The sequence below is a fragment of the Callorhinus ursinus genome, unplaced genomic scaffold (assembly GCF_003265705.2).
Source record: "Callorhinus ursinus isolate GAN/ISIS: 27379988/994484 unplaced genomic scaffold, GSC_fseal_2.0 scaffold45, whole genome shotgun sequence".
NCBI classification, from domain to species: Eukaryota; Metazoa; Chordata; class Mammalia; order Carnivora; family Otariidae; genus Callorhinus; species Callorhinus ursinus.
The window spans coordinates 4,157,163-4,298,915 of record NW_027397107.1 but is presented as its reverse complement, the minus strand read 5'-3'; the positions used below and the strand labels follow the sequence as shown (position 1 = coordinate 4,298,915).

At 48.3% G+C, this 141,753-nt stretch overlaps 3 protein-coding genes, 2 long non-coding RNA genes and 1 other non-coding gene across 17 annotated transcripts; 3 read left to right on the top strand and 3 right to left on the bottom strand.

The window, feature by feature from the left end:
- Positions 1-2,780: 2,780 nt before the first annotated feature.
- Positions 2,781-34,363, bottom strand: AP3B2 (adaptor related protein complex 3 subunit beta 2). 3 transcript variants are annotated; one of them, XM_025893207.2, is made up of 27 exons: positions 34,121-34,363; positions 25,872-25,947; positions 25,655-25,729; positions 25,260-25,355; positions 20,974-21,134; positions 20,639-20,705; positions 20,357-20,539; positions 19,983-20,266; positions 19,517-19,571; positions 19,117-19,188; positions 17,811-17,873; positions 17,341-17,473; positions 16,983-17,092; positions 16,172-16,348; positions 10,833-11,019; positions 9,452-9,570; positions 9,277-9,333; positions 8,922-9,030; positions 8,501-8,618; positions 7,966-8,143; positions 7,754-7,814; positions 7,319-7,425; positions 6,887-7,115; positions 6,401-6,485; positions 6,088-6,185; positions 3,351-3,489; positions 2,781-3,246 (listed from the first exon to the last, which is right to left on the bottom strand). In XM_025893207.2, exons 1-27 carry the CDS (start codon positions 34,231-34,233, stop codon positions 3,096-3,098), a joined length of 3,303 nt encoding a protein of 1,100 aa, XP_025748992.1. In that variant the 5' UTR covers positions 34,234-34,363; the 3' UTR covers positions 2,781-3,095. The 3 variants fall into 3 exon arrangements, with proteins under 3 accessions (XP_025748992.1, XP_025748993.1, XP_073738293.1); XM_025893208.2 differs by lacking the exon at positions 9,277-9,333; XM_073882192.1 differs by lacking the exons at positions 9,277-9,333; positions 34,121-34,363 and adding an exon at positions 30,918-31,864.
- A 30,767-nt stretch (positions 34,364-65,130) lies between these two features.
- Positions 65,131-73,450, top strand: LOC112840021 (uncharacterized). 7 transcript variants are annotated; one of them, XR_012375151.1, is made up of 6 exons: positions 65,131-65,296; positions 65,991-66,425; positions 68,721-68,865; positions 70,943-70,978; positions 71,482-71,555; positions 72,290-73,450. It is a non-coding gene; the product is annotated as an uncharacterized lncRNA (long non-coding RNA). The 7 variants fall into 7 exon arrangements; XR_012375152.1 differs by having other exon boundaries at positions 71,482-71,694; positions 72,580-73,450; XR_012375150.1 differs by having other exon boundaries at positions 71,482-71,694.
- LOC112840116 (small Cajal body-specific RNA 15) lies at positions 69,962-70,086 on the top strand. Its single transcript, XR_003212394.1, has one exon.
- FSD2 (fibronectin type III and SPRY domain containing 2) lies at positions 73,171-115,539 on the bottom strand. Of its 3 annotated transcripts, none has more exons than XM_025893214.2 (15): positions 115,372-115,539; positions 112,816-113,280; positions 111,642-112,208; positions 93,797-94,438; positions 93,567-93,662; positions 91,796-92,026; positions 90,542-90,564; positions 89,431-89,552; positions 87,183-87,338; positions 84,804-84,938; positions 83,893-84,043; positions 81,626-81,759; positions 79,660-79,792; positions 75,375-75,551; positions 73,171-73,423 (listed from the first exon to the last, which is right to left on the bottom strand). In XM_025893214.2, exons 4-15 carry the CDS (start codon positions 94,379-94,381, stop codon positions 73,171-73,173), a joined length of 2,196 nt encoding a protein of 731 aa, XP_025748999.1. In that variant the 5' UTR covers positions 94,382-94,438; positions 111,642-112,208; positions 112,816-113,280; positions 115,372-115,539. The 3 variants fall into 3 exon arrangements, with proteins under 3 accessions (XP_025748999.1, XP_025748997.1, XP_025749001.1); XM_025893212.2 differs by lacking the exon at positions 115,372-115,539 and having other exon boundaries at positions 112,816-113,004; positions 113,102-113,280; XM_025893216.2 differs by lacking the exon at positions 115,372-115,539 and having other exon boundaries at positions 111,642-112,123.
- A 425-nt stretch (positions 115,540-115,964) lies between these two features.
- Positions 115,965-135,345, top strand: WHAMM (WASP homolog associated with actin, golgi membranes and microtubules). 2 transcript variants are annotated; one of them, XM_025893210.1, is made up of 10 exons: positions 115,965-116,552; positions 117,699-117,872; positions 120,434-120,584; positions 121,961-122,130; positions 123,015-123,180; positions 126,004-126,191; positions 127,465-127,551; positions 127,789-127,884; positions 131,974-132,439; positions 134,519-135,345. In XM_025893210.1, exons 1-10 carry the CDS (start codon positions 115,965-115,967, stop codon positions 134,815-134,817), a joined length of 2,385 nt encoding a protein of 794 aa, XP_025748995.1. In that variant the 3' UTR covers positions 134,818-135,345. The 2 variants fall into 2 exon arrangements, with proteins under 2 accessions (XP_025748995.1, XP_073738307.1); XM_073882206.1 differs by lacking the exon at positions 134,519-135,345 and adding an exon at positions 133,354-133,480.
- Positions 127,436-132,421, bottom strand: LOC112840022 (uncharacterized). The gene is made up of 4 exons (XR_003212358.2): positions 132,332-132,421; positions 130,305-130,454; positions 129,266-129,473; positions 127,436-127,504 (listed from the first exon to the last, which is right to left on the bottom strand). It is a non-coding gene; the product is annotated as an uncharacterized lncRNA (long non-coding RNA).
- Positions 135,346-141,753: the final 6,408 nt, after the last annotated feature.

Below are 141,753 nucleotides of genomic sequence, written 5' to 3'. Positions count from 1 at the left end.
CCTCAGTTCTTTGTCCCATGGACCTCTCCATAGGGCTGCGGGCTTTAGCTCAAGACGTGGCACCCGGCCCTCTCCAGAGCAAAAAGATGGAGAAAGAAAGAGACTGGGGTGGAGGTACAGTGACTTTTATAACATCTCAGAAAGCACATCCTGTCACTTCTGCAGTATCCCATTGTTCACGCCCATCAAGCCTGATGAACCGTAGGAGGGGGCCACCCAATGGCGCAAATGGGAAGAAGCAGGGATCCCTGTGTGCGTCCTGGAGGTCAGCTGCCACACTGATCACAATCGAAGCTGAGGGCCGATTGTCCTGAGATGCTGGTAAATGGGTTAGAGATGCCTGGAGCTTCAGCACGAGGAGAACTCAGGAGGCCATGGCCTTTTGTTTCCAGTGAAGGAAACCGACATGTTTCGGAATTTACTTGAGAGAATGCAGCTACTCTTGTCAGGATCCTGGGTCTCAGTCTTGCCTCGTCCTAGGGAGACCCCCCTCTCCCAACCCCACCTCTCCCTGCCTTCCCTCCGCAGGTGCAGATACCGGGGTTCTGGCCCACAAAAGCCTAGATCAGGGTCACCTTGCCCAGGCCCTCAAGAGTTCCTTCTTCCCCAGAGCTGCTCCCTCACATTCTCCCTCAGTTAAAACAAGAGACAACCCTGCTTATTTCCACACACCCCGCCTCTGCTGCAGGGGTTGCTGGTGCCCTAGTGGCCCCAGACAGCAGCACATCCCAGATGTGTCGTGTCCCCATCACCAGACACAGATCCCACTACCAATTGGAGTTGGGTGTCAGATGGTTTCAGAGCTCCATGATCTCTGAGCGAAATAAAACACTGCCTCAAACTGGAAGGAAGCAAGAGGGCGGTGTGTCGTCACACTCAGTTTCTTGTTTACGTGGGTGGTTCATGCTATGAAAACTCACCAAGTTGCATACTTGTGATTTGTACAATTTTCTATACGAATATTATACTTTTTTAAATAGTATTTTTTAAAGTCTTATTTTTTTAAAGATTTTATTTATTTATTTATTTATTTATTTATTTATTTATCTATCTATCTGAGAGAGAGAGCACGAGTGGGGGGCAGGGAGGTTTGCGATTGCGAAGCCCACAGCCTGGGACACGCTCCAGGGAAAGCAGCACAGGGCCGGGACCGAAGTTCCAGCACCTGGGATTCTCGCCCTCAGGGTTGTAGATCCCAGTGCCCTTTATGAGGGGCTGTGGGAATCTGGGCTGTGAGCAACTTGAGGGAGGTTAGGGGAGATGCCTTACACACTTGTGGTTCCAACAGAGTCCGTTCTGGGGCCTTTGTTGCAAAGTACGGGTTGGCCAAGAATTCTCCGATGCTCTGTGTTCAATGCCTTGGAAAACTGCTCTCACCTTCTTACGCCGCGGGCACTGCTGATTCAGAGACGGGAGTGGGAGCAAGTTGACCACTCCGTCTGCCCTTGACTGGCCGAGCAGTCCCATCGCCAAGCCTGCAGTGACAAAAACAGTGATCCCAGGGAGACCACGGGGCTCCAGGGCTCTCCAAGAAACAGCACCTCCAGCTGCTCTCTGGTGCCACGGAGCCCAGCCCGTCCCCAGAGACAAAGGTAGGGATGTCCCCTGACACTGCCTTTGTCCTCCCTCCCTGGGAGAAGGGCACACCTGCTACACTGTCTCTCCCCTGCAGAGACCTGCTCAGGGATGCTTCAGTAGCAGGGCTGTGGAGAGGTATGGCCAAGGGTCTAGAGTCTCAGTCACGGAGGATAGGAGGCTGAGGCATCACCTCTCCAAACCATCATTTGAGTGTGTTCCTTGTAACCCAGGCAATCAACATGTTCGGGGGGGGGGGGAAGTGTTCCAAAGTCAAAACCAGGTTTGGGTAACACTGTTCCAGCCCCTTAGGGGCAGGGATAGGTCACAATGCAAATTGGCATAGTAAAGGCTCTGAGAAGGCCTGTGGGAAATAAACCTGTTTCATTTAAATCCTTTATTCCTAAACTTGTTGATCATAGACTCTCTCGCTCTTTTTTTTTTTTTTGGTAGAACACATGCTAACGTGTTACTTTTTACACCTTATGGAACCACTGCTCACTCAGCCTCTTTCCTCATGGGGAAAGGCATCAAGGAGGGCCCTAACCCTCACTGCCACGTCCAGAAGGCTTGTCCCAGCTGCAGAGGCCCTCCTTCTCCACTGCTCAAGTGTGTCCACAGAGCAACAGCATCTGCCACTGGGACTTTGTGAGAAATGCAGGGTCCCAGGCCCCACTGCAGACACTGACTGCAGTTTGCAGGGTAGTAAAATCCCCAGCTGATCTGAGGCGGGGCTGTCTGAGAACACTGTTCTACCTCTCCTGTTCTGAACACTGTTCAACCCCTCCACGATGGCTGGTTGGGTCATCTCCCCAGCCAGCCGGGGGCTCCACTGACGACATATTCTGAACCTCACACCTATGCTGGGGAGTCGCCCACATTAGGGTCTTTCCTGAAGGCCCATGAGGGAAATCAGGGGGACTGATAGTGACCGAAGAGGACTTGCTTTTGCAGAGCCTCATGACAAGGACCAGGGAGCTCTTCGGGTTGGCCTCCCCATCCCTGCCCAGACGGCTCTTCCACAGACAGGCCTGGAGACTCGGGGAGGGTCACCTTGGCATCCAACCAGAGTCACCTACGAGAGTGAGTCACAGCCTTCCCTAGAAAGTCAGCAATGATCATTCACAAGGGTCACACGGTCACTCTGAGCAGCTCCCTCCGGCCCCCGTCAGAACCCCAGAAGGAAGGAAAGCTGAGCCAGCATGTAGGGAGAAGACATTTTATTGGGATTTTGCTACACAAATAGCTGCAGAAGGCTGGGAAGACAGGGGCACAGCTGCCGGCAACGTCTGCACCGGTCACTGTGGAACCCATGGGGAGGGGGTTGTGGGGGGAGCCTGGTAATGACCAGAGGGCAACAGGCCGCCCCCCCGCCCCCGGATGCTATCTGGCATGAGGAATCCGCTAGGAGAGAGAGAAAGAGAAAAGAGAGAGAAAAGGGCGGGGCGGGGGCGGGCTAACAGCCCAGATGCCAGGAAGGAGAGACAAGCGGGGGTCAAAGAGGTCACAGCCCCGGGGGGTCACTGGGTCAGAGCCTGCACCACATCCTTCACCAGCATGGTGCCGATCACCATCTTCTCGCTGTTGATGGTCAGCTGGGCAGCTCCCGTGGGCCGGGCGTCCAGAGTCAGCAGGACCAGGCTCCCGCTGGTCAGCGTCCTGCCCGCAAATCTGAGGTGAGGGCAGAGGCAGGGGCTCAGCCTCGGGGCATGGGACCCTGCTGCAGAGCAGGCCTCCCCATGGCCCATCTCTTCCCCTCTGCTGCTGGCCGATACCTGTACTCATCAGATGCCCCACAAGGGACACGACCCAGGTTGGCAACGGTAGTCACTTTCTGCACCACAATGTGGTCACTCCGACAGGTGTCTGGCAGCGTGAGCTTCTCTGTGACCTCGCTCATGCCTGTCAGCTTTCCTGGAGGCAGAGGTCACGATGAGGGCAGAGGCCGTGTTGGGTCCAGAGGCTGGCACCTGAGTCTGTCCACGGAGCATCCTCCACCAAGGTCCCCTCAGGCTGGACAGGTCTCATGCTGAGAGCGGGTCTGAATCTCTCGGGCTTAAGGAGGGGCTACTTCTGTCCTGGACTACACCCTTCTTCAGGAAGCCAGCCTCCCCACCCTACCCCACCCCCCCACCCCGAGCTCTACCCACGCTGTTGACCAAAGGCGGATCGGGCCCTTCCCCACTGTCAGACTTCTGGGCTACCGCCCCTTGGGAGAGAGGGACCAGTGCACATGGTGGCCAGTCAGCTCAAAGCGGCGTCCTCCGCCCCAGCCCCCACACACTCTGGTCTTTCCCGGCTGGCCCTCCAACCCAAGTTCAAATCCCTTCCAGCTCCTGGAAGCTGAGTCCTCACAAACACATCCCTGGCGGCTCTCAGACTCCTGGTCAGGGCACCGGTCCTCACCAGACAGGCCGGAGTGCGGCGGACACAGGAGGCTCTCAGAGGTGGATCTCCCGTTTCACCTGTGGCCTGAGCTGGCCAGGGCTCCTGAAGCCCCCTGGACATTCACAGCATCCCCACAACCCCTCATTCTGCAGGCCTGAGCTCTCCTCTCCACTCTCACACTCAGGGCCAGCCAGACATCCTCCGTCCGCCCTCCTGCCACCTCCCCTGCAGCCCCTCCATCCTCCCCCTGCTGCTCCCCCCATTCTTCTCCTTTTGAGAACAGGCCTCCCTCCCCTGCTGCCCCCATCCCCTTCCTTCCTGACTGGTGACATTTCCTTGCCCCTGTACCTTTACTCTCCCCATGGCCAAGTCTCCAAGTCCTTAAAAAGTCCCCTCTCTCACGCTATTGCCGCGTCTCCCGCCCCAGAGGGCTCCACTGCCTCAAGCCCCGGTCTCCTCCCAACCACTGCGGTTGGCCTCTGTGCCCCCTTTGCAATGACCTGCTCTCCGATGCGGGCAGCCGCCTCCTACCTGCTGGAGCAGAAGGTCTTGGGTCACCCTGGCCTAGCGACCCCACCCCAGGGCAGTCTTCTGCCCTCTCTTCTCCCCGGGGTCTCCCTCCGCCTCTCACTCTGTTCATTCTCTTATCCCTCCCCTCTGTCTCTGCAGGCTTTCCTCACGGACACTCCCTGGCCTCACCTTCCCACCCGTCTCTCTCCCAAGAGCATCTGACTCATTCACAGCTCCAGCTCTCACGTCTGTGCTCATGACTCCAGCCTAGAGGTGTTTCCGGGGCACAGACCCGCATCTGCAGTTGCTTACTGAAGGCCTCCTCCTGAACTTCCCACATGCACCTCACAATCAGCTGACCTGAAGCCAACCATGATCTTCCCTCCTCCCCGGCCTAGCCCATTCCCGCCTCCTTCCGCATCAGGGGTTTGGCAAATTATGGGCTGCAAGCCAAATCCAGCCTACTGGCTGTATGGCCCGCAACACATTTTATATTTTTTAAGTGTCGGGGGGAAAAAAAAGATTAATGTTTCATGACATATGAAAATCACATGAAATTCCAATTACAGTGTCCATAAATAGAATTTTATTGGAACATAACCACACTCATTCATTTATATGTTTATCTGTGACGTATACAACATGGCCCACAAAGCCTAAAACATCTGTTTTCTGGCCCATTACAGGAAAAGGCTGCCCACTCACAGAACTGGGTAGAACTGGGAGAACTGCCGTTCTCCCTGCCACCCTGCCATCCTCGAACACCTCTCTCTCCTCCTCCTCAGGGCAGCAGGCGGCCCCCGGCTGCCCCCTTCTCAACACCACGACCCGCCCCAGCCCTGCAATGCCTTTGTTGAGGCGCTCAGCCCAGTCCTCACCATCTCTCACCAGATCTACTGCAATAGCCTTATCCATAGTCACAGGATTTAGGCCAAGGTCACACACCAAGTGAGTGGCAGGGTCAGAATTTCGAGCCAGGACTCACGAAGCCCCGTGCTTCTGCCACCTAAGCTGTCCTGCCTCCTTGCCTGCTGCAGCCTCTCCCATTGTGGTCTTAGCTGCGGGTGCTGCCGGATTGCCCTTGCTGAAGCCGAGGTCTGAACCCGGCCCCTTCCTCAGACACCTTCACAGACCCCTCCGCTGCTAGGAAAATGATAATCTCCCTCACAGTGTTGGTGGGCCGGATAACTTTGGTGACCCCTTCCAGCTCTCAAATTCTGAGATTGAAATCCTTTAGCACAGCAATCAAGGCTTCCAGAAACTAGACCACACATCTCATTTTCAGCTTTGTTCTGACTACCCCTCTGTGCTGCAGACTCCCGAGCTCCAAACCAAACTCCCCTCTCTTGCTGGAAACTTTCACCGACGCGTACTCATGTTATTTCCCCAAGCTGGAATGCTGGCCTAGAATTTTCTGCCTGGCTGAGTCCCACTCCCTCCAAAGCCTCACTGAAGTGTCCCACCCTCTGTGAAGCCTCTGCTGGAGGCACAAGCTACGAGGCCTCCCTCTGCCTGAAGATGGCGAGGCTCCTCCAGCATGACGGCACTGTGAGCTGACTGAGCCCCAGCGGATGGTGCCGAGCCCCCTCCCTGTCGACCCCAGGAAGCACTCACCCTGTTCCTTCTTGAACTCATTCTCACTCATGAACACGGGAGCCATCAGCTCCCCAACGGGTGGCTGAATGGAGACATAGAACTGCCGGGTTTGGGTACTAGAAAGGGTGGGAGGAGACAGAGGGAGAGGAAATGAGGCCAGCATCTTGCCCCTCACCTCCCACTTTGCCTGGAGGCAACAAGAGTGCAAGAGAAAAGACCTGAGGGCCTGGGATGGCTTTCCGGACCCAGCAGCTCATGATGTATCCCTGCCATTCTGCTCCCTCCTCTCCCCAGCCCCCCACCCCCACCCCACCATGAACTGGATACACACCACAGCTGGAAGTTGGCCGCCTGGGTTGAGTCACAGAAATTAATGCCCATTACAGCAGTGACAGATTCTCCAGGTGCCAGCGACTCTGTGGGTATGAGGCAGGGAGAGGGGGAGAGAGGGGGGGACACCATCACCCAATAGGTCTGGAACCCACCACTACCAGAGCTGACCACCCCTCCATGCATTCCTGGCTTTCTGGGCCTTTGGAGATGGTTCCTGGTTTTCTCCTTAAATCTAAACACCCTCCTCCCGCTGTCCCTCACCCCATTGAAGTCCGTCCTGAAATCACCAAGGCCTCAAGCACCTTCTGCCCTGACACGGACTTGCTTGTTTCCTAGTCCATCTTGTCTACCGGGGCATGATCGTATCAGACGCCCTCTCTGTACCCGCACAGCCTGGCCCAGCACTGAGCGGGCATCAGCAGCCACAGAAAGACTGACTGTGCCCAGGAGCCTGCTTCTCCACCATGTCCACGGCCCTCCATACCGATTTCAGGGAATTCCTGGATGCTGATGCCGGCGGGCAGTTTGGGGGTGCCCACGTGCAGGCCCTTGATGGGGGTATCAGAGCTGTTGGAGAAGTGGATGTGCACAGATACCATGTGGGGGTCCCCCGAGAAAGGCTGGCGGCTGAAGGTGTAGTCCACAGCCAGCCCCTCGCCAGCTACACGGTGCAACAGTTCCTGCCTCCCAACACCTGACACTGGACTCAGCAGCTGGAGGGGAGGAGGAGGAGGGCCAGTATGGAAATGAACAAGGAGAGAGCCTGTCCCCGCCTTGTCATCACCTAGGGTCATCGAGCAATGGGGACTCAATTCTATCCCCTACATCACACCCCCCCACACACACACACAAATCCACACTATAGGATGCTCTACAGAGACGTGTCCCTGCCCCGGAAGTCCTGCATCCCACTTACCGAGGGCACCAGTGGGGAGTCTGTGAGTGTCAAGCCCTCCAGGTCAGTAGCCAGACTGGTGGACACAATCGTGGAGGGAGACACAGGCTGGACACTGGGCGGGGTGACTGTGGGAGTAGATGAGGAAGGCTACGATGACGGAGGGGCAACGTGGAGTTGGCTTGGGTTGAGCAGGAAGCCCAGAGCTCAGGGAAGCACACAGTTCAGCACCACGGACAGCGAAGCACAAGGCAGCCTGGGGACTCCAGGCGGGTTTTGCTCCTTGATCCCAACCCCACACCTGGGGAGATTGTCTTGCTGCCCTCTCAACCCAGAAGTGTGTTCTGTCTGCTCCTCCTACCCGGAGTCCTGGGGAACCTAATCCAAGAGCGCCCATGGACCTTCTTACACCCTCCCGAGGTCTCCTGCCCCCTGTGACTTCTACCCCAAACTCACAGTCCTCTAGGTCAAGCAGGGAGATCTCCTTGGCTACCGGGGCACTTTTGCCACTGGGAGGCTGAAAGAGAAAATGCGATGCAGGTGCGGGAGGAGGGCACCTGGCCTGTTTTGGGTTGGGTAGATGATACAATGGTCTATTCCAGATGGTGGGGAGATGACTGGGCCTGGCCTATGAGCCCAGCGCCCCCCTCCTGCCCCAAGGCTCTCACTGTTTTTTTCCTCCAAGAAGCTGGTTCCATCTGCTCCCCCTCTGTCTCTGATGTCCTCTCCGACTCCGATGAGCTACTGCTGGAACCACTGCCCTCATCTGAGGATGAACCTTGTCCCTCGGCCACCTTCTTCCTCTTCTTCATCTTCCTCTTCCCACCTTCCTCCTCACTCTGTTCACTGGAGGAGAGGGGCCAAATGGGGCTCAGGCCCAGCCTGGACACCTCTCCTTGCCCTCACAGAAGAGCAGAAGCCCAGGAAAGCGAGCCGGAGGAGCCCACACGTGGGCCCCTATGCCTGGGCCCCTGGCCCCAGACTGCTTCTCCACGCTGCCCCCATGAGGGGGCCGGCCCAGCAGAGGCCCCTTGCAGCCAGCCAAAGCAGCCGTCATGGGAGTGCCCTGGGGGTCTGCAGGCCCCATCAGATCAGGAGGAAGCACGGGGGCTCTTAGGAGAGGGGCTAAGGCTGAGCATTCCCCCTTCTTTTCCAGAGGAGATCCCTGAGCCCCGCCCTGGGGTTGGCTGGCTCCACTCTTACCTTTCACTGCTCCCTCCTTTCTCCTCCTCCTGGTCTTCACTCTCAGACTCACTGCTGGACTCCTCGGAGCCACTCTGGTCGCTGCTCTTACTGTCCGAGGCGCTCTCAGACCCGGGGTCTGCGGAGGAACGGTTTCAGGGCCCCTCCCTGTGTGCAGACCTCCTTGGGTCCAGAGCAGGTGCCCGGGGATCCCGCCTTGACTCAGCACTGAAGCTGCACCCCCCTGAGCTGCCCCAGGCCCCAGATGCCACCCGGACCAACCAGGACACAGAGGGACTCGTATGGGACGTGCAATCGCTCGGGCCCACCCCCACACGAACAGGTCCACACAAGCAGGTGAGCAACCCCGTGCACACGTGAAACCATGTGAAACCACATGTGGGCAGGGCCACAGAGTCCCCAGCTCTGCTGATCGCCTCACCGCTGTCTGCAGACTCTGTGGGGCCTGACTCCCCCTCAGAGTCCGAGTAGAAGGGTTTCTCCTTCTCCTTCCTTTTCTCTCGATTCGAGCACTTGGTCCATTCAGGTACCTGGAAATGCGGGTGGGGCAAGAGGAGCACTGAATCATGGTTGAGGCGGAGGAAGGAAAGCACGGGGCTTCTACCCTGCACCCTGCCCTACTTGGTCCAGTCTCCAAGAGAGAATAATGGGGGGAGGGGATGCTGCCGATGCAGGGAGCGCTGCTAACCAAAGAAGCAGCAGGGCGCAGCACACAAGGGGAAGGGGAGGGGGAGCGCGGGGTGAGGGGAGAGAGCACGGCACACGGGCAGGGGGACCTCCGCGTATTCGCCCAGCAGGCCCACGTGGGTCTCGATAAGGGAGAGATCTTCTTCCTGCATGTGGGGAGGGTGTCAGGAGGGCCGGGCCAGCACTGCCCGGGCTCTCTGCTACCTGCCCACCCCCAACCTCCCCCCCCACACACACACAGCTCAACCCTTCACCCCCGCTGACCTCCACGTTTCGCACAGATGGGTCTGGAGCTTCCTCTGGCCAGTCTGGGAGCTCCTGGTAGCCTGTGGCCTTGGCATTGAGCAGGTGGGACAGTGAGCCCAGCTGGAAGTGGTCCCGGTCTGGGGGCGGGGTTAGAGGCCAGGCCAGGAGGAGGTGTTAGGAACTGCCCTGGGAGAGTTATCTCCCAGATGGGGTGGAGACTCTGGCTGGGATCCCCCCCATCCAGGCAGATGAAGGCGGCAGCTGTGTCCTGTTAGGGTTCTTCCACCCTGAAGGCACCCTCAGGGCCACGTGCCGGAAGATAAGGTGGTCTGGCCTGACTAGAGCACGGGCTGAGGGATGGGGGCAGGTGGGACTGCGGAGGGGGGCTCCAGGCCCAGAGATGCTGCTGGCCCTTCTGCTTGGTTCCGCCTGAAGGGGAGGCAGACCTGGGAGTGTGGCTTCTCTTCCGAGGCAGTGGGGCTGTGTGCCTCGGCCAGGCTTGGGAAGGAGGCCTGGTTGGTATGAGAATAGTGACTGTGAGGAAGAGGCTGACCAGTCTGGGCCAAGTCGGGGAGACATGCCTGGTCAGGCTCTGGACCCCATGGAGAGGAGTGTGCAGTCTGAATGAGTGGGAAGGAGGCAGGGCCAGAGGTCTAGCCTGTGGTAGCGGAGGGTAACACAGAGTGGGGATGGTTTCAGGGAGGAGAAAGGGACTTCCTCCTTCCTGGGAGATTTTCAGATCTGTCCCATCCCTCAGAATCTCTCTATTCCTGAGGTCCAGGGAAGAGAAAAAGTAGAACAGAAAGACACCCAGGAAAACCGAGCTTTGTGAAGGCAGCTCCCCTCCTGTGTAGATTCTGAGGTCCAGAGAGCCAGCTGGAGGACCCTCCCCTCCCGGCCTCTCTCCAGGCCCCTGTCACAGGAGATGAGCCCAAGGACAGAGGCAAGGCTGAGGGCCCAGCATCTGGGCTGAGCTCCAGTGACAGCCCCAAGCGCTGGCAACTTCTTTCTCAGGACCCTTACAAACATACACCTCTCCTCTGCACGCTATTTGATTTCCTGCCTTCCTGGGCCCTTGGTATTTAAATCTTGATATAAAGTGACGGCTCAGGGAGGGAGGTGGATGGGGGAGCGGGACAGGAGAGGAGCCAGAAGCCCATGCTGGCTGGGAGGGCGGGGGCTCAGGCAACAGGATGCTGGTGCTGGTTGTGGGTGAGCAGGTGAGTAAGCCCCAGGTGCTGCAGGATGGGCAGAAGGGGTGGGCTGGGGGTGGAGGGCGGCATTTCTCCAGAAGCACTCCTGATGTCTGGCTAAGACTGGGACCTCAGGGGCATGGCCTGGGGTCCTGGCTAATTCCTCCCCCACCCCCGGGGGGGTCACCCTTGATTTCAGCTCCCACCTTTGAAGGATGACTCCAAGACGGGGGCTGGTTTGGGTGCCAGGAAGAGCTTCTTGGCATGGCGGCTGAGGGCACCCCCCTGCTCTGACGGGACGATCAGCTGCCGGGTGAAGCGTGCTCGGTCACGGATGTCATAGTTCTGGTCGTACTTGGCCAGACTCAGCACGTACTGGGTCAGCAGCTTGGTCTGGGGGACGAGAGGTGGGACATGGGGGGCGGGGGTCCGTAGCCGACTCTGTAAGCGGACACCTGCCGGCCAGCTGCGTCCACCACCCCCTCCCTCACCTGCTGTTGTACCGCTCTGCGCTTCCCCTCACGTCCCTGGCCCCGCGCCCGACCCCGGCTCCAACAACAGCCGTGCCTCGCAGAAGAGGTAGCCCTTCTGGAATCACCTCCCTCTGGGTGGTGGGCTCCATTCTTCCTCAGGCAGGGGTCCCTGCCGTCCCAGGCCCAGCCCCCACCCCGCCTACTCCAGGCCCCGCCAGCCTCTCTACTGTGGGGTGCCAGGGTGAGTGGAGGTCTGGAACATTCTACTGGAAATCTCACAGTTCCCAGCCTCCACTAGACAGAGGAAACGCAGACAGCAGAAGGTGGGAGAGGACGGGGGGATCCCCCTGGCAGGGGCTGTCCTCATGCCTTGTTGACTCACATGGTACATTCTGAGCAGCCCAGAGTCTCAGAGGCCATGACCTCCCCTAGAAGGTTCTAATGAGATCAGAGCAAACTGCAGCTGCCTATGGGTTTGCTGGAGTCTTGTGGGGTCCACTGTCTACAACGGAGGCAGCCACATCTCAGGACCCCAAATCTTGATTGCTGCCTTGATTCTGGCCTACTCTGCCCCTGCGTTCATAGCATGACAGGCAGCAGACGTCATTCATGGAGGCCTTCTAGCACCGTGCGCTGTGTAAGGTGCTTCAACGATCTCATGTCACGTCACAGCCCCTCTGCGAGGTAGGGGCTACTGCCCCCACTTCCAGAGGAGAAGCGGAGTCAGAAGTGACTTCTCTCAGGTTAAGGAGTCAGTCAGCGCTGCTTCTAGGCCTGGGCCTGCCAGCGCCGGCCACCCACCAGCTCCCCCGCACCGCCTCCCGCTGACATAAGGCGGCTGCCCCCACCCAGTTCTCCACCTCTTATGAGCAAGACAGTCAGAACCACCAAGTACACAGATCTCATGTTCCCACAGCCAGAGTGCCTGGGGCAGCAGGAACCAGCGGAGGGAGTCCGGAACCCACCCTGGTCTTCCTGCGGTTTAGGGACATCCAGCCGAGGGCGTGGCTGACTCAGGTAACCTAGTGGGAGTGTCAGGAAGATGTCCATGAGGGACAGAGCCCCAGAAGCTGGCCAAGAATCAGAGCTGCTGCCGCGGCGAAGCTAGAGAGCCACTGTGACTCTCTCGTACCCATGACACAGCCCACAGGGACGTCGGTGGACTCAGCTTCAACTCAGTCCCTTCCAGCAGAAGCAGTGCCTACAACATCGTTACCATCACAGATGAGTACTCTCAGCATCATAAGCCCCCAGGGCACCTTGCAGTGGACTTCATCACAGACCTTCCCCTCCCTGGGCCAGACATCATTTGACTGGGCACACGGCTGGTGGATGCCCTTATCAACATGGTCCATTGCCAAGATGCTGCTGATTCCCTTCTACAGACTTCCCAGCTGGCTGATCAGACTCTCTCCCTCCTGCAAGTCCTTGACTAGTTCTGGAAAGAAGTGTTAAGGATTTGGATCCATCTGTCCACAGCCTTAACTGCATAACCACAGCCAACATAGGAAGGGGCTGGTTCACCCTCCTTGTCACTGCAGGATTTGCTTATAACAATTCCTTACGCTTCTCCATCCCAAGGACTCATTCACCAGAAATCCTAGCATCCAGTCCGTACCACCAAGACCCTCACCTCACTCAGCCAGGATGTGCAGGGTTTACGGGCAGCTCAAGAGGGCCTAAGAGACCCGCTTCAGTGCACCAAGAACGGAACAAGGTTCCCACGAACCAGTGGGCTCCAGCTTCCAGGGGGGACTTTTAAGTGGGGAACATGGACTCCTTGTCACGAACCCATGTCAACATACCCACTACCTTGCAGCCACCTGTCAAATCACACTGGGACGCCGGCTCTTCAAAAAGCGAAAACAAAATGCATCCTGACCTCACATATAAAAATAGGCTCTAGATCTGTGTGGCACACAGATTTTAAGGTCCTCCCCCACAATCCTTGCTTCCTGGTGCTTACGCCTTTATGTAATCCTCTTTCTGTGAGTGTGGGCCAGACCTGAAACTCGCTTCTCACCAACAGGCTATGGCAAAGGTGATGGGCTTGTAACATAATCCCGTGATTAAGTTTCATTATATAAGACTTGCTCTAGAGACATTTTTCCTGGTGGCTTTGAAGAAATAAGCGGTCTCTCGAACTGAGGGCAGACCCCAGCTGACAGCCAGCAAGAAGCCAGGGTCTCAGTCCTACGATCCCAAGGAACTGCATCAAAGCACCCACCATGCCAACTGGGAAGTGAACACTTCCCTGCAGTGCCCCAGATGGGAACAAAGCCTTCACCAACATCTCAATGGTAGCCTTGCATACGACCCAAAAAAGCCACACCTTGACTCTCAACTCACAGAAATTGTGAGAAAATAAGCACATTAAGTCCCTAAGTTTATGGCAACTTGTTACACATCAAGAGAAAACTACTACCATGGATTAAAAAATACAAAAATAGAAATCTAGAGGAAATTATAGGTGAAATTTTTAATTGATCTGTTAATGGGGAAACAACTTTCTAAATATGAAGGCTTTGGAGGGAAACAGAAATGAAAAAGTTAAAATATTGAACAAGACACCGATGTGCAACTTTTGGATGACTAAATAGGCACCGGAAATGTTCTGTTTTGTTTTGTTTTTTTCAAAACTAAGGAAATATAAGATTAACAGTGATCTTTTCTAAGTGGTAGACCTATGGCTAATTTAAATTTTTAATTATTATTTTTCTAGGTTTTCTAAATGTGTTATGATGATCATGCATGACCTTTATGACATTAAAAAAAACAGTTACTTTTTTTTTAAATTCTGCAGAACTCTATCAAAATCTTCCATCCGCTGCAGAGACCAGATTTTAGCTCCCACCATGCTCCTAGCAGACCCTCCTCCTACACATCTCACCAGACATACCAAAAGCAAACTCACTGCTGAAATTCTTCCCAGGTGTCCGACCCCAGGTGCTGTAAGGACCACCTTCACTGCTGCCATCACCCCAAGCCCTCCGTCAGTACATCTATTACCAGGGCTTTTGTGGCCTCTGGCCTGGAACCTGATTATCTGCTGAGCCTTAGCAGGCAGAGCTATGGCCATCCCTCGGCCCAGGCCCAGATCTGGCTTGTGCTGGGGGCCAGTAAGTTAGGAATGGCTGGGATTGCTGTTTTGCATGCACATCCATATGCACATCAAAACCTCCTCCCTCCCGGAATCACTGGATTCCCTTTTCCCCACTACTCTGAGAACAGGCTGGGAAGAAAAAAAAAAATGGAAAAAGGGAGGGTCAGAGGGAGGAGAAAAGCTCTCTTTATTGACTCAAAGAACCATCCTAAAGGGCCTGTGCCTGGGACCCAGGTTCAGGTGAAGGGCGCTGGAGGTCAGTGTCCGTTTGCCTGAACAGCCTATGCCGGCTGCCGTGATGGGGGCAGGACCCCACTGTCCTGTCTGGGAGAGGGAGGGGTTCGGCTGGTCGTACCCACACTCTCTGCGCCAACCCTACTCCAGTTCTTATTGCTCTGTGTCTTCTACTGCTTCCCCTACTTGGCTGTGAGCATCTGGAGGCCAGTAAACATGTCTCGGTCACTGTCACTATCCCAGGACGTACCACAGCGCCAGGCACTATGAACACTCGGGAAATCTGTGTTAAATGAAACAATGAGCAAATGCACGTGTAGCTAACAGTGACAGCTTGGGGCAATGCCGTGGGGACACACCCAGGCTTATGACAACAACCTGACATCACACATCACCATCCGGGTGCTCAGGAGTCCCACTGGGTCCTCAGCCCATCTGGGTGGCTCCCCACCCACATAGCTTCATCTTTTCAAATGTTCTTCCCACCTGTTCTTTCCTCCCCTCTGAACAAAGGAGGTCCACAAATATTTGTTCAGTGAGTGCTCTAACTTCTCCCACAATGCTGACACTCACAGACCCCGTCCGTCCCTCCTGGCTCCCATGCGTGACCGTTGCCTGTTCCAACTCCTGACGAGTGTCCCAGCCCCTGACGGCCCTGCCTCCCCCCCTTAAGTCCCTGGGGCCCACCAGAGCCACCAGGGATCAAAGGAACCACTGAAGAAACACAACTGCACCATCCAAGACTTGATGGGATGGCAAGGAGGCCACCTGCAGGCGGGCAGGGATGTCACCACCTCCAGGGTGCAGCCATGCTGCTGACCCCAGCCGCCCGCCCAGATACTCGGCTCTATAGCTCGCCAAACTTTTTCTAGAAGGGGCAGAAATTAACTATTGTAGGCTCTGTGGGCCATATGGGCTCTCACAACTAGTCAACTCTGCTGCTGTAGCACAAAATCATCCATATAACATAACAATAAACATATACTATAAACAAATGAATGAACAGAAAGCTTTATTTACAAACACAGGCAGCAGGCCGATTTGGTCCCCTACCTCACCTAACTGAGAGGGGCAGTGAGTGTGGGAAGTGTCCTAGTGCTTGGCCTTTCCAACACCTTGAAAAGTGCACGTTACACCTCATTCTTAGGAGAATCTCCTGGGACCCCCTCACGGGTTGCTGGACACTCAACAATATCCTAGTTGAGCCATGCCCTTGGCTATGGTATCTCTCATGACCTTTAACCTTGAGAACGACAATGGACTCCAGTACCATCCCAGACCGAGCAGAGACTTGCCCTCATAATCCCTGGCACAGACTGGCCAACCACCGCTAAGTTTTGGGAGGAAGGACAGACCTCCTGTCCTAGGATACACGTCCTCACCCCCCAGTGCCCGTCATCACGGGCCCCTCCCTCAGCCCTACTCCACTGTGGTTCTTTATGGCCCTAGTGTCCCAAAGGCAGCAGGTAGGGACACTCACGTAGGCAGACTGGAGGTCACAGCCCCACAGGAGGGCCTCTAACCTCGGCCACCATCCCTACCGGCCCTTGGGTCCTCAGAGTAGCTGTGGACACTGGGGGGACACCAGTTACCGAGATACACTAGACACTTGCCCTGAACTCTCTCTTCAGAAAGAGAGGCTGGAGTCCACACCCACCTGGTGAGGACCCACAGCTTACCGCCTGCCCCAATCCCGAGGCCTAGCACGTGTCAGGGGGCATCTCTCAATCCTCACCTGCTTAGAGTTGGTCAGGTAGAGCTTGGCTGCCAGATTGATGACCTGCAGCTTGACAATGTCCTCCTCTGCTGTGAAAGACTTGGCCATTTTCCTCAGGACGTCAGGGGCAATCTTGGGGACATGCTCACAGTACTCGCCGATGAGCCACAGGATGCTGGCTCGGGCCATGGGCACCTGCGGGTGTGCGAGAGGGGTCAGGACTGTGGTACGTGTGGACATGTGGGTGGGCATGTGGCCTGCCAGGGAAATGGCATTCCTCCCATCTGCGCTGGCCCATGAACTGTGGGGTTCTCTGCAAATGGGCCAGGGGGTTGGCGGGAGAGAGATTAAAAGGTGAGCATTTCCTGGGCAGCGTCTCCCTTCTTCCCTAGGGGTTCACTAGCATGGGCAGAACTTTCAAGCCCCAAAGTTAGTTCTGGTTTGGTTTACAAGACTGATTTTCTAGCGTTTTACTTCCAGGTTATTCTTCCTGAATCTTCAAGGAATGCCTTATTTGAATGTTTCAGCTTAGCAGTGCAACAGAAACACACGAGGGTTGTCAATCGGCCGGGCTCAGCCAGAGCTTCAGAGAAAACATGAGTGGTAGTACAGGCCCTGGAGTGCAGCGAGGGACCCGTAAGGGGAAAGCGAGTCTTGGGCAACACGTGAGGGTCACCTGATCCCCCCCCTTTCCACCAGCCAGACCTCTCAGAGCCAGTATGGAAGGTACGGAAGTTGATTTTATTAAGGCTAGAGTGCTTAATCACAGGGTTTTTAAAATCACAGGGAGGATGCTGGGATGGGAGGGAGAGCCAGGTTACTCCCTCACCTGGATGTTGTCTGTGAGCTTCGCCAGGTGTTTGATGATCTCTCCGTGCTGGGCGGGCTGCATCTGCAGCAGCTTCTTGATGACAACCACGGACTCTGCCACCACAAGCTCTGTGGGGAATGAGCGTGTGGGCCCCGCGGCGGTCAGATGGCCGTGCACAGGGGACGCACACACCCACAATGCCCCCAGGCCCTCGGCTCTCTTCCACAGCCCCCCTGCACTTCTCCAGTGGCCCCCAGAGACGTAGCAACACTCAGACGCTAACTGAGGTGGACGGACCGATGAACGTGCACTGTGCCCAGACAGACAGGCAGACGCCCTCGGCTCATCAAAGCTGGACACGCAGACAAACACTGACCGTCACGGTTGGACAGCAGCTGCACCAGGCCGTTGAGGCAGGTGTCACGGACTCGGCCTATGTTAGTTGCACAGCGTCCGATGGCCTGGATCGTGGCTGCTACAAAGTCCTTGTCCATGCTGCGGATGTAGGTCTGTGGGACACAACAGAGTGACCCCCTGCTGGCACTGACCCTCCGTGATTCTGCAGGCTTGGCAGGTGACCTTCCGGGAAGGCTGTCTCCCCTCATTCAATGACCTGTCATGCCAGAAACTAAACTCTGGGAGAGGGAGCAACACCCTTACCCATCATGCAGTGATTCCCTGGCCCAAAGCCAGCAGAAGGCCCTGGGAGGGGGTCTAAGACAACCGTTTCTCTGCTTCCGGCTCTTAAGAGAAGGGTGGCCCATCAGGACGACTGTCACTGAGCACAAGGAGCTGCAGGGCAACTCTCTTGGGTCCCTCTCCTGGAAGCTGGGCCCTGGCCCGTACCTGGAATTCCCGTAGGACAGTAGGGATGTTGGTCTCATTGGCCAGGTTGGTCAACACTTCCAGCTGCAGGGAGGCAGAAAATGGGCAGGGTGGCCAGTGGGCTTTCTGTGCTCTCATAACCCCTCATTCCAAACACACTTCACAGACCGGAAAACAATCCTACACACAGCCCTGAATCATCTTTAAACTGATGAAGAAAATGACAGATTGCGAAGCTTGTCCAAAATGCAGGAGGACCAGTTTGCCCCTTAAGTGGATTCCCTGACAGAGTGCGCTTATAGACAGCATGAGCATGTCACCTCTCCACCTCCACTGAAAACAAAGCCTCCTATTGCTATTAGGATAAAGAGCAACATCCTTACCATGGTCTATAAACCCGCATATGAGCCGACCCCTGTCTACCTCTGTTCTCACACTGCTCTCCCCCTTGCTCTCCTGCCCCAGTCATACTGGCCTTTTGTCAGACCTCTTCCTGCCTCAGGGCCTTTGCATATACTGTTTCTTCTGTGTGAAGCAGTTTCTGCCATTCCTGTCCCTGCATTTGTCTAGACAATTCACGTTCATTTCTCAGGCCTCAGCTCAAGCCTCACCTCCTGGAGAAAAGCTTCCCTGGTCCCCGACCAGATCAGGGCCTCCTACTCTATGCTCTGACAGCGCTCTGCACTTCTTTTTCTTACCTTACTTCTCAAGTGGGTTTTTACATTTGTTTTGTGATTAGCTCCTCAGTGTCTCCTCCTCATCCCGCTAAACTGTAAGCTCCAAAGGGCAAGGTGTCTGATGAGTTTGCCATCTCTCGTACCCCTAGATCTAGCTGTGACTGATGCATAGTAGATGTTCAGAGTCAGGATTGACTGCTGCTGAATGAAATTACTCAGTAATGAGGAGGCAGAGCAGGAATGGAATGTGGGTAGGGGCTCCTGACACTTCTTCTGTGGGTGTATGTTTGCCTGAGAGCCTGAGGGGGTAGATGTATGGGGAAAAGAACATTGTGGGTGGAAGACAGGAGACCACAGTGGGGGTAAAGGAGGAATTCTGGAGTCAGCAGGACTGACTCTGGGCTAGGGACTTGGGTCTACATTTTTATAAAATGGAGATAATGTGCGCTTCCTGAGTTTATTATGAAAATCGGGTTACTTTACATGTGAAAAGCGGCAGATGTCCAACACGTTTGAGAAGCCGAGGGCGGTTCCCTTCCCACTCTCACTGGCCCCGCTTCCTGAGCCACAGTGGCCACTGTGGGTATCCGAGGGTCGGTGGGGGTGGGGGTGAGGTGGAAGGGCGGCCTGCACGTCTGTCCATCACTCACCTTCAGGATCTTGATCTGGGTCGGGTCGGTTGATCTGATGTAGAAGCTCTTCAGGTAGGGCTCGAACATACCCTGGCAGGAGAGAGGCAGCCCCAGGGAGCTCCATCGCAGCCCTGGACCTGCCTCGTTTCCAGAGGGGCCCCAGCTCTCCTGACGCCAGGCGCAGAATCCTGCCGCAGCGCTGTCCTCCCGCCTCCCTCCCAGAGCTGACCGCGTCTTTCTTCACCGGGTTTTCCTCCCTCAGCGGCCCTCAGGATCCAGGCCCTGCTCATCCCCCTGCGCTTGGGGTACCCCTTTGCCACGCTCTGCACAGCGAAGGCATTCCCCGCCCTGCCTTTCCCCGGGGCCGCCCACACCCACAGGCGCCGCTCCTCCGACTGCGAGCGCAGGACGTGCTCACCCGGCGCTTGATGGACATGGTGGCCACGTTCTGGAGCACCACGTACTGCACCTCACTACGGAGAGGACAGGTCAGAGGTACCTGGGCCCCTCCACCGGGGCAAGCGGCAGCGAGTGGAGGGAAGGGACGTGGGCCAAATAGGAGGCAGGGGAGGGCACCAGTCCGGGGAGGGCAAGAATGGGGTCAGTACGGCTTGGGGGAGGGTTCGGTGTGGGACAGGATGTGTGCCCCCGAGGTCGGAGAAAAGCGGGGAGGGCCTGCCCACCCCTCCCGAAGTGGGCAGCACCCACTTCGGAGGCAGGTCAGCCCCCCAAGTGTACGGGCCGGGTCAGCACACCCACCCCTCCCCGTGTGGGCGGGACGGGGAGCCCCCATGTGAGCAGGGCGGGGCGGGGCAATGCCCCCGTGTGGGCGGGGCGGGGCGGGGCAATGCCCCCCGTGTGGGCGGGGCGGGGCGGACGCGCACCTGTGGCTGCGCAGCAGGCGCACGAGCGCCTTGGCGATGACACCCACTTCCGCCTTGGGCGCCAGGTGGAAGTAGAGCTGTGCCACCGCCATGACCACGGCGGCGCTGCGGCTCTGCAGCAGCGGCTTCGTGTTGCGCAGCAGCAGCCGGTGGTCGGGGTCCATGACGTAGGGCTTGCGGGCGGGCAGCGCTGTGGTGGCCGCCTCCTCCGAGCCCGGGCCCTTGGCCTCATCCTCTTCCGAGCCGTAGAAGGCTTTCTCCGGGTTCTCCTCCAGCAGAGATTCCTAGGTGGAGACGGGGAGGTGAGGGGAGGCAGTGGGCGCCTCCGCCCGGCAGCCCTCCCACCCACGCTGCTAGGGCCCGGGCCCACTCACGTTCTGGGTGGGGCTCAGGAACTGCGTGCGCGCGTAGCGGGTGAGCATGCTGATGATGACCACCTGGCCCCACTCCTCCACGTCGATGAGCAGGTTGCAGAGTTTCCGGTAGTTCTTGTGAATCAGGTCGATGCGCTCAGGGCAGACCTCCTCGAAGGCCATCACCACGCTGCCCGCCACCAGCTGGGGAAGGGGCAGTGGCAAGAGAGGGTGAACAGGAAGGGCAGAGGGTCTCTGTGCCGCTCCTTTCCACCACCCATCCGTGTGTGCCCATGTACACACCGTGGTCTTGTCGGCCAGAAGCTTCTCAATGACCTCGATCAGCTGGTCCTTCTGGTCAGAATCCAAACTGAAGTAGAAACGGTGAGAGGGATTTGCCCCTCCCCCCATCTGCAGCCTTCCCAATATCTGCCCAAACTGTGCTCACCACCCCCACCCCAACCTTATTGGTAAAGAGGTGTGAGCGGCCACCACCACTGTCCTCCATGTCTATCAGTTCCCCAACCCATCTTAAACCATCCAAAGTATAAAAGAAGGAGGGCAATCTGCAAGACTTAGGTGGGCTGGGGGCTTGGGCACCACCCTCCGGAGGAGCGAAGGGCTGGGTTGGGGCATACCTGTAGAGTTTAGGGATGGCATGAGCAGCTGTTTTCCGTACGTAGGGTGACATGTCCGAGGCAGCTTCCTTGATGGCCAGCATCATGATGGGAACGATGATGGGCACCCGGATGCTAGAGAGGACGCGCAGGGCACTGGCACGAATCAGCTGGTTGGGGTCCTAGGATCAGAGGTGAAGGCAGAGCCCTGAGAGAGAGCACAGTGGCCTGATGGGAAAGGCTACGCCTACGGAACTTACTGTCTCTAGCTACCAGCAGTTCTTGCCTCCCTGACTCCCTGAACCGTGTGTGTGCGCTAGGGACCTGGGAGGGTCCACTTGAGGGAACTGACTCTTCCCCCCCCCCCCCCCCCGCCGCCACAGAAATCGGACACCGGAACAGTTGTGGCCATGGGTTGCTTCACTTTCAGGAAGAGTAAAAATCTTATAGAATACCTAAAGTTCCTGAAACACCTCTTGGTCCTTGGGGGGGGGGGAGTTGGCGGAAGGGGTGTCTTTGTATTCATGCCAGAGGTGACTGCCCGCAAATTCAAACTGGCCTCCTTTCCAGAGTTCATTGTTAACACTCCTTTCCCCAGCAACCTCCCGGAAGTTGCTCTTCTTCCTCTTCCTCCAGTGTTTAGAATAGAGAGGTGCAGAGGCCCCTTCTCTTTGCTCCCGTTGCATCCAATACACATCCAGGGACGCGCCTTAGACACAGTACGTTGCAATCATGGGAGAGCACCAGCACCAGCTGTAAATTGCTGTGAATTTTAGAGAATGGTGGACAACGGGAGAGGTGCTGGCACAAATAACGTGTAGATGACTCCCTGATGTTCTAAAACGGGGAAAGAAGATCCACGAAATGACAGGGCACGATGATGGTAATCCCTGTCAAAATTCTAGAACTGATTTTTAAACACATGGTTTAGAAGCACTTATTTAAAAAGCAGGAGTCTGTGTTTGTTTAGAGTCAAATCATATCCTAGCTACTGCTCTAACCTATTTTTCCCCTTTTATTTGGAAACAATTATGGATTCACAGGAAGTTACTAAAAAACCATTTTCCTTTTTGATAGGGTAACTAGACTGGTCGATATTAACACTGTGGATCTCGATTTCAGCAAGGCATTGGTGAGAGTCTCGTAGCGTTTCCTGGCTGGCCATTTTTGATGCAGGCTTTTTGTTTCACTTAATAGGTAAGCATTTTAAGAGCAGAACTCATGTCTAGTTTGTCTCTGTATCTCCAGAGCCCTTTGCACATGAAAGGTGTTAAGAAATTTTTCTGCTATTGAATAAGATCCTTTCTAACAAGATAAGAAAATGCCAGCTGACTGTATAGTTAGGTGGATCCACAACTTGGTAAAACAGTGTACTTGGGGAAGGTTTATTAGCAGATTGGCATCAGCCTAGAAACATGATACACCATGGGACTCAGTCTGCTGCCCTGGTCTGTGCAGCTTATCAACATTTTGGAGGAAGACACAAAATCAAGAAGACAAGAATTAAAATTTAGAATCACCCGGAGTTGGACGCTGGGCTAAACCAATAGAATGAACTGTAAGAGGGTTTCATAGGGGATTCAAGGGACCAACTGCATTAAGACAGCATGTAGGGAGACCTAGATTATCTGACTGCCCACTGGAGGTTTGTCTGAATTGAGGCAACCACATATGTGGGCTGCTAAGAAAGCAAACACAGTCTCAGCCTGGGTTGAAAAAAACGGGAGAATCCTTGGTGGAAATGAATGGTTCTCGTGTATAAGTGAGCCCAGAGTCATTAACAATAGAAGGAAAATGAGTTTTAGAGGAACACATATATCATCTGATACCATTTACAAAACAATATTATATATTATTTAGGAATGCATAAATTAGTAGGAGAATAAATGCATGCACATGAATGATAAACAGGAGAAGATACACAGGGGGCTTTGGCTGTTGATAAATTTTTCATTTCTTACGCTTGGTATATAGATATTCACTATATTGTTCTTTGTGCCTTTTGTGAGTCCAAAATAAATTTTTAAAAATTATAGATATGCAGGTTTTGATAGACTACAATGCGATTATTGCTAATAGAATATAATGGTTTCAAAAAGAAGTAGTTGCAGCGAAGGAGTGACATCTTGGTCACTGGGCATGGTGGGTCAGATATGTTCTAGAGCAGAGGTTGGGATGCTACAGCCCTCAGGCCAAATCTGTCTCCTGCCTTTTTTTATCAATAAAAACTTACCGGAACCCAGCCAGGCCCACTCATTTATGGTTTCTTACACACTTCAAGGGCAAAGTTGAGTGGTTGCAGGGTTGAGGCTATGTGGCCTACAAAGCCTAAATTAGTGTCTGGCAGTACATAGGAAAAGGTTGCTGACCACTGTTCTAGAGAAATCATTGCATTGATTGGACTAAGGGGGCTCTGGTTTTCTAAAAGGGGAAAAGGGACAGACTGTAAAGACTGCAGGTACATGTGCAAAACTCCTAGAATGATTCCTATAAAATGATTTAACCCTGATTCAAATCAAAAGATCAGTTGCCCATCTAGATAGATCAATCCTATGGTTCTGACTTTAAAAAATTAGCCTAGCATGATACGCAGCGCAGAGATACCCAGGTGTTGCGGGTGTTTGCCAGTGGCCGTGCTTGCTACCCCGTCTCAGAGGAGCAGACCTTGTCGGCTTCTCCTGCTGGCCGCAGCACAGTGACCCAGGGCTGCGCCCGGATCTGGGCAGTCGGTTCTCAGGCTGCTCAGCAATGTCCAGAACCAGCTGGACATGACAAGGTGAGCTGGGCCCTTTAGGGACGCTCTTACAGGAATGTGAACTAACCATGTGGGAGACTAGGGGAGTTAATGGTTGTAATCTGTGCTGGGAATGCTGAAAGGAGAGAGAACAGAATGGCAGTGATACTGGCTTCTGCATCCTTGAGCCAGACCAGCCAGAAAAGCGCGTGGTGGAGACCAGCACGCAGGCACGTCATTTGCAAAACAAAAGGTGACAATATTCAGTTTAAATAGTATGAGGGGATTCAGCCCCTGCCCCATTCTTACTGCCCCTTCCCTTAGGTGACTTCTTTTCTTTTTTTCCCTAGGGAGGGGGAGAAATGGTGGGGGAGGGACAGAGGCAGATGGAGAGAGAGAATCCCAAGCAGGTTCTCCGCTGAGTGCGGAGCCCGACGACGTGGGGCTTGATCTCATGACCTGAAATCGCGAGCTGAGCCGAAACCAAGAGTCAGAAGCTCAACTGACTGAGCCACCTAGGCGCCCCTAGGTGATTTCAGTTTCTACATGCCTCCCAGAGCCTTTCAGTACAACAGACGTGATCCAGTCTCTAAAAGTGGGTATTTTGCATTCACTGGGGCATCTAAGACAAGTCAACTACTTCTGGTGCTAAACCGAGGAACTATCAACCTTGGGGGCGCCTGGGTGGCACAGTAGGTTAAGCCTCGGACTCTTGGTTTCTGCTCAGATCATAATCAGGGTCCTGGAATCAAGCCCCGCATTGGGCTCCCTGCTCAGCAGGGAGTCTGCTGGAGATGCTCTCTCCTTCTCCCTCCGCCCCTCCCGCTCATGCTCTCTCTCTCTCTAAAAAATAAATAAATCTTAAAAAAAGAAGAAAGAAGAACGATCACCTTGTTTCAACTCTAGAGGAATGACCTGTTGTACTGAACTCACTGGAAATGGACAGTCATGTGTTTATGGCGTCTGCGCTGACTTTTGAACCCAAACCCCGTGTCTGAGGCAGCTCTCCTACAGGGTAAACTTTGTTGTTTTCCTCTGGGTAGAGCTCATTTGTTTTCAACAAACCCTTTTGTCCTCCGTACCAAGTTCCAAAGTCATTGTTCTCCACAGAAACCCAGACTAGGAGCCCCAGCTGGTGCCAAGGCTGTGACCCGCAGAGGCAAGGAACCAGGTCAGCCGTGCCCTCACAGAGTGCTGTCTTAAGGAGGTGGACTTCTGCCTGGTTGTGGGCCACAATTCCTTTACACCAGTGGGCAAGGGAGCCCAGGGCTCTCCACGTTCAGGGGCTCAAGTGGTTCCTGTTTGCGGCAGCCATTGCCACAGGCTCCTCAGAGGAGGAGGGACACGGTCTCTGGGCCCCCACTCCATGTCTCATGCCCCTTCTGAGCTGGCCTCCCCCCTCTGAGGGTCCCGCTGGTGCTCTTCTCTGACGCGGGCAGACCCTCCCCACTCTAGGCAGGTAGGAACGGGCCTCCAGGCTGTTCCCCCAGGCACCGGCCTCTCCCTGGGCCTGCGGCTCCAACACGGCGTCCACAAGCCCCAGGCGCCAGGGAGGCAAACTGCGACCTCTGACCTTGAGGCCTCGTTGGAAGGTGGAGATGGACAGCAGGGCCAGGTCCTGTTGCTCTTCGGCGTAGCGCACCAGGTACACGTAGACAAGCTTCTTCACCTGCGGAGAGTGGCTTTCTCAGCGGGATTGGTGGCCCCCCCATGAGATGAGGTCGCCTGGCTGGCTGTGGTCGCGCGGACGGATGCTTCCAGTGCGAGGAGAGCGTTCCCAGTGTGCCCCGGGTCCTTCACTCAGACCCACGTCTGGTTCAGGGACATACAGTGTTTTCTCCAGAACTGAGGGCATTCTGGGCAAGTCAGGCCCCCGGGGGCTGGACTGTTCTCTTCCTCACCCCAAGCAGCGGGAGTTTATTCCCGATGGAGGTGGGCGTGAGAGATCCCTCCCCGGGGGGTGCTCACCTCTATGTTCTTGCAGGCCACGTTCTTCACCACAGCAGGAAACAGGTCTGAGGCATTCTTTCCCCGGGCGATCATCTGGGTGATGGGGTCAAGGGAGGGGGAGGAAAAAGGAGGAGGCCCACACTTATTAGGGGAAGGTCCACAGGGAGCCAAGGAGAGCTGCTCTTTGATCCCTGCCCACCAGCCCTCCACCCCGAAGACCCCCTTCCCCACTCACCGCCACAATCCTCTTCATGGCCTCCAGCTTGAGGGAATCTTTGTTGGTGTCTAGCATCTCCTTCAGGTCGTCATGCCTGGTGGGTGGGGGAGACAGAGGAGGTCAGCAGAGGGTACGAGGGTGGGGGTGGGGGTATCCATCAGGAGGAGCCAGGCAGAAAATAGTGACATGGGCAGGGGACTTGGGGTCGGGAGAAACGTGGGCCAGCCCATGGTACGGGTTGAACTGGGTCCCCCTCAAAAAAGATAACGTTGAAGTCCTAACCCCTAGGACCTCAGAATGTGACCCTCTTTGGAAACTGAGTTGCAGCAGTTGTAATTAGGAGGAAGTCACACTGGAGTATGGCTGACATAGTATTTCTGGTGTTCTTCTAAGAAGACAGCCATGCGGAGAGAGAGACACAGGGAGAATGCCAGGTGAAGACGGAGGATTGGAGTGATCCACCTACAAGTCAAGGAACACCAGGGATTGCCAGGAAAACATCAGAAGCCAGGAAGGGTTGAGGAAGGATCCCCCTACAGGTTGCAGAGGGAGCATGGCCCTGCCGACACCTTGATTTTGGACTTCTAGCCTCTGGCTCTGTGAGACAATACATTTGTCGTCCTAAACCACCCGCTCTGTGGTACTTTGTTACAGCAGCCCTAGGAAACCCGTACAGCTGGGGACCTAGAGCCAGAAGACATGAGGAAAGGTTTGGGATGGGAAAGGTACAGGCCCCGCCCAGAAAATGGCCAGTTGGAGAGATGGGAAGGATCTGGATCCAGTGGAAAGGTGTTGGTGTCCAAACAGGAGCAGAATGTCCTTGCCCCAGCCCAGGTGTGTTCCCAGGCCCGGACTCCACAGACTGATCTAACTCCAAGGACTGGGGGGGTCCCAGGCGCTCCAGAATCGACTGAGATGGCCTCACCACAAAAGCCAGAGCTATATCACTCAACATTCAACAGTGACTCCAGGAAGTTGTAAAACCCTCCTGGGAGAAATAAATGAAGATTTGAATACATGACCCCTTGCACACAGCTGAAGGGAACAGAGGTAGTCCTCAGGCCAATACATAAATTTCATGCAATGTCCAATGAAATTTCAATGAAGGCATTTTGTCAGACTTCCTAAAGTGGCAGCAAAATTTGCCTGGAGAAAAAAAAATGAATAGGTTAAGAATTCCAGAGAATAGTTTGGGGAAAGAAGAGAACAATGGAGCAATGACAGACAACTTACCCTCTAGGAGCTCCAAACACCAAACAATGACAAAAACACCCTGATACCAGGTTAAAAATAGAAAGTCAAAGGTCACAGGAGGCAATTTCATAAATGGATCTAAACTGATACATTAGGAACAAGTAACTCGCTAGTGGAAGGAAGAACCCTTTCTTAGAAGGAAGAACCCTTTCTTCCCGTACATAAACGTGGCTAGGACACCTCCTCTGCAGCAAAGGATTGAACTTGTCCACGTGTCTCGGACCAAAATAAACCCCACATCTGCAATTAATCGTGAAATGATTTTTAAATACGGAAGTGGAAGGGGAAATTTTTATTTTCAAGGTCATAAAATTATCAGTAACCACATGGCTAAGGTTTAATTTTTTTTTTAACTTTGGTATATAAAACTAAATTTAAAAAAGAAACAAATAGGGCAACTGTATTTGTTTGCTAGGGCTGCCATAACAAAGTACCACACATCGGGTGGCTTAAACAACCTAAATTTATTTTCTCACAATTTTAGAGGCTAGAAGTCTGAGATGGTGTCAGTGGGCATGGTTTCTTCTAGGGCCTCTGTCCTTGGCTTGTAGAGGGCTGTCTTCCTCTGTCTGCACATGGTCTTCCCCCTGTGCATCCTGTGTCCAAATTTCCTCTTCTTATAAGAACACCAATCAGACTGCTTTAGGGCCCTAATGACCTCATTTTAACATAATCACCTCTTTAAAGACCTCTTCTCCAAATACAATCATATTCTGAGGTACTGGGGGTTAGGACTTCCACATAGGAATTTGAAGGGGACACAATCCAACCATAATAGCAACAGAAAGGAAAATATTGGGGATATGGCAAATAAAAATTTAATATTCAAAATAAAGTACTGATATCAACTTAGGGTTTATATCCAGCATTCACTGTTAGGGCTGCTGCAAGCATATCCACCATCTGCTTGCCCCTCCAAGTAGACATAGCCCTGAGCTGTTGCTCCCCATTCCATGAGTGGAGTATAGTCTGGTATTCTTTGGCCAGGTACCCTTGTGCAGTGAACAACCTGCCCAACCATACTCAGAGGTCTAAGGGCTGGTGGTCAAAGAAGTGAACAGAGAACTGTGAATAAACTCATAGAAAAAACGTGTCTATACACAGCTGATACAGCTGTGGGACAACTACAACTGATGTGCTCATGTGTTGCCAAAATGGTTCCAAAATGTGGTGAGCAGCTGTGTGTGGGGTCCTGCACAGTTCTCTCATCTCCCAGATAATACTCTGATAACCCACAGCTTTTGCCCCAGGCAGGAGAACCCAGTCTAGAAAGGTATCACCAATGGGAGAAATTAAAAAGCAGTGAAACGGGGCGCCTGGGTGGCTCAGTCGTTAAGCGTCTGCCTTCGGCTCAGGTCCTGATCCCAGGGTCCTGGGATCGAGCCCCGCATCAGGCTCCCCGCTCCGCGGGAGGCCTGCTTCTCCCTCTCTCACTCCCCCTTGCTTGTGTTCCCTGTCTTGCTGTGTCTCTCTCTGTCAAATAAATAAAATCTTTAAAAAATAAAAAATAAATAAAAAATAAAAAAATAAAAAGCAGTGAAACGTTTAGAAACAATAGAAAATCAGAAATCAGAGGGAGCAGTGATAGCAGGGATGAGCGTGACGGTGGTCACAGACGGGCAAATGTGAGGCTGATGCTGAGAGATGAGTAAGTGACGAAAGCTCGGAGGAAGAGAAAAACCAACACGGTACACGCCTAGTCCTCGGGCTGCATCCTGCAGAAAGGCCCGACACGGTACACGCCTAGTCCTCGGGCTGCATCCTGCAGAAATGCCCGACACGGTACACGCCTAGTCCTCGGGCTGCATCCTGCAGAAAGGCCCGAGTGCCTACGTACATTCAGAAAGGACGGGCGCAGTGCCAAGAAATGGATGTTCCAAGGGATTTAGGAAGTGTCTTTCCTGAACAGATTTTCTGATGGAAAGCGAAGTAGAAAGATGATGTTTTCCAGAACGCAGAGGGCTTGCTAGCTGTCACGTGAAGGCAGACGATGTCCAGCCCCAGCCATGTTGGTCTAAAATTCTCTCACTTGGGGGATGCCCCCCCAAATGAGAGGATCCTCTCACTCTCCCAAACACAAATCAGGTGGTCAATTCCTAAGGGGCAGAGCTCAGGACAGCGGGGGTATAGAAAGAGGGACAGACCATGCAGCCGGGCCTGGGCAGCACCGGGGCTACGAGGAGAATGAAGGCCAGGCACCACCATCCCCAGTGGACAAATGCACACCACTGAACTGCCAGGTTCCTCCACACATACACCACACAGTCAACTCACCTACACACCCCAATACCCCCACCAACACCAGCACCATCCACACGTACCACAGACACTCCCATATCTCCCCCACAGACACACCTGCACTCCAGAGACATCCTCACACCCCCACAGACACACCTGCACTCCAGACATCCTCAGATCCCCACATCCCCACACCCTCACAGATACACCCCATAGATATATCCACCACCCCAGACACATTTGCACCCCCAGACACATACAGTCCATATATAAACCCACATATGCCCACAAAAAACCCCTGCAGACACACACCCACAGCCCCCAGAGAAACCAACAGTCACAGACACATACCTCACATTCAGACACTTCCCACAAAAACACTCTCCACACGTAAGCCCACACATCCACCAACACACACCTCATCTACACATCCCTAGACACCCGCAAACCCACACACATCCCCACAAGACCTCTCCGTTCTCCCCCACGCCTTCATCTGGACACGCACAACCCATGCAATGCACCCCCCACACGCACACTCCCCCCCCAACACACACCACGTACACAGATACCCTTTGGACTAAACTGGCACGCTGGTCTCATTCCCCAGTGTCCAATGGACTCCTAGTTGAGATTCTGGAGGATGAATTTAGGCTTCTAGGATCAAATACACGCAGCCTCATGGATCCTCCGGCCTCCTTCTGAGGGGTCTGCCTGCGGTGACCTCACCGGGAGCAGTCGGAGTTTGCCTGTCCTCTTTAACTCTGGGCGTTCTCTAAAGCACACTTCCTCACACCCGGGTGTCCTCACTGCTCCTAGAAATGCCACAGGCCCCTGTCAAATGCACACGCGCCGGGGCATCGCGGCAGCGCCCGCACTACCCCCACGATCCCGGCCTGGCGCCTACTCTCCAGGCCCTGCAGGCTCTGGGCCCCGGCACAGGGGAGATGAGAGAGCAGGGGGACTGTGGGGGAACAGTACACAGAGCCCAGGCAGGGCTGTTAAATGCCGCCCCGGGTCCCACGTCTTCACGGCACCAGCTTGTGTGCCCAAGAGCGAGAGGAAGCAGGGGACACACAGCGACGCCCCAAAGCCAGGAAACACTAGCCTCCCGTGGTCAGATCGCCTTACACCGCATTCACTCTGACCCCTGGCCTGGCTGAGGGCCTCTCCAGCAGGCCAGCCAGGGCGCGGAACGCGGCACTGAGGCCAGACGTGCTCACCTCCCCCGATCCACACCTTCCTCCCTCTCCTCGCCACCGGAATCCCGAACTCTGAGCCTTTGCTCGTCTCCAAACCTCCCCCAGAGCCCACTTACCCAGGACCCGGGAGGGGGATAGGCCAAGATGGGGCCACAACACTATTGTCCTCCCCAGGGAGCTGCTGGAGTTAAGCCCACCCCCCCATACCTTCAGCCCCCACACTGTGCCCCGACCTGCCGCCCCGCACCCTAAATCCCAGCCTTGTCCTCCTGAGGAGCTGGGACTTGGAGGAGCCTGAGCTGAGGGCAGCCACTGCCCACTGCTTGTCTTCCCGGCGTTGGGGTGAGGGTCCCTGGGAGTTCCTCTGTACCTTAGCGGCTGGCTCTGGCTCTGGCTCTGGCCAGGCTCTGGGCAAGGTCCTTCCAGAGACGCTTCCGGGGATGTGTCTTCCTCAGGGGCCTGCAGCCACCGCAGCTCCTCAGGCTGCAAGGCCTGGTACCAGGGCGGGGGCCCGCCTTCAGGGGCCAGCACGGGGCTGGTGGCCTCCTGGTCAGCCCCACAGGCCCCTCTGCCCCCTGGCCTCCCCACGGCCCCCGGGAGCTGCAGGAATCTCTGCATGGGGCACCAGGTCCTGCTCTGAGATGAGACTGAGCTGACCGGGGAGCTGGGGATGCCTGTCGCTGTCCTAGATGGCCCGCCCCCGAAACTCAGAAACCAGACACTGGCAGGGAAGGAGGCTCTGGTTTCCTTTGCACTGCTCAGAAACAGGACTCAAGAGGGGATGGAAGGTAGGGACTGGGGACTAAGCCACCCCAATCTCTGGCCAGGGGGCGAGGGGGTCAGGGGAGAGCTGATCCAGACAGAGGTGAGGGATGCCCTCCTCACCTCCACTCTCCGGCCACATCTAGATCCCTGCCTCCCCAGAACTGCTCTTCCTCAGAAATCCAGTACACCTCCTGCCCACTCTGACCCGAACCCAGAGCCAGTTCCTCGATTCCTTCCTTCCTATCAGCCTTCTCTGATCTCTACTTCCTCCCTCCCTGGCCCAGGTCCCCCTGGCCCATCCCTCCAGCCGCTCTCTTACTCACACCTCTGGCCCTACTATCCAGGTTGCCGCTACCCTGCCACCCTGCCAGGAGTCGTTGGCTCTATTCGCTGCATTTCAGACCCCCTCCCTGTGCCTCAAATCCCCACCCACAGCCTTGCTCTCCTGCTCTTAGAACTTGGCCACCTGCTTCTCACAGAAAATGAAAGGCCTCAGACAAAATCCCCTGCAGCTCCCAAACACCTGCCTCTCCTCTCCTCCTGCCCTCCACCCCCTGGGCAGCGATCCTCCTCAAAGCCGGCTTGGTCTTCCCACCCAGCTCCATACGCCTCCGCCTCCGCCTCCGCCTCCGCCTCCCCCTCATCACCCAGGGGGCCCTGCGCCTTCAGTTCCCTTCAGCCTCCCCCACACTGCTGGCTCCTTCCCACCAGCAGGTAGACTTGCTCTTCCATCCTGATAAACAAAAATAACAACACAAATAACACAAACCTTCCTGAACTAATGATCTCCTCCAGCAACTCTTCTTTTATTCTCTCGCCTTTACAAACTTTCGGAAAGCAAATTTCCCATTCGCTGTGTTTTATTTATTCACCTCTTATTTGCTCCTCTACTCACTTTCACCTGGTTTTAGACGCTGATAAGAATTGAGGGCTGAGGGGCCATGATGTCCGCAACTTACATGGTTCAGCCAAAACTATTTATGGCCAGAGGGTTATATAAAACAAATATGGCACAATGTCAACAGTGGTTGGATCTAGGTGGAGGGTATTCATGTATTCCTTGTAGCACACACCCAATTTTTCTGTATGTTTAACACTGTTCATAGTAGAATGTTGGGGAAAAATAATCTAGCTCCCCGTCTTCTGACTTTGCCAGACTTGTCCCCCAGGACAGGAGGTGGGGAGTAGAGCAGGGTGGGGTTGACCTGCTCTTTGTCAAACCAACGGTCATGATTTCTTTCCCTTGTTTGAGTTGACCTTGCTGATCACTTCCTCCTTCTCGAAACCACATTTTGTTTTCCTTCGCTCTTTGGTTTACTTTTTTCAGTCACCTCGAAACACTTTCCCTCTGCATTCTGGTCATCCCTAATGTCTGTGTCTTTAGGGTTCATCTCTGTGAGCTGTCTGAACTCATTTCATATACTCTCCCTGGGTTACCTTAACTTCCTTCTGTGGCTTTGATTAATACACATATGTTAATAATCTCTCCTGGAACCCAAATCCTAAGATCCAGCTACCTCCCAGGCTTGAACATCCCTCAGAGTTTATAATTTCAGCCTGTCAAAAGCAGGGTTCCACATTATTTTCACCAATTTTCTTGTAACCCCTTTATTTCCAATCACTCTGTATGGTGCCACCACCTATCCAGTTACAAGAAATAGTAACCTGAGTATTATCCTTATCTTCTCCCCCCAGTTAATCATCAGGTCTGTGACTTCTACCGCCTCGACCGTCCTCACATCCTCTGCCCCTCCCACGGGCTAAACCACCCTCATGTCTCCCTCCCCCAACTTCAACAACCCCTCCCTTGTCTCCTGCTCAAACCAGCACACCCCCAGTCTCTTCTCCACAATCCAGCCTAGAATCCTTCTAAAATGCAAATCTGCTATCACCTGCTCAGGACCCTTCAGCTCCTTGGCATCTTCCCACCCTCATTTCTGGTCGCTCCAGGGGCTTGCACAGCGATCCGGGCCATTATTGTATTATTAGCACCTACAAAACCTGTGACCTGGCTCTCCATCTCCCCACCTCCCTACACGCTCCTTCCTCTTCCTGGAACACCCTCCCTCTCCCCTCTCGCTGGCCTCCAGGACCAGGGACCAGCTGCTCACATTCCTCCGACGCTCCCACAACATGGATTCTCCCTCTGTGCTCCCCTCTAGAGCAACTAGAAGACGAGGACCAAGGGCCGTCTCAGATGCACGCCTGTATTCAGTCACTAGGATGAGAACGGACACAGCAGCCCCTTACAAATGCTTGTTTCAGGATTTACCAATAAACGAAAGAACCAACGAGTGAGCCAAAGGTGGGGGGAGGTGGGGAGAGTGGGAAGTCCAGGTGGGGCTAAACTCCAGGGGCAAGGAGGGAAGCGGGAGTGTGTGAGCGCCGGCCGGATGGGAGATGGGGGCGCGAGCGTGGGGCCAGAATGAGGGAAATGGATTTGTAGGAGGGGCCGGGCCTGGGAGGTTCCGAGGGCACACACGCAGGGCCGGCCTTCCCAGACAGGCCCCAGGCTCCAGCTCACCGACGCTGACCCCTCCCCCGCGATCTTCTGGAGCCCGCTCGCCCCGCGCAAAAAAGGCGGGGAACCTGTAGTGCAAACCCACGAACTGCAGGCACGCCCGGGGCGGGAGGGTCGCCCCCCCTCCCCCGCCGGCCTGCAGCCCCTCCCCGGGTCCCGGCTGGGCCCCGGCGCGGGGGACGGGGGAGCCCCGGCCCGGCCGCCGCGGGAGGGGGGGGCAGGGCGGGCTTCCGGTCCGCGAGGCCGGGGCGCTGTCCATGGTGCCGGCGCGCCGCGGCCTCCCTCACCGCTTGTAGTCGGAGGAGAAGATGCCGCCGCTCGCCGGGTCGTGGCCGTACTCGGGCTCCCCGGGGCCGGCGGAGCCGCCCTTGTCCTCGCCGTAGGCGGGGGCGGCCGACATGGGGCGGCCGGGGAGAGCGCTTCGCCGGGCCGGAGGCTGGGGCCGAGGAAGCGAGCGCAGGCCGGGCTCCGCAGAGGCCGCAACCTGCGCGAGCGGAGGCAGGGCGCGGATTTATCAATCAGGGCTGCGTGGAGAGGCTCTTAAAGGCACCGGCGCCTGCGGAGCGGAGGGCGTGTCCGCGGAGGGGGCGGGGCTGCGCCCCAGGGTCTGGCCCCGCCCACGCCCCTCGGAAATCCCCGCCCCCTTCCCCCTCCCCGTGAGGGATCCTCCTGTCCTTCAGAGGGACCCAGACTCCGGGTCCGGGGGTGAGTGGAGGCCTCTGGACTGAGGGTGGGACAGCCTTCCGGGAGAGGCAGAGCGCCTTCCCTCACCCTCCCGACCACAGGGTCTCAGTGGAAGGGCCTCTAGGGGCACCGCTCATTCCAGACACAGCCACGGATGCTCCCCCGAGCGGTGGAAGGAAAGCCGGGGACTGAAGAGGGGGCTGTGTTACAGTGCTGGGGGTCCTAGAGCGGGAAGGAGGCACAGCACACCGGAGACCCGCTTCAGAGACCAAAGACGCTCTCTCTCCCAGCTCCATCTTTCCTACAAAATCTGGGCCCCTTGGATATGTCTTGGTTTCTCACCAGGAAGCCAGGGGCCTTCCTGGACGTGACAGAATTTAAGGAGGTTTGGTCCATGGGAGGAGCTTGCAGCAGGCTGCAGGCAGAGAAATGGAGACTGAATAGAAGGGACAGTGAACCCCGAATTCATCTTTACAAAACAGTTTAATGACCATTTCTGAAGCCCCCATGCACACTCAGGAGGACCTAAGATCACACCTAGTCCACAGTCAAATTCACGTCCACCGACACCTAGGGAAGGAAGGGAGAGAGGGAAGAGGCTGGGTTAAGGTCTGGTGTGACAGCCAGGACTCCTGGATCATGTGAGGCCTCCAGCTCAGTTTCCAAGGCCCGAAGAACCCCCAAGGAAAGACGGCCTGGATCTAGAGAGAGTGTAGTGACCAGGTTTTGGGAAAGGGGTGAGATCTAGTTGGGCCCGACTTTGGGGCATCGGGTTGGATGGCTGCAGTCTCTTGGCTGGGCTTGGAGGAGGAGGGGAGGAGGGCTTGACTTGGAGAGCCAGAGTTCATAGGCCTGAGTATTGATCTATAGACTAGGATCCCAATGTCTCCAGAACCAGAATTGTTGGGCCTGGGTAAACGGACAGGGCCCAGAAAGATGGCTCCATAGGTAGGTTCCAGTGGGGGAAAGGAATGGGGGTTAACAAGCACCAGGGCAGCGCCTGGGTTTGGAAGTTGGTAGACCGAAGGAAATAGATGTGCCCAAGACCTGTGAACAGGGGCCTTCCTGGAGTGGGCCCAAAAGAGTTTCAGAGAAGTGGAACGTCGAAGAGTTGGCAGGCCTAGTTTGCTTCTGGGTGCTTTGGGTCTGGCAGAGTGAAATGGATCTTGAGTTTGAGGAACAAGGCCTGGGCGGGAAGGGAAAGTATGAATTTTGCAGCACATTGGTTAGCTGCATTTGTTAACTGGCTCCGGAGGCGGAGGCGGGGTGGGAGGTGGGGTGGGGTCGCGCATGGGTAACTGAGCCGCACCGAGCTAATAGGACTGCCATCTATTTGCAGGGTGTCCAGGGTGGGCCCGGGGCGGAGCAGACGCAGCGCAAAGTGCACGCAGTTGCTGCGCGTGGGGTGATAGGGGGGCGCGTCCATGGCCTCGCGCTCACGGCGCTCCTGAGCCGCGCGGTCAACGCCGCCACCACGTCTACGCAGCAAGACGTGAACGCAGCGAGCGACAACGCAGCAGCGGGCGCTGCCCCTGTTTGGATACAGTGCCTTCGCAGGAGCACAGAAACGCGCGAGATCCTTGGCCGGCGACGTTCCTGCCTGCAGGGATGGCCCCAGCGGGTGCAGATCAGAGCCAGGTTAGGTCCTGTGACCCCAGCCCCGTGATCCTGCTTCCCAAATCTCCCAGGACCTGGGAGATGGTGCCCAAGCGCCCTTCTTCAGAGACCCGCACCTCCAGCCTGGGACCTGCAGTTTTCATTCTCTTTTGCCGCACCCACTGGTGGCGCAGGGCTGGGATGGGCAGCCTCTCTTCGCAGACGAGGGCGGGAGTCTCAGCTGGAGATGCTCACCTTCAAAGTGGATGATCTCCCCGTGGCCGCAGTCCAGGCCTACGTGGGCCCTGCACCGGCGTCCAATGGGGCGACAACAGCCTGAACAGGAAGAGGTCTCCTGGCTCAGGCTCCTTGCCCTCCAACTCCACCGCCTCGGAAGTGCTGACCCAGGAACGCCTCAGAGAGGAGGAACTTAATGGTGCTGACTGCCCCCCTCAGGGCCTAAGGGGAAACAGGGACCCGACCCCTGGGCGTTTGCGCAGGCCGGGACGAAGGGGGAGCCAGTTCCTTCCCCTGGGCATCGGGTCAGCTGGGCCTCCCGGGGCTCAAGGAGCCCTGGCCTGGGGCCAGGCTTCACTAGCCCACCCGCGCCTCCGTGTGCTGAACTCCAGAGGCCTGGACATCACGGATAAACCCTGCCTGAGCCACCACTAAGAACCCCTCAGTTCCCAGCAACTGGGACGCCCTTCTCAGCCAACGTTTTCTTCTCATCCTGAATTCCAGCCTTCCCATTCTCTTCCCCCCACCCCCAGCACCCCTTCCTGAACCATCTCCCATCTTGCCATTCCCTGGAGGCAACACCAGGGACTTGCATGTACCCGAGTTGAGCAGAGTCCTGAAGAAACAGAAACATGAGTGACATCTGGACCCAAGGCAAGCATCTCCTCCCGAGACTGAGTGGACTAAGTCCCCTCCAACAGCCTCGGCAGCAAACATCTATTGAGCAGAGGCTCATGTGATGCTTAATACAATTCTACAAGAGAGGTACAGTATCCCTGTTTGCAGGTTAAGGAAACTGAGGCTGAGGTTCTCCGTTGCCAGAGTGCACACAGCTCTGGGTCTGGCCACCTTTACCTCCCTTTCCTCTATAAGGAAGCAAGAAGCCCCTTTAGTTCAGGTTTGTACTGTCACTGGGAACAGAGCGCTCTGGGGACTTGGAAAGATGGCCTCCTGGGCCGTGCCGGAGATGTGGTCGGAGACAGTGCCCGGGAAAGAAGGTGAAAATAGGGCCTGTTGAGCACTGACCAACCCCAGGCTGGCAGAGGACCTGGGAGAAAGAAGCGGCCCACCACCCCCCGGGGTCTCTGGGTATCTTTGTTGGAAGGGAGGGGCTTGACTCCAGCGGATTTGACAGCAGATGTGCACATGAGGAGCGGGGCTGCCCAAGCCCGAGCGGCAGAGTGCTAACCACTGGGTGCCTGCGTCCCTCCCCATCCCTGACACTCGTGTGGCCTTCCTGGCCTTCATCTACAGTCTCCTCTACTTACTCCTGGTGAGTCTTATTTTCCCAGACTGGAAGCTGTGGGAGACTCAGGTGAGTCTCACAGTTTTGCCTGGAACTTTCCAGGTTTTAAAATTGAAAGTTGCACATCCTGAACCCAGGAAAACCTGGATGGTCACCCCCTTCCACGTCCTTCGACTTCAGGAGACCACAGTCATGTGCACAGCCCTTTGGCCTTTGGTCATGCTCTCTGGCAATACACCAAGTAGGGAGGGCACCTTGCTTCCTGCTTCCTCCTCCCCCCCCCCACTTTATCATTGGGCCAAGTCATGGTCACAGCTGTACCCTGGGCCTGTTGGGGCAGCAAGCATCCCACCTGGGGAGAAAAGACAAGCTGAGGACTTCTGCTCGTTACCTGGGATGTGAGCTCATCTAGAGAGAAAAAAAACCACAAACCAGCAATCACCACCTGGCTGCTGAGGGGGCAGCGTTCTAGCCCTTGCCCTTCCACCTGTATTGCCCCGGGCTGTGTGCTCTGTGGTGGTGGTGGGGGGGGGTGCTGTCGATGCATGGCTGTGAATTTGTTTGCCCCTGAGTCCGCAGTCCTGAACACAGGACTGGGAGACCGAATCCTGGCTGAGTTACTTCCCTACATGGGAAATCACATACACCACTTCCTCCCTGTGGGCCTCAACTTCCTCATTTGTGAACTGGGGCCAATACGCTCCGAAGGCTGGGCATCACAGGCCCATTGTGAGACACTGAGAGCTCTTTGTGAGCGGGACAAGGAGAGACGGGCAGTGTTTGTTGCTCTTTGGTCTCTCCTGCATGCAGTTAGGCATCAGGGGAAGAGGGGTGGGGAGAAGGCCTCTTGCCCAGCTCAGAGGAGAAGAACAATGGGCCCTCAGAGGCTGGCTGCCTCCCTGTGACCCCTGCCCCAGAGCTCTGTGGGAATCACCCAGCTGGAAAGGCCCTGGTGAGCAGGACCCCACCCGACTCTTCCTCTGAAAGTTCCCAGTGGTGGTGGGAGTCGTGGGGCACTTTGGCCACCATCAGCCAGGCCCAGGAATTTGAGTCAGGGTCTGGATGAGGTGTCCCTTCGGATAGAGGATCTAGGTCTACATGAGGCGCTCCATCCATAATTATATCTTTTGCCAAAAAACTGTGCTAGAGTCCCATTTGGTGCTGTTATCGTTCCCATTTTACAGACAGGGGAACCAAGGCTTGGAGAGATTACCAAGGTTACAAGCTCGTAGGTGGAGAAATCAGGATTCAACCCCAGGCGGCCTGGTCTAGTGCCCTTGACCTTAACCACTGTACAGTACTGCCTCTCTCATGCTGCTAGCACACGAGTGTCCCCCCTCCCCTGGACCCCACCACCAGGAAGTACTGACCCCTTGTATCCTTCCTGACCTGGAGAAACAGCCGCCCTTCCCTTTGGCTTTCATTGAACCAAGCCACCATTTTCTTTGTAAGAAAGGAAAAGCTGTGAGCAGCACAGGACACAAAGCACCTGTCTCTTGTCACTGTCCTGCCTACTCTACTCCCCTGGGGCTCTGCTGGGGGCCTCAGCTTTTCCTCCTTTCACCCTAAGGCTTTCGCGGGGACAGAATGATGAGGGTATGTGTCAGGCAGTCTCTCTGAGGCCCCTGCAGGACCTCAATCCAATGGGGTCCTGTCACTGAGTGCAGACGTTGTGGGGCCATTGTGGTGGCCCTTGGTTCTGTGGCTCTAGTCTGACCTGAACGTCCAGCCCCTCGCATCCCCCTTCAGGCTAACCCCCGACAGAGTTCCTCTGTGGGAAGCAAGGGTCTGGGGTTACCGCCCTCAGCTGTCACCTTCAGTCAGAACCAGGGTTGGGGCTCCCTATTGGGGCAGACGAGGCCCTTCCCGTGAGCCCCCAGCACACTCTGCTCTGCCCCTTCCTGCCCTTACAAAAGGTTTGGTCACCCCCTCCCTCTTGGCACAGCGTAACCCCACCTGAATCCCAGCCCCCAACCCAAGCAGCTTACCTTGCAGTGGCCCCACTCCGCACCTTGCTAGGTGCTCTCCTTCTGTGGCCAGAGCAGGGACGACAAGCTGTCCGTCCCTCAGGTAAACAAGGAAGCCAAGCAGTAAGCCCTGGGGCCCTGTCTTGAGCATTAAGGCTTAGAATAGTTGATAGCCGCACTCCCTCCTAGCAGCTCTGGGGGTAGGTGGCAGCCAATGACTGAGGCTGGGGTCCAGGGTGGGTTATTGGTGCCTCCCACCCTCTCTCTCCTTCCTCCTGTTCCGCCCCTACCCCCACAGCTGTGCTTGCTCTCTGAATCCATACTTATCCCCTCACTGGTCCTCTAGGGTACCCAAGTGCCTCATCCCCACCCTATTGTGGTCTGAGAAACTCTGTATTCCCTTTAAACGTATTGAGACTTGCTTTATCAACTAACATATGGTCTTTTTGGGTGAATATACTAAGTGCATTTAAAAATATTTATTTTGCACATTTGTGGTATTCTAGAAATATCAATTGGGTCAACGTGGTTGATAATATTCAGATCATCTATGTCTTTACTGATTTTTTTGTGTAGTTTTTCTATCAGTTGTTAAGAGAGGAGTATTAAAACTTCCAACTGTGATTGAGAGATGGTCTATTTCTCCCTTTAACTTTTTTGAGTTTTGCTCTGTGGATTTTGAAATGGTATTATTAGATACATAAACGTTTTATGAGTGTGATGTCTTTCTGATGAGTTGACCTTGTATCGTTATGAAAATGTCCTTCCTTATCTCTGCTACTACATTTTGCATTGAGGTCTATTTCAACTGATGTTCTGCTCCCTTTTGTCACGTTCTTTTACCGTCCTATTACTTTCAGTCTGTCTCTTTATATTTAAAGTGCAGCTCTTGTAGACAGAATATAGTTAAGTCTTGTTTTATTCATTTTGGCAATCTCTGCCCTTAAGTTAAACTGTTTAGCCTATAGATATTTAATATAATAATTGATATGGTTGGACTTAGGTCTACCATTTTTTTTTTTAATTCTCCTTTTGATTTTTGTTCCTTTGTTCTCCCTTTCCTGTCTTCTTTGAACACATTCAAGTATTTTTTTAAGAATTTCATTCTGGGCGCCTGGGTGCCTCAGTTGGTTAAGCGACTGCCTTCGGCTCAGGTCATGATCCTGGAGTCCCGGGATCGAGTCCCACGTCGGGCTCCCTGCTCGGCGAGGAGCGTGCTTCTCCCTCTGACCCTCCCCCCTCTCATGTGCTCTCTCTGTCTCTGTCTCTCACTCTCTCAAAATAAATGAATAAATCTTTAAAAAAAAAAAAGAATTTCATTCTGTCTACTGATAGTTAGCTCTACCTCTGTCTTAATTTTGAGTAGTGTCTCTAAGTATTGCAATATACCTACTAAACTTTTCAGTTTACTTAGAGATAATATCATACAACTTCACGTAAAATGTAGAAGACTTGTAAACATACGGGCCCATTTACCACTCTCCCCTGCTCTATCCTTTATGCTGTATTTGTTATATATAACTACATACTTTATAAACCACCAGGTAACGTTATAATTTTTGCTTTAAACGGTCCTATCTTTTAGAGAAAGAAGACAAAAATAGTCTGTTTACCATTTCTGAGCCTCTTCATTTTTTAAAACTGAAGCATGCTTAACATACAATGCTATCTTAGTTTCAGGTATACAATAAAATGATTCCACAGTTCTGTGCATTTCTCAGTGCTCATCAAGGTAAGTGTGCTCTTAATACCCTTCATCTACTCCATCCATCGCTCCAACCCCCTCTTCTCTGGCAATCACCCGTTTGTCGTCTGTATTTTTTTGTTTGTCCTCTGCACTCATTCACGAAGGTCTGATTTTCTCTGATATAATTTCCCCTTAGCCTGAAGAATTTCCTTCAGCATTTCTTGTGCAGGTCTGCTGGCAATAAATTCTCTTAGATGATTTTTTTATCTGAAAATATCTGTATTTCATCTTCATTCATCCTATTGGATGTAGAATTCTATATTAATGATTTTTTTCTTTCAACACTTTAAAGACCCCCCCCCCCTGCCAATATCATCTAACTGTCATGGTTTCAGGTGAAAAGTCAATGAAAACGCCAATCATTGTTCTCCAGCATGTCATTTGTTTGTCATCTTTGGCTGCTTTCAATATTTTCTCTTTCTCTCTTTCCAGCAGTTTGATTGTGATGTGCCTCAGAGTGGTTTTGTTCACATTTATCTTCTTGTGGTTCCCCGAGATTTTTAATCTGAATTTTGTCTTTACAAAAGGTAGGGATTTTTGTTGTTGTTGTTGTTGTTGCCATTAATTAATCACATTTTCCTACCCTGTTTTCTCTCTCCTCTCCTTCTGGAACTCCAATTAATGCCATCACCTGAATATTGTTTGATAGGTCATTTTTTTCAATATTTTTTCTCAGTCCCTTGACTGAGATGTCTCTTGATATTTGATTTCACTGACCCTTTGTTTGGACAACATCAATTTGCTGTTAAGCTCACTCACTGAATTTTTTTATTTTCAGTTCTAGAATTTCTACTTTTTAAAATAATTTTCTTTCCTCTGTTAGGATTCCTCATTCATGTATCCATTATAACTTTTTCTTAAACTCTTTTGTAGATATTTATAATAGCTGCTTCAAATTCTCTCCCCACCCCCAACATCTGGGTGGTCTTGGTATTTACTGCCATTGTCTGACTTTTCTATTAATACTGAGTTACATTTGGGGGTGGGGCATGTCTATGATTTAAAAAAATTCTATAATGGATATGGGGGATGACACATTATACAGATTCTGGATTCTTTTATCTTCTGAAGAATGTTGATTTTTGTATTAGCAGGCAGTCAAATTGATAGCTTGAACTTGACCTTGTATTTGTGTAGTTTTGGTTCAACCATTGTTACGGTGAGTTTAAGTTTCCCCATTATTATTAGAGTGAATGCCTCAGTCCCGGTGTATGGTCTTCCAAGACATGGCCCCTGTGGGATTTCAGTGGACAGTCTAAGACATTTACCAAGCCCCTCTGAGTCTGTGAAAATCAAACTACAAATCCCATCTGTCTTGGAGCAGGCAGCAGCTGAAATATCTCCCCTTTGCTTCCTGCCTTTGAGCTGTTGCTTTCTACTGGACTCCTTGGAGTCTCACCCAGTAGATGTGCATTAAGGGGTCATCCAAGGATTTGAAGGGATTTCATATGCAGATTTAGGGGATTTCCTCTCTGCAGAGGCCTCCTTTCTGGGTATTCTCCTTCAATATCCAACTGCTCCAGCAACACTGAACTTTATCCACTGATAACTTTTTTTTTTTTTTTTAAACTATAGTTACCATGATGTATATTATATTCCCAGGACTTATTTATAACTGGGAGTTTGTGCCTTTTGACCACCTTTGCCCATTTTCCCCACTCTCCCACTAAAATCCACTGCTGTCTTAAGCCAAGAAGTCTGTGGCTTTCTGCATGAGTTCTAGCCACCTACGCTGTGCAGACTGAGGCGTGTCCTAGGGAGAAAGCTTTGTAAAGATAGGTCTCATCCAGTGCAGTTTGCTTCTTTCAAGGATCAAATCTCCAGGTTCTACTGATTCTTAGTTACTCTCCAATTCCTCCAAATCATTTAAAATGTTTATTTTTTTAATTAACATTCAGTAAAATTAACTATTTTTGTTGTACATTTCTATGAATTTTAACACATGTATAGATTAATCATGATCAAGATGCAGAACAGTTTCATGATCCCTAAAAACTAACCCTTTTAAACATATTAGTATGGTCCACTTGGGACAATTAAGGAACCAAAATTGACACATTATTTTTTTTAAAAAGATTTTTTTATTTGAGAGAGAGAGAGAGCACTAGAGAGAGCACAAGCACAAGCTGGGGGCAGAGGGAGGGGGAGAAGCAGGCTCCCCCACTGAGCAGGGAGCCCAACATGGGGCTTGAACCCAGGACCTTGAGATCATGACCTGAGCTGGAGGCAGACCTTAACTGACTGAGCCACCCAGGTGCCCCAACACATTATTATTAACTAAGGTCTATACTTCGTTCAGATTTTCTTACTTTTTTGCTAAGGTCCTTTTCCTGTTTCAGGATTCTATCCCAGATACCATTAACATTTAGTCATCATATCTCTCTAGGTTCCTATTCTCACAATGGTTTTACTTTGCATTTCCTTAATACACTGAACATATTTTCATGTGCACACTTTTCATCTATATAATCTTGTTGAGGTTCACAATTTTAAAATATACAATTTAGTGGGTTTTAGATTTTCATAAATATGCATAACAATCACCACTACCTAATTGCAGAACATTTCCATCACCCTCAAAAAACACCCCACATCCATGAAGCACTCATTTTTTTTAAGATTTTATTTATTTATTTGACAGAGAGAGACACAGTGAGAGCAGGAACACAAGCAGGGGGAGTGGAAGAGGGAGCAGCAGGCTTCCCGCTGAGCAGGGAGCCCGATGCGGGGCTCGATGAGGGGCTGGATCCCAGGACGCTGGGATCATGACCTGAGCTGAAGGCAGGTGCTTAATGAATGAGCCACCCAGGCGCCCTGAAGCAGTCACTCCTGATCCCCCTCTTTCCCCAATTCCTAGTTACCACTAATCTTTTTGTCTCTATGGATTTGCCTATTCTGGACATTTCATATGAATGGAATTATATAATCCATGACCTTTTGTGTCTGGCTTCTTTCACTTGGCACAACGTTTTCAAGATTCATCCATGCGTAGCATTGGTTTTTATGGTCAAATAATATTGCATTGTATGAATATACCATATTTTGTTTATCCATGCATCAGTTGACGGGCATTTGGGTTGTTCCCTCTGTTTGAGTATTATGAGTAACTGTTATGTATATTCATGTACCAGTTTTTGTTGGAACTTATATTTTCAGTTCTCTTGAATATATATCTAGGAGTGAAACTGCTGGGTCATATGGTATTTCTATGTTTAACTTTGTGAGGAACCATCCAACCGCTTTCCAAAGCAAATGCACCATATTACATTCTTATCAGCAATGTTCCAGTTTCTCCACATTCTTACACTTGTATTATCTGTCTTTTTTATTACAGCAATCCTAGTGGGTGTGAAGTTGTATCTCATTGTGGTTTTGATTTGCATTTTCCTAATGACTAGTGATGTTGAGTATCTTTTCATGTGCTTATTGGCCATTAGTATGTCTTCACTGAAGAAATGTCTATTTAATACCTTTGTCCATTTTTAATTTTTTTTTATTTTTAGGTTATAAGAATTCTTTATATATTCTGGCTACTAGACCTTTATGAAATTAGAGTCTATAAATATTTTCTCCCACTCTCTGGATTGTCTTTTCACTCTTTTGATGTATACATACAAAAAATATATATACACAAAAGTTTTTCACTTTGGTATAGTTCAAATTATCTATTTTTTATTTTGTTGCACAATTTCTGGAAAGTCTTTTCCCCACTGAATAATCTTGGGACTTTTGTTGAAAATCCTTTGGCCATAGTTGTATGAGTTTATTTCTGGACTTTTAACTCTATTCCATTGACCTATATGTTCACCCTTATGCTAGCACCACACTATCTTGATTATTGTAGATTTGCAGTAGGCTTGAAATAGGGAAATGGGAGTCCTCCGCCTGTTTGTTTTTTTTTTTTTAAGACTGTTTTGGTTATTTAAGGTCTCTTGCAATTCCATATGAATTTTAGAATCAGCTTGTCCACTTCTTTTTTTTAAAAAAAAAAAAAGGCAGTTGGGATTTTGATTGGGATTGTGTTGAACTTGTAGATCAATTTGGGGGAGTACTGCCATCTTGTCTTCCAATCCATGAAAATGGGATGTCTTTCCATTTATTTAAGTCTTCCTTAATTCCTTCCAACAATGTTTTGTGGTTTTCAGTGTACAAGTCATGCACTTCTCTGTAAAAAATAATTCCTAAGTATTCCTTTTTATACTCTTGTAAATGAAATGGTTTTCTAAATTCATTTTCAGGTTGCCCATTGTTAATGTACAGAAATACAACTGATTTTTATGCATTGATCTTATCTTCTGAAACCATCCTGAATTTATTAGCTCTGCTATGTTTGTGTGTATTCTTTAGGATGTCCTATATATAAGATCATGTTATCTTTAAATAGAGGCAATTTTATTTTTTCCTTTCCAATCTGGATGCCTTTTATTTTTCTTTCATAATTGCCCTGCCTAGAACCTCCAGTACAATATTGAACAGGGATGGTAAGAACAAACATCCTTGTTTTATTCCTAATCATAAGAGGAAAGCTTTTAGTCTTTCATCATTAAGCATGATGTTAGCTTTGGGTTTGGTTTTTGTGTGTGTGTGGTAAAACATAACACAGAATTTACCATTTTAACCATTAAGCATTAAGTACAATCATAGTGTTGTGCAACCATCACCACCATCCATCTCCAGAACATTTTCATCATCCCAAACTGAAACAACCAACAATCTCTGTCATAGTTCCCACCTTATTTTATGAGGCTATTGTAACAATATAAAAAGCAAAGACAGTCTAATAACAAACAATAACAACAAATGTTATAGGCCAATCTTTCTTATGAACAAAGATGCAGAAACGATCTAAAATATTAGCAGACTGAATATAGAAATGTATTAAAAATCATGATAATTCAGGTTTATTCTGAAAATTCAGGCATGGACTAAAATGGAAAAGCTATTAGAATAAACCACCCACTATCAGATTAAAGAAGAGCCATATATTAAATCTCATTAGGTATATAAAAACATTGAATAAAGGTTAACATCTAAGGAAACAGCTTTTAAGCAAGCTGGAAATGGAAAAGATTTCACTTAATAAAGGTTATCGTGGCAAACACATTTAATAGCAAAGTGTCAGAGCTTCTCATGAGTTGAATTGTGTCCCACAAAAATTATTATGTTGAAGTCCTAACCAGTATCTCAGAATGTGACCTTATTTGGAAATGGGGTCAGTGTAGATGTAATTAGTTAATATGAGGCCATTAGGGTGAGTCCTAATCCAATATAACTGGTATCCTTACAAAGAGAGGAAATGTGGACACAGAGGCAGAACACACACAGTGAAAGCACCATAGGAACATGAAGGCAGAGGTCAGGGTGATGTGTCTACAGCCTAGTAACACCAAAGGTTGCCAGTAAACCACCAGAAGCTACAGGAGAGGCATGGAACAGTTTCCCCACACGATCTCAGAAGGAACCAATCCTGCTGACACTTTGATCTTGGACTGTTAGCCTCCAGAACTGTGAGACAATAAACTTCTACTATTTAAGCCACCCCATTTGTGGTACTCCATTCTAGCAGCCTAGCGAATTAATAGAACTTCCTTTCAAAGTTAGAACAAGACCAGAATGTCTGCTATCACTGCTTCTAGTCAACACTGTACTGAAAATGTTAGTGTAAGGGAAGAAAAAATTCCCCTCTACCCTCTTAGGGTCTCTGGCTGGACCAAAGAATTAAATTGATGGAAGATTAGCAGGAGAAAAGCATAAAAATGTAATTACCTTTCTACATGTACATGGGGTGGGGGTGGGGGCTTCACAAAAGAACGAAGACCTGACAAAGTGACCAGAGAAGGAAGCCTTTATACCTTTTAGACAAAGAAATACTAAGTTGGCAAGAATTAACAAAAGAGGGATTTGAGCGAAGTGCAGTAAATGGTGAATGTGAGGATAGAAAAGATATATCCTGGTCTCTGTCCCTGGTTCCTGACACAGCACTCCTAAAATTCTAAATTCCTGATGATAAGAGCACTAGAAGCATCTCTGTCTTAATATTTGGCCTTTGACTTTTTTCTTTTAAGATTTTACTTATTTATTTGACAGAGAGGCACAGCGAGAGAGGGAACACAAGTAGGGAGAGTGGGAGAGGGAGAAGCAGGCTTCCCGCGGATCGGGGAGCCCGACGCGGGGCTCGATCCCAGGACCCTGGGATCACGACCGGAGCCGAAGGCAGACGCGTAACAGCTGAGCCACCCAGGCGCCCCTTGACCCAGGTTTTGAACAGAGTTCCTAAATCCCTCGGATTCCTTCATAGGTGATAGCAATGTTTTTTGTTCTAATGAAGTTACTCTTCTGTGGGGGCTGGTCACCAGGAAGACCAAGCCATGGTTAGAAGCTTGGAATTTTCAGCCCCATCTCTCATTCTCCACAGAGAGGAAAGGGGCTATAAATGGAGATAATATTATATATATGAAAAATTTTATATATATAAAATTTATTTTTGTTTAAAATATTTGTTTAATTTAGTCTACATATTTATAATTATTTATAACATTGCTATTATATAAATCATACTAGATATATTAAATCCTATGTGTCAGGCATTATACAAACTTAGTGCTTTTAACTGCCTGGGAGGTAGATTGGAAGCAGCCTTATATATCATGGAGAGAATGTGATCCATCTTGTAGTCCCCTAAGGAGGTATGGGAATAGGAATTTGGCAATTAAATAAATTCTAGAGAATAACTGGTGGCCAGTGTGAAAGATAATGGAAACTGGGAAAGCAGGTTTTTGGGGATGCCTAGATGAGGGCAAATGAATTAAGAGATGAATGTGTTAACTAAGGCCATGGGAGGCACAATAAAAAGACAGGGACATAAAGGAGAGATTGAAGTGACTGACACTTGAGAATCCTTTTAATTGGGTTGTGTCCAGACATCCTTTCAAATCTCCCTTCCTAAACGAAGTAGGTTAAGGGTTAAAGTTTCTTCTACTCTAGCTCTTGATTCATGTCCACTGGCAAATAATACCACTTTGTACTCTTTCAAAGTGCTAGAACACTAACTTACTTGATTCTTTCAAAGTGCAGACAAGCATGTTAGAGAGAATGATTTTAAAGGGTCTTTTTCAAGGTTCAAAGGACACAACCAGGATGAAACCCCAGACATTCTGGCAGCTGAAGCCCACGGGTAACAACACAGAGCAGCTACAGTGTCTTTGGCTGATAGGGCTGTTGAGAGAGCAGAACGTACATCCTCATGAGGTTTCAGTCCTGGCTTGTTACAGCTAAAGCTTCATGTCCATCTGTATCCAGGATCATTGCAAGACAATACATTTAAAGGTCTTCAGATCAGGAAGATCACCACCAATATCTTCCTTGCCTTTCATAATCATATCAGTCTTCCTCAACAGAAGTCAGAGACTTATAGCGTCCAAAGAAAACTGTAGGGTTTGCTTTTGGTTTTTGCTTTTACCAACTGACCCTTCTCACAGCCTAGAAGAAGCACCGAGGATCTATCCCCTGATCTTGATTATGTTACTCTCCTCACCCGACAGTTGGTCCCTCCCTCCAGTGGAATGCCAGGAACACCCCACTGCCCAGCCAAGGAGCAGGCTAATGCAACTAAGAACCATTTTTCCTGTAAAACAGTGTTTTATCACAGATAACTGCCATCATCTGGTCTCTTCAAAAGAACACGAGTTTTTACATGTAACCATGAATGTATGTGAATCCGAATAGACTGACTCATCTGTGTTGAACTTGGGAAAACCTTTAGGGTGCTTCTGTGGAATTCCTGCATTTGCTTTTCCTTGTGGTTCTGAGGTACCCGGAGGAGAGAGAACTCATTACCATCCTCGATCTACCTGCACACATGTATGAGAGCATCTGACGGCTCAAATTTTGAATATTTAGGATGTGAGTGAAAGGAATAAGGATCCTGGAGTCTGAGAGGTATGTTTTATATTTGTTTAATAAGTTGGTCTCATCTACTTATAGCTCATTAACTATTTATTATCCGCCAGGCTTTACTGGTCAAGCTATTGGAGGGAGGAACAACGGGAGGGGAGTGACCCACTGCAATCCCCAGAGGACAGAGTCGGCATGATTTGTTGATACAACAGACTCCGACCACCTTTTCACTGGAGACATTCTACACAGGAAACAGTTGGGTCTTACCTGAGCATGCGTCGGTTACACTCTGGGTGATTCAAAGATTTTACAACTGCGCCACCCCATCACGCTCCAAGGTATTTTGGGCCACGTTTATATTTGTCAGATTCTTCTTTGTGATGAAGAACAGACGCAAAATTGTCACAACAATCAGAAGTGAAAACATCCCTCAAACATACAATGAAGACACAGATAGGTGAGAAATGACCCAAACTAAAAATTTTGAAAGTAACTAGAAAAACCATGTGAATCTGAAATTGAGAACCCTGTAAAAATCTTGAAAGAGACAAGCTTAAGATAAATAAAGAAGCTTATGGGCCACATACACTATTTATTTGAACCGAAGAAGTAGTTTAAGCAGAAATGTTTGCCCCAATCTTATTTGAGGATTATACAACTCACAAATCACAAATTCACCTTTATTTTGCAGAAACTGTCAGACTCTAAAATGTGTATAGAGGAGCAAAGAGCCAAGAGCAGCTAAGACACTCTTAAAGAATAAGGTGGGAAGACTCATCCTACCAGACATCAAGTCTTACTATAAAGCTATAGTAATTAAGATAGTGTGGTACTGGTACAAGATTAGACAAAATGACTAACAGAACAGACTGGTGGTCTCAGAAACATTGGTGAACCAATATTTTAAAGTTTGTATTCTAGATAACGTGTCCATTTCATAATTACAGAAAAAGTTAGCTAAAACAATGAAATAAGATTAAGAAAATAAATGTGCCTCCCACCACTATTTATACTCCAGGTCCGGGAAGGGGTGGATATCACCAACAAACTGGTGGCTAAAGTCACAGAAATGATTTTCTAGATGTTTTTGTTCAGTTAAGGAGGTGATGATACCACAGGATGCAATGATCCATATCTTATTCCAAGGAGAAACCAGGAAAAATCGTATCTTAACTCTACCAGTTTTGTAGTGTCATAAGAACAGCCTGGCTCTTTCTAAATGACAGGTTGTTTTGTTGGAGGAAAAAAAAAATGCCCATGTAGTTGTCATTGCTGGTGCTCTTCTTTTCTCCAGTAGATCAAGGTTTCCACCTGTTGCTATTTTCCTTGTGCCTGAATGACTTCCTTTAATATTTCTTGTAGGGAGGGGATGCTGCTGATGAATTTTCAGCTTTAATATGTCTGAAAGTCTTTATTTCACCTGTTTTTGAAATAAGGGATAGAATTGGTACAGCATTCTCACTTGACAGGTTTTTTTTTTCTTAGTGTTTAAAGACGTTGCTCTAATACTTCTTACTTGCAATGTTTCCACCAAGTTATCTGCCATCATCTTTACTTTTGTTCTTATGTAATATCTCCTCCTACCGCACCCCCCCCACCCATACGATTGGTTTTAGATTTTTTTCACTGGTTTAAAAAATTTTGAGTATGATGTGCCTGGTATATTTCTTTCTTATTTCCTGTTCTTGGGTGTTCATTGAGCTTCAGTCTGTAGATTTATAGTATTCATCCATTTGGGAAAATCTTGACCATTATTTCTTCAAATATATCCTCCTTTCTTATCTTTTTTTGGGATTCAAATTACAAGTACATTAGGCCACTTGAAGTTATCTGATAGGTCACTGATACTGTTCATTTGAAAATAAAATTTCTGTATTTCATGTTGGATAGTTTCTATTACTATGTTTCAAATTCACTAATTTTCTGCAATGTCTAATCTGCTATGAATCCAACCCAGTTTCTCATTTCAGATGCTGTACTTTTCATCTCAAAAAGTTAAACTGGGATTTTAGATCTTCCGTTTCTCTACTTAACTTTTTGAATCTATGGCATACAGTTCTTACAACTTTTAATGTCCTTCTCTGCTAATTCTAGTATCTTTGTTCTGGGTTGGTTTCAATGATTATTCACGCCATTTGGATTGCATTTTTTTTCTTTTTTGCATGCCTGGTATAATCATTGATTAGATGCTAGACATTGTGAATTTTACATTGTTAACTGCTGGCTATTTTTGTATTCCTACAAAATTTTTGGAGTGTTGATATAGTTCTAAGATGTAATTATTTGGAATCTGGCCCTTTCTGGTCTTATTTTTAAGATTTCTTTGGTGGAATGGATATATGACATATATGATTTACTTTTAACCCATATAATAACTACCAATAAAGGTCAATTTCTTTTTCTTAGTAAAAAAAAAAAAAGATTTGTTTGGTGGGACTAGAACTATATTTAGGCTAGGGATAACTATTCCCCACTAATGAAGCAAGACTTTTTTTAGTATTCTCCCCAATGTCTAATGAATTATGAGTTTTTCCAGTCTTGGTCTTGGGAATAGGCACTTTTGGTGTAAAATTCTTCCAGGTGGTTCTTTTGCTGACAGCAGGTTTCCTCACACAGGAGCTGATCAGTACTCTGGTGAATAGTCCATGTGAACCCAATTTCTATATTGACCTATCCAGCTCTCTCCTCAATGGTACACTGTCCTGTAAACTCTAGCTGCGCCTTGGTCTCCCTGGACTGTCACCTCCATGTCTTCAATTGAGTGAGTCCACTGAAGTACCCCCCGTACATATTTTACATTGCTTTTATTTCTCCTATCAATACTTTAGTTTGATACAATAGTAGATAGATCTATTGACTTTTATATGAGGAAATTATCTCCCAACTTTTGTGCACCTCTTTTATCCTAATTGGTTCCATTACACAGTTTAGTCATTGTTTCTGTATTTTACATATAGATTCTAAAATTTCAAAGTGAGTATATAGCACTTACAAGATTATATTTCTATAAATATCATTCACTGCAGGACCAAGGAATAAGATTATATTCAAAGAGCAAGAAATGTACTTCTATCACCAGACTTGTGCCACTTCAAGGGTCAAGGTCAAATCCTTTTACACTCTGGTAGTTGCTTACAATCATGCTACATTTTAGTTTTTGCACTTGGACTACCATGTTCTTATAAAACTTTGCTTTCCCTGGCATTTCTAATAACTGCTTTTATTTGACAAAATGAAGCATGTACCATTACTTCTTTTGGTGATGATCAGCCCCTTAATTATCCTGTTTAAAAGGAATCTTCGTTTTCTTTCAAGGAATTCTTCTGATCCTTTGGCATCCTGTCTAATGTAGACCCATTATTTTTCAGGCTTGCTGCATAGCTAACATTCTAGGATTTTTTTTTTTTTGGTCTCATTGCATTCCTAGGTTGTAATCTTTTTTACTAGATATTTTATTCTCTCCAAAGAATACTAAATAATTTCATAAAAATGTAGATATGAAGTACAAGTAAATTCTTCCATAACTGGAATACCTATTTCCATTTTCTATTTAATTGTTTGGGTACAGAATTCTGTATTCAAAAACCTTTCTATTCAGACTTTTGAAGGTCTGCTTCAGTATCTTCTAACATATATTTTTGCTGATGACAAAACAGATGCCAATCTAATTCTCATTTCTTCTTAGGTAACTTCTGTTTTCCTTCTCTGGAAGCTTTTAGGCTATTTAGTATTCAAAAATCTTTCAAGGGTTTGTAGCGTGTGTGTGAGAAGACACTGTTTAAATTCACTATGCTTAGTATTTTTTCGATAAAAAGACATGTACCTCTGAGTTACCTGAACTATCATTCTTCTTTTATTTTTTTCCTTCTTAAATTCTTTTAGGTATTTAGATTTTTCTAGACTAACACTGTATCTTTTTTCTAATTATCTTTTTAGGGAAAATGTATTTTTTATTCCAGTACTATTAAATTTTTATTTTGACAATCATTTTAATTTCTAAGAACTTTCTCATTCTCTCATTCCTTTTCCATGCTAGCCTATTTTTGATTTATGATGCAGAATCTTCAAATCTTTCCATAGACACTAAAATTTTTAGTTACCCTCTCAGGCCAGCTATTTGCTCATAAGGGGTTTTCTTACCTGCTGTTGGTTTTCTTCACAAGTAGTAAATCTTCACTGAACCCTTAAGAAAATTTACATAAAAACAAAGGAGCTGGCCTCTGGGTGGCTGGCTGAGTTTCCTCTGCTGCTGGGAGTTCGAATTCTCCAGCTGGCCTCTTTGTGGAATGGGAGGGACAATGTGAACTCTGCACACATAGAGGGCGTGTCAAGTGGGAAACTTCATTTTAGGGTACACAGGCAGAGGGCAGGAAAGAGGACCCTTCCAAATGCCCAAGTGAGAAGGGCTTTCCCACACTGGAAGTGGGAGCCTCCCGAAGCCGAAACAGTTCTCTAGCTTTTGTTTCCAGTTTAGTGATGGCTACAGCTAACCCAGTCACTTCATGCAGGGTTGAGGAGAGCCACAGCATGAACAGGGGTCATCTGTCCTGTCAGTTAATCCCTTTGATGTTTGTCCTATTTCCACTCTGCATTTTCTGCTCTCAGCCTGCAGCCTCCTGGAGGTACTCCTGGGAAGAAAGCCTCCATGCCTGCTAAGTCCTCACTTGTAAACATTCCAGGCTATAGTTTTCTTTACTCTGGTTTATCTGCTAATAAGTTCTCGGCTCATTACCACTGTGGGATAAACAATCAGTCCAGGAGGTAGTGAAGCATCCCGGTGAACATCTCAGGGAGCAGGGGGAAGGAGACCTCAAGAGTCTCTAATCAACAGTCTTCGTAACAAGTGTGTTCATATGTTGCAGTTTTACAGCCTATTGTTTAAAATCATCCAACTCCTTCCCTGTTATAAGTAAATGATCATCTAGTTACCCAAAGTTCCAGGTAGATTTTCCTTCCAGAAGAAAATGACTTTAATCAAAAATCCCTACATACCAAATGCCAATTCCAAATCTACTCTCCCTTCTATTTACATTCATTTATATTCTAAAATTTTCATGCCTCTCTTGCCAAATTTTTTAATTAAAATCAATTTCTCAAAATCCCCTCTAAAGACTGTAAACCTTGAGCTAATTAGCCTAAATCGAAGGCTGGACCTTACACTTCGGTGGACAAAGTGGCCATTGGGCCATGGTCTGAGTGGTCAGACTGGCATCCACTGGCCATACATACTGCATATTACCAACACCCTTTCAGAGATAATGTGGTTCTATAGACTATTATATGGATATTTTAAATGAATAGCAATATTGAAATGAGTCATTGAAATAATATTAAGTGAATAAACAAGTGTACAAAATTATTCACATATAGAATAAACAAATAAACCTTAAAGTAGTTGGTATTAATTTAATGAAGTTGTGGGTTGAAATATTTTAATTCCTTTCACAATACCCTAATACCAATTTAGTAACAACAACAAAACAAGCATTTTTTACACAAAAAGAAAACTCTTAAGAATCAGTGGAACTTTGGGGAAGAAAAACTTGTATTATAATGATTATAATGAAGACAAAAGACTTATTCAGAACTCCATTAGAAAAAAAATGAGTCAGGGGCGCCTGGGTGGCTCAGTTGTTGGGCGTCTGCCTTCGGCTCGGGTCATGATCCCAGGGTTCTGGGATCGAGTCCCGCATCGGGCTCCCTGCTCCACGGGAGGCCTGCTTCTCCCTCTCCCACTCCCCCTGCTTGTGTTCCTGCTCTCGCTGTGTCTCTCCCTGTCAAATAAATATATAAAATCTTTAAAAAAAAAAAAAGTCATTTACAATTCAACTTTTCCTTAATAGATACAGGTTCCAGTATTTTCATCCATAACCAGAATCCCTACATACCAAATGCCTATAGAAGGAAAGCTGCAGAACACAGTCTGCATTATATTCTGCATTTTATAGTTAGAATGACTCAAGGCCTCACACAGAAACTTCATTCCATAATCTTCCACAAAATTAGCCCTCAAATTCAGGTGAATCAAGGTCTTGTTGCTTGGGAAAACAGTTACCAGTTCACTGCTACTGTCTTCCCATGATAAACAGTCTAGACAGTAAACAGATATAAGCAAGCATGCATGTCAGTTACTATGTATTCTGTACTTCTACCTGCATCCAAACCCGTCTCATAGTTTATATTCACTGTTCCCCTTTTATTTCTCACCTAGGATTTATTTCTCACCTAGGACTCCAGGCCCCATGCTCAATAACAAAACTGTATGTTTTGTTTTTTTTTTTTAAGATTTATTTGACAGAGAGAGAGAGAGAGAGTGCACAAGCAGGGGGAGTGGCAGGCAGAGGGAGAGAAGCATGCTCCCACTGAGCAGGGAGCCTGATGCAGGACTCGATCCCAGGACCCTGGGATCATGACCTGAACCGAAGGCAGACGCTTGACTGGGCCACCCAGGTGCCGCAAAACTGTATGTTTTAATCAGCTCAGCCTGCCAAAACAAAATACTAATGAACTGTTGGCTTCTCACAGTTCTGCAGTTTGTAAGTCTTAAGATCAGAGTGCCAGCATAGTTGAGTTTTGCTGAAGGGTCTCTTCCTGGCTTGCAGACAGCTGCCTTCTTGCTGGGGAGCAAGAAGGTGGGGAGGAGAGAGTTCTGGTGTTTCTTCTTATAAAGGCACTAATCCCATCAAAAGGTCCCCGTTCTCCTGACCTCATTTAAACCTAAATTATCTCCCAAAGGTCCCATCTCCAAATACCATCACATTCAGGGTTAGGGCTTAAAATATAATTTTTTTTTTTTTTTTTACAACATATACATTTTTTTTACAGAGGAAGTGAATCACTATGTTGTACACCTGAGGCCAATGTAGAATTGTCAACTATACTCAAATAAAAAAAATTTTTTTTAAAACATACACATTTTCAGGGGAGAGGGCACATTTCAGTCCACAGCATTGTACCTACTCAGGAGTGTCCCTTCTTATGATAGTAATGATCAAACTCATAAACAATTTGAGAATTTGTCAAGTGTCACACGCTTATATGGGTAGGTGCACTTACTATATAGGTGAGGGAACTGGGTCTAGCTCATTAACTAGACTCTGGTTACAGCTAGTAAGCTGTCGTAGAGCTAAGATTTTTAGCTCAGGCAGTTTAACTGTAAAGCTCAAACTCCTAATTCTCTCCCTATACTGCCTTAACTAGAGGAAAAATCATTTTGAGATCTGAGGAACCGAGTTCAGGAATTTACTATTTTAGTTGTTACACTTTTGGAACTGGGTAGAGAAGAGTTCCAAATATCAAAGTGATTCTTTTGATAACTACTTATAAGAAAATAAACCAGACCAAAAAAAAAAAAAAGGCTGACAACAGAAAGAGCTAAGAGAAAAGCACAACTTTGGAGAGTATACAAACACCAGTTCGAAGGGGGTGACTCTCTGAGTGCCAATCCAATGAGACACACCTTGCAGAAAGCACCTGGAAGTGATGACCCATCCAACTTGCCACGCAGGAACCGAGTAATGATGGATCACTCCCTGGCTCAAGTGAGGGCCTAGGGAACCAGCACTGATTCAGATACTGCTGGTGAGTGTGTATCTGCATTCCTCCTGGAGAGGAAATTTGAAAATACCTATTTAAAGCTTCATATGATGTTCTCTTCACCAAATAAATGTAGGTACTTAAAAAGTCAAGATGTACACAAAAGTTATGTGCAAGGACAGTCATGATATTATTTCACAAGTCAATTTAAATATATTCTGGTTATTAAAAACATGCTAATTTTTAAAAAGTTCAGAAGATACAGAGATGTTTAAGGAAACTGAAACAAAGAACTTTGGATATTACCTCTCAGATTTAACCGCTGTTATAATTGGGCTCTCCCCTCAGTCACATGTATGAATCTAGTTTATACTTTTATAACTCGTTGCTTTTTAACTTTTTAAAAACATACTCATCTTGGAGAGTTACTGATGCCAAAAATAGATTCATATCACTTTTAATGAATGCCTAGTATTTGTTGCATGAATAAAGCATCATTTAATCAACTCTTGGTGGACTTTTATTTGTTTTTAATGGTGGAAATCAGAAAGCAGTGGCGCCTGGCTGGCTCAGTCAGTAGAGCGTGTGACTCGGGGTCGTGAGTTTGAGCCCCACGCTGCGAGTAAAGATTACTAAATAAAAAACTTTAAAAAAAAAAAAGGAAAATCAGAAAGCAGTGACACAGAATTATTATATTTGCAAGACTGAAAACACTGACTTATCTCACCCTCCTAGAATTTCATTAAAACAGTACTTAAGAGATAAAAAGAGACATAAAAATCAAGACAAGAGAATGGAAAAAAAGGACCATCAGTGGATCAGAGATTTCAAAATACTTGCGAAGACAGGAAGCTGATGAGGAATGAAAACAGCCAGGGGGAAGTAGTAGAAACTGTGGAGGGTGAGATAAAACCAAGGAAGAAACCAATGTGCTCTACAGATTGCTAGAAGGGTCCAGAACCAGGAACCACTGAGTGCGGGGATGAGAGGCAGGGCCAAGAAACCGCATATGAAATAGGTGTCCCTCTCTCCAACCTAGCACAGAATGCCTCACAGCCACATCTACCCCCAGGATGGGAGAAGGAACGGAGAACACTCAGAAATTCCCAACCCACAGATACACAGAAAACACTGAAACATTATTCTGTACATACATTTAATGGCTCCACAGAAAATACCCTGCATTCAGCCACTTAGGACAAAATGCCAGCACTCCTGCCCCATCATCTTAGAAGCTGACAAGTCTCTCCTGAGTACAGAGAGGTGATAATCCATTCATTACCTCATTCTTAAATATGAACAATCAAGACCCTCAGATATTTGAGGAAGTTTCCAGGATGAAAAGATGGAAGTATCATCTTCCAGTAGAAAGATTAAAAAATAAATAAATAAACAAGAAACCACCCTGATTGTGAAGGGAAGAATTAATTCAGGGAACAGGGGAAAACAGACACACGGAAGAAATTTCACCCTTAAGCCAGTAACAGGATGCTACAAAGGAGTCACAAAGAACAAAAACTCCTGAAAGGTCAAAGTAGGGCTGAAATGAAGTCAATAGAAGGGCATGAAGATAAAAACTGATGCGATCTTCAACTAAATAGCTGAACATGCAAATGGAGAGAGAGACAAGAGACAGAAAATTAACCTGGAACTTCAACCCTGAATTAATATACATTCCAGGAAGAACGTAAGTAATAAAGTGAGGAAATTAGAGAATTTCTCACAATTGAAGGGCAAGAGCCTTCAGACTGAAAGGCCTTACTGATCACTCAGGACCTGGTGCTGGGGAGAGGGGACCCCTGTGCATGCCGGGGGGGCAGCCGCAGAACAAGCTGGACGGGTCCCTCCAAAGGTTAAACATACAACTACCACAGGCCCCATCAACACCACTCCCAGGTATTGTCCCAAAAGGACTGAAGCAGGCATTCGAATGAAAACTTGTACACAAATGTTCACAGCAGCACTATCCACAATAGCCAAAAGGTAGAAAGGACTTGAATGCCTATCAACTGATAGACATGTCCATATAATGGAGCATCAACTGGCCATAAAAAGGAATGAAGTACCTGATAGATGCTAGCACATGAGTGAACCCTGAAAAAACTGTCCTACGAAGCCAGTGACACAAGAACACTCCATGTACACAAAATGTCCAGAAGATGCAGATCTCCAGCAACAGAATCTTTTGTCTACAAAGTATTCCGATCAGTGGTTGCTTACGTTGTGAGGAAAGGGGATGACAGCTAAAGGGTAGGGAGCCTCTCTTTGTGGAGATGAAAATGTTCTAAAACAGGCAGTGGTAATGGTTGCGTGCATCTGTGAATACACTGGAAACCACTGAATCGTACACTTTAAGTGGGTAAGTTGTATGGTTGTTAATTATATCTCAATAAAGTTTTTTTTAAAGAGAGGGATTAATCACTTCAAATGCCTGAAAGAAATCTAGAGGTAAGTATTCTTTGGATGGGGCTCAGAAGACAAGGTGAGGAAACAAAGTCCCATGAGGATGAGAAGGAGAGGTGGGGCATCGGAGCCCAGAAGAACAAGCGAGTCCCAGACGGGAGAAGACCTCTTCCCTCTGATAGGGTGGAGGTAAGGGTGTGTGCTGAAGCAGTGTAGACAGCAGTGCTCTCCTGAAAACGGAGGGGAGGCAGAGGCTGCCTCTCGCGGTTAGGTGAGGGCGGAGGGGGCGCTTGCAGGGAATCACACGTCCTTCAACATCGCTGGGACACAGCACCCAGCATTTAAGTGACTTGCCTGAGCGCTCTCCCAATGCACTGGCAGCAAGCACCTGCTGTCAGACTGGGTCTCCCTTCTCTCGTCTCCCCTGTTTACGCAAGTTATCTTGAATTCATTTACAAAACATCTTCACACACCGAGCATCCAGGCATTGTCCCCAGTATTCCTCACACAGGAAACCTGTTTTTACCACCTTTAATCATCCAGGCATCACTCTCGTTCTGAGATTCAACTTCGCATTGAGAGAAATCAGAGTCCGAACACTGATTTAAAATTTACAGGTCACGGATTATGGGAACGCTTTCCACAAAGTTCACACAGTCACAGGGTAGAGGTCATTCTGTTTCTGCTCTGCTGCCTATAAAGCAAGTCTTCCAACCTTGATGCCAAGGCTTCTTTCACAACTCCAAGTCTATCGGCTACAGAGGAGGAAGAAAGGGAGGTGTATCACAGGAACTCAAATCTGACCATATGATTAGGGAAGGAGGCAGGGCAGTGGAAAGAGAAAAGTGGGGGAAACGAGGTAAGCAGCACTGGTCCTAACCTGGAGCCTCTTCAGTGGGAAACTGAGGGAAACTGTGGACAAGGGCCTGTGTGCTTTTGGCCCCAGAACTCCCGTCTCCCAACTGGCTGTTGTTGGGAGGACCCAGGGACTAACATGAATGGAGGTGATTTGCTTCCTGTTTTCAAGCCTTCCTGTGTTCACCCTCTCCCCTCTGCGCTTGGAGTAGAAAGAACACCTTTCTCCCCTCCACTGCAAGAGCCCTAGCAGGACCTCTGACCATATTAGCTTCTGATAACTCAGAACTAGTTGGGCAGCGTCGAGGCAGGACATGAGGACGCAGGCTGATTTCTGGCAGGACAAAAAAAGTGAAAGCAAGGAGGTAGTGGGTCTGGGTTTTAGTCACCTCAGAAACTTTCCAGGACACCTGAAATACTTATAAAAGGAAAATAATCTTTACTAATGCAAAGTCTAATCCATAACTTCCTGCAAATCTGCTTGTGATTCCTTAGAATAAAATTAATGACAACTGACAATGGTGATACCACAGTATTGGGAACTACTGTTTCACATCACATAACATTAAGGGTTTTTTTTTTTTTTTCCAACATAAAACTATCCAAGCTCTAGGCCTCCATGCATCTGCAGATCCCCTCAGCATGACAGCTGGCTTTCTGCATGGTTATTGCTAAACTTTCCAGATGAAAAACTAAACCCAGATTGCTCATTTGTTATATCTATAATTTCTTCTTTTACTAGAAATGAAACTTAAAGTAATATAACAGATTTAAAATAAAGAGGTGAGCTATAAGAAACCAGAGAGGTAAACAAAATAAGGAATGGTAACATTAACATCAGATAAGGGGATATTGGTTAGATATAAGTTAAAAGCATTAAACAGCATAAAAAGGAACTTAAAAGAAGACAAGGGATAAGTCTTTTTTTTTTATGTTGTTAATCCCCATACATTACATCATTAGTTTTTGATGCAGTGTTCCATGATTCACTGTTTGCATATAACACCCAGTGCTCCACGCAGAACGTGCCCTCTTTAATACCCATCACCAGGCTAACCCATCCTCCTACCCCCCCTCCCCTCTAGAACCCTCAGTTTGTTTTTCAGAGTCCATCGTCTCTCATGGTTCGTCTCCCCCTCCGATTTGCTCCCCTTCATTCTTCCCCTCCTGCTATCTTCTTTTTTTTTCTTAACATATATTGCATTATTTGTTTCAGAGGTACAGATCTGTGATTCAACAGTCTTGCACAATTCACAGTGCTCACCATAGCACATACCCTCCCCAATGTCTATCACCCAGCCACCCCATCCCTCCCACCCCCCGCCACTCCAGCAACCCTCAGTTTGTTTCCTGAGATTAAGAATTCCTCATATCAGTGAGGTCATATGATACATGAAAGAAGACAAGGAATAGTCTTGTGTGAACCACTGACACAGCAGTTAAATATATAAAGGAAATCTTTTAGAAATTCAAGAAAAACTTGTTTAAAAATGGTGGAAATTTTAATCACACCTCTTCTAGAATTAGACTGATCTAGGAAATATATCAGAGAATTGGAACTCTAAAATCAATAAACATGAATACTAAAACCAGTAAACCTGATGGAACAGAGGCATAGAACTTTTTAATTCCAAGAAGAAAATATACATATTTTAATACCCACGGAATGTGTAATCATTGATTAGGTACTTGCCAAAGAGGAAATGCTTAGTTAAAACATATGGAATCTAATTCTCTGATCACAATAAAACTGGAAAATAATACAAACATGATCACCATCATGCAGTGCACTTGACCTTGCAGAGTGATGTATGTCAATACATCTAAACTCTCAATAAAACTGAGAAAAGAAAATGATTGAAAAACTTAACTATTTAAAAAAAAATGATATCCAATCCTGAATAACTCTTGGATCACATGAAAAAAAAATGACAAAATTACAACATATGTAAAAAGCAATGAAAAAGAGAACACTTTATACCAAAAACTATGCAACATAAATACAAGTTGTATTCAGAGGCAAATTACTGCCTTAAAAAGTCTTCATCAAAAATGAAAGATTAAAAATAAAAGCACTTAAAAAAATAAAGGCTCTTAGGTTAATATTAAGAAATTGGAAAAGAACACAAGAGAGTAGGAAGAGGGGAAAACAGAAAACAGTAAGAGCAGAAAAACGCCAAAGCCGATTCTCTGAAGCACTCAACAAAAGAGAAAAATCCTCTGTGAGTCTGATTCAAGAAAAAAGAAAACAAAAATATGTAAGGTTAGGAATGAGGAAGTGAACAACTCACGTGCAGAACAGATTTTAAGAATCACAGTAGAATTTCATACACAATACAGTGGACAACTAATTTGGAAAACCTATTGAAAATGGAAGACTTTCAAGCAAAATATAAATTACAGTTGATCCCCCACAAAAGAGAGGAGTTGACTTTTTAAATGATCATAGAGGAGTGTGGACACATCATTTGAAATCCAACATGTAATACTGCATCACATAACAAGAGTTTCACAATTGATTTCTCTCCTTGGCTTTAAAAGAGCAAATAATTCTGAAGTTGCTTAAATTATTTCAGACCATTACCATATAGACCAAAGTAAAATATGAAATGATCCCTACAGTTATTTTAAGGGATCCAGTATAATTTTAAATACCAACATGTGATTAACACAGTACCAAAAAAGCTCCCCTATATATCAGTCTGACTAGTAAGACACACATTCTAAATAAAATACCAATAAATGGCACCCAAGAGTGTATCAAAATATACTCTGACCAAAGAGAATTACTTGGAGATCCCATCAGTATTTTAGTAGGCACTGTATCAAAACCGTTTCTTAATTTATGATAAACTGATATATTTAAAACACTGAATTTCCCATACTGGAACATGGAATCTCCATTTGCCTGTCTTTAATGTCTTTTCATAATTCTTCATATTTCTCATAAAAAGTCTTTTGTGCAGTGTCTTCATATTGGGTTCCATTTTTCCCATTTTATAAGTGGTATATAAGAAAAACTTAAGTGTCTGTATGTAATTTATTTAGCCACTTTGCTGAACCATTTAATTAGTTCTAATAATTTGTAATTTCATTCTTTTCCATTTTCTAGAAATAAAATCACATCATCTAAAAATAGTATCTTCACTTCTTTTCTAACATTTTTGTCCTTTTCTTGTTTTGGCTAGAAAAGCTAGCACCATGTTGAATATTAGTAGTGAAGGTAAATATTCCATTTCTTTCTGAGTTTAGTGAAATGTTTCTACTGTTTTATCATTAAGTATGAAATTCACTATCAGTTTAAGTGCTTTTATCAAGTTGCTATATGTCTATTCCCATTTTAAGTGTTTTCGATGAAAGGAGGTATTGAATATTTTCAAAAAACACTTTATCAATTGAGACGATCATATAGATTTAAACCTCATACAGATTTAAGCTACAATACAGTGATTTATAGAAACAGGCTTTCTAATGTTAAATCATTTCCGGGATAAAACCTTTTTTGTTCCAGATGGAGGGCACGACTGAATTTGCTAATATCTTATTTTAGGGCTTTGTATTTATGGGGGTTTGGTAGTTTTTTCTTCTTGTGCTACCTTTGTCAGGTTTTGGCATTACTGGGATGCAAACATAAAATGATCTGAACTCTCCTTGATGGCAGCACTCCAGAAATAAGGGACAGCATGAGCAGAGACACTAGGATGAAAAATAACAGGGTATGCTCAGAGAATAGGATTTAAGACTTCTTAAAATGGACTAAGTAACACAAAGTAGGTTTGACTCAAGTTGCTAGTTAATCTTCAAAGCACAACTCCTCTGGCAAAACACTTTGATTTACTGCTCATTTTACATACAGAATAGAATCCAAACTCTTTAGCTTATATTCAAGATCCCTCCTGCTTTACTTCACATTTCAACCTGTGTTTTCTTGTCTGTGATGTTTGTTTGCCTAGAATGCTGGGTATGAGCTATGATGGCACATCCAAATCCTACCCACCTATCAAGGGAATAGCTCAAATGTCCACGAAAACTTCTTGGGTCCAACTGAACTCCGTTTGAATTCCTACGTACTACAGCAAAAAATTCTCAGCTTTTGGCTTGCCAACTTCTTAAGCTCTTTGACAGCTATATGAGGTTGGCCAGTGTCACCCCTCCCCCCGCCCCAATTCATGTCCTTCCCAGAACCTTAGAATGCGACTTGATCTGGAAACTGTCATTGCAAATGTAATTACTTAAGATCAGGTTATACTGGAGTAGGGTGGTCCTTTGTCCCGGAGGACTTCGTCCTTTTAAAGAGAGATAGAGAGACACAGAGAAAACACCCTATTGGAGTTAAGAGATCCGAGTGATGCAGCTACAAGCCAAACAACTCCTAGGATGGCTGGACACCACCGGAAACTAGGAAAGGCAAGGAAGCCTTTTTTTACCTAGAGTTTCAGGGGAAGCATGATCCTGCTGACATTTTCATTTCCGACTTCTTGGTTCCAGAACTTTAAGAGAATAAACACGTTGTTTTAAGCCACCCAACTTGGGATACTTCGTTACGACAGCCCTTGGAAACTAAAACAAGGGCAATTTTAATTTGTAATTTCTCTTCCTAACCCCAACAGGGCTATGTCCCTAGTCCAGTTGAGAACTATGGAGATAACTCAAGCACTTTCATGAGCGGACAACAGCAATAGTCAGGAATTACCAGACGCTCATGAGCTCCTGCTCTGTAAACCACGAACAGCTAATGCTCACTAAGCGGTAACCATTATGACTGCAAGGTATGCGGCTACGCAGATAAACGGAAGGCAGAAACTAAGTAAAATACCGGGCAGCTGGCGGGGGGAAGGACCTCCATCTCCCGAAGGACGCTCAGGAGGGAGTTCTTGAGGAGACGGGAGTCTCCAAGCCGCTCTCCCAGGCCCCGCTGAACAGCTCAGCCCTCTCCCCACTCCACCCCCCGCCCCCCGGGAACCCAGCAACAGCGACCTCAGGCCAGGAGTCGCTCCTAGCCACCCCCGCCGCCACTGACTCGCATCCGCGCGCTGCCGCGACGGCGCGTCCCGCTGTGATATGCTGTTGCGTGGGGGCGGGACTTCCTCCCCACGCCCGGAAACCGGAAAGGGCTCTTCCACCGGAAGGAGAGAGGAGGAGTCGCCGCGATCAGACGCGGGAGGGCTGGTCTAGGCTGTGGCGTGAAGTGAGGCTACTGTCTGGCCACCGGCGGGGCGGGCGACGGCAGCGTCCTAGTAGGCAGGCTGGCTGGTGTGTCGGGTTTCCGGGAGTATGGCGGGGAACCGGCGTAGAGGTGAGAGGTCGACGTATCTGTCGCGGGCTCCGCATCACCAGCGAGCTGGGTCTTGTTCCTAACTCGTGCTCAGCTTTCTCGTCTAAAAAAACCCAGTTCGCTGGTTCACGGAGCTGTGGTGGGGATATATGTGGAAGGGAGAAATACACGCCCAGAGTAAGGTTTAAGGAAAAATCATGCTGTAGGTGAATTTCACATAAGTGGTGGCCTGTGTCGCTTAAGGGATGTGACGCGAGGGCCTGTACGGAACCAGACGGTTTGAATCGGTGACTCCTGCTTGAGGCAGCAGCACCTGTTGCATTAATTTGAAAACATAAACGCACGGCCGGTCGTTTTTAAGCTTCCTCAATCCGCCGGGAACGTCATTTGGTGTCGGAGGAGGAACTGGGTCATCGCCCCTTGGTTCAGTTTAAATTGAAGCATAGAGGAGGCAGGCTGAAAGTCACCTAGCTCATTAGTGACAGAGCCAGGCCTAGGAGCGAGATTTCTTCATTTCCAGCCTAGCCTCCTGTCCTCCACATCTTAACTTTTTTGGGGGGTTGCTAAGCCGTCTTTTTCAGGGAGTGAGGACGGTGGGGATGCCCGTTTAGGTGCAGTATGAATCCAACAAAGGCAAAGTCAGTATGTGTCAGGAGTTAGAACTGTGTCATTTATTTACGTTCTGTTTTTTAAAAGATTTATTTATTTATTTTAGAGGGTGCAGAGGGAGAGAGAAAAATCTCAAGCGGACTTCCCATGGAGCCAGACAAGGGGCTCGATCTCATTCATGGCTTGAGCCGAAATCAAGAGTCAGACGCTCAACCGACTCAGCCACCCAGGCACTCCCATTTATTTACATTTTAGATGCTGTGTAGACGGAGAGGAGTCCGACATGTCCCTTCTGTCACTTCCTATTCAGCATTGTATGTGTAGTAACAAAAGGAAGATGGAACTTGAGGACCTGTGACATACCTTTGCACAGAGAGGCCTGAGTTTGATGGATATGTGCTCACCCTGCAAGACTTGCAGCTAACTATTGTCAGAGTTCTCACTGTGAACGCTTGCTGTCACAGCCTGTGGAAATGTTTACCTAGAACGCTATCTGAATCAAACCAGCCACAATGGACTTGTAAGTTCGCCACAAGTCCAGGTGAGATGCTGTAGGGTACCCTGCAGTCAAACCTCCGCTGTCTTAGGTAACACTGCATTTGGTGCTCATGCTGTTTAAATGTATTGTGCATTGTCTCTGTCATCGCGCTCATGTTTGTAAATGGAAATGTCTTGTAAGAAAGTGCATATAAGCCTTAGAGGTCTACCACACAACTTGTACATTAGCAAGTATTGAAAAACGTAGGCGAACTCTTACTACTGAGAAACTCATTCAGCTAGATTTTCATTGTGGTGAAGCAATGAATGCTCTATATATTAAGAACTTTCAAACTTTTTGGCCTCAGGACCCTCCTATAAAATTATTGAGGATTCCAAAGAGCTTTTGTTTATGTGGGATTATACATAAAATCGGTATTTTTAGTGTTAGAGGTTAAAACTGAGAAATGTTCTAAACACAAGAATATACAAGCACACGCTGTTGTCAGTGATGAATGTCTGGTTTAACTCTGTTCTGTACGTTCATGGAATAAGAGTGAAAGGGACAAGTAATGTCTCAGTGTTATTATGAAAGTAGTTTTGACCTGACTAACCCTCTGAAAGGGTCAGGGGCCCCCGCAAGAGCCACACCCTGAGAACAACTGCTCTGTGCAAATGTTCCAAAGAAACTTGAGAAGATAAAGACATGATTGCTGTTGCAAGTGATGGTGACATGAGCAGAAGTATTACCTTAAAAATGCAGTAACGAGCACAGTCTTTTATTTCCAGGACACGTATAATTCCAGGCACAAGGAACACATCTTCCATTTTGTTTTCCTTTCCTCCTTTTGATTTGTATAGCGCTTCAGACAGTGGTTCAGACTAACTCCTAGAGAGTCCAGGCTAAGGCGAGCAGACCAGCTGTTGAGTGGATCTGGACACGGACAGGCTGTAGGCCGTTTCTGTTCCCCTCACTCCCCTGGCCATTTCACCCTTGCTCACCTTCTCCACCAGCCACCACAGCAGGTCACAGTCTGCATCCCCCTTCTCTCACTTCCAGAACTCGAGACTTTTCAGTGGATTGGTAACGGCACAGAAACGTACCCACTACTGAGTTCATAATGATTACATAAGTAGGTAATTGGTGTTTAAAATACTTTACAGAAATCCTTGGTAGACAGTTATGTGTGGTTATTTTGGGGAGATTGGCTTGAGATTCTTTGAAGGGCTGGGAACAAAGATTTTTATTTATTTATTTTTGGAGAGAGAGAGAGAGAGAGCGAGCCCAGGGGGAGAGGGAGAAGCAGACTCCTCACTGAGCAGGGGGCCCGACATGGGTCTCGATCCCACAACCTGGAAATCATGACCTGAGCCCTTAACCGACTGAGCCACCCAGGTGCCCCCAGAGTTTTCCAATTTAAAATAATGAAACCTAGGATCTGAAAATTCCATCACTTTTTAGGAAAGGATGAGATTTCAAGAATAAGAGATGCCTCCATATATGTAGGATTTTCACCCTATGTCTGAAATGTAAGTTTGGCTACAATTTTGGAGGAATGAGGAAGTCTCTCCCATAAAATGATTTTTAAAAGACACTTGACATTTGAGGAGGTATCACCTGTGGTCTTTATATTGCCCTGGGGTTGTTGTTAACTTTACAGCATGTCATTTCTCCATGAAAGTCTTAGATTCTCAGACCAGCAGAGAGTCGTGGTGTGGTGTGCTATCAGATCGGGCTCTGTCAGGGCCTTCACTTCCACTCATCAGCCTCCAAACATACAAACCGAATTGATGTTTCAGAGCTTTTAAAATAAGGGCTCTCTTGGGCGCCTGGGTGGCTCAGTTGGTTAAGCGACTGCCTTCGGCTCAGGTCATGATCCTGGAGTCCCTGGATCGAGTCCCGCATCGGGCTCCCTGCTCAGCAGGGAGTCTGCTTCTCCCTCTGACCCTCCCCCCATCTCATGTGCTTTCTCTCTCATTCTCTCTGTCTCTCAAATAAATAAATAAAAAATCTTTAAAAAAAAAATAAGGGCTCTCTTAAGAATAGTCAAAACTGCAATAAATATTAAACGTGAGTGTTAGAGATCTCTGGCAGTGATGGGAAGGAAGCATTCTAAACATCTTCCTCACACATCAGATTCTGGTAAGCCCCCTCCCACTCCCTCCAGGTCAGAAGGGGCTCTCACTAATGGGATTATGTGGTAGATCCTTCAGGTGTACTGGGACAGCAGAAAGGCTAAGAATCACACTCTATTTTTTATCTCCCTCTCTTCACCCAACACATAATTTAAAAGTGCTTTGCTTTCTGATGGAGAGATTTAATTTGGAAGACAATTTGATGTCCCTTACCTCTTTTCAGGTAAATGAGCTCTTGGAAAGCAGCCTGCCGTTGCTTCCGTGTTGTGACATTCAGAGATGAGGAGATGCAGTTCCTGCCCCTGGTTTGCATACAGCCAGAAGGTGCAGACGTAGGTCGGTAGTTGCTGTGTGCCACTCCAAAAGAGGTGAGTGTGTGGCACCGAACTCAGCCTGGGAGAGGGAGGTATTAGGAAGTGCTTCCAGGAAGTGACCTTTGAGCTCTACAGTCATTAGGTGGACAAGAAAGTGTAGGTCCATTCCAGGTGCCTAGGGATCTGGGGCTTGTTTATCAGGTATCTTCTACCTTTCTTCAGAGGTCTGTCCTCAGGCACTTCTCTTGTTTTCCTTCTCTCTCCCTATCTGTTTCCCCCTTCATTGGGTGGGTGTTTGGGATATAAAAGAAGTCAGAGGGTAGGAAACTTTCTGAGCGGCAGAATAAGATGACAGGTTTACCAAGAAGCAGTGTATGGACTCTGGAAATCCATCTCTAAAAACTAAGTTCCTGCTTTGTTAAAATGCATAGCTGGGAAACCTGAGTTTTGTTGATTGAGTGCTTTCCTAGCGAATGGATTATATTCTTGTCTCCAGTCCCTTCTTCTTGAATTTAAGGCATCTCTTAAGCCATCTAAGCCTAGGAATGGGCATGGGGGAGACAGCAAAATGAGAATCCAAGTTCCTACTACAAAAGCATTTTTATTGGCTCTGTGTACATGACTGCATGTTGTTTGAGCTCCATGCTGTGTCGCTGAATTGTCATCATTCAGATCAGGGATAGTTTAATTCCACCAGGATTTGAGTAAGGTGAAAACAGAGCAGAAAAACCTGATACTGTCCAAGTCTGGGAGTATGAAGAAAAAGCAATCCCATCAGTGAATGGGGCTTAATTTTTTCCTGGGGTTGGGGGTAGCAGAAGACAAGCAGGGAAGTAGTAGAACATGATCTATGTGACAAGAAATAGCACCTGTGCCGTAGCTGCTCTAAAATAACTACTGCCTTGGGGCATCATGCCCAGCTCATTGTCATGCGCCTTCTAGGAGACTTGCTGACTGGCTGGAGTCTTCTTCCCAAAGCATTGACTCTGATTTTGCATTTAGATTCCTTAACTATTGATTGTAGTGAAGAAAAATCTCCGAAAACTTCATTAAAACTTTATTAAAACAGTTACCTACAAGTGCTCAATTACCATTCCTTTCGTGTCTTGACACCCTAGAGGACAGTGCTTCAAAAGCTGGACTTGGTCTTCTGGAGTAAGAAAACAGAGTCCTTGAAGTCAAGCCGACTCTGCTGTTAGCCTCCTAAAGGAAAAGGTAGATAGAACAGGTCTTGTTTGCAAAATAAATTCAAGACCTACTTATCTACCAACAGCAAGTACACACTCTGACTTGTCTTACTGTGGAAAATAGGAAGAGTAAATTAAGAGATTAGAAAGGGTGGGAGAAGGTAGTGGACCCACGAAACTCTTACTGTACTAACTGATAGGAGGGTGGCTAGAAATTGGAGAAGTTGTTTAGGAAAGTTTAGGAAGACAGGACCTCCTGTGGTGCAGCCTGCAGGGGGTCCAGCAAGTTTTCTGGGAGCTGAGCCTCCTGGGGCAGAGACCAGCACAGACTCAGTTACAGAACGCCGTGGCAGAGTGACTTGTGACTTGTGCTGCGGGCGGCTACCAATGTGTGAGCCATGTGAGCTTCTGCTTCTGACAAATGCTGGAGGATGGGAAGTAGTGAGGAAAAGGCCTCGGTGCCCATGTAATGGCTCTGCTTCATACTGACCACCAAGCACGTGCTTCTGAAATATTTTATTGAATGTGTATAAGTGATTGCATATCATTGTCTGAACCAGCAGGAAGTCAGTTATTAAACATACACGTTTCCAAATAAAAGGCAATTTAATTTTACCAGAAACCAATGTCATTTTATATCCCAGGTCTTTCACCGACTTTCTAGTCCCATCTCAGGGTGCCTTCACATTGGACTGTTCTGAATTACTAAGCCCATGGTAGTTTACACTCAGATTCTGTGGTTATTTTACATATTTACATACTCCCCTTTGTTGAGGGAAGCCAAAGCTTATGTTCGTAACTTGCTTAAGGGTTACACAGTGAGACAGGTGAAGCTAGGAAAAGAACAGACTGACATGTTCTGTTTTAACTGCACTGAGTCAGGGATTGTGGCTACAATCGTCTGACTTTTTAAAAATCTTTTTCTTTGTTTTGTTTTTTAACAGATTTATCAGCAGGTTGCAGGTGAGCATGGCCTTGAGGTAAATCCTGCCCCTTGCTGAAATGTAGTTTCAGCAGACTATTCATGATATTTTAGGAAGTGGAATATTTTACAGAAAAAAATGTTTTGTTTGGTTCTGTTCTAGACTTATTTTTTCTTCTTGTAGAAGAAATATGTTTAAACAAAAGTTCCTTATGCTGAATAATTGTGATGCTTTAAGCTGGTCTTCTGCTTTAAGTGGATTTTAAATGTCAGTGGTCAATGCCAATTGTAGATGTTTTTTTCTTGGTCAAATAAAAATTTCACTCAAACCTTATAGGTGTCGAGTTTTTATCATTTTATCCATGTTCGTATTGCATGTGAAATATTCCATAAAACCTGTTAGAATCCGGAATTCAGACTTGCCTAATCTGTGATGCCCTACTATCCCACCTGGCAGTTTCTGTCTCAGTAGCTGAACAGTGTCGAATACACGCATGTGTCTATTTTGTCTATAACATGAACCCTGTCTGTGCTCAAACTGGCTGTACCTTCCTGTTGCAGGCCAGTGATCCAGCTTGGCAGAACAGGCATGCGCGCACATGTGTGTGTGTGTAAGGAGCTGGAAGACTGTCAAGGTGAGTTGTTAATTCAGGAATCTGAGCTGCTGTTCATATCAACAGGCAGAGTTTGGAGACAGAGGAGGTGTTCATCGTGTGAGACTTTGAGTGTGCTGGAAAACAAGTTGCGGAGCTTTCACTTCACCCAAAACCTTAGGTGAGGAGATGAGGATCATGTCTGCTTAGAGAGGCATCCACAGGGCAGAATACTAAATTGTCTCTGAGAATTGCTTCGCAGATGGAGTCATTGACTCTGCATCTTGCATCTTAACTTACACGCCGGAAGATGCTGTGTGCAGAGCTTTAAGCGACAACCAGACACCTGGGCTGGAGAACCAAGAATGCAGCCGGTGGGGCCGGGTCCTGTGGTCGCAGGATGGGCAAAGGCATCCAGGCAGGAAGTCCCGGAGTTGCTGGTGAGGAGACCGCTTCGCCCACCAGTGCTCAGCTTGGGTCTTCATGGGCTGGTGTCTTCTTTTCAGAAACTGCGGTGCATTTGCTGCTCTTGCGTTCATCGTTAAATCTCCCAGTCCTATGAAATGGGTACTATTTTTTCTTTGTTTAAGGGAAACAGGAGCTCTTGAAGATAGTGGGACTTTTCTAGGGTTGAAGGCAAAGCAGCTACAGAGTAGTGATCAAGCGTAGGTCTTCTGATTTCAAATCTGATTTTCTTTATGGGACTGTTCTAGGATCAGCTGCCACTAATGTCTGTTTTTTCCCTGCTTACCACCCCCCTCCCCTCGCCGATGCAGTTAAAGTACCACACTGATGTGGAGGCTGCTGTGTGACACGAAGCGTGCAGCAGTGCGGAGGGCTCCATTTCCCCAGTCTTGCCATCAAGCTGCAGGGGCCCTTCTGGGCCTTTATACTGCCTCCCCTCCACGCTGTCTCCATCTCCTGGCCGCGCGTTCTTTGCTGCGCTGTGAAAGAGCCCTGCCATCCCTGACCCCGAGAGCAGGGAGAGCCCAGGAGCAGTGGTGGGGTGAAGAAGATACTAATTTATTCTACATGTGCTGTGTACCACCTGTTCGTTACGTGTTAGCCCTTAGCAGCTGGATGATGAAAAAGACAGACACTGTCCCTGCGTTCACGGAATTAGGCGTGGGAACGGGGTGTCACAGAGTGCTCAGCCGGAGATCCCCTCATCACAGTGCCGATAACCGCTGGGAAAACAGGAGAGGGCAAGGCCCTTGGCTTCCCTGCTTCTCTTTGTGGACGGCCCCTCGCCTTCTCAGGTCTGTCCTGGCTGCTGGCGACACGTCACTTAGCATCCCTTCCTTTCCTGTGCCCCTCAGCCCGAGCTCTGCAGGCCTTGGAGATTCAGATACTTTGCCTATAAACCAATAGACCAGTACAGTCTGACCACTTGAAAGACTTCTGAGTTCACGTTGGCCGAGCCCTCCCGTGACAGCCGGGCCCGGTAATGACTAACCTAACGTCACACGGGCGGCAGTGTGCAGGACTAGACTCCAGGTCCAGTGAAATGAGTGTCAAGCATGCCAGTCGGCCAGAGGTGAACGTGAGCCGGAACTGTGCCGGGTGCATGGTGCCTGAATGCCCAGCCCTGCTGGCTGAGAAGTGAGTGGCTTACAGGAGTGGGTACGGAAGAGAGGAAGCCGGGCATCGGAATGGTCTAATAGAAAGAGACGTGCTTTGGCATTGCAATGCCATTCCGTATCTTCAGACAGCCAGGCTTTTCCAAAGAAAAACAGGGATGCACAAATCCGTGGAGCTGACAGCTGAACGTGTAAAGGTGCTGAGAAATGTCCACGTTGAAAAATGACAATTTTGAATTTTCATAGTCTAATAGAACACCAATCTTCCTTGGGGACACTGTTATTCTTATATCTGGAGTCGTCTCGTTGTGCAGGAACTCATACTTATGCCTGAAAATTAAATGTTGATACAACAAAGCTTCGGAAATTCTGTAGATGGTTTATTTACAGAACATCTCATATTCATTTTATTCAAATACTCCTATGGTGGTGGTATTTTTTTTTTATTAACTACCAAAACAGGCCATTTCCAAAATTATATGTCTCTTTTCTAAAATTTGTCCTAAGAGACATATTTTTAAACTCCATTTGTTTTTGAGCAATCTCTTAACCTAAAAAACTTAAATACAGTAATATAAACTATTGCATCGAAATTTGTGTAGAAATAGATGTTTTAAAACCTTGGATTTTAAGGATCAGACGTATAAAACCTTTGATTACAAAGACATTTGAAACAGGCAGCCTCGTGATGTTTCATGTAATAAAATGGGCCTTTTGGGAGAGTACTGTGCACGAGTACTCAGGCACAATTCTTAAACCTTCAGCCTTAGCAGGGCCACCTGGGAGCCTGTCACCGTTCACTGCAGTGTAAGCCCAGCACCCTCTCGCCATGCTCTGTAGCTTGTGTGCTTTGAAAAATGGCTGGAACCAAAACCAGCCACAGGGACTTCCTCCCCCTGCTACCCAGACATTTGCAGAGCTCAGTGCCCACACGCTGGTCCGCGCACCCGGGAGGAGCACTTGGAATAGTCCCCGAGTGTGGAAGAAAGCCAGCCCGTCTCACCTCGTCTTCCCCTCAGCTCCTTTTCTTAGCTAAGCAGCCCCCAGAAACTTGCCTTCCCTCCACCTTCCTCCCACCACAGCAGAGGAGGCAAGACTAAAGCAAGAAACGTGAGTCAGCTAGGGTACCCAACCCTCGTCCTCCACTCCTAACTCTGTCTCTCGCTCACACATCCTTCCAAGACAGGACTGCACGAGACTGCTCTAGCCCTGGTTCCTGGCTTCTGGCCTGCCTTTTTCATGCTGTCTGTCTGCTGACCTCCCACAGATCCCTACTCCTCCTTCATTCTCCTCTTTCTCTGCCCTTCGTTTCTACCTTTCTAGGAGAGGACGCTGTGATCATTAGTCTGTCTTCAGGCAGAAACCACATAAACTATCTGGCTCAGTGCCCCGTATTTCTTGTATTCCTCAAACTGGGCCTGAGGTATAGTAGAGTCAGTTCTAGTCCAAGTATCTTACAGGGGGAAAGCTGGTCTTCCCACATACGTGTGGGCATGACAGATAGTGTTTAACCGTGACAGAGGCTCCCGAGCAGAGAACACGGGATCGAACATTAATAGGATTCAGCAAGCCAGTGAGGGTCAGAGGCCCCAGAGTACAAGAGGTGCTGGGAAAATGGTGTGAAGTTTCACAATTTTTGAAGTGAAGGGAGGTTGCAACAATGGCTTTCCTAGTCTGACAATGTCCACTGGCCTGGGGGCCTCATGGGATTTTCCCAGCTTTTTAGAACCAGTCCATGCGTAGAGGATAGAGTGCTTAGCAGCAGAAGCAAACCAGAGTGAGCCATAACTGTTAAGCCTCTGCCCACTTACAAAGACGTAATTGGGGCTTCAAACCAAACTGCATCCATTGAATAACACAAGCTGAACACGAAAAACCAATCACTTAGTGGTGAAGAATGCAGTCTTTGGAGCCAGACTGCCTGGATTTGATTCCAAGCTCTAAAAACCCATGTTGGATGGATTATCCAACTGCTGTGAGGCATAGCTTTCTTATTTTTAAAATGGTATAATAGAATTGTGAGGAGTAAGTGGGATAGTTCATCTAAGAGTGTGGAACAGTGCTTGGTGCAGAACAAGCTCTTTGTGAAGTTTAGCTATTTTTATCCCAAAGCTGCTGTTTCTCCTCATCTGGACTTTAGGGAAAAGGGCTAGAAAAGAGCCCTGAAATACCCTAAAATACTTCCTAAGACATACTGTAGGCCTTAATTATTGCTAGCGAAACCTCCTGATCTCTTCTTTCAAAGCAAATTTTAACGCTGGCTGTCTGGATGTTACTTTACCTCGATGATGCAAATCTGTGCCTCATGCACCAAGATAGGCAGTTTGCTCCCAGGTCCTCCTGTTTAGGGACATCTTCAAAGGCCACACCCACCATATAGTCGGCACGCTCGTCCACCTCCACCTCCCAGTAGTGGCGCCCTCGGATTGGAATTAGGTTCCCCATGACGGCAACACACCTGGGTTTAGAAAGAGGGAGCACGTGTGATTTGGGGGTGACGCCAGCCTGGCTGTGACACTGAGTGACACCAGCTGTTGGGGCTGGTCAGCAGGGGGCCGATAAATATGGAGGGAGGGCTTCCGACCGCCTCCCTCATGAAGCGGCAGCCCTCGGCTCACAAAGCCCGCCTGACCGATGCTGAAATCACAAGAGAATTGTTACCCTGCTGGTAGAAAAGGCTCCGTTTGCGTTTTTAAATGATCGGCCTTTTGAGTAACAAAGGTTTGGTTCACTTGTCGATTAAAAAAAAAAAAAAAAAAAGAAAGGGACTGAAACCTCACGGGACTCAGCATCATCGGGAGAACCCTGTGCTCGAGGTTCCGAACCAGCTCGAGGGCCTTCGAGGTGATGCCCACCATGGGGCGGCCCACAAGCAGCAGCCGGGGAGTCGCATCACTGGCGCAGACCCAAGAAGAGCGAAGAGCAAATTCCTCACAGATGATCAGACTCTACCTCCAAGATGCCACCAGGAACAATTACACTTACAAAGGTCAGAGTTAACGTTTTGTTTTACAACAATGCAGCATTCTCCAGAGAAAGGTTCTCGTTGGAAATTGGACCACATCAATATCTCCAAAATGAATATTCTACCTCTGGCAGGAAATTCCTACATTAGCCAAATTCAAGGTGGCTCCCCAAATCCCTAGGCAGATTTGTTTAGCTGTCATTAACACATGATCTCTACTCTCAAACCCCAAGTTCTCATTTATTTATTTATGTGTTTATTTCTTTGTTTAAAGGCAGACGGCCACATGCAGGGCCTCCTTTGGATATGTCTGGAGTCTTGGAAGCTTGACTACATATGTTCTCCTACAAATGGACCTTCAGAGCTTGTTTGGAGGTTCTAGAGGGGAGCGCAGCTACTCCTATACCCTTGACCTAAGAACGGTCCTCCTCTATCCAGGAAGGTCGTCCTCTTGGACCCAGTGTGCAGCTTTAGGAGGGACGTGCATGGAGCGGTGAGGGAGGAAGGGGACCGCTGCCTAGCCAGCCAGATCAGCCACATCAACCCTGGCGATCCATGGGGTGACAGATGTCACAGCCAGATCACCCTCACGTTCTCACACCCCGAGTTCTGAAGGCCACGCAAAGCTTTGGGAAGCAGACTGCACATGAAGTCACTCCTTCTCTGTAAAACGAAGCCATCTCTACTCCAAGCTCCAGACCCACATGCCCACCCACCTGCTGTCTCTCACTCAGAATGTCCCAAACAGAACTTACACCTTCCTACCTCTCCCGCGGACCAAACTGTGTTTTGCTTGGGGTGGGGAGGGGTATTTACCCCTCATTTTCTCTCCATTTCCATTAACAGACTTAACTATCTACCTAATAACCCAAGGCAGCAAACTAAGACAGGAGTAATGTGGTGGTTACAAGCTCAGCTTCCAGTTGAACCCTGACCCGAACCCTTACGAGCAGTGTGCTGGTGGGCAAATTCCTTTACTTCTCTGGTGCCTCAATTTTCTCATTTGTCAAATTGGACTGATGATGGTTTGGCCCTCACAGGCTGTTGTGATGATTCGATGAGATCATCCACGTAAAGCGCTTGGAACGTGTCTGGCACTTGATCAGCACTCCATAGAATTACAGCCCCTGACCCGTCCTGCCCCTGCCCGCCCCTTAACCAGTTGGCCGCTCTCCTCTGGTCTCCTTGTCACCCCCCCGGCCCCCCGACAACACACACACTTCCCTAGCTCACACTTCTTGGCCAGTGTGATCCTTTTGGAATGTAAATCTGACCCTGTCCCTTACCCTACTTAAATTCTCCACAACGGAAGGGTAAGATCCAAACCTGTTTTGCACTAGAATGAGTCCATCTCCTGCCTCATCTCCTGCCTCCTCCCGTTACGGACCCTACACCCCTGATACACACAACTGCTCGTGGTTCTCCAAACAGACGGCTTCTCTGGCTTTTGCTGTTTGTACAGGCCGAAGGCACTCAATCTGCCGTCGGCCTGGAGGATTCCCATTTATCCTTCCAGCCCTTGCCCCTGCGGGAAGCCTTCCTCCTTGGGGCTCCTACAATGCTTGTCCATACTTCTAAAAACTTATTTCATAGGTGTGTCTTTGACATCTGCATCTCCCCGACTTGCCAGTCTGAGTCAGGTGGGGCAGGGACAGTATCTGTGTCTCTTACCCCCAGCACCCAGTATGGTGTTTTCACAGGGCAACAGATAGACTGGTAACGATACTGAAATGGGGACTAACTCAGCTTGGCTGGGCCCCCAAAAGCCACGAACAGAACACTAGATGGGGAGCTCTCCCGTATTTCCAGGTGAGGTGCTAGACCACCTATGCAGGACTCAGTGGCCAAAAACTGTTTTGCAACTTTGAGTGCAACACCAAAGGGCTGTTGGTGGAGATGCTTGAGGCTCTGTCTGCCGGCAGGGAGCTTTCCTGTGGTTCACACAGAGTGAAGGAGCACCGGCCTGGTCAGAGGTGGGTGCGTTCAGGGGACCTGGCGTGAATGGAATCCACTGCATGAAAGCTGTCTTCGTTTTGTTCTTGAGAGGATCCTGTCCAAGAGAACTTCCTGGGAGGGCCCAGGAGACCTCGGCAGACCTCGAGCTGTATAACTGGGTGCTGGGGTTGGTGGGTTGGGAGGGGCCGCCACGGGGAGAGGCCTACCTGGGAACTGCCCGAGAGAGACACATCACACTGGTACCAGCCAGGTACCAAACGGGTTGAAAACAGGACAACAGGCCCAAAATGGAGTCCATCATGCTAAGCCCCATGTCACCAAACCGAAACAACCCAGTTACAGTGACAGTTCTCTCAGATCTGGAATCTTAAACTGGTCAACCAGTCATCGCCTGATGAGCACTAGTGAGGTGACGTGCTTGAGAGACCCCGCTGTCCCCTGAAGGAATTTAGCCTGTCACAACCACCTGCTGCCTACTGTAACGTCCTTGCTCCTGCTCACTCCGCCCATGGAAGTCTTTCATCTTCTACAGTTCCCTGGAGCTCCTGCCCAGTTCGTACATCAGTGAATAAAGCCAATACGATCTTTAAAATCTACTCCGTTGGATTTTTTTTTAAAACACAAGTAAGACCTTTATCACTTCCTACCCCTCTCCATGCCCCCCAACCCTGGGCTGCCCGGGCAGAGGTAGGCAAGGATAAAGTCATTTCTCCATTGTACCCTGTGCATGCTAACACATATAGTAGGTGCTTAATACACACACAGTAGATACGCCAGCAGGGAGCCAACATCAGAGGAGGAGCCAGCCCCGGGAGAGCTGAGGACCCCAGCAGGGAGGCTGGATACTGTTTGTGTCAGTGGCCCTTGCGGCCCCCATAGGAGAGCCCCTCTTCCTCCTTAGAAGATCCTCCCGACTCTAAATCCAACCCACCACCACCTCTTCTTTTCCTGACTGCCGGGAAGCTGAGAGCCACCCTTCAGTGTAATCTTGGAAATGGAATTAGCTCTAAAACGTAACCTATCTGTTCTTTCTCTCCCATTGCTTTGACTTTTCTGTTTCAGTAGTGCGTATTTGCTCCTGAGTTCAAGTCTGCTTTAAGTATTGGGAAAGAAGGAAGGCATAAAGAAATGGTTTCAACGTGAATGGAGCGCCAAGGTCTGGAAACAGCAACAGAGGTAGACAGACGGCGCCCACCTTTGGGGGACCCCCCCCTCAGCTCAGGCACTGACGCAATCCCCATCTTCCCCGCCGACTCTGTCTCAGGCTCCATTGTGGGTTTTCATCAGGAGTTTTTAAAATAAGGTTTCGCGGTGCAGGAGAGGGGGTGCAGGGTCCAGCCCCGGGACGCCTCCGTCCAGCTCTCCTGCTGCCTGCTGGCGTGACCCCCGGCCTGGCTTCGTGGTCCGACTCCTCCTGCCTGGGACCCGACCTCCGCGGCCACAGGTGTCTTCAGCCCGCACCAGCCAGACCCTTTCCCTCCACCTCCCCAGCCTCCCTTCCCCACCAGGCCCCTCGGCTCTCATCCATTTCTGGGACCTCTTTCCCTCTTCAAGACGGCATCTGTCATCACCCACTTTCACCTGCACAACAGCGAGCATTAGGGAGGTTCACAGAATGTTCCAGTGAGAGGCTGATAAAAAGTACCTGGTAAACTGGGTGTTGCCAGGGAGCGGCTCCTTCGCGGGGGTTTTCCTTTCGCTTCGCATGACCGTAAACCCGTCTTCAGAAATGGTCAGCCAGGGAGGGCAGGTGTGCTGGTTCAGGGGAAAGCAGCTGCCTGCGAAGGTGGAAATAGCCCATCACTGCTGCCCCCTCCTCTCGGCAGCCTGGGCCTCGTGGGGTCCTGCCCCTCCTGTTCGTAACGACGGGGGTGGGGGGCAGTTACCCCGCACCAGGGTCCCTGTGCCTAGCTCCCAGGAGCGGTTTGCAAGTCTTCGCTCGTTCAGTCTTCACCAACTACCCTTAGAAACAGCGGTTATTATTTTCCCTTGTAGCGGAGAACACTGAGGCACGGGTGGTTAAAAAAAAAAAAAACAACTGACAAATGACAGAACTCAAATCTGAACCCCCAAGCCCTTCTGATTCCAGAGGCTTTGCTCTCTGAACCGGGAGGCTGTAAACGCCGGCACGGGGACAGGAACCTCTAACCCACCTGCCAGGGGAAGCAGGAATTGAGGAGATTCTTACTGATCCATCTGACAAAGGGAAGTGAAATTTAACATTTCATTTAGGGCCGTGGGGGAGAGGGAAGGAGATGACAGCCCTCCCCAAATCATGGTTAAAACAAAGCTCATCACAGAGTGGTACGGAATAGATTGAAGAACAAATTATTTAGTAAAAAAAAAAAAAATCCGTCATTTGAAAGCACAATGACTCATTCTCCACTTCTGTGTCTTATAGCCAAGTTCTGTTTTGCTCAAGTTCCTATCCTGTTCTCTTCATCTCAAACCTGGGTTCGGGCAGCACCATCTCCGCTCAGGACCCTCAGCTCAACACCTGAGCTGAGATCAAGAGTCTGATGCTTAACCAACTGAGTCACCCAGGTGCCCCTTTCATAAATACACTCTTAAAAAAATGTATATGAACAAACTAAGAAATGACTGAATAATCAAGGGCTGGCTGTACCTTTTGCTCTGTTCTCTTTCATTGAAACAGCCTGAATCTGACATTTCAAAACACCAGGTCGGCACAGAAAACGAGGAGGACCAGCCAAGTAAAGGCAGGCCCCGGGCCAACAGAACAGAAAACCCTGAGTCCTAATCCCAGCACGAGCCCGCACCAGCTCTGGGGCTTTCCGTGGCCCCTCAGCTGGTTTTCCCCATCTGTGTGGAAGCAACAGGGTGAGAATTAATCACACAGCTCTCCTGGTGTTGGAAAGGAGGGCAGAATGACACAACGTCCCTCAGGCAACGACCCCAGTCAGAGCCCGGGCTCCGGCTCCCTGCTTCTGCTTCCCGTCGGCCAGCCTGCGCGGGACCGGCTCTGTGAGGGGTCGAAGAGCCGCTGGACCCCAGGGCACGGCGACGAAGCTCAGAGCCCGCAGCTAAGCAGTGCTGGGAGAGCAGAGCTGGGGGGTGTTGCTAGCGATGTCTCTGCATGCCCAAGATCTGGGCTTGTGTGACAGGAGGACAGCAAGTGAGAAGGGGCTGGGGCTGGGCTTGGGGGTGCGGCACCCACCAGGGCCAGACAGGGCCTAGGAAGAGGCTGAGCAGCCAGGTCCAAGCTGGGTCTGTGGGTGGGTGGGAGATTCTGGGGCTGACAGCAGAAACAGGAGACCCGCCAAGGCCAAAAGCCCCTGCTGGGAATAACGATGCCATCCCAAGGGTGGTGTGTGGCCTGTGTGAGTGATGAAGTGTCTGGGCCACCCAGGTCCGGGGTGACAAGCCTCTAGCCGACCTGAGGGCATGGAGAAAGACCCCTGGGTCGCCACCAAACTGCTCTATGACTTGGGCCTCCAGTCCCCTGTCTATAAAATGGGACCCCAGGGCCTTGACATCCCCGAACACCTTCCTGGCCTGACTTGCCATATTTTCCAGCGAAGTCATGCAGCTCTGGTCAGCCACAGGGCGGCTCCCTTAGGTCTCTGGGAGTGTGTGGCCCGGGCACTTACCTGTGGTGTGCACTGTCACGGGCTCGCTCCTTGCACTGGGGCCCCCCACGTTGAGGGCTCGTACGTAGATTGCGTAGGTCTGCCTGGGCTGCAGCTGCACCAGGCACTCACAGGATGGGATGCCCACAACCGACCTGCACAAAGACGCAGAGCGGCAGTCACCGCGCGGTGGGGCCGGGCGGCCAGGCCCTGGCACCAGGCCTCCCCTTCAAAGCTGGGAATTTAAACCCAGCCTCGCACCCCCATCCTCCGACCAACAGCGGCACAGCCAGGAGCGTGTCCTCCCACAGTCCACATTCCTCGTTCCTTTGTGACTCCTGGTGTAGGTGGCCCTCTTCCCTCCGGGGTCCCCACCCTGGGGGCCTGGGCACCTAGCCCCACGCCTGGCATCTAATGCTGTGTCAGTGGAGGTACACATGCAGTGGGATGCGGTGCGCCCGCCGCTGGCTGACCGGGACTGAGGACCACCTACCTGAGCCCAGCGCTGGGCCCCTAGCAGGCCTCCATCTGTGTTGATGGACAAACAGAAGCCGCCTGGGAAAAACCCAATTTATTTAAATTCTACTGGACACGAATACAGGCTCATAACTGCCATTATCTAGTCCTGCAACTGCTAGAACCCATTTCAGCCCAGGGGAAAAGAGAAGCCTTCGGGGTGATGCCCGCTTCCGGATACCACACCCTCACCTGATGAGGCCTGGGTGTCCAGGTCGTCCTGAAGGCTGCAGAGAGGCACATTCCCACATCCTTCAATAAATATTAACCAGGCACCTTAGGTTCCGGGCACTGTAGACGGAGGCTCTGGGGAAAACTAATGTAGTCCCTGGCCTCACAGAGCTCACAGTCTGGATGGGTAGCGAGGCACTCCTCAAGCCACCACTGGAGGAAATGTGAGGTGGTGACCATGACATGGTGACGATGTACTACAGAATGCCTGATGCTGCAGAGGGGACTTTTGAGCTGAGCTCTGAAGAATGACTTGGAAGTCACTGGACGAAACGGGGCAGGAGTCTCCTCCGTAGAACAGGCATGTGGCGGGAAGTAGGAGAACTAAATGTAACAGTGTGGCTGGAGCCAGACAGGGAAGAGAAGCTGGTATGGGATGAGCTAGCAGGAAAGGACTAGTGTGTGAGGGATTTTGTCTTTTCTTCAAGATGATTAGACTGGTACTAGGAGAGCGGGTGCTACCCCAGATCACCCAGGTCACCGACCACCCATCGTTGTGGGCTGGTGCTAGATGTCAGGTGCTCCTAAGGTATCAGCACAAGTTGCAAAGGAAATCTGGATCATTCAGGTGGCCAGAGCCATCAGACCACCCCAGCCCCACTCCTGAGTATTTCTAGAATAACCAAGGTCAGCCCTGATATGGCTGTGGACACATGGATTTTACCTGAACAGAGGGTGTGTGGGACAGATGGCCAGGCTCCACCCCGGCATTCAGCAGAGAGGAACCCGTCTTCCCTAAGAGTTGACACCAGCCCCTGCCTCTTCCATTTCTCCAGAGCCAGATGGATGCACTCTGTGCTCCACAGCTGGGCATCCCCTGGACGTGCTGGCTGTCCTGGGCTGCCTGGCTGGTTCATCCCTCTTCTGTAAACTCTGGGACTGCCTAGTTGTAGACCAGAGGTGTACCCATGTGTCCTCCACTGCACACAGCTACACACTCGTGGGACCCGCGGGCCCTTGGGGCAGCTGACCCCAGCCTCATGCACTTGTGAACACCTTCAGCTCGGCCAGCCAAGCGTGGGCGTGAGCCTCCAGGCAGCCTCCCACCGCGGACACAAAGTTCTTTGTGGGTGGGGCTCTAACCTCTTTTGTTTTGCCTCAAGATGCTCTCCCTCCCCTTTCCATTCCAGCCGGGTGGGTCTCTCAGTTCCTCCAGCACCTTATGCGTTTGTTTTCTTGTTTTCTGTTTGCCCCCACTTGCCAGTCAGCTCCGTAGGGGAGGAAATTTTTCTGTCTAGTCTCCCAGAGCCTAGGCACAGGACTCGGCACCATCGAGGCCCGCAATACTTGCTGAATGAATGAACGGTAAACCGTTGTCGGGCTGAGAAAGCCAACGCGAGGTTTAAACCATTTATTCACTCATCATGCGCTTTCAGTAATACCATTCCAGCAACTTCTCATGAAAACAAAGTAGCCCCAAATTAAGGTTCCCATGTGTCCCCAACTCTGACTTTCCCTCCGGACCCCATGCATTTCCTGAGCTGTGTCACTGCGTCAGGCATCAAGGCCTCTTGTGCCCAGCAAACAGCCCCGGGACTCACTCGGTTACGCCCGATGCTTCAGGTGTTTCCGCCTGGGTCAGCTCCACCGTGTACGAGTCCACGGGATTCAGGTTTCCAGACTCCCAGCAGATGAGCGCAGCCTCTTCGCAGCTCCGTAACTCTTTGCTTTTTATGATGGGAGGGGAAGGCGCTGGGTGCAGGACAAAGGGAGAGATGAGCAGTCATCCTGCTCACACCCAGCCAGTGTGCCCGGAGCCTGGCCAGAAAGCACAAGCACTGTCCTTGCACAAAAGAGATTTGGTGCAAGAAAAAGCAAACCAGGTGCAACAGATGGAGTACCTGTGTTCCCCCGACAACCCTCCCCCCGGCCGAATTCATGTGTTGAAACCTATTCCCCAATGTGATGGTCTGTGGGGTCTCTGGGAGATGAGAAGGAGGATGTCTCTTATAAAAGAGAACCCAAAGAGCTCTCTAGCCCCTTTGTGCTGTGTGAGGACTCAGCCGGAACAGAGCCCGGCATGCTGAACCAGGAAGGCTTCTCACCAGACACTGAATATACTGGCACTGTGATCTTGGACCCTCCAGGCTCCACAACCATGAGCAATAAACGTCTGTCGTTTATGATTCCCTCGGTCTGGGCTGTTCTGTTACGGCCACCCAGATGGACCAAGACACGGGGCATCCCTTTCCCACGTTCCCGGAGCAGAAGGGGGTTGAAAAGTGCTACAGCACTGTGATTGTGAGCAGGCTTTTTGGTATTCTGAGACCAACTCTGAGCAAATGTCCCTTCCTTTCTAGGAATTCAGATTTAGTGCATTCAGTGAAAGAAGAATATACAGCTTTTCCTGCCCTGCCAAATGAAATTGACGGTCCTGCCACATCTAGAAAGCCGTGACTCCTGCATCCCCTGGGGTGAAGGTCCTGCTCCAGACACAAGTGGGCCCCATTACCTGTCATGTACACTGCACGCTCACTGGCGGGGCTGGTGCCAGCCCTGTTCTGAGCTGTGACCCAAAATTCATACTGGGTATTTGGCACAAGATTTGTCACTGAGCAGTAGGTTTCTTTGACAGTCATTGTAAACTCTGAAAAAAAAAAAAAAGACAAGAATTCAATCCTAAAAATAGGCCAAGTAGCTCCAAATTAGTTGTGCTGAATCTCCCTGTAGTGGATTACAAAACCGGCCTCAGATTCCTCCCATCCCTGTAGGGGCACTCCTCTGCAATGTGGTTCGGTTTTTCCTGCCATCCCTTGATGGGCTCAGCCGTGGGACTTGCCGTGGCCAATGGGAGAGCAGCAAGCAAGATGCTGTCAGAGGCTCGGGAAATGCCGGCGCACAGAGGCCTGTCTTCTTGCTGCTGGGAACACATCTGTTTCCGTGTGAACAAGCCTGACCCAGCCTCCTGGACAATGAGACCAGGTGCCATCCAAGTCATCCCATCCGTCACAGCCATGTCCCCAGATCTGTAAGGGAGGCCATCCCAGACCATCCAGCCCTACCCTAGCCGGCCCAGACCAGAAGAATATCTAGCCAACTCACAGAATTATAAGAAATAATAAATGTTTGTCATTTTAAGCGACAAGTTGTGTATATATGTGTGGAGTAGGGTGCGGTAGGGTATCGTTACACGGCAAAAGCTAACTGATACACCTCCAAACCTCCCCAGACTCTTGGAAGGCAGTGAAAACTCATGAACCCAGCCTCTGATATCAGTTCCTTTAACACAAAGTGGTCCATTTAAAAAATCTTCACAGATTGCCAGGAACAGCCCCCACACACTGGCTTCTTCTGTGCATATGCAGTGGGTATCAACAGACTGGATTCACGACGAGAGCTGGGCTTACTCAGGTCTGGCTTCCTGGTCCCAGACGTCCCTTCTGAAGCCTTCCTCCTTCCTCTCCCACTGTGCGCTCTTAAGTCTTTGCTCAGACCACCCTCACCATCTGCTCACCTTATTCTGACCTCCCTCAGCATCACTTAAACTTACTTTTCTTAAGAATTCCCCTTCCTGGTATGATGCTAAGTGAAATAAGTCAATCAGAGAAAGATAATTATCATACAATCTCACTTTTATGTGGAATTTAAGAAACAAAACAGGGTCACAGGGAGGGAAAATAAGACAAAATTAGAGATGGACACAAACCATAAGAGACTCTTAACTCTATGAAACAAACTGAGGGTCGCTGGAGGGGAGGTGGGTGGGGGGATGGGGTCACTGGGGGATGGGCGTTAAGGAGGGCCCGTGATGGAATGAGCACTGGGTGTTACATGCAACTGATCAAACACTGAATTCTGCCTCTGAAACTAATAATACACTATATGTTAATTAACTGAATTTAAATTTTTTAAAAAATCCCCTTGCTTCCTGGTCCCTGGTCAGAAAAACCATCCTCACTTTCGGCACCTAGAACCCTCCACCTGCCTGGCCTGGTACAAGGAACAGAGCTCTGTGCAGGAAGCCTGCAGACTTGACTCTTGCCCTGATTCTGCCATCACCCAGTGTACCCCCACGGACAGCTCATTCCTCCCGGGGTCTCAGGCTCTGCGTCCATAAAGTGGAAATCCCCAAGGCCCTCTCCCCCAACCCTGCTCTGCTTCCATGCACACAGGACAGGCCCTGCTGGCTAGCCTTGGTCCCCCGATTCCTCCAGGGGCTCAGCTGGGGCTCCTCTACTGTCTGATCTGCTCTTCTCAACAGGTAAATGGCTTATCTGTTACGTGGGGTGGGGGGAGGCAGCTACCCCAGACCTAGCCCCACACCAGCCAGCTCCATTTCCCTCACGGCTAGGGTCCATTCCCAGGAGCTTGCTTAGCCTGGGAACATGGGTCTGAGCAGCAGTGGCCTGTCCAAGTTGCAGAGGCCCTGCTCAGCCCTCATGAGGGTCTGTGGGCTACCCTTCTGGTCTCTACCAACACAGGGTTGCTCTGAGAAGAGCCAGCCTACCCTCCCTTCACATGCTAGGCCCCTTTGAACCCAGACAGCCCAGCTGGGCCTCCTCAAGGAGGGGTGTCCCCACCCTTCCTGCACACAGTGCAGCCAGGGGCTCATCCCAAGGGCAACTCTGACCTGACAGCTCTATCTACACTCCAGACACCTTAGCCTGGCCTTGTGACTCTCCCCAGACAACCTGCTTTTCTCACCCTTTCTGCCATGCTCACCTGTCTGCATCCCTTCCTCTGGGCAGTTTCTAGATCACGACAGCTCCAAGGAGCTGGATGCACAGATTCATCCCACCTCCGCCCTTCTGATCACTAGGAAGGCAGGGCCCTGGCCTCTGAGGGCCCTTAGCCATTGAAGAACATGAGTGTGTTCTTGGCAGAGCCTCACCTGCTTGGTCCTTCCCAGGCGAGCTGTCCTGCACTGGCCGGTAGGACAGCTGATAGCTCTCCACGGTGTCATCAGAATATAGGCTCCAGCACACTCGGACGGAGGACCCCGTGGCAGAGTTGGGGGCCTGTGGGTTTATCACTGGAGCAGAAGGAGCTGGACAAGGAAAAGGGAGAAAAACAAACAAGTGAGGAGCCTTACGTAGAGGTGGGATGGGAGTGGCCCCGGGCATAGGACTACTCGTCCCCTGACCCATCTACGGGCTTTGGCAGTGGAAGCAGCGGCCCAGACTGGCCAAGGTCAGGAAGGCCAACCCTCCCAACCTTGAGCCTGCGAGCAACAACCAGCATGTCCGTTCCTGCTCTGACAAACCCACACAAGTGTGGGGCAGACGGCTCCGTGACAAGGACTCGGGCTGGGGCGTGGTTTGCCAGACCTGCCCTAGGTACCGGTCCTTTGACCCCTTCCACGCCAACCAAAGAGGCAAGACAGCCAGGACCGCAGCGATGTGGCCGCAACCCTGAAGTGAGCCACGGAGGGATAGAAGTCTTCAACAGGGACACTCTGCTTTCTTTGGGGACCCGTCCAACAGCTATGTCTTCGTTGTAATGAGAGAAGACTGGGTTGGGTGCCATTGTGCTTTTGAGAACCACCATCCTTAGAATCCATCTACTGAGTCAATTCGTTAAATCTCTGTAGGTTAATACTTCTGCCTCCCCACTCCCCTGACTCACACGTAACTAGGAAACACTCCTGGTTTTTCCTCCATGATTCTTCTCCCATGCCAGGACTTCCCTCCAACCCAGGCTTGGTTCAACAACCTTAGCTTCCGATTTTGACAGTGCTCAGGCCAGGTAGGAGCACCACCAAACCCCTCTGGCCAGGGCCCGGGAGGTCCTGACATGACAAAGGAGGGGAGGAAGAGAAAGACCCCCGTATCCCCAACTGACAAAGTCTGGGAGGGACAGCAGGTGTCCTGCTATACCCTGCAAGGAACAGCCCCACAGCAAGAAGAGCAGGAGATGCGGTGAGAAGAGAGATGGCCTGGGGGTTGGAAACCCGCTCAGGAGGCTGCAGATGTGGGCAGGAGGGGGTGGTCTGCACAGGACCTGGACTCAGCGGGGTGAGGTGTCCATGTGTCTCAAGCACTGACTTGGGTGATAGCGCTTTTCTTTCCAAATGCTGGGGCCTGATTATTTGGGCAGCACCATCCCTAGAAGGGGAAAGGATCATCCGATGGACATCATAGCTCAGTGAAATCACCCCTCGAGCCATGAGTCTAAGAATGGCCTCCAAGATTTATAATTAAGGATGTCCATTACAGTGTGGTTTCTAATGGGGAAAAACTAGAAACATCCCAGCATCCAATCCAGCTGAAGATTAAGTAAAGAAATCAAGATATATACTCATTAAAATGATATTAAAGACGAACTTATCAGTGCAAGAAAATATTAATCATAATTTTTTTGATAAAAAAGCAGGTTACAAAAGAAAATAATTCCCTTCTTATTTCAAAATATCTGCGTAAAGGGAAAACCTAAAATGATATATACAACATTTTTACAATGTAGTTGGGGATTGGTGAGAAAGAGAAGGTGAGCAGTCAAAAAAAAAAAAGCTGAATTACAATATTATTCTTAGAAATCAGTAATCACAATAATATTTTTAAGAGCTATCTGGTACCATGTGACATACTATACATATATCACCTCATATGATTGTCACCATATCCCCAGGAGGCATTATTACATCCATTTTGCAGACAAGGATAGACTCAGAGAAGGTAGTTAAGTTGTCCAGAGTCACATAGCTAGGAAGTGGCAGGCCTGGGATTCTCACCAGCTCCACAGGATCTCAAAGCTCATCTCCTAGCCCCTGTGCTGGTCAAGTAAATAAAATTCGGGCTACTTACTTGGAGTAACTCAGGCAGGTGAACAGGTGTTTGTGAATCTGGGCAAGCTATAAACAAAAAGTATTTCAAAGCTGCCGGGGGCCTGATGTTGGCTCCCTGGAAAGTGAGGTAGGCACCTACCCCGCGGGAGGTCAGCCACTGTTCTCCCCCTTACGAGCCATAGAGACATGAAATTAGAATGAAAGAATACTTGTTTCTAAATCTTTATGATTTTCTTAGCCATCAAAATGTCTAACTCTTGATTAACATAACAATAAAAAACTTAAAAAAATGTCTAACTCGAAGCTCAGGAAACTGGAACTTTGTGGGAAGTGCGCACACAGGTGAAATACGCACCTGGGATGGTGTTAATGGAGCCCATGAGCTCCTCCACGTCAGAGAAGTCCAGAGTCTGGTCTTCAAAGTCAGGCTGTGTAGAGATCTCCACGTCTGTTTCTGTATTCAGGAATCTTCCAAGTCTGTTGGTATAAAAAGATTTGCTAATGAGAATGAAGAGGCATGCTCCTTAGGGTGTGTCTACTGTGCTGGGTCACTAGTAATACACGAGAGGGGCTTCTTTGCTGAATTTTTACTTCTTTATTTTAATATGCTCCTGGCTGCCTTCTGCCATCTGCTTTGGTGACTGACCCAGGGGGTCTCCAGTGGGGTCTCCAATGGGGAAGGGTGGGACTGATCTGTGCATTTGAGGGGAGGGAAGGGGGTCAGCTGGGGGGCATGCACAGGTTTTGATCTGGAAGCTCCCATCCCCACACGCCCCCCCAGGCCCCAAGATGTACAGACTGGGGGGCTTCTTTTCCATGGGGCCAAGCGCACTCAACCTGCTGAGGGCGGACAGGGGCTCTGGGCGTCCCTACCTCCTGGCAGTCAGGGGTTTGTGAGCGGCAGGGGCAGAATTCGAAACCAGGGCTGTCCTTTGCCAGAACCTGTTCTCTTAACCCTTATGTTATCAAGCTTCAGCATTCATGTTGCTTTACAGATGCTGTCTCATTTAATGCCCATAAAACTGTTCTGGTCTGCAGATCAGGAAGGTGGGTCCTAGGCTGGCTGGACTTGCCCAGGGTCCTGGGGGGAGCAGCATTCGAACTCCTGTCTGACTCCACGATGTGCATACTTTCTGCGGTGCTTAGTCTGGGTCCTGGCACAGCTGGGGGATGCTGGGGACACTGGATCCTGGTCCCTCCTGGTGAAAGGAGGGGCTCACGAAGGAGACCCAAGCACAGGCTTGCGGGCTGGGCCTGGCCACACACTCCTTTCCAGCCCTGGGATCCTGAGAGTCAGTGCTAGCGGGTCCTTGTGACCCCATCTTCCATTCAAAGCCAGTGCTATTTGATCTTAGGGGCAGACACGAAACCTGAAACTGGGACCATACACCCAAGGGGAACTACGTCTATTAGAGGAACAGAAAACGAACAGAAGAAGAAAACGTGTTTCAGAACAAAAGTGTTACCTGTCAGCCATGGCCACAGCATCCTAAAGAGGAGGAGGAAAGGGAGAAAATATCAAACTGATTTTGCAAATACATTTCTTTTTCGAACTATATAATGATACAAACACATTTTAAGACTTGGAAATGAGGAAAAAGAAAGGCAGCAGCCATGCCGCCCACTCTAACAAGACCACCCCGCCGAGGACCGCGCTCTGGCCCTGAACTGGACGCACTGCGTGAGCGCTCCACGGTATAGATATTCTTCTGTTCCGCCAATCTGAGACTGCACAACAGTTCACTGGAGGGGAACCCCGTTGTTTATGTAGCCATTCCTCTGTTAATGGACGTTTTGGCTATTGCTAAGGTGTCATCATTAGAAACATCAGTGAGAACGCTTTCGCACATACCACGTTCTGCCCATTCGGGATTACGTCTCTGAGATACAGCGATACTGTGAGACCAGTGGTTCACGAGGTCTGCATATTGGGGGCCCTCATGGAGCCTGCCAACTTGCTTTCCAGCTTCTGGTGCAGGTCCCTTGCCCCGCAGAGGAGTAGGGCAGGAAGGAAGTGCTGCTGGGCTTGGAGGGATCGCCACGGGCCCGGGGGTCAGTGGGGAGGCCCGGGGTCAGTGTGGAGGCTGTATTTGGCAATTGGGAAGCTCTGGTGGCTGAGGGCCCCTCCCTCCCATCCCGGACACCACAACCGCCCAGATTCCTGTGGGATCTTGTGAAGAAAGAGACCCCACCTCTGACCGAGATCGAAATTCCCACAGCCCGGCGGAATGGGGCCTTGAGGTCAGATTTAACTGGATTTCAAGGAAATTAAAAAATGGATTTTTTTTTTTATGTTTGAGTTTATAAAGATTTAAAATTGGTGCCCTTGTAACTGGAGAGTTGGAGGTGCCTTTTTAGCTCAGACAACCTCCTCCCTGGGGCTCAAAGGGGCCACCTGAGGTGACGAGAAAACTCTCAGAGCACTGATGTTGCTCAGCTCCCGGTGAGGGGACGGGTCTCTAAGAGAGAGAAACTGAGGCTGGTGGAGTCCTGAGCAACAGTGGAGGGAAGGGGTCAGCCGTGTACAGGTCTGCTCAGCCTCTCACGGCAAAGCTGAACAGAGACGTGCGGTGACCTCTTCACCATCGTGAACATCCAGGAACCAAACGGAGGCCGACCACAGTGGTCAACAGCAACACCTCCAGGCAGAGAGGGACACCCTAACCTGCCCAGCCATACTGTCACTTGGGTTCGTGATCTCATGTCACCTCATGACTGACCTTGATGAAGTCAACCTTCTCCTCATGGCACATCTCCTCTATGGTTTCCATGAGTTCCTTACAGGTGTCGAGGTTTTCCCCACAGCTGACCAGCTGTCCGTACAAGGCTTCCAACTTCACTCTCTTTTTCTCCCCTAGAGCTTGTATTTTTTCTTCATACTTTTGAGCGAGGGTTTCCAAGATCTCGTTGTAATGTGACTCAAAGTTTTGTTCTTGTCTTCCGAAGTTCTCCTGTAAGACAGTTGACCTCAGCACCATCACAGTGGATGTGGTATGTTGGCCATAGAACCACTGGGGGCATGGAAATGTATCCACCCAGAGATGTTTTAGTCATCTCCCCTGGGTCTTATTACCTCTTGCCAGGATGCTGGGGTGGGCGCAGCGGGAGCTAGGACCAGGAGTCTGCGGCTAGAACCCCTAGGATAATCTCTCTCCTGGCAGCATCTTGCACCCCTCCCCCTGCCCCCCCCAGGATGCCCCACCTCCACTGTGCCCACTGCATTCTTGGAAGGTGGTCGGTGAGGAGTCAGCCTGCCACCGCATCCTTGGACCTTAACACGGAGATGTTTGCCCTGGGATATGCCCACTAGCTTTCCCTCCTGAGCCCCCAACATCTCACGACACTCGCCTCCACTCCCTGACACTCGCATCTCACGAACACCAGGATCGCACAGACTCTCACATCAACTAAGAGAACGATGACGGGGAAGGGGAGGAAGGGTTGTGGCCAGATGGTGCAGCCTAGTAGGTGAGGAAGCGCAGGAGGGCAGAGGGAGGCTTGCGGCCGTACTTAATCCTGGGGCACAGCCTGTCAACTACTGGTCCTCTCACTTGGGGTGGAGGCCAAGAGAGCTCTGTGGGTTCTGACTGATGCCAGCCTCAGTAGACACCAGACACACTTCCGAAGAAGAGGCCCTTATGAATGACTCACGGAGTATTTGCTGAGCATCTTCTAGGAGCACAAGGCTTGCTCACAATGGTGCCAGTGCTGGTGTGAGAGGGAAAACTCAGAGCCCTCACTGGGGGGTGACTGGCTTTGATCTGACAGTGAGCTGCCAACGTGAGTGTAGGGAGTTCTGTCCAGGGGGCTGCACACTTCTCTCTCCTACCACTACCTTACGTTCATGCCTTCCCTGTGCCCTGCAGAGGGGATTAGTGCGATAGTCCTCCTCCCGCTTAAGACCGGGGGTGAAGAAGTTCCAGCTTCATGGGAGAGAGGCCTGCGGCTGAGCTAATTCATATGAGGTGCTCCTGTGGACCCAGTCCGAGGCTGTATTATTAACAGAAGCAGAGCATTCGCAGGAAGAGAAGAGAGGTGGAGAGTCTCCTGATCCTCAGTCCTGGTGCACCTGATCTGGATGGCGAGGCTGAGTGCTGGCAACACTGTGGTGTCTTATATACCTGATATCACACTGGGGACTGTGACATGTTTACTGACAGGCACAGATGATGTGTATTGATCTTATGAGACACAGATAACAGCTGGGGACACGAACAAGGAACGATGGGTGTCTTGCAATGCCTGGTCAAGGCTGGGCCATGAAAGAGCCCCACCTTGCAGCAGGGCTGAGGCTAAAGATAGAGGAGAGCTTCTGTGCAGGAGGGAATGCAGACAGGTCACGGGCTCCATGAGCTACATCCCCGAGGCCCCCTGGGAGAGCGGGGGGGGGGGGGGAGTCGGGGCAGAATCTCCCACCCCCAGCCGCAGCCACGGAGCCGGCCACCTGGGGCAGCAGTGTGCGTCTGACGGGTTCACCACGCCTGCTCTTACCTCCACCGTGATGAAAACCTCCTCCAAGTGATTTGCAAAATTCTCCATCTGGATAATCTGCTTTTCCAATTTGAACATGTTTTTGTGAATTTCATCCTAGCGAACAGAGGATCACAAGGAGACGTTAGCGCTTTCTCTCTTCCGTAGAAGGCCTTTGACATTCGTTCGCAGCCTGCCTGCTTGAGACACGCACGCACGATCCACAGCACGGACCGAGGCCACCTGCTTACCTTGGCGCTCTCCAGCGCCTTGCTGAGCGGGGTCACCTCATGCTGTCTGTGTTCGTCCGAAACCTCCACCGCCCTTACCGGAGCTCTGCAAGTGACGCAGAAGACCAGGGCGGCTTCGTCTTCGTCCTCCTCGGGGATGACGTAGCACTCGTACTCCTCGCTGGCTCGGCCGTGTGCGTACCTGTAGGCTTCTCGCAGGTCCCGGCTGGAGCCCGCGGCGCCCCAGCCCGCAAAGACACGGTCCCCGGCCTCGGCCTCGGCCCCCAGTCGCCAGTCCCTCTGCACCCCGTGCAGCCGATGGTCCAAAACCTCCATGTGCGACGCGCTTCCGTCGGCGAGCTCGGCGCCCCACTCGCCAGCACCTCCGAGTGCGGACGAATGGACAAGCTCCTCCACATCCTCCTCCAGGTCTCTCTGGGCCTTACCTGGCGCTGCCCCCCCGGGCTCGCCGGCCATTTCGGCGTGGACTTCTCTTCCCGTCCGCGTGGGTTCTTCTGGGAAGAGGTGCAGCCGGTCTTCGGAGTCATACAGATCCATGGGGTAGAAGTGGAAGTCCGGGGAAGCCCCCGCAGCCTCCCCCTCCATGGCGCCTCTGCACCTGCGAGGCTCCTGCCCCGCGGCTCCTAGTGGGCGTCCCGGGGCCTAGGGCACAGGAAGGAGGAGGAACCCCATTGATGAGAAGTCCATCCCAGTAAATGGTCATTAGATTGGGCTCCACTCACTCACAATTTTTTAAAAAAATCGTCTGAGGAGCTCAGCTATGGTTTTACTTTGAACCATCTGCAGAGCGGTTTACTTTCTCCAGGAAGGAGGGGCTCTCTAAGCTTAAAGGGGACCAGAAATTACCAGAGAAATGTCAATAGGTTCCTCTCCATTAAAACAAACAGAGGCCAAATAATGGGAAGTATCTCAGGCAAGTATTACTAAATATATAAATTGATAGAAAAAATTAAGATCTCAATAAATTCGTGTGAAGAACAATTCACAAAGTAATCACTTGTGCAAAAACATTTGGGAAATGGTCCATCCTTATGAGTAACAGGGAACAAATAAGTAAGATGCTTTTTTTTTTTTTTTTGCCTTTCCAGCAAGCAAATATTTGAAAATATAAGAAGGTTCCCCAAGGCTGGGTAGGGTACAGTGAAGTGAGTGCTCTCACATGCTGCGGGTTGGGGCATACACTAGCTACACCTTTCTGGAGGGTAAACTGGCTAACATGGATCAGGAGCCTTACAAATGTTCCCACTCCTTAAGCTAGTAATCCTCATCAGGACCCTGAAGGGAAATATCCAATACAGAGGGAAAAATGTTTCTATATAAAAATATCTATCACAAATACTGTGGGGAGGGAGGGGCGGAGGGAGAGGGCAAGAAAGAATCTTAAGCAGGTTCACGCCCAGGGCAGAGCCCAACACAGGGCTTGATCTCATGACCCTGAGATCATGACCTGAGCCAAAATCAAGAGTCAGATACTCAACCGACTGAGCCACCCAGGTGCCCACAAAAATTTGTATGACAGCGAAAAAAAAATTGTAAAGCCCTAATGATTAGGAGAATGGTTAAGTAAACTAGGATATGCAAACTCTATAGAATATAATGCAGACTTTAAAATATTAGGGAGAGCAAATGATAACTTGGAAAAAACTTACAGTATGATATTAAGTAAAACAAACAGATACTCATTACACAGAGACTATGATGTTTACTCTTTAATGGAGGTGCATAAAATCTAGAAAGAAATAATAAATGGTAGAAGTAATAAATACCACATTAGGAGCAGCTACTACTTACTGAGCACTTAGTGTGTGCTTTTTCTGTGCTCGGCCGTTTATAGGCATACCCCTGTGTGGTAGGCACTGCTATTATCCCCATTTTACAGATGACAAAACTGTGGCTCAGGGTATCTGGAGCAAGGTCCTACGGTGAGGAAGTTGTTGAGCTGGGATTTGAACCTTAGTCTGTGTGGCGGCACTGAGACTGTGCCTGACAGATGTCCAGCTACAGGGAGCTCAGGTGACCGGCTGCTCGGTCTGAAAGCCATCATCACATTGCATGGAGGACACACTTCCCATGGGCATCTCCATCCAATGACAGAGTGGATACTAAGGCAGATCCATTTCTGTTTGGCACGAAACTCCTCTGATGGCAGATTTTGGCTGGAGGACTCCTTGACAGCCTTGCCAAACCTTTCTTAGGGTGCAAGGCAGACTGGGGTGACTCCTCCAAACCCTCCTTCCCTCCCTCACTCGGGGCTGGACTTACATCCTGGGCTGATAGCTCTCCCAGCCTTCCCTATCTTCCTCCCCATCTTCTCTCAGACAAGGGTTTCCCTACAAATCCTCGTGTATCAAATCCCGTTTGGTGCCTGCTTCTGGGAGGACCCGGATTACATAGACTGCCGGACTCCAAAGTCCCAGTTTTCCTCCTGGCTCATAACGGCCATGATTTTAGATTACTTTTTATAATAGTTTTACTGATACAGAATTCATATACCACGCAGTTCTCCTGTCAGAAATGTATACTTCAAGGGTTTTTAGTCTATTCACGAAAACAAGCAGCAATTACCACAGTCCATTTTAGACCATTTTCATCCTGTCACAAAGAAACTCTGTACTCTTTAGCTATCACCACCCACATTCTCTCATTTCTACCAGCCCTAAGCAACCATTAATCTACTTTCTGTCTCTACTGATTTATAAATGGAATCATATAATATCCTGGATTTATATAATGGAATGATATAAATGGGATCATATAATATACTGTCTTTTGTGACTGGCTTCTTTCATAGCATAATGTTTCCAAGATTTGCCCATGTTATAGCATGTGTCAGTACTCAGTGCTTTTTAGAGCTAGATAATATTCCATTGTATGGGTATACCGTATTTTATTTATCCATTCATCAGCTTATTTGCATATTTCCCTTTTTTAAGATTTATTTGAGAGAAAGAGAAAGAGAGTGTGCAGGAAGGGGCAGAGGGAGAGGGAGAGAGAAACTTAAGCAGACTCCCCACTGAGCGTGGAGCCCAATGCGGGGCTTGATCTCACAACCCTTAGATCATGACCTGAGCCGAAACCAAGAGTCGGACGCTCAACCGACAGCACCATCCTGGCACCCCTGCATGTTTCTCTTTTCATTTGGGTTGTTTTCGCCTTTTGACTATTATAAGTGATGCTGCTAAAATGTTTGTGTTCAAGTTTTTATATGGATATATGTTTTCATCTCTCTAGAAGTGAGGTTGCTGGATCATAGGATAACTCTATGTTTAAACATCTGAGGAACTACCTGACTGTTTTCCAAAGTGGCTGCATCATTTGACATTCCTACCAGCAGTGTATGAAGGCTCTGGTTTCACCACATCCCTATCAACACTTGTTATTATCTGACTTTTTGATTATAGCCATCCTGGCAGGTGTGAAATAGTACGTCATTGTGGTTTTGATTTGCATATCCCTGATGAATACTGATGTCAGGTACTTTTTCATGCATTTATTGGCCATTTGTATATCTTCTTTGGAGAAATGTCTATTCAAATAGTCTGTCCATTTTAACTGGGTTATTTGTAAGATTTCTTTACATATTCTAGAGCCTAGTCCATTATCAGATACATAATATGCAAATATTTTCTCCCATCTTGTAGGTTGTCTTTCCACTTTGTTATTATTATTGTTAAAGATTTTATTTATTTATTTGACAGAGAGAGAGAGCACAAGCAGGTGGAGTAGCAGGCAGAGGGAGAGGGAGAAGCAGACTCCCCGCTGAGCAAGGAGCCCAATGTGGGGCTCAATCCCAGGACCCCAGGATCATGACCTGAGCCAAAGGTAGACGCTTAACCAACTAAGCCACCCAGGCACCCCCTTTGCAAAAGTTTTTTTTTTTTTTTTAATTTAAGTAGGCTCCACACTCAACATGGGGCTCGAACTCATGATCCTGAGATCAAGAATCACACACTCTTTATTAATGGTGTCCTTTGAAGCACAAAAGTTTTTAATTTTGATGAAGTCTAATTGATTTTTTCTTTTGTTACTTGTGGTTTTGGTGTCATATCTAAGAACTTGCCGCCAACTCTGAGGTTAAGCCAACCTTGCATTCCTGGGATAAATCCCACTTGGTCATGGTGTTTAGTTTTTTTTATATATACTACTGGGTTCAGTTTGCTGGTATTTTTTGAGGAATTCTGCATTCATATTCCTAAGCAATATTAGCCTGTAGCTTTCTTTTCTTGTAATGTATTTGTCTGGTTTTGGTGTCAGGAAGATACTGGCCTCACAGAATTAAGTTGGGAAATATGCCTTCTCTTCTATTTTTTGGAGGAACTTGTGAAGGACTGGCATTAATTCTTCTTTAAATGTTTGGTAACTCACTAGTGAAGCTACCTGGGCTTTTCTTCATGAATTTTCTCCCCCCTATTATTAATTCAGTCTATTTTTTATAGGCCTATTCACATTGTCAATTTCTTCTTGAGTCTTTTGGTAGTTTGTGTCTTTCCAAAAATTTGTCCATTTCATTTATCTAATTTATTGGGATACAATTGTTCATGGTATACGTTTTAATTCTTTTATTTCTGTAAGGCTGGTAATAATGTTCCTCTCTTTCATTTCTGATTCTAGTGATGTGAGTCTTCTTTTTCTCTTGGACAGTCTAAGTAAAAGCTTGTCAGTTTTGCTGATCTCTTTAAGGAAGCAGCTCTTGGTTTTCTTGGATTTTCTCTATTGTTTTTCTATTCCCTTCTTCATTAATTTCTACTATAACCTTTAGTTTTCCTTCCTTTTGCTTGCTTTATTCAGTTTGCTGTTCTTTTTTCAGTGTTTTAAATGGCAGGTTAGGTTGTTGATTTAAGATCTTCTCTTTAAATACAGACATTTATGGCTATAAATTTCCCTCTAAGCACCACTTTTGCTGCATCCCAATAATGTGGCAAAAACTTCTGGTATGTTTTACCTTTATTTTTATTCATCCTGAACTATTTTCTAATTTCCCTTTTGCTTTCTTCTTCAATACATTGGTTATTTAGGAATGTATTTTTAATTTCCACATATTTGTGGCTCCCCAAATTTCTCTGTTATTGATTTCTAACCCACTGTGGTCAGAGAACATATTTTTGTATTATTTCTAGCCTGTTAATTTATGGAGGTTTGTTTTAGCATTTGATTTATCCTGGAGAATGTTCTATATGCCTTGAGAAGCATGTGTATTCTGCTGTTGTTGGGTGGAGTGTTCTCTAGATGTCTGTGAAGTCCAGCTGCTTTATAGTATTGAGTGCCCTATTTCCTTGTTGATCTTCTTAGTTCTGTTATTGAAAGTAGAGTACTGAGGTCTCCAACTTATATTGTTGAGTTGTCTCTTTTTCCACTTACATCACGTTTTGCTTTATGTATTTTGGTGCCCTTTTTTTTAGGTGCATATACATTTATTTATTTTTTAAAAAGATTCATTTATTTATTTTAGAGAGAGAGAGAGATGGGGGAGAGGAGCTGAGGGAGAAGGAGAGAAAGTCTTAAGCAGATTCTTTGCTGAGCATGGAACCTGACATGGGGCTTGATCTCACGACCCTGAGATCATGACCTGAGCTGAAACCAAGAATCAGATGCTCACTTGTGGCACCCAGGCGCCCTACATATACATTTATAATTGTTATGTATTCTTGGTGGATTGGCCCCTTTTATCATTATAAAATGCTCCTCTTTATCTCTAGTAACATTGATACCAACACTTCAAATTGTCCTTCCACTTAGCCCACTGGAGGTTTTTATTTTTTTAAAGAGAGAGAGAGAGCCCGAGAGTTGGGGGAAGGGCAGAGGGAGAGAGAGAGAGAATCCCGAGCAGGCTTATGGGGGCTCGACCCAGGACCTTGAGATCATGATCTGAGCCAGAACCTAAAGTTGAACGCTTGACCAACTGAGTTGCCCAGATGCCCCCCACTGCAGGTTTTTAAATTCTAAGGCCAGGAAATCTTACAGGGCAGTGTAATATTCAGAATTGAGAGGAGCAGTTTTACTTTTGTAACAGAGGAAGGGAGAGTGTGAACACAGAACCTGCATGAAGCCTCAACAGCTGGCCCATTTCAAGAGAGAGAGCTACTCTGGGAAAGATTAAATATTATGTTAAGCATCTGGAATTTAATACTGTTAAAGTTACCCCTGTCCATGTATCCCTTGGAAACTCTTTATGTGCAGATGCTGTAGTCTGAAGATCCATGGTGTAAATGCTACCCCTTGAAGGAGCCCAAATGTGAAAAAAGGAGTGGGAGGGAATGGGAGCAGGAGGGGATGGCCAGGTGGAAAGAAGGAACAGTGTATTATTTGCTGCACAACAAATAACTATTTATCATCTTGCATGGTTTGCGAGGGTCAGGAGAGCAGCTAAGGGATGGATAAGAAACATTCTTTGTAAGCTAGGTGGTTTCCAATTCTTAGCTTTCAGCAAAACTGAAGGAGGATCTAATCAAGTGACATATGACTAAAAATGATTTTTCACAATAGATCACTGTGTAATTTTTTGCATACATTTCAGAGAGTTCAGAGTTGAATGATATTGCTATAATAATATGATTCATAATATATAATAATTCATACATGAAAACATGAGTTAACTTTTTTAAAAAGAAAAGCCCCATCCAGCTTATCAAGAGATGCATTTCCATTTCACTTTTGTTTAATAATTAATAATTATTTGTCAAAATTAGTAACATATGTTGTTTTGCTCACATATGACTACAAATTGTACTGATAAATTAATCCAGAAGAAAGAAGAGGTTACCATTTAGGGTCTTATAGTTCCAGGAAAATAAAAAAATTTAAATCACATGCATATATGTGTGTTTTTTTTTTTGTAGAGAAGTCTCATAGATGATCAATAAAAGACTTTCTAAGTATAGAGAAACAATACATTAGGACAAAACTCTTCTGAGAAGTTAAATGTAAACACAAGCTCAAGGAGAAAAAAAGAACAAGGTAAAATTTCTAATGTTATAAAAGAGGATTTTTTAAGATTTATATATTTATTTGAGAGAGAGAGAGAGAATATAAGTGGGAGGGGCAGATGGAAAGGGAGAGAGAATCCCAAGTCGACTCCATGCTGAGCATGGAGCCTGATGCAGGGTTTGATCTCACAACCCTGAGATTACGACCTGAGCTGAACCAAGAGTTGGATGCTCAACCAACTGAGCCACCCAGGCACCCCGTAAGAATTTTTGTTGCATTTTTTAGCACACTCAGTGAAGGGCATCAAACTGCAATAGTATTTAGAAGTCCATTAAATAAACTTAGGAGTTATAAAATAGTTTTATTTGGAAACATAAACATTTATAATGCCTTTTTTAAAAAGATTTATTTATTTATTTATTTATTTGACACAGAGAGAGAGAGCTAGAGAGGGAACACAAGCAGGGGGAGCGGGAGAGGGAGAAGCAGGCTCCTGGCTGAGCAGGAAGCCCGATGCGGGGCTCGATCCCAGGACCGACCGACCGGAGCCGAAGGCAGACGCTTAACGACTGAGCCACCCAGGTGCCCCGGAAATGGAAACATTTATAGCATGCCGGAAAGTGTATCTTTTGAAACTATTTGTACTTTTTAAAATAACAGCTTTATTAAGATATAATTTACACACCATAAGGTTCAGCTTTTAAAGTGTACAATTTAGGGGTGCCTGGATGGCTCAGTTGGTTAAGTGTCAGACTCTTGGTTTTGGCTCAGGTCACCATCTCAGGGTTGTGAAATTGAGCCCAGCACTGGGCCTGTGCTGAGCAGAGTGTTTGCTTGAGGTTCTCTCCCTCTATCCTTCTCCCCACTGGTGTGCTCCCTCTCTCTCAAATAAATATTTTTTAAAAAGTGTACAATTTAGTATTTTCAATAAACTGAAGTTATGGGCTCATCATTGCTATCCAATTCCAGAACACTCATCGCCCCCCAGAAAAACACATACTCATTGGCAGTCACTCCCCATAACCTGCTCCCCCAGCCCCTGGTAACTGCCATCTACTTTTTGTCTCTATTTGCCCATTCTGGACATTTCATATAAATGGATGCATACAACAGGTGGTCTTTGGTGTTTAGCTTTTTGCCATTGAACATAATATTTTCAAGGTTCATCCATGTTGTACAACGTATCCTTTTTACAGCTGAATAATATTCCAAGGGTAGGAATATAACATAATTTGTTTATGTTACAGATAACATATCCGTTACAGATAACATATCTGGTTGATGGATATCTGGGTTGTTTCCACTTTTTGACTATTACGAAGAATGCTGCTGTGAATGTTCATGTACAAGTTTCTGTGTGGACATATGTCCTCATTTCCCTTGGGTATATTCTGATGAATGGACTTGCTGGGCCATGTGGTAACTATGTTTAAACTTTTGAGCAACTGCCAAACTCTTTTCCAAAGTGGCTGCACCATTTTGCATTCTCACTGGTTGAGTAGGAGGGTCCCAATTTCTCCATGTCCCAGTCAACACTTGTTATTGTCCATCTTTTTGACTGGAGCCATCCTAGTAGATGTGAGGTGATACCTCATCGCGGTTTTGATTTGCATTTTCCATATGGATAATGATGTCTGCATCTTTTCATGCACTTATTGGCACTTGTTTACTATCTTTGAAGAAATGTTTATTCAAATCCTTTGGCCATCATGATGGTTAATTTTATGTGTCACTTTGGCTGAGCCACGGCGTTCAAGTATCTAGTCAAATATTATTTCGAATGTTTCTGTGAGGGTGTTATTTGGATGAGATTGACTTTTAAGTTGGTGGACTTTTGAAGAAATCAGATTGCCCTCCATACTGTGATTGGGTCCTATCTAATCAGTTGTAGAGCTTAACAGAACAAAGGTAGCTCTTTCTCAAGCAAGAAGGAATTCTACCAGCCGATGGCCTTCAGACTTGAACTGCAATGCTGGCTCTTGCCTGGGTCTCCAGACGGCCAGCCCACCCTGCAGATTTTGCACTTGCCAGCATCCATAACTGCATGAGCCCATTCCTTAAAATAAATGTCTCTCTCACATTCTTTATACATGTACATGTACCACCCCCCAAGTGGATTCAGTTTCTCTGGAGAACCTTAATACACCCATTTTCAAATTGGGTTATCCATCTATTTATTGTTGAGTTTTTGTTTTTTTTTTATTTACTTGAGAGTGAGCGAGAGTGAGCATGACCAGGGGGAAAGGGCAGATGGAGAGGGAGAAGCAGGCTCCATGCTGAGTGGGGAGCCTGACGCAGGGCTTGATCCCAGGACCCTGGGATCATGATCCCAGCCAAAGGCAGGTGTTTGACTGACTGAGCCACCCAGGGGCCCCTATTTATTGTTGAATTATAAGAGTTCTTTACATATTCTGGATACAAGTCCTTTATCAGATGTATGATTTGCAAATATTTTCTCCCACTCTGTAAATTATCTTTTCACTTTCTTGAAGGTGTCCTTTGAAACACAAAAGTTTTTAATTTGGATATAGTCCAATTTATCTATGTTTTCCTTTTAGCTTGTATTTCTGGTATCATGTCTGAGAAACCATCACCTAATACAAGGTTATTTACACTTTTGATAAAAATGTTCAGATAATGTAAATGTTCTAAGGGAGGTCATGAGCCAAAAAAAAAAAAAATTGAAGACCACTAATCCACACACAAAAAAGAATGACCTCTTTTTTGTTTTAAAGATTTATTTATTATAGAGAGAGCGTGCATGAGCAGGGGGAGGGGCAGAGGGAGAAGGAGAGAGACAGAATCTCAAGGAGACTCCCCACTGAGTGCAGATCCTGATGCAGAGCTTGCTCCCAGAACCCCGAGATCATGACCTGAGTGAAATCAAGAGTCAGACATCCAACTGAATGAGCCACCCAGGCATCCCTTAGAATGACCTTTTTGGTTTAGAGAACCAGTTTTTTGTTTTGGTTTTATTTTTTTTTTTTCATTTAACTGTACAAGTCCCAAGCAGGTACAGTTGATGTCCAAATATTGGCTGAAATTTCTAACCACTGAAATGTTCTACCATTCTAATTAATCTATACAAGCACTTTATCAACAACTCATTCCCACATAAAACCAGGAATTCTGTGAGCTGCTTAGCTTACTCACTAATCTATTTTGAAAACAAATTTACTGAAATATAATTTACATACCATAAAAATCACCTGTTTTAAGTGCATGATTCAATGGTTTTTAGTAAATTTCTCAAGTTGTGTAACCATCCCCACAATCCAGTTCCTAATGCCCCCTTTAACAATAAATTGTGGTAAACCTAATGCCTTTAAAAAAAACTACTATTGGGGCACCTGGGTGGCTCAGACATTAAGCATCTGCCTTTGGCTCAGGTCATGATCCCAGGGTCCTGGGATCGAGCCCCACGTCGGGCTCCCTGCTCCGCGGGAAGCCTGTTTCTCCCTCTCCCACCCCCCCTGCTTGTGTTCCTTCTTTAACTGTGTCTCTCTCTGTCAAATAAATAAAATCTTAAAAAAAAAACCAAACTACTAGTATGGGGGTGCCTGGGTGGCTCAGTCAGTTAAAGCGTCTGCCTTCGGCTCAGGTCATGATCCTAGGGTCCTGGGATAGAGCCCTGCGTCATCAGGCTCCCTGCTCAGCGGGGAGTCTGCTTGTCCCCCTCCCTTTGCTCGTGTGCACTCTCTGTCTCTCTCTCTCTCTCAAATAAATAAATAAAATCTTTAAAAAAATTAAAATAAGAAAACTACTATCACTAAACTATTCCAACATGGTATATATGCAATACATTTTGGAGGAAAATAACAAAATAAAAAAAAAACCCTAAAGATACAGGTTAGCACTCCCCCCACCATCATAACGTTTATTATGATCCAAACAGCCCCCTTTAATTTCCACTATGGGATCAGAGTCAGTGGGCAGCTGTTTGTCTAACCCCTTGCTCTACAGGTGCACCTAGGAATCGGGTTCAGCAGCCTCCCCAACCTGCAGTGCTGGTCTTTCTGCAGTGAGGGACTCTGTGACCTCTGCTGACAGACTGTCCTTTTAATAACCACCGTAAAACTATAGGAAAAAATGCCATTCATTTTTCTTTCCATTTTCTCTGGTTTTGATTGCCTTTTTAAAAATACAGTGTTTTCTGCTGGCCTCATTGTGAAATCCATGGACACTGGCCCATGCTCTGCTGGCTGTTCGGTGACATTCGATCCCGTTGACCCCGCTCAGCCTGCCGTCTCCTCTTGGGACGGCCGAACCCTTTCTGAGTCCGCCTGCTGGGCTGCTCCTCACGCCGGCCTTCCCCAGGCTTCCGTCCCTGTTCCCCTCCTCCCTCTCCACTTGCCCCAGGTGACCTCGTCCACTCTCGCGCCTCCATGTCCCCCTCTCTGCCAGGAGCTCCAGATTCTTGTCTCTGGCCCTGACCTCTGCTTCAAGCAGAGGCAGAAGTTTAGAGAAGCCGTAGCCTTCCTGACCATTCCCATTCTCCCCAAATTCGACACCGCCAGATGGAGCTCACTGCCTCTCACTTTCTCCACTTTGATGTGTGGTGTGACAACACGCATCCTGTCTCCCGAGCCACAAGCCCGTGATCACCCCCCCACAGGCCACACTGGCAGATGCTTGAAGTCCCAGGGACTTGGCACCCTTCTGGAGAACCCACTCTTCAACCTCTCTGTGCTCTGCCTTTAACGCCTGTGACGTGCTGAACTGTCTGGGTCCTGATCCCCTTCCTGCATACTCCTGCTATATGCCTTCAGTTTCATCTCTGTTCCTCTGCTCTGGCTACAGAGACCAGGGATCACTCAGCTTTTCTACCCACTCTCTCAGGGAAAAGAACTTGGCCCGTGTTCAAGGCTGGTCAGAGAGGGGCCTTTGCCCTCGTAAGCCCAGACCTCCCTGCTCACTCCAGGAGACAGCCGCCAGGCTCCTCTTGCTGTCTGCCCCCGCCCCCAGTTCTGTCCTGTGAGCGCGGGGAAAGGCTACGGCGGGGTGATGAAGAGCACAGAGGACTGACCCAGTCCCCCATCTGGCCTTACTTCAGGAAGACTCATAGGAGATTCTGGATCCCAGGGATAGAGACCTGCTCTGCCCTTAACCCGGGGAAGCCCCCAGCCATCTCTCTTCATCTGGGCTCTGTCCCAAATGTCACTCTTCCAACTGAATCGGGGCAATAACCCTCCTTGGAGGTCCCTCACACATCCCCCATGGGCTCATCTCAGCTTTGTGCTGATGGCAGGACAAAACACAGCAGCCGACTGGCCTTCTTTGAGCGCGGAGGACAGTGGGGATGGACACACAGGTTCTGCCCTGGTGAGCCCCTGGGAATCTCGCCTCTACGCCGCCCCGCTCTGAAGTTCCATGTAGGATGCTCTTGTTTCACTTCCTCCGTCAGCACCAGCCAGAGGGGCAGACTTCCAGCAACCATGAGCGACAAAGACAATGCTCTCTCACCACATACATGCATGCAACTGGTTTCTGGGGTCTGGATCCACATAAGGAAACTTTACTCCCCGGACTCCAGGACCGGGCACGTCACATTAGGGTTCAGGAAAGCTTCAGTCCTGTTCTCAAATGCTCTGTAACTCTTACACAGAAGACAGTGGTGAGCATCAGTAATGTGTGCTGAGGTTGAGGACCATGACAACACAGGACTGAGGCATGAGGTACTAGCTCCACAGTGTCCTGGACCACCAACAGGTCCGCAGGGACCTGGTCTACCCCCTGGGTAGGGGGAGGGGATGAATGAAGGTTGCCCCCAGAGGAAGCATCACAAAGCAAGAGGCTTTGGGGCCAGTAGTTTGCCTCCCTAGCATCTGTGACTTATGAGGATCCCAGAGCCTGGATGTTCTTTGGGGTTACTCATAAGAACCCTGCCCACCTTAGACTCTGGCTGGGGCAGTCCTGGCATCTCCTCACAACATAGCTTGTTTTAGGGATGGGGAAGTGTGGCTTCATGTCAAGTAGGACACAGCTCCCTATGATAGGTCTGCATCCCAGCAAAACTAGCATTGAGATGGACAAAGAATCCTTCCTCTACACCCACACACTCGTGCCAGACCCAAAGACACTCCTGAGTAGCATGTGCATCACCCCTACTTTAGCTCACGTCTGTCTTCTGTGGCTCCCAAGGCCAAAGGGGGCATCCAGCTGTGGAAATGCCACTTTGCCTTCTCCCCTGTCCTGATCCATCCTATGACCCCACATCCCTTACTGGGCAACAAAACAAAACTGGCCTTCTATCCTAAGAGGCTCTGAATACTGCCTTTGCTCTCCTGCAAGTCTGGCCCCCTAGCTAATCAGAATTACCCTGTTGTGGGAAAGGACAGTCCCTTCAGTAAATAGTGCTGGGAAAACTGGATAATCACAAGCAAAAAAATTAAAATTGGACCCCTATTTTATACCACTTACCAAAATTAACTCAAAATATAGATAAAAGGCTTAAATGTAAGATGTGAAACCATAAAACTCTTAGAAGAAAACAAGGGGAAAAGGTCCTCGACATCAGTCTTGGAAACAATTTTTTTGGATGTGACACCAAAAGCACAAGCAACAAGAGCAAGAATAAACAAGCAGGATGGTATCAAACTAAAAATAACTTCCACTGCAAAAGAAACAATCAACAAAATGAGAAGGCAACCTATGGAATAGGAGAAAATAGTTGCAAACTATTTACATGATAGTTGATATCCAAAATATGTAAGGAACTCATACAACTCAATAGCAACCCCCCCATAATCTGATTAAAAATGGACAGAAGATATAAGTAAACATTTTTCTCAAGAAGACATCCAGATGACCAACAGACACATGAAAAAATGGTCAACATCACTCATCATCATCAATCATCAAATCAAAACCACAGTGAGGGGACGCCTGGGTCACTCAGTTGGTTAAGAACCAACTCTTGATCTCAGTTCAGGTTTCAATCTCAGGGTCGTGAATTCAAGCCCTGTGTTGGGCTCCATGCTGGGTGTGGAGCCTACCCAAAAACAAAACAACAACAACAACAAAAAACCCCAAACCCACAATGAGATAGCACCTCACACCTTGTTAGCATGGCAGTCCCAGAAAGACAGGAGGTAACAAGTGTTGGCAAGGATTTGGGGAAAGGGAACTCTTGTTCACTGTTGGTAGGAATATAAATTGGTACAACCATTATGAAAAACAGTATGGAAGTTCTTCAAAAAATTGAGAACAGAACTACCATATGCTCTAGCAATCCCCCTTCTGGGTATACATCCAAAGGAAATGAAATCCGAATCTCAAAGAGAGATCTCTACTCCTATGTTCATTGCAGCATTATTCACAGTAGCCAAGACAGAGAAACAACTGAAGTGCCCATCAACAAATGAATGGATAAAGAAGATAAACAATGGAATATTATTCAGCCATAATAAGAAGGAAATCCTGCCATTTCCAACAACCTGGATGGACTCTGAGGGCATTGCGCTAAGCGAGATGAGTCAGCAGAGAAAGACCGAGACTGTATGATCTCCCTCAGGGACGTGGAAGCCAAACAAGCTGAACTCATAGAAACAGAGGCTGGAAGGGTGGTTGCAGGGCCGGCGAGTGGGGGACATGGGGGGACGCTGGTCAAACGTTACAGACTTCCAGTGATAAGATGAGTAAGTTGACAGCGTGGTGACTATGGTTAACAAGACTGCATTGTATACTAAATGTTCTCAGCACACGCCATAAAAAGGTAATTCTGTGAGGTGAGGGACCCTACGGCGAACAACCTCGTTGTGGTCACCATCTCACGGTGTAGCCGTGTATCACATCGTCACAGGGTAGACCTTACACCTGCCTGGTGGCAGACGTCAATTATATCTCAGTAAAGCTGCAGAAACATGGGAAATGTCTGTTGCTGCTGCAGGACATCGAGATCTGGGGGGTGTCTGATACGTAGCCTCACTAAAGCAGAAACTGAACGAGTAAAGGCGCAGCCCAGCTCCTGGCAGGGGAAGCGCTTGAAGGCGGGGATGGAGGCAGCGTGGCGCAAAGAAGAGCATGGCTTTGGGGGTCAATGCCGTTCTCGCCATATGACCTTGACCACTGAGCCAAGCCAGCTTCTTCATCTGTAAGGGGAGGGCATTTGTTGCAAGGATTAAATAAGCTAATACTGCTACAGCGCTCGGGGCCACACCTGAGTGTCACCTTGTAGGCAGAGATTTCTTAACACCATCTTGTTTCTACAGTCTGCTGGCCGTGTGCCCCACAAGCCCCTTGTGAGCATCCCTGTCCAGAGTACAGCACAGATTCATGTTGCTCTGCTTTGGCAGAAGTGGTAAGTCCAAATGTCCTGCATTCTGAGGGCTCCATTACTGGCAAGTCTCAACCGACTCCCCTCCATCGACCATCAGGTACCCTCATGCCCTGGTGGCACCTCCCCAAACAGCCTCACCCTCAGTGGACACCACTGTTCTTTCTGACCAAGCCCAGTGCTCTCTCCCATGCCAAGTCTGACCCTCAAGAGGGCCACTGCATTCTTAACATTCATTAATAACAGCATGACACCCACTCCCTTCAGCACCCAAACCAGAGACCGGGAGCTCACCCTTGACATCACCCAGGTGACTGATGCCCAATTAAGGCTGATTCTGGTTCTATCAATTCAATCTCCAGATAACACCCCCACCCCACCCTTCACCCCTCTCTGAGGCCACTGCCCTCTGGATTCAGAAAGCTCTATGTTTGCATTCTGTTTCGGCTACTTCTTTGTGGTGTAGCCTTGGGAAAATCACCTCTCTGGGCCTTACTTTCATGAGCCCATGAGATGGGCTTGTTGCTAGTTCCTGCCTCATGAAGTCAGCATTTAGATGAAATAACATAATGTATGTAAAATTTTTTGGATGAAATAATACAATGTTGTGTAAAATGCTTAGCATAGCATGTGGCTCAAAGTCAGTCCTCGGTCTGTGTCAGCTGCTGTCATGAATGTGGGGGTGGCTGCTAGCATCATTATCGGGACCTCGGCCTCTCCCACTGGGGCACTCATGAAGGGTGAGGACCAGGGCCACAAAGTGAAGACTCACAGTGGCCATCATGGGGTGGAGCCACCCGTGGCCACTGTGGGATCATTCTGTCCCTTGAAAACAACTGAAGACAGGAGAAGGCACCAGAGCAGAACAGCCTCACATGCAGGCACAGACATCGGCTGTGAGGTCACTGGTCCTCATGGCAAGGGCTTCCAGGGGGCCCAGGCAGAGGTGTGGAACTCTAGGGATGGAAGGGCCCTTGGACAGCATCTCATTAACGTCCTGATTTTAGGATGGCAAAATGGAGTTTCTGTGAGAAGACAGGGCTTGCCATGCCCAATTTCGTTTAACCAGGGGCAATCTGGGGCTACTCTGTGTCCAGCCCAGTGCTGCCTGCTGGACATACAGCCCAGCAGGTAAAGAGTTGGATCCAGACCCAGTTTTCCACGAAACCGTATCACCTACAGACCCCGGAGCAGCCTGCTAAAAACAACACACTTCTGTGTGCTACCAAAAGGGAGAAAACCAGAATTCTGTATTACCAATAAATCATGCTGACCAATGATTTCAGCTGGAAGGTGGAGAGTGAAACACCAAATTGAACTGTTACACAATCAAGAAGACTGGAAAACATTAAGGACAAATCCAATGAGCACAAATTCTTCCATGCCTGCGTTTCGCCTTTGGACAGACAAACAAACTGGTCTGGGCGCTCGGCACCGAAGTAGGAGGTTTGCAACACACGCACATAGCTGCTGTGCACTTTCCTCCTCAATGCCCAGACTCCTTCAGTGTCTCACCAAAGTATTCAGAACTGGGGGAGAAAGGAACATGAACAATAAATCGTCATTTTATAAGTGATGAAACTGAACCTTAGAGAAATAAGTAGGTCACAGCCTATAAAGAATACAGTGGCACCTGGGTGGCTCAGTTGGTTAAGCAGCTGCCTCCTGCTCAGGTCGTGATCTCAGGGTCCTGGGATCGAGCCCCACGTCAGGCTCCCTACTCAGTCAGGAGCCTGCTTCTCCCTCTCCCTCTGCCTGCCGCTCTGCCTACTTGTGCTTTCTCTCGCTCTCTGTCAAATAAATAAAATCTTAAAAAAAAAGAATACAGTAGCTAGATAACTTCTACTCTAGGCCGTAGGGCTGCAGAAAAAAAGAAGACTTGCTTAACTGTTATATGAGAAGTATGTGCATTAGTTAGAAAAGTCTCCCACAAAATGATTTTTAGCCTTCTATGGGGCATGAGCACCTCTGGGAATCTACTGAAAGCTGTGAATTCTCTAGCCCATAAGCACACAAACATAGTTTTGCCTGTAATTTCAGAAGCTCACCCATGTAGCCTTTTGCAATTCCTGAGCCACAGCTAAAGAAACTTGCTTTAAAGTGTTGGCTGTATAGTGACGCAAAATAGCTCAAATCACCTTTACAAAGTCCAAACCTGAAAGCTTTCTGTGGGAGGAGGGGTTTGTATAACAGGTGAAAAATGCCTATAATCCTGTTTTTCCATATTTCAATCAAAACATGAAATTATGATTTTTCGGGACACACATGCAGATTAAAATAAAATGTGTTTATCAGCCCGCCACCGCAGCCAGAGGATAACACTATATAGGGTTCCAAACAGTTCTAGCAATTGGGCCCCTGCACTAAAAATACTCTAAGGGCACATTGCGAGAAATCGTCAGCCAGCCTCTCTCGATCTGCCGGGAGGCTTTCACACTCTGTACCAACACCACATTCAGTCAAGGCGAGTCCACGCTACGGGAAAGCACAGAAAGCATCCCCACTGTTGACTGCCATTTACAAGTCCGCAATTTAAGATGATATCTCTTTCCCTAAAGGAACGATATTGCATTAACATTGTGGCATTAAGTAACTGAGCTTCTAGTAATACCCTTTGCATTAGAATAGGATTACCCAAAAACTTGCCTGCTGATTTAAGGGTCCACAGGTTCTTCTTTTACCTCCGAGGCCTCTGGAGAAGGGCTAGGAAACAGAGGATTTCCTTCCGGGCTACCTGTGCGAGGCCCAAAGGCTGCCCCTGCCTGGCTTACAGCAGGGGCTCTGCCCCTGGGGCGCGGAAGGTGATGGTAACATGAGCCGGCTCCCGCTGCAAATAGCAACAGGCCTGCCATGTGTGAAAGCCCAAATATAGACCTGCCTAGGCTGTCTTGCACTTCTTACTGCTCAAGTGTCACCAGGAGGGGTCACATGCTGTCCCCAGAGTTTCTTCATTTACTTGGATTTGAGGCCCCATAGCTCCACGGCGCTGCTCGGAGGGCCAGTCGTGTGCAGAGGGCTGGAGGCCATGCAGCCCATGCAGAGAGTGAAGGCTTCTGAGAGTCCCCGGGCTGGACAGCTTCCACCTACGCCCATGGTCTTTTCTCAAATTGTTTTGAACAAGCACAGTTCTGAAAGTAATCAAATGCAACTTCATTTGTTTTTTTCTTCCACCATTCCTTTCACATGTACTCACTGTGGGAATCATTCCCCTCTCTGGATAAAAAAAAAAAAAAAAAAAAAAAAAAAAAAAAGAGAGAAAGAAAACCAACACACCCATGACTTTCTGCTCCCTCTTAGGTGACATTCAGTCCTAGGGTCATTTGAAGGCATAGTCTCCATTCAGTAACTGAAGGTACCGTCCAGAATATTAACGCAAAAGTCAAACTTAGCTTAGCCAGTATCAAAATCTTCTCCCCTACCCAGCCTGGGCCTCTTTAGCTGGAAGTCTGCCCTGGGAAAGGAGGAATGAGGTTGGTCTCTTCTCCCCACACCTCCTCCCTGAGCTGCTGGTGGAATGCCAGGGCGGGAGGCACCAAGGTGATAAGACAGCTCCTAATGGAGTTGATGCCACAGTGGGTGCTAGCTTCAGGCTCTGGGCTGGTAGGTGCTTAGAGCTCTCTATCGTGCACCCTCCTTCCCTCTTTGTCTCTCTCCTTCTCTCCTGGGGAGTTTTTGTACATCTCTGGCGTTTCCCATTATGGAGACCTTTCCCTTGAGTTCCCACAAGGCTGAGAACCTTTTTCTTCCAGGGGGTCCCTCGCATTCCCCTTCTAGGCCCTGCTGGACCACCTTCACGATCACTCAAATGAGGTCTCCTTACCCATGCTGTTGACTCTCTTAGGCAGGCTCTGACAATTCCTTGCTGACTCTGTCATTCTGCTGGCTCAAGAGGCAGACCCATTCTTGGTCCCTGCAAACTCTGGGAGACAGTCAGACCCAATGCAGCCACCTCCCCTGGCTCTGCCATCAAAGCAGCCAATCCACTCGCCTCAGGCCACCATTGGCCCATCTGCAGGAGATACAGCAAGCTCTCTGAAGAAGGGTCCCTTTGAAGATCCCTCACTGGGCTTGGGGGTAGAGGACAGGACTTCCAACCATCCCCGTACCCAACGAGTGTTCTCCAGAGAAACTGCTCCACCACTTTCCCTCCTGAGAGCATGAATTGGGTTCTGGACCGTTCCCTTGAAAAGTTTGCTTGTGGTGATTTGATCTCAGAGTTTTACATCCATTGCTTTTTAAATCTCAATCAAAATGTCGTTTGAAAAATATCATTGCTGCCAGGTATCTATAAAATAAAAATATTAGAGGCACAATAAAATATCAAAAGCAAAAAAATTGTAAGAAAAAATTTATGCAAAGAGGTATGTACAAGAATGTTCACCACAGCATTATGTATGTTTGCAGAAAATAGAGATTAATCTATGTCTATCGATATAGAATTTGTTAAATCACAATACAGTCAACTCAATATTGGCAAGTATTAAAATAATCATGTAGATGTCTATCTTTTATGTGGAAAAGACCAACGATATATCTCTAAGTAGAAAAAGAGTGTAAGGGGCGCCTGGGTGCCTCAGTTGTTAAGCATCTGCCTTCAGCTCAGGTCATGATCCCCAGGGTCCTGGGATGGAGCCCCGCATCGGGCTCCCTGCTCTGTGGGAAGCCTGCTTCTCCCACTCCCACTCCCCCTGCTTGTGTTCCTTCTCTCGCTGTGTCTCTCTCTGTCAAATAAATAAATAAAATCTTAAAAAAAAAAGAGTGTAAAATATCATTACAGCATAATCATATATATGTTAGAAAATAAATACATAACATAGGTATATAAACATATTATATATAACATAATATATAATATAAACATATAATATATAGTATAATGTATAATACAAATATACAATAATATATGATATTGTATATAATAGTACACATAAAGTGAGAGCACAGTTTAACTCTTTTGAGTTATTTTATTTTTTTCTTTACATCTTTGATGGTACCTATTTTAATAGCAATTATATATACACCTCTTATTAATTTTTAAAAATATTTTTATTGAAAAATAATATATGGTATTTGGCTTAGAAAAAGGCCAATATTACCCAAGAACCATAAAGTGAATATAAAGCAGGCATGTATGCTGGTAACAACAATTATTAGGTTTGGTGGGTCCTTGCCCTTATTTTTTTCTAAGAATGTACAAACATCCTTCCCTCACACAAAAATAGAAATTACTTTTATAATTAGAAAGCCTGCTAGTGTCATTGTTTAAAAAAGATTTTATTTATTTATTTGTCAGAGAGAGAGAGTGCATGAGCACAAGCAGGGGAGGGGCTGAGGGAGAAGCAGGCTCCAGCTGAGCAAGGAACCCAGTGCAGGACTGAATCCCAGGCCCTTGACATCACCACCTGAGCCAAAGACAGACCCTTCACCAACTGAGCCACCCAGGCGTCCCAGCTAGTGTCATTTTGATAAGGCAAATAAGTTAGAAAGACTACTAAAAAGGATAAAATAATACAAAACAAATACAGTAAAAAGATATACTATAAAAAATATACAAAAAAGATATTAAAACAGACTTAAAGAATTATCAGTAAATCACATGAGCTAAGATAATATATTAAAAAATGGTTCAAGGAAAAATAAATCCCTTCAACTAACAGGTTCTCTCTCCAAGAGGACTGCCAAGGGCAGCAGTTCTGAGTCCAAGGCCCCATAGCCCCACACAGGCATTAAAGGGGGTGGGGGGAGCCGAGACAAGCAACTTTAGATCTCAAAGCTACATTCCACAGAGGTTTCTAGATACCCAGGGATCATCTTCAGTGGAGACAGATGCCCTAAGCATTGCACCAGGCTGGCCCTGGTTTCTTGTTGTTTTCCTTTGGGCGTAACAGCAACGGCGAAGCTGATTTCCGGCTTCCCCAGTTCCAAACCTTCAAAAGCTTTCACCGGTTCCTGAATCTAACCCTCTGGAGCCCAGACTCGGGGAAGGGCTCCTCCTCCGGGCTTTCGGGGCATCTCCCCCCACCTCCCTTCCCTGGACAGCCTCCCCACCCCATGCACTCACAAGACAGAAGCTGACCTGCACTGTTTCCGGGTGCGCACGGTGCCTTTCCCGCACACAGACCACGGCTGTCTTAGTAACCCTCTAAGTCACATCCCACCCCCACGTGCAAATTAGATTTCCCCATCTCCTTCAACAGGTCTTGGGGAGCCATGTGGTCTTCTTAGCCTGCGTGCGTATGTTAGGGCAAGGTTCTTTGTGGGTCTCCGTCTGCTTGGCTGTAAAAAGAAGGGTAGGAACACACTGTATGTAAACATCCGGTCTGGGACCTGGGATGCTTTGAGGACAGAGAGACATCTTTTATGTACGCCCCCAGACCTGGACACAGTAGACACTCCATGAAAGCTTGCTGAATCGGTAACAACAGATGCGTGGCTTTTACCCAGTGGTTGGCGCTTAGAGGCCCTCAGCCAATAACTCCTACGTTTGATTTAACGTTTGGTCTCCAGCTAGTTTGCACCGTCCCTGGGCGCAGGAACCCTCCGGTATCCACGGGCGCCCTAGTGAGCAAGGACCGAATCAGCCGGCCCCGGTTCTCAGGAGTTTCGCAGTTTAGCGCAGGAGGCTAAGACGATAACTCGTTCATGTAAGGAACACTTTTCCTACATCAGTAGGTACAAAGGTGGAAAAGGTGAGGCAAGAGTGTAAGTTCTCCGACTCAGAGACAGGGTTGCGACAAGGACTGCTTCCCAGGGCCCGGACGGAGACAGACTTCTGACGTTCTCATTGGCTGCCGAGAACCCGCCCACACGCTGACAGCCAATCAGAGGCGCCGGGGGGCGGGGGTGAGCCCGACGGGCTCTGACGCGAGCGCAGTCCAGCCAGAATGTCGCGGTCCGCCACCCGCCCCTGGGGGTGCGGAGAGGCCAGGCGCGCGCGAGCCAGGTCCGCGGGCCGCTGAGCCGCAGGCCATGGAGGACGAGCAGCCCGACAGCTTGGAGGGCTGGGTGCCGGTCCGCGAGGACCTCTTCGCCGAGCCCGAGCGGCACCAGCTGCGCTTCCTCGTGGCCTGGAACGACGCGGAGGGCAAGTTCGCGGTGACCTGTCACGACCGCACGGCGCAGCGGCGGCGGCGCGAGGGGAGCCGGCCCGAGCCCGAGCCGGCCACGTCCCCTCCCAGCTGGGCGGGCCTGCTCTCTGCCGCCGGGCTCCGCGGCGCTCACCGGCAGCTGGCGGCGCTGTGGCCGCCGCTGGAGAGCTGCTTCCCGCCGCTGCCGCCGGAGCTGGACGCACGCGCCGGCGGGGCCTGGGGCCTGGGGCTCGGGCTGTGGGCGCTGGTGTGGCCGGCGCGCACGGGCCTCGGGGACGCGGCGCTGCAGGAGCTGTGCGGGCGCCTGGAGCGCTACCTGGGCGACGCTGCGAGCGGCTGCGGCGGCGCAGCGGTGCGCGACGCGCTCTTCCCCGCCGACGGCGGCGCGCCCGACTGCGAGAGCCTGCGCGACTTCCGGGAGAGGGCCCTGCGCGCGCGGTGGACCGCGGCGGGCGCGCGGCTGCGCCAGGTACGCGCCGGCCCCCCTCCGCCTGGCTGGGCCCGGGCCGCCGCAATGGTGCGGGCGCTATGTGGGTGGGTGGGTGTGCAGTGTTTCCGAGAGCCCGGCTGCCGGCCGGCCGGGCGACGGTGGGCGTGGACAGGGCAGGGCGCGCGCAGGTGCACAGGTGCCTGTCACCTGTGGGGGAGCTGGGGACGGAGGAGGGGGGGCGTGCTCAGGCGGGTCGGCGTGCCTTCTCCGTCTGGAGCCTGCCCCCGACCCCTTTCTCTGAAGACGCTGGCAGAGCCGGCTGTCCTAACAGGATTTGCCAGAGAATAGCGAAAGCAGAACCGGAAACAGCTGTAATACAGGTGGGAAACACCACCACAGACTAGATGTAAACACTTCCCGGTTCTGCGCATGCGGGGACGGGAACAGTGGCGACCACTGCTTTAGAAGATGAAGGGGCCTCTAGGAGACAGGTTTGGAAAGGTAACGCAGACTCGGTCAGATGGAAAGCCGACGGGGCGGAGCTTTATTTATCGATTTGGAATAGCAACAGGAGTGCGATTTTAAGCTTAAAAGAGGTCATGGGGGACGCCGAACAATTCATTCTTTGAGTGATAAACTTACAGAATTTAAGGGGAGGGGGAACGCAAGTTCACAGAAGGGTTTGGGAGAAAAAATACGGCGTGTGTATCCACAATTTACGACGGGTGGCCAAGATTTAGTGCTCTAACACCCTGGACATGTCTTCTAGCTTGCTCATTCTCATTGTAGGCCCTTCTTAATCTGGATGATTTTTCTGTGCATTCTTTTGAGGAAGGCGGGGGGGTGTGGGAGAATTCAGCCACATTTCAAAATCTTAATTACATCGTCTTAAACTGCATATAGAATGAGATTTTTAAATTAAAATGGCTTTATAAAAGGAGTTTGTTAGGGGTGTCACACCATTGAATGATTACAGCAATAACATTCTACCATGGATATAGCATGATTTAATTTAACCATTCGTGTTTTACTGAGCCTTTTGGTTGGAGGACAATAGCATTTTTAAATTTAATCAGTATTTTAAATATTAAAGTTTAGGGCATTAAAGTTTCTTTAGTTTTACTTGTTTGGTATGATCTTATAAATCTGTCCTTACTTGAGCTCTACTTACATTCTGTCTTCTAGGTTCTTCAGGGGCACGATAAAGCCCACACCATGGTAGCACTAATGAATGTTTATCGAGAGGAAGATGAAGCATACCAGGAATTAGTTACTGGGGCAACTATGTTCTTCCAGTATCTGCTGAAGCCATTTAGGGATATGAGAGAAGTTGCAACTTTATGTAAGCTTGGTATTTTGGTATGTTTTCTTTATATTTTTTATTTTATCAAATTTATTTGTAACATATTATTTCTTTAGTCCCATTTAAGATTTGGTCTGTTTGCACCTTGGGTTCATCCTTCTGTTTAGATGGCAGGATATATATACTGAATTTATTTTTAAAAACTCATTTTAAAATGAAGGCATTTTACATTGGGCATCTGAATACATCAAGATTTCTGCAGCTTTTCAAGGGTTAAACACGTTCTTTGCTGATGACTTGTTTTTGATGTGATGCTTATTTACTTTAGCCTATCTTCAGCCTCTAAGGACATATGCAGATTTCTAAGAAACAGGATGAAAATATAAATAGCAAGGCCCTGGATCATAATTCAGTAATTTAAGCTTTAGTAAATGTTGCCATCGCTCTTATTTCCTTGAGCTATGGAATAACCCAGTGACCCTAGTTAGAGGAGGCATTCTCCTGTCAGTGTTACAAAGGAACCTAGAGCCCAGAGAGGTTAAATAGCTTTCCCTGGGTCTCAACCAGCTGGAATCAGAAGACATTAGAGAGATCTCTGCCCCCCTGCACTGGGCCAGCCTTCCACACATGTACTCATGGCCCCTGCCAAGCTATCCTACTGTAGAAATTGTGTCCTGTTTGCCACTTAAATTTCCAGAGAAAGTTGTTCTCGTTATTCTGAAAGTTTATTATTTGGATAGTCTTTTATTCCTATATATATTTTTTTCTTTAACAGCTTCACTGAGATATAATTCACAGACCATGCCATTCACTTGTTTAAGGTGTACAATTCAGTGGTTTTTAGTATATTCATTTGAGCAACTATCACCACTCTCTAGCTCCAGAACGTTTTCATCACCCCCAAAAGAAACCCCATGCCCATTAGCAGTCACTCTCCATTCCCCCTCCGACCCTAGGCGACCACCAGTCTACTTTCTGCTTCTGAGCATTTCATCTTGTATGGGATCATACAAGATGTGGCCCTTTGTGTCTGGCTCTTTTCATGTCGCATAATGTTTTCAGGGTCCCTCCATGCTGTAGCATGTACCACAACTTCCTTCCTTTCTATGGTCTTATAGTATTCACTATATGGATATCGCACATTTTACTTAACCACTTAGCAGCTGATGGACATTTGGGTTGTTTCATGGACATTTAGGTTGTTTTCACTTTCTGATTATTAGGAATAATGCTGCTGTGAACATCTGTGTACAAGTTTCTGTGTGGACATATGTTTTCATTTCTCTTGGATATATACCTAGTAGCGGAATTGCTGGGTCATATGATAACTATATGTAGCCCTTCCAAAGAACTGTCAGACTGTTTTCCAGTGCAAACGTGCCATTTTACGTTCCTACCAGCAGTAAATGAGGGTTCCGGTTTGTCCACATTATTGTCAACACTTGTTATTGTCTTTTTGGTTTTAGCCATCCTAGTGGGTGTGAAGTGGCATCCTATAGTTTTGATTTACATTTTCCTGATGGCTAACCTGTAGGTATTTCTTATATTAATAGCTTTGTAGAAGAATTGGATGCTAAATGACTACTAGCATATGTTGTAATTATATGTATAGATTTTACTATCTTTTAGGTTATTGTATTATTTTTGCCCTTCAGAGAAGAATTATTGTATTGAAAAAGTTTCCTGCCACATGCCTAAAAGAAACTATAGCAACAGCTAACCCTTGATTGCCGTGTACCAGGCCCTGTGCTAAACGTTTAATGGCACGGGTGTCATTTAAACAATTGCGGGTTTTTTCTAAATTTTTATATATATATTTTTTAAAGATTTTATTTGAGAGAGAGAGAATGAGAGATAGAGAGCGTGAGAGGGAAGAGGGTCAGAGGGAGAAGCAGACTCCCTGCTGAGCAGGGAGCCCGATGTGGGACTCGATCCCGGGACTCCAGGATCATGACCTGAGCTGAAGGCAGTCGCTTAACCAACTGAGCCACCCAGGCGCCCTAAATTTTTATATTTTTAACATAATCTCTACACCCAACGTGGGGCTTGAACTCACAACCCCAAGATCAAGAGTCTCACACTCCACCAGCTGAGCCAGCCAGGTGCCCCTAAACAATTATGTATTAATAGAGAAACATAACTTGAGAGCATTCCTGTCTAGAAAATGTTATTCTAGTAATGCAAAGTAAAAGTAGATTTTTATTTTTCTTCATGCCCCAGAGTATTCCTTTGTCTTCCAGGTGGTGCCTAGCTTAGAGCCTCATTCATACTCAGTAAGGAATTGCTGAATGAATGAAATTTAATTAACTGAGGAGTAGTAATAAAAGTAGTTGAGGGGCGCCTGGGTGGCTCAGTCAGTTAGTCAGCTGCCTTCGGCTCAGGTCATGATCCTGGAGTCCCGGGATCAAGTCCTGCATCAGGCTCCCTGCTCAGCAGGGAGTCTGCTTCTCTCTCTGACCCTTTCCCCTCTCGTGCTCTCTCCTCTCTGTCTCTCAAATAAATAAAATCTTAAAAATAAAAGTAGTTGAAATAATCCATGTAACCAATTTCCTTTCAATTTCCTGTGGCTCTGCATTACTGTTCTCTCTTACTAATACAATTTTCCCTTCTTTTGTAGAAATCCTTGGATGAGGATGATTTGGGTCCGAAGAGGATAGTTGCCTTGCAGAAGGAAGCCAAAGAATGGACCAGACAGGCTGAAGAAGCTATAGTCTCTATTCAGGACATTACAGTGAATTATTTTAAAGAAACAGTAAAAGCACTAGCAGGTAACAAATTAAAATTCTATACTAAGATGTGCATCATTTTCATTTTATACAACAAACATTTGAGTGCCTCTTGACCACGAGGCACTGTGTTTCCTAGGAGCTGAGGATTCAGTGTGAGGATAAGCATTAACAGACACTGTACGGTCTCGTGAGGGGAGAGAGATCTTATGTATTCCTTCAAACACATGAAAGATGGCAGTAGCAGCCGGCCACATGGAGAAGAGAAGTAGGGGGCTCTGAGAGCCACCGAGAGGCCTGAGGCTCCTTCACTAGGTTAGTGAAGGCCTCTGGGAAGTGGCGCCTGCCTGATCTCTGAAGGGTCAGTGGGAGTTGAGAGAGCATCAAAGTGAGGGAAGAGTGTCCCAGGCAGAAGAAACGGCACTCACCAAGTTCCATGGCTGGAGGGAGCTTGGTGAGTGTGAGGAACTTAAAGAAGGCCTGGGGGCTGGAGACAGAAGGGGAAGGGGCACGGGGTGTGAGAGAATGCCGCAGACAGGCAGGGGTGAATGGGGCCAGCGAAGGACTTCTGTCTGATGGAGTAAGTAAGTCATGGTAGATGATGACCCCAAACAGGAAACCTAATGTCTGTCAGTTAGGTTCCGTTCATAAAGTGAAACATCATGTGGCTATGAAGTGTGATTCTCTGTATCTGTTTTTATAAATGGTGAGAGTTCCACAATACATTAAGTGAAATAAATAAGCTACAAAGAAGAATGATGATCTTGTGGGTTTTTTTTTTTTTTAAGATTTTATTCATCTATTTGAGCGAGAGCACAAGCAGGGAGAGGGGCAGAGGGAGAAGCACACTCCCCGCTGAGCAGGGAGTACAACATGGAACTCGATACCCAGGACCCCGGGATCGTGACCCGAGCTGAAGGCAGACACTCAACCAACTGGGCCACCCAGGTGCCCCTTACGGGGTTTTTTGTTTATCTTTTGTTTTTGGTTCAAACTCTCTGTCTAGCTTGACGCAGAAACAGTCTCAATGTATATGCACCAAAATGTAAGAAACATCGCCTCAAGTAGATGAGATTCATGATTATTTTTTTAAATGAAGTATCTAAAATTTTTTGTAAAGATTTTAAGTATTCTCTACACCCAACGTGGGGCTCGAACTCACAACCCCAAGATCAAGTTTCCCACGCTCCACCGACTGAGCCAGCCAGGTTCCCCAAAGTATCTAAAATTTTTATACTGATGTCCACGTAGTTTTTTTGCGACAATAAAAAATCATTAAAATAAAACAGTTTTTCTTTTAGAAAGGATGTTTTGCAAGTAACGTGGAAGGCAGTAAATAAATAATTAGCTCGGGATAAATTTTTTCCCTTTTCAATGAGTTGTAAGTATGTTTTATTTTATTAATTACAATCCAACAGGAATGCAGAAACAAATGGAACAGGACAAGAAGAGATTTGGCCAGGCTGCCTGGGCCACAGCAACTCCCAGGTTAGAAAAACTCAAGCTGATGTTAGCCCGAGAGACTCTGCAGCTCATGAGAGCCAGAGAGTTGTGTTTAAATCACAAAAGAGCTGAAATTCAGAGAAAGGTAAGACAAAGATAAATGAAACTTGGATGAGAAAACACACACACACACACACTTTTAGGGCACGTGGGTGGCTCAGTCGGTTGAGTGTCTGATTCTTGATTTCGGCTCAGTTTGTGATCTCAGTCTTGGGATCAAGCCCCGTGTCAGGCTCCACGCTGGTCGTGGAGCCTGCTTAAGATTCCTTCTCCCTCTGCTTCCTACCCCCCACCTCATGCACATGCATGTGCGCACACACACACACACACACACACACACACGAGAGGGAGAGAGAGGGAGGGAGGGAGAGAGAGAGAGAGAAGAAAGGGAGGGAGGGAGGGAGGGAGGGAAAACCCTACATCTGTAGGTAGCACCTTTCTTTCCAAGCACAGTTAACAGACCTTTCTTGCTTTACTCATTCCAACATCTTTTACTAGCTGAGAATTTAGACTGTGGAAGGTTGGCCATAAAGCTTCCTTTTGGTCAAGATGCTTTTGAAACATTCTCTTGTAAAATGTTCCTGGTAATAACACTGAGCTCAGTACTGAAGTGGGTAATACACTTAATCAAGCAGTGTTTCAGCACAACTCGAGAGTAATACAAAGGTCCTTCATCCTAGGATCACAGCCACTTAAATTTCTTCCTGTAATGTTACGAGTTTGAAGCAGGAAACACTGCAAATGCCTCACTGGCATTGATTTTTTTCTAAACCTAAATGTTTTCAGATGTTTCAAGAGTAAGTTAAAGTATATGTAACAAGCGTTGAATAAGGCATTTTTGTTTTGTTACTTAAAATGGCAAAATGCTTCTTTTCTGTCTCTTTCTATTTGGTCCTAAGCAGAGAATAGAAAATTGTCCAAAGTGTACTACTTACTTTAACTTGCTCTTATTTTTTTCATGAAAACAAGATGGAAGATCTTCCAGAACAAGAAAAAAATATAGATGTTGTAGATGAATTAGAAATACAATATTATGAAGTCCAGTTAGAGCTGTATGAGGTTAAATTCGAGATATTAAAATATGAAGAAATACTACTTATAACGCAGTTGGACTCAATTAAAAGGCTTATAAAAGGTAAGATTTATATTTAAATGTATACGTTAAAATGTCTAAATCACACCTCCAAGGAGATAGAGGCCACATTATTCTTATAAGTTGGCTAAAACATCTACTGAAATTTCCTAAAGTTTCCTTTTAGCATTTTTGTTATTCCAGTGATATATTCATAGTTAAACACACAGCAAAACAAAGAGAGGAAAAGGGTTATTCCCAGTTCCATCACCTACAGATATGGAGGGAGAACAGTGTGCTGGGGAGCCTCGTTTGTATACTGATGCACATTAAGTAAATACCAATTTTTAAACCAAAACTCTATATCCTGTCTAGTAACCTCATTTAATACATAATAACCACCTTTCCCTTTAAGTAAGAAAAACATCAGACATTTTAATGGCTTCACAGTATTCGATTATACAGATATACCATGATTTCGAGTCTTTCACTATTGCAAACGACAGTGTGGTGAAGAACCTTCCTTTACACACCCTTGCATGTAGGAGAGATTTTTTTTTTTTAATTTTATTTATTTATTTGAGAGAGAGCGTGAGAAAGAGCACAAGCAAGGGGAGTAGCAGGCAGAGGGAGAGGGAGAAGCAGACTCCCCGCCGAGCAGGAAGCCTGATCCCAGGACCCTGGGATCATGACCTGAGCTGGAGGCAGACACTTAACCGACTGAGCTACCCAGGCGCCCAAGATTATTTACTTGGAATAAATTTCCAAAGGTGGAATCGTTGGGTCAGGGACCGTGCAGACTTTGCATGTTGACACATACCTGCTAACACTACAATAATCATCCAATGCACATTTTTTCCTCACCTCTGTTATCTTATTTCCAAATTCCGTACCACATAACGGCCTTCTAGACTGAGGTTGTGCAAAAAGTCGCGGCAGATGATGAAAACAGCTGTTTCCCCACACTTATGCCATTCTTTTAAGTTCTTGCCTACTTGACTGAAAACAATGACATCTTGTACTTTTCATGTATTTAATCACAAGCATGGCAGGCACGATTTTGCATGTTTACTGGCCGTCTATATTTCTTTTATTAACTGTCTGTCCGTGGTCTTTGCCCATTTTTCTTTGGAACGTTCCCTTTCCATACTAAGGCTATTACTCTTATTATCTGTCCTGGGTTGCAAAGAATTTCTCCCCGTCATTTGCTTTTTCTTGCCTTGCAGAAATACTTCATTTTTAGGAAGTCCTATCTGCTTTCTGTGTTTGTTGTTACACCTGGCAAAGGGCTCCTCATCCCCAAACTTATCAATATTTTACTGATGTTTTCTTTTAGTATGTTTGTGATTAAAAAAAAAACACCAAACACTTAGCTCTTTAATCCAGGTTAAATTAATTTTGATGTGAGGTAGGAATCTAACCTACCCCCAAATTGCTAGGTAGTCCCAGTCACTGATTTTGAAAACATTTTCCCCAAGTGCTTTGACTGGCTTCCTGTCTCATATCCAGAATTATTACATTTATTTTTATCTAATTATGCATTATTCTTTTGTTTTCGCTAGTTCGTGAGTGGCTTCCGGTGCTGGTCCCATATGTTCTTATCACTGTCCTTGGATGTACATTTGAGTGTCTGGACAACAAGCACCTCCCTCAGTACTCTGCTTTTCCTGAGGTTTTCTGACTCTTCTCACTCCTGTATTCTTCCAGACGAACTTTAGAATCATTTTGGCAAGTTCCAAACCAAAAAAAAAAAACACCAAAAAACAAAACAAACCCCCCCAAAAACCAGAACTCCTTGGAATTTTTATTGGGATTATGCTTAAAATTAGAGATTAATTGGGGAATCATCTTTGCAATTTTGAGTCTTCCCATCCAAGAACATGGTATCCTTTGACTCAAGGCTTTTTTTCCCCCTTCAGGTTTCTCCAAGCATAATGATTTTCTTCATACTGAATCAAAACATTTAATTTAATCCTAGGTATTCAAAAAACTTTACAGTAACTTCAGGTTATAAGTATTTTACATATTTAGGGGAAAATCCTATTTAAAAAGTTAATCTGGGAAGATGCATGCAAAATTGTTCATAATGTTTTCCTCCAGGAATGGGATTCCAAAGGTTTGGGAAAGGAAGAAGAAAATTTCACTTTCTATTTTAATTCAGTTCTGTAGGGCTGGGATGTGTTACAAGCAGCATGTATTTTTAAAAATATGTATGTAATCAAGATTTAGTATCTTTAAGGCATCTTAATGCCACACTGTTGGTAGAATATAGGTTGCCTTTCTGGAGGGCCACTGAATGCTGATTATCAAGAGCCCTGACATTCATCATCTTCTAAAGAAGTAATAAAAATGTACGCAGAGGGGGCGCCTGGGTGGCTCAGTCGTTAAGCGTCTGCCTTCGGCTCAGGTCATCGTCCCAGGGTCCTGGGATCGAGCCCCGCATCCCTGCTTGGTGGGGGTCTGCTTCTCCCTCTACCCCTCCCTCTGTTTGTGTTCCCTCTCTCGCTGTGTCTCTGTCAAATAAATGAAAATCTTAAAAAAAAAAAATGTACGCAGATTTTATGTTCAGATGTTCATCACCGTGAAATTGATAATAGTGGAACCCTGGAATATTCTAACAATGCAGAATGCTCAAATTAAAGAATACTGTGTTGCCATTAAAATTCTATTTCCATCACATGGAAAATGTCTTCTTCGTACTGTGTTATTGATGTGTGTGGCTCTGTGTGTGTGTAGCTGCGTGTACGTGTACACACACATTAATAGTGGCTCTCCCTGGGTGGAATGGTTACAAGTGATCTTTACTTTCTTACATTTAAAGTATTTTTATGTGTTATTTTTTTTATACCCAACCGTGTTTTAAAAACGTCATCAATATGTTTCTAGATAAAGAGGAGGAAGTTGTCTACTACGACCCGTGTGAAAGTCCAGAGGAGCTGGGAGCCCTGGATGGCGTGCCAGGGCTGCCGGGGGACAGGGGCGTGCAGGTGAGAGAGCTGAGCCGGCGGTACCAGCGTCTGGAGTCCCAGCGGGGCAGGGTCTGCGCCCGGAGAGCCCGTCTCAGGAACAGGCAGGTAGGCGGGCGGGCGGGCCGGCCTCTCTCCTTCCCCATCCAGGACAACTCCTATGGAAAATAAAGTATTGAAAATACTTGTATTTTTCAATACAAGTATTGAAAGGCAGGCTTTCTACCAATACGGTGATTAATTTCTTGTGTGTTTATATGGCTATCAGTGGCTACAAATATATTTACATTTTTTAAAAAAGGATTCTGTTTCTTTTGGGGTCTAAGCATTTACCATAGTCTCTAGATTTTGATTAATCCATTCAGCAACTGTTTTGTCGAATGCCTGCTACATACACACGTATTTTAAAGATCATGGTAGGTAGAAACTTCTAATAATCAGCTATAGTACATTCTAAAATTTATTCTATTGTAAATTATTGATTATAGAATATTAGAAATAACGAGGCGCCTGGCTGGCTCAGTCAGTGGAGCGTGCAACTCTTGATCTTGGTGTTGTGAGTTTGAGGCCCATGTTGGGTGTAGAGAGGGCTTAAAAAATTTTTTTAAATCTAAAAAAAGAATATTCAACTCATATCAATCCTTACATTTGGGAGTGATTTTTTCTTAATTTTTAAAAACTCCATGATTACATAAAAGGTAATATACCAAGAATGATTCAGCATGGTTAAAATATAGTTGGTTTTTTTTTTAAGATTTTTATTTCTTTTTTGACAGAGAGAGACACAGCAAGAGAGGGAACACAAGCAGGGGGAGTGGGAGAGGGAGAAGCAGACTCCCCGCGGAGCAGGGAGCCTGATGTGGGGCTCGATCCCAGGACCCCGGGATCATGACCTGAGCCGAAGGCAGACTAAACGACTGAGCCACCCAGGCACCCTAAAATACAGTTTTTAATATAATTTTCTAGGTATTTGTGGGTTGGATATGGTTGTATAGGTATGTTCGGAAATGTAATTACTGTTGTAATATTATGGGGAGATGTGTTTAAAACAATCACATGGAAACAGATTCCTAGGACACATGCCATTTCAGCACAGGGGATGCCTGTGTGTCCCCTCATTTTCACTTGGAGGCTTTGCTTTTCCATTTTTCACGGCACTGAATCAGCTGTGGTCCTTACCACTGGGTGCCGTCGATCCCCGTAAATAGCCTGTCAGCACGGGCCCCGTGACTGAGGGGAGGCAGAACCCTGGAGCCACGCCAGAAACTCCTGAGAATGAATGCCTCACACGACAGCACACAGTGCCTCCTTCTGCTGAACTGCTCTGCTAGAGCCCACGGTAACACTGACAACGTGCAGGTGACTTGTCTTGTTCTTCCAGGATCAGTGCAAAGAGAATCATCGGCTCCGACTGCAGTTGGCTGAAGAAAGTAGGAAACATTTTCATCAGCATCATAGTATCCAGGTGGTAAGTGGTTGAAAAGAACGTGTCTTATGTTTGCATCACGTGACACACTGGCTTAAATCTGGACAGTGGAACTCCTCTGCCCTGGATCAGGGCACGCTTGATCCTGGGGAGCCTGCAGCCTGGGGAGGGGGCGCGGGAGTCGGGCTAAGTTGGGGGGCCAGCGTCAGGTCACGGACCCTTTCTTTCTCAAGACTTCTACTTTGAGAAATGTACAAACATATGATTCTTTAAATATAGAAAAGAGACAAAATGAAAGAAGAGGAGCAAAAGAAGAGAGAATGGATAAACCAGGAACGCAAAAAAACACTCCAGCGGTTGAGAGCATTTAAAGAGGTAAGTTCTAGAAATAGTCACCTCACCTGCATTTTCTGGAGAAATAAATGAAGATCACCCATGCTGGGAGAAGAGTGTCAAGTATTATGAACAGATCATTTGGAACACAAAATGTTCCCCAAACGCCATTATTTTTAGTGTAGAAATAAAAAACAAAAATATGAGAATATTTTTTAAAAGATTTTATTTATTTGAGAGAGAGCGAGTGAGTGCACACGCACAATTGGAGGGAGGGGCAGAGGGAGAGGGTGGAGCGGCCCCCGCTGAGCAGGGAGCCAGTCGTGGGGCTTGATCCCAGGACCCTGAGATCATGACCTGAGCCGAAGGCAGACGCTTAACCGACTGAGCCACCCAGGCGCCCAAAAATCTTAGACTATTAAGTTTTTGACACTGCTGTGCACCAGGGTTCTTGCTCTCCCCTCCTGCCCCAGTGGTGCTGACTCTGCCCGCCGTGGTATTGCCCAGCCAGAAAAATTGAGAACAGTTAAACTGGCCTCAACTTTAGCTCGCTTTTTCCTTCCTTGTAACAAAGAATTCTCTCAAATGCAGTTGAGAGCACAGTGACACAGTATGGTTAAGTGCCCTGTGAAAAGTTGAATAGGTTTAAAAAGGAAGTAAATAGCTACTTATTTAAAAACAATGTTAAACATGGTTTAATATAAAAGGATGACACATAAATTGTTTTCATCACACACCTACAACACACACCTTCACAAAGACCCAAGTCTGTAGCTGCCCCCAAAGGGAGAGCTCACCCGCGCCCAGACAAAATTCTCGAATAAGGTACTGAAGGTGTGCCGTGATTCCAACAAGAAAGGGGACCACTGGGGACCACTGGAGTGATAAATCAGGACACACTGACTGCAGCTTGCTTTCTGATGTGCTTACTACTCTGATCATTAATGAACACCTACTGTATACCGGCCCGGTGCTAACATGTACATTCATTCTCGTTTACTTCTTAACCCTGCGGCCCCGAACGGCTACACTTAGCTTAAGCTTATATGCCTTCTCCTGCCCGGGCAGCACATCAGAATCAGCTGGGGAGCTTCTGAAAGTCACGAATGCCCAGACCCCACCTCTGGAAGTGGGAAGACCGAGTAGGAGGGATGCCATGTAAAAACCAGATGAAAACCAAGCGACTGTGTGTAGGACAACCAGTCGGTCAGCTCTTACTGGAGGGTGCTGGTGAATGGAGTGCAGTTGGGATGGAGGACGGATCTGGGGGTGCAAGGCCGGCTCTTTAGCCTCGAACTGGCTGATCAGAGACCACTTTTCACACGTGGAGATGGGAGGCATAGACTGATGGAGGGTGACAGAACCAGGCCACCTACGCTCTCAACAGACTGGAACAGGGAGTGAAAATATCAAACCCACTGACCTCACATTGGTCTAAAGTGCAGGTTTTTTTGGTCCTTGGAGGTGTATCCTTCTCCAGAGGGTGGTGGACAGGGGTGCAGAGTGCGTGGGGTCTCAACGCAGGGGAAAGAAGCTTGAGCATTTAGTTTCCTTCAGCCTTCCACCGGTCACTTGTGGTGAAGCTGCAGGAAAGCCTGTGCATTTGTAAGATGCACAAACAGAAGCAGCTCCTGGAGAACGAGGGGGTCCCGTGTTTGCCAAGAAGCGCCACCCTCAAAGGGGACAAAGCCAATTTGAGCATATTTGGAAGGAAGGAAGTAGGAGAAGACCGGAAGTGAATCATGTGATACGTGATACTTGTTGAGCCCAGACAGGTTGTTTTTATTTTTTTATTTTTTTTAAGATTTTATTTATTTATTTGAGAGAGAGAGAATGAGAGAGAGCACGAGAGGGAAGAGGGTCAGAGGGAGAAGCAGACTCCCTGCCGAGCAGGGAGCCCGATGCGGGACTCGATCCCAGGACTCCAGGATCGAGACCTGAGCTGAAGGCAGTCGCTTAACCGACTGAGCCACCCAGGCGCCCCAGACAGGTTGTTTTTAAATATCTGAGGGGCTGCTAGGGGGTCAAGGGCTGAATTTGTCTTGGGTGAGCCCTGGGGAGACAGACTTCTCAGCAACCTAAGGCAGAACTCAACAGGCCAGAGTCACAGCGACTTGCAGCCGCAGGGATGCCGAGGAAGGGGTCCTGGGGGGTTGGGCATCCCTGCCATCAGGATGGTTGGACGACCCCTGGAGTCTGGCCTGGAGTTCTGTCTATGTCACATAGTCACTACTGACTAGCGACTGCATTGGTGAGGTCTGGGTCTTGCTGCCAGCGCTTTCCTGTTTGCTGTGGGAAGACTTAGAAAAACGTGGGTGGGAGACTGTGCAGGGGTCAGACCACCCCAGGAAAGCGAGGCAAGTGAAGTTTTTGGTGTCCTAGTGCATATAAAAGTGATGTTTATACTATACTGTCATCTGTTAAGTGTGCAATAGCACGATGTCTACAAAAAATGTACATACCTTCATTTAAAAATACTTCACTGCTCAAAATGCAATCGTCTGAGCCTTCAGCTAGTGGTAGTCTTTCTGCTGGTGGAGGGTCTTGCCTCCATGTCACTGGCTGTTGGCGGCTCAGGGTGGTGGCCACTGAAGGTGGGCTGGGGCCGTTTCCTAGAATAAGACAATGATGAAGTTGACTGTCTTACATGGGCACAGTTTGGGTGCCCCAGAACAGTTGTTCATTGTTAAAGATTGTATTTATTTGGAGAGAGCACGAGAGCACAAGCTGTGGAGAGGGAGAAGCAGACTCCCCGCTGAGCAGGGAGCCCGATGCGGGACTCGATCCCAGGACCCTAAGATCACGACCTGAGCCTAAGGCAGACGCTTAACCAACTGAGCCACCCAGGCGCCCCTCCCAAAACAAATGTAATAGTAACATCAAAGATCACTGATCACATATCACCATAACAAACGTAATGATGAAAACATGTGAAATATTGCAAGAATTGCCAAAATGTGATACAGAGACATGAAGTGAGCAAATGCTGTTGGAAAAATGGCCCCGACAGACTTGTCTGACACAGGGTTGCCACATACCTTCAATTTATAAAAAAAAAAATGCAATATTTGCAAAGTAAAATAAAGCAAAGTGCAGTAAGATGAGGTATGCCTGACTCTTTATCATGAATTACACTTTTGGTATATTACTACTAAGTGTACATTAGTATTATCACATTACATACAGTCTCTGCCAGTTTTTTTCCACCTTAAATTACATTTTTGAAATGTGTTCATGTTTATATATTATAAATCTAGTTCATTCTAATGGCTACATAGTATTTACATTTTATGTGTTTCATTGGCTAGTTAATGCCTTCATTAGGGACCACCCTCCTACCACTCAAGATTCTTTTTTTTGGTAAGGTTATGTTTTTCTTTATCAAAATAATACCCGAGAGACCAGAATGTTTTAAATTTATATTTTTAGGGGCACCTGTGTGGCTCAGTCGGTTAAGCGTCTGCCTTCAGCTCAGGTCATGATCCTGGGGTGCTGGGACCCTTGCGTTGGGCTCTCTGCTCAGCGGGGAACCTGTTTCTCCCTCTGTCGCTCCCCCTGCTGTGCTCTCTAGATCTCTCGAATAAATAAAATTTAAAAAAATAAATTTACATTTTTAAATTATAAAATCTACTCTAAACCTAAAAATAAGAGACATGTTACACCTGTCACTTTGAGGTCCACTCTGGGGGAATTTTTCATACAGCTGTTGTTTTACAGGGTTATAAATGTAACACTGTATCATCTGTATTTTTTAAGAATGTTTCATCAACTTTGTGTACTGTTTGATTTTTTGCTGCTGCCTAATATTTTAAATAGATTCACCATCATTTTCTCAGCTAACTTCCTACTGTTATTTCGAGTCTTATTTTTGTACTAAAACTATGAATGTTTTCATATATGCATATACTTTCATGTATTTATTTTATTGCAGAGGAAGCATTATATATCAAAGAAATACTTATTCCTTAGAAATTGATTTAGTAGCAAGGGCTGCTGTCCAGAGTGAGAAGGAGCCACGTTGCAAATGAGAACCATCCATGCAGAGATGGGTTGGCGTTTACGTACAGCACGTTTCCGCATTCTGACAGTTTGCACTGTGGCAAGTTTCTCACAGCAGTGTTTCCTTTTCAGAGATGTCCAGGTGGGTCTGTACTAAAGACCCCTTGCTCAGAACCTGCAACTCCACGCCTGCCACGTGGGCCTTCCCCGCAGACCTCTCCGCTGGCCGCCAGAAGCCATCCGTCCTCTGGGGAGGCCCAAAGCGTGCCCCTCTCTGAAGTCAGTAATGCGCAAACCCCCGAGGAGCCACATGGCTCTGGAAATACTGTTCAGAGCTCTGTTGCTGTTGGTGACCAAACACACTGCAGATCCAGCGAGGAGCTGTCACCACCGCCTCCCCCTCCCCCGCCCCCTCCCCCGCCCCCTCCCCCACTGCCCCTCCCTGCTCTGCCCTTTTCTTTTTCTCCGTCCACAAATCACCAGAACTTACACTTGAGGACGCTACTAACAGCCGATGAGCCACGTCCCCTGGTGTGCGAATCGTCCGAGCCGTCCGCTGGAAGAGCGCGTTATTCCTCAGCTGGTTTCGCTGGCCCAGGTAACTGCTGGGGTTCTGTGCCCGCTCAGTTTTCGAGTGGCTGGCTGGAGCATTCTCGCTGTAGGAGCAGTCACCTTCAAATCAAAATCTTTTGCAGAATTCTCTATAGTCTTACAGTTCTCCAGCATAGGCTGCCTTAAGTTATCGCTCTCTCATTGCAAAGTTAGCACAGCCTGAATCAGTCTGCTAACTGCTAACCCTAACTCATCTGGAGGAAACGATCTCCATACACTTAATGGTCCCATGACTTGGGGTCGCTGTTAAAGAATCCCCCGTTTCAGGTTCTTAAGACACGAGTATGCATTTGATTTCTGCCACTGGAATTTTTCTCAGTATTGCTTAAGCCTACTGTTGCATCTCTGAGTCATTTACAGAATTTAATTGTTGCATCTTAAGCTGAATATTGGTTGGGAATTATTGTCGAGGAACATTAGAATACAGAAGGCTGTTCTGACAGACTGGTGGACTGAGAAACCGTATTTTGGAAGATCTTTCTAAAATGAAGTGGTCAAAAAAACCAGCAGACCCCGTTTTGCCTTTGCAAGTACAATACACTGAATACACATGAATGAATATTCTTTGTTGAACAGGGCTGTCACTCTGACTTGTAGTTCTAATTATGGCTGATACATTGACTCTTGGGGAGACTGGCTTAAATCCTTCTGCCCAGACTCAGAGCCTGCTGCTTTGGGCAGCAGGGGGGGGGTCAGATAAATCCCAGAAGAATTCTGTGTACATTTGTTACAAAGACTGTGTCCGAGCCCCTCCACCTAGGATGGGCAAGGCTGCTGCCGTAGGCAATGTGAGCCATATAAACAGAACCGTTCCAAACTGTGGTTCCAGTGATTCTGAATTCACAGTCTCCTGTACCCAGAAGCAGGTACAAATGAAAATGTCCACACTCTTACATGTAGACCAACCGGCCCATCTGCACGGGGTTTGCAACAACACAGTGTGAAAGAAGAGCAAGAGCATGCACGCCTCGGCCTGCAGTTTGGGTGTGGGCAGACCTCTGGGCGGCGCTCATCCCAGCTCAGGGCTAACGCACACGCGGTGTCGGGAGGCCCTACTCAGCACATGCACAGCGCCTCATTTCACCGCAAAGAATCAGAAGATGTGAGTTAGCCCCCTGAAAATGCCCCAGAGTGTGACACTCTGTCTTCTTACTCCTGGAAGGAAACTATTGTGGATTTAAATCTAAAGTGAAATAGTATTTTGTCAGTCCTAGCCTGGCTTCTCATCCCAAACCAGAAACAACTCCTCCTGCAGGCCAACCCCCCCCACCACCAGACTCTACATTAGGGGCCACAGCCCCACCCCGACTCCAGCAGGCGGTCACGGATTTTACCCCCTCGGGGGTCTCAAGATGCCTGAGTAAAAATGGCTTCTCCTCACCAAGGCCTTGAGACTCTGATCTCATTTGTGTTTTGCCAGCATTTCTCACGCTCCCAGGTAGGAGCTGCGCGTTGGCTCAGGTAACTCCCGTGGGTGGAACGAAGGCGGTGCGTGCAGAGAGGTCCCAGCGCCGCCGCCTCCAGGCTCACTGTCGTGGATGAGCTTCCTTTCAGCCTCTGTGTGCAAACCTCCTCCTGTCACTGTCACAGAACGAGTCACCACTGACACACCCAAGAGTGAAGTCAGAGAAACACGGCAGGTGCACGGGAGGAAAAGATTTTCTTAGAGTAGGAAGCAAACCGGAGGAGATACAATTTGCAGAACCTGTGCGCTGCTGTCCCACACACTGGGTCAGATTATCTGTAGCCCAGGCATTCCCCCAGGCTTCGGGATCACACAAAGATAAGCTCCGTGTCTTGAAAAGCAGCCGTTGTGAGGACAGGTGTGCGTGACCGTGCCTCTGAGCCGCCGCGGCTTCGAGGACGGGCGGTCAGGGGGAGGCAGGAGTGATGACCCTGCGGCCACAGGGTCAACCGACCTTCCTGGCCGGTAACCGAAGCACCTGTGTAATGGAACGCTGATGTGCTCAAGTGGCGTTGACTGGTGTGTGACCGAACGTCCTGGCCTCTGGGGCGGAGACGGTATGGTTTCCTGATCGTCCCTGCTCTGTCTGCTCCGTTTCAGGGTCCATGGACGAAGTGCTGGCCTCCCTAAGGGGTGGCACTAGCCCTCTGCGGCGGGTGGACGCGCCCGCTCTGACCCCTCCCCACGCCGCCTTCGACGAGCAGCTTCTGGCTGCCATACGGCGGGGGGTCCAGCTGAAGAAGGTTCGCTCTGGCCTCGGCCTGAGCGCCAGCGGCAAGCCGACCAGCGACCTGGAGAGAAGTATCAAGGCGGCACTCCAAAGAATCAAGAGAGTGTCCGCCGACTCGGAGGACGAGGACGGCGAGGAGCCGGGCCCCGACGACGAGTGGGACCGCTGAGCCCTCTCCACCGCCGCGGGCTCCCTGCGCTTGAATGAGGTGCCGCAGGCCGAGACCTGGGCTTGAAAAGCCTGTGAACGGGGCTGTCAGCCACGGGACAGCCCGAGAGCCGAGCAGGGCTCAGCGTGAGGTGTGCAACTTTTCTGGAAGGCCGTGGCTCTTGCCATCAGGGCAGGAGGTCGAGGGGTGGTGACTTCCACACGCCAAACTGGAGTTGGGATCTAGGAACCCGCTGTACTGCTGGCGTAAGAGAGTAGATTTGATGTTTCACCAAGGATTATCTAGAATCATCCCCTTCTTCCGAAAAGAAGTTGCTAGCACTATGCTAAGTGGTGCCGTTCCGCCACCGACCGGGTCTTCCTGTTTGTATGCAGTAGTGGTCCCTCCCGTCGGAGTGTGAACACGATTTTAGCAAGAAGCAGAATAAGCTGCTTATAGCCGGAAATAGTTTAACTATTTTAAATAAAATATATTTTATGTATCAAGTGCTATATAAACTCATAATAAAGAACTATTTATAATGCGTCAGCGTCACTCATGAGGACAGGAAACGTTAATACGCGAACACAGCTGTCCCTGCCTGGCGGGGGGCAGGGGTGGTTTAAAGTTTTTAAGGAGATTTCAGACATTTGTTTAAGCAGTTACTAAGGGTGAGGGAATAATGTTTCCCTCAGGAACCGAAGTCTCATGTTGGGGCCTTTCCTCCTTGCTTTGTGTTGAATTCAGGAAGGGGAAGGGGTCAGCACAAGGCAGTCCGCTCATTCCTCGGACTGTCCGCAGTGTCCCCACTAACCTCAGAAGCTCACCCTTGCCCTGGCCGTCCTGGGTCTCCACAGAACGAGGTGCACTGACCTTCCTCTGTTTCCAAAGAAAAGTTATTTATCAAAACCCCTCCCGCTTCCAGGTTCTTCTTAACTAACTCCCTCCTCACAGAGTCAGGCCTGAGGGGCCTCAGCTGGGAGGGACTGGGCACCTTCTTCGGCAGCTGCAGCCTCGACCTCCACGTGTGGCCGCCGTCAGGTCGCCCACAGGTCTGCCCCGTGTCCTGCCTTCCCCGACCTCAAGGGGGGCCAACCCGAATCCAGCTCCAGTGCGTGAACACGTGCGCTCTGCACCCGGAGCCCAGGCTCCGCTGCCCCCGCTGCCGCCACACGGCTCCCGGACGGGCCCCCGGGGGCGCCGCACAGGGACACCGGCCGCCAGCCACCCGCTGGCCCTCAGCCCTGAACCCGGGGCAAAGCCTCAGGCCTCCTGCCCCAGCACACACAGGCCAGGCTAGCACGTTTCTGTGGAAAGAACCTGGTATTTAAAAAAAATGGCAAAGCCAAAGCTTTGTTGGACTTCCCTACACTTACTCTGCAGTTTGGTCTTGTTTTTATTTTAATCATTGTAATTTCAGTATCTTGAGACTTACCCAAGCATGGATAATTCTCAGAATTTGCTTTGTAAGGGCTGCCAAAGACAAGAAGCCCTTGGAAATAGGATCCTTTTCCAGAGAGTTCTCCCAGTTAAACCTCCTCACCAGACTATGCTCTGTGTGCCCCTTCTCTGGAGCCGCCTCCCCCTCATTTCCCCCTTCGCCCCCTGCTTCCAGCCAAGCGTTGAATTCAGCCCAGACTCTGGCCTCAGGGACGAGCGTCGCCTCCCACTGCCCAACTTCCAACCGCCCAGCCTGCTCTCCCTGCGCCCCCGTCACTCTCCACCCGCCTTCCCAGCTCCCCAGCCCCTCAGCGGCCCGCAGGGGACCGGGGGACCGAGTCCTCAGGGACCTCGCTGCTGTCCCCGGGGCAGCCCTGCCCCTCCTGCAGTTTGTACTCGGCACCAAGTTGCCCCAGCTGAAGCCCAAGTGCCTGGGATGCCCCCTGCCTCCACGTCCTGGCAAAGGCACACCCATCCTTCAGTGTCAGCCCCATGGGTCTCCCTGGCCCTCCCCTCGGGCCACGGCGCCTCGTCCCTGACACCACTCACGCTGCCTCCCCACCCGCAGCCCTGGCCCACAAGCGCAGCCCACCGAGGCCATGTTTTCTACCTGGGATGGGCCCTCTGGCCAAGGCTGGTCCACGATAGCAGTCCACACGGGCAGCATCCTTGGGGGTGTCCTGCAGGGGAAAAAAGAGGAGCTGAGCCAATCGGGCTTCCCTGTTCACGCGTTCGTTCGCTCCCTCTCCAGACTCTGAGCAGGGGGCTCAAGCACGCGGTAGCTGGTGCTAGGATCGAGGGGTCTTCCGTTCACGACCACCCACACGAAACCACGTAGGCGACTGAACTTACACAGCAGAGCCTCGCGATTCTTAACTACGTAAACTCACGGGAGGAGTGTATTGGTTTTCTGCTGCGGCCGTAACAAACCGCCACAAACCCGGAGACTTCACACGGATGGTCTTACCGTTCTGTAGGTCCCAAGTCCGCGCGGGCCCCACGGCGCTGACCTCAGGGTGTCAGCGGGGCCGTGGTCCTTTCCGGAGGCTCGAGAGGAGAGGCCGTTTCCCTGCCTCTTCCCGTTTCTAGAGGCCACCTGCGTTCACTGGCGGGGGTCTTCGTTTCTCTCCGAAGCCAGCGGTCACTCATCTCTCGGGCTCTCCTTCCACCATCGTGTCTCTTTCTGACCCCAGCCAGGAAAGTGCTCTGTGTTGAAGAACTCATGTGATTAGACTGGGACCCCCCCCACCCCAGATAATCCAGGATCATCTCCCCACCTGGAGTTCTGTAACCTGAGTCCCAGCTGCAAGGTTCCTGCTGCCACATAAGGTCATGAATTCCCAGGTTCCAGGAATTGGGACGTGGGCAGCTTTGGGGAGCCACCGTCCTGTCCAGCACAAGGAGCTTGCTAGAATGCACACGGCCAGGCCCAGTCTGCAGGTGCTAATCCGGGAAGTTTTTCTGGGATGGCCTGGAAACCCCAGGTAGCCCCGAAGCATCTGGTCTGCAGACCCCCCCTTTGAAGGCCACCGGCACACCCAGGCAGACCCCAACCTTGGGGCTGTGGTGAGGGAGGCGTGAGGCAGGCATACTTAGGGTCACTGCGGGCTCCTTCCCAGGGCAGGGGCCCTGAAGCCTGACGTCTCACAGGTCTGAGGATCTTCCGAGTGGCCTGGGGTCCCCCAGTTGTGGAGAAGCTGGCTGTGCTCTGGCCCCCGTTCTGGGACCCACAGACTCCCCAGCAGCTGCCTTCCATTAGCACCGGAACATACCGTCTCACCTCGCCCCTGGAGGTGCACACCCCGTGGAAGCTCTGGGAATCTCACCTTTGCGTTCCCAGGCCGGCAGAGCGGAAGGGTTCCATCCAGGGGAGGTTGAGCAGCAGGAGAACAGCAAGGCCGGGCAGGTGGGGAGGGGCCCTGGGAGGCCTTGTGGGAGTGGGGGGGCGCGGCTAGAACCTGAGGTGTCCGGCCTTGGGAAGAGGCCTCCGGGCAGCTTCACATAAGAGGAACCAGAGGGTGGAGGAGCTCCGGGACAATGGAGGCCAGGAGCAGGCAGGGTTGGTCTATCTGCCAAGTGTGGCAGGGGTGAAGAGACTGGACAGCCCGAGGGAGGACCCCGACATCACGAGTCGCTGCACAGGCAGCAAAGATGGGCCAGCGTGGGGGAGAGGGCGGCGGCACCGGAGGATGGGAGCTGAACTGCGGGGCGGGGGGGGGGGGGTGGCATTGAGACCCAAGCTGGGGGCACGGGCAGCTGCTGATGGAATCAACCGTGGAGCTCCTGAGACAGTTGGGGGACAGAGTGTCAAGGGAAGGTGGCCCAGGCCGGATCCTTGGAGACTCCAACACTCCAAAGCAGGAGGAGGAGTGGAGGGGTAGTCAGAGGTAAGACAGGACTGGGAAGGAAAACTTCAGAGTCTTGGGAGGATTATTTCAAGAGCCAGGTCAACATGGCCAAATGCCCTGGAGAGGTAAAAGGCAGGACCCGATGTGGTGTGAGGAGGCCCCTCGGGGAGGTGGCTCTCAAAGTGGGCAGGGTCACAGGCTAACCCACAAGGTGGCTGAGGGCCTGCAGCCAACAAGCAGGCATTGGCGGCCACAGAACCACTTTCATGCTGCAGCGAGCTCCTGCGCCAACGCAGCTGGCCTATCCAGCAGTCCCTTCAAGTTCAGTCACCCTCCACCTGAAACCTTTGCTGTCAAACAGGACGGCCGCAGAGAGATCTCCGGAGCACAGGAACATCTGAGAAGTTCTCGTACTCCCAAGCACGCGAGCAGGACACAGAGGGAGTGGAGTGGGAGACAGAGCAGGGCAGGGGCAGGAACAGAGGACACCTCGGCAGGCACTAGACCTCTCCTCCCAAGACCTTGAAAGATACGTAAGCCCCCCCAGAACCTCTGAAGACTCACACTGCAGAGAACGGGGCCCCAGAATTGACCAAGACCAAATTGCATGGGCCCGGAAGAATGGGAACTCAAAACAGAAATTAACTTGAATGAGGGGTAAAGAGAGAAGGTCTTATTTCTTCCACTCCTGAGCCGTGGGTTGAGATTCACACCTCCTATATGTGTTTGGGAAGAGTTGGTTCTCTGCCTGACGCACTTTGTCATGTGAGTATCTGTTCAAACGGCTCTGGAAAAATCTTTTCTTGTAGAACGAGTCTCTGAGATTAACTTTCCCCACAACAGCCAGGAACACAAGCATATACTCTGCTGCCTTCTGCTTAGAACGTTAGACCTGCAGAAGAAACATGCCTCTTGGGTTGAGAATAGCTCTGGTATTGGCCCCATCAAGGCAAAATGTCACCAGCTGAAGGGCAGGTGTTCCCTAAGCATACCCAAGCATGGGGTTGCCTCAAAGCAGGAACTGGAAATGTTGGCATACTCAAAAACTCTCATTCTGTTCCACCAAAAGCACATGGACCTCAACCCACACTGCCATCCTTCCCTCGGCTCAGGAAGCGACCCCAGAGTACATTAACCTACCCTTGGGGAGATCAAGAGCTTCCAAAATACCTTAAGACACAAAGGATTTTTGAAATCCTGAAAGATTTTTGTTGACTTAAAAATAGACACAAACATTTTACTGAACTATATATTTCTACATAAACAACTGTTACAACAAAATCAGGTAACATTCACAAAGGTATACAAGTCTTCAAAGGGACATATTTTTGCCTTAAATATAAAAAGATAATTTGCCAAACAACACCATACTAAAACACATAAAGCAAAAACCATTAGAAACACAAGAGAAACAGACAGAAATTCAACAGTAGTGGGAGACTCACACACTTTCCTTAGTCTTTAATGGATCAGATAAGTAAAAATTAATGGTCCATAATATTATAATTAATAAGGTCAAATTAATACAGAGAGACTGAATTTTGTTCCCTTCAGAGAATACATCTTTTTTTCCAGTTTCCTGGGAATACTTTTTTTTTTCTTTTTAGGCATTGTAGCAATGCATATCCTGGGAATATTTATTAAAAGTGACAAGTTGTTAGGTCCCAAGAAGCTAGCGGTAAGCTCCAAAATGCAGAAAGTGTACAGGCCATACCCTCTTTGACAGCAAGGCAGTTAAGCTCAAAATGTGTAACAAATGTTAAAAACAATAGCAAATATCAAAATACCTGGAAATTTTAAAAAATAATTTCAAATAACTCTCCAGTGAAAATGAAGTTAAATCTGAAATTACAAATTATTTATAACTTAGATCAATCTACTTAAAAATCTGAGGGATATGGACAAAGAAGTATTCAGAAGAGAAGTCACAGCCTTACAATTGCTAGTAACTGCATCCATCATTAAATAAGTAAAACTTAAAATGGCATTCACCTCGAGAAGGTGAAAAAAAAATTAAAGAAATACTAAAAACTAACAAAAAAATCATAAAACGGTGAAAGAGTAAATTAGGATATAAGTTCTTTGAAAAGACTGATAAAATAGACTAATTCTGGGAAAACTAATCAGAATAAAGGGAAAGCACAGGCACGCAGCGTTATGAATGAGAAAGGAGAAAACTCTACGCTGGCAAATCTGAAAATCTTAACAGAATCTTTATTAATAAACTTAAATGGCTCCAAATTCACAGAACAGGAAGAGAGCTTGAAGAGACCAATGAGCCTAGGAAACATTTTAAAAAGGTGTCAAAGAATTATTTCCTAAAAAGGCACTAGACTTGGACAGTTTTACACAGATTATAGAAACTTGAAGGAGCAAAAAATTCTATATATTATTTATTATGTTTCCAGGGCATAGAAAAAAAGAGAGCAAGAGCTCCCCAAGTTTTTGTCTTTTTTTTTTTTTTTTAAAGACGTTAACATAAACCCAACACCAGTACCTGACAAAGCGGGACAAGAAATTACACAACGATCCATCTTAACATATGAAAAATTCTAAGATATGAGCAAGCCAAATTCAGAATATTTTTCTTATTTTAAAGCTCTTATTATACAAGTAATACACGAGACTTGTGGAAAAATCAGAAAATACAGATAAAAACACAAAATAAAAATCTACCATAAACTAACCCACCATAAATAACCACTGTTAACATTGAGTGGAGATCTATATTAGAAGAATACTATACTGTGACTCAACCAGGTTTTTCTAGAAATGCAGAGAGGGCTTAGACATTAGCAAGTCTATGAAAATGATTCATCTTAGGTCATGATAAAAAGCATTTGATCATCTTGACAGATGTGAAAAAAGGAATTTAATAAAATTCTAACATCTATTACTGATAAAGCTTTCAGCAAACTACAGACATCATTTTAACATATAAATTGAAATATTAAGAATATCTTACACTAAGAGTAAAATTTATACTTTTAGAGAAACACTAGAAGTATTCTTGCTAAGTAAAAAATACATATATAAAGAATGTACAAGACTGGCACAATTATATATGTGTTACTTAACATTCTTCCAAAAGTGGCCACTGTGATAAGGAAGTAAAATAAGATCATTAAAAATATGGAGGTAAAAAAAATATGGAGGTAAAATTATCATT

Excerpts from the sequence above, each read along its gene's own strand:
- AP3B2 (XM_073882192.1), bottom strand. The coding sequence starts at position 31,165 with ATGCAGAGATTCCTGCAGCTCCCGGGGGCCGTGGGGAGGCCAGGGGGC. Across the intron at positions 20,706-20,973 it reads GCCATCCCTAAACTCTACAG|TTTGGATTCTGACCAGAAGG; the intron begins GTATGCCCCAAC and ends TTTCTACTTCAG. Across the intron at positions 9,571-10,832 it reads CTTGGAGTCATCCTTCAAAG|ACCGGGACCACTTCCAGCTG; the intron begins GTGGGAGCTGAA and ends CCCCGCCCCCAG.
- FSD2 (XM_025893214.2), bottom strand. The coding sequence starts at position 94,381 with ATGGAGGGGGAGGCTGCGGGGGCTTCCCCGGACTTCCACTTCTACCCC. Across the intron at positions 90,565-91,795 it reads AGAAGGTTGACTTCATCAAG|GATGCTGTGGCCATGGCTGA; the intron begins GTCAGTCATGAG and ends CCTCCTCTTTAG. Across the intron at positions 84,939-87,182 it reads GCCTGGGAAGGACCAAGCAG|AGTTTACAATGACTGTCAAA; the intron begins GTGAGGCTCTGC and ends TTTTTTTTTCAG.
- WHAMM (XM_025893210.1), top strand. The coding sequence starts at position 115,965 with ATGGAGGACGAGCAGCCCGACAGCTTGGAGGGCTGGGTGCCGGTCCGC. Across the intron at positions 117,873-120,433 it reads TATGTAAGCTTGGTATTTTG|AAATCCTTGGATGAGGATGA; the intron begins GTATGTTTTCTT and ends CTTCTTTTGTAG. Across the intron at positions 120,585-121,960 it reads AACAGTAAAAGCACTAGCAG|GAATGCAGAAACAAATGGAA; the intron begins GTAACAAATTAA and ends ACAATCCAACAG.